The sequence below is a fragment of the Patagioenas fasciata genome, chromosome 7 (assembly GCF_037038585.1).
Source record: "Patagioenas fasciata isolate bPatFas1 chromosome 7, bPatFas1.hap1, whole genome shotgun sequence".
In the NCBI taxonomy this organism is placed as follows: domain Eukaryota; kingdom Metazoa; phylum Chordata; class Aves; order Columbiformes; family Columbidae; genus Patagioenas; species Patagioenas fasciata.
In genome coordinates, this window is record NC_092526.1 from 19,906,046 (window position 1) to 20,010,398 (window position 104,353).

Consider the following 104,353-nt stretch of genomic DNA (forward strand, 5'->3'; position numbering starts at 1 on the left):
CACTTAGGACCTTACTCAGATCTTGCAAAACTTGAATATTTTTGTAATTTTTTTCCACAAATCCATTTTCCCATACACTGTATTTGCAACAGTCAGAGTCGAACTCGACTCAGATACAGGTAAATCAGTGTGACTCCAGGATGTACCTTGCTGAATGCATTACATCACATGTGCATCTAAAGCGGTTCTCAAGGGAAACTTACAAAAAATGCTCCTTTATGCTGAATGAAAACGTAAGCCCCCTGGAGGCTGGAGAATGGGGCCAAATAGTCATTTGGCCTTAGAGGTACTTAGTGTTTATTTCTACATGTAAATTTTCCAGCTTAGCATTTTAAAAGAGGTATTTCACATCAGTGTTAGAAGAAACGTGAGCTGTGTCTGAGGGAGGCAACAGCAAAAAAAACAGTGGGCAGAGCTCAAAGAGAAAAGTAGTTCGTGGTGGTTGAAGGCAAAGAAGGGACAATCCAGAGCTAAATGTCTTCTCAGCTTTTACCTTTAGAATGTATTCCAATAATTTAGAAATAATACTGTCACGATGCCAAGCTTAGTTGTTTGTGGTTGGGGTTTTTAAAATTTTTTCATGAATATTTAAACTCAGTTACAATTGGGTGAGTTTTTAGTAAACAACAACTAGACAAACTGCTTTCCACGTTTTTGTGTGCCCTGTAATATAGTCTAGTGCTGTCTCAAGTTTATGGGTGTGTGTCTTAGAGTGGTTAGTGATTGCTTTCCCTGCTTCTTCAAGCACTGGTGGTCTATTTTTGTTGTGTTAACCCTCTTTCTAAGCCTGTCCTCATTCTCTCTGTATTCTGTAGGGCTTGTTAAGTTCCAGTCTGAGGAAGTTTTATTTGTGTAATGCTATATACAAGTAAATTTTTTGTGTGTTGTACACTTGAGCAGCCTCAAGATTAACATACTTAAAATTTATGGACCGGACAAGCGTCATTAACATTTATAACGTATCTTTTTTCTATTTCTGGATAGAACTTTTAGATCCCACTCATACACACCTGAAGTTACCTAAGTCAGTTTTTTGTTTTGAAAAGATGCCTTTCCTTTTGGAAATTCTTTAGCTTATAGAATTTAACTGGAGGTCTGACTTTCTATGGAGCAAGACCTGTTAATAAGTGGTTTTTCAGTGCCTTAAGAACTCTTGGCAGAATCTTTTCCTTTACTTGATATGATACATATTAATTTTGCATACAGATGTTATTTATTGTTGTGATGCCTTTTGTCTTCTAATTTTTTGTCACGCTTAGTTTTGCAATGTAGATTTTTTAATGCACATGCTTAACTTTTATACTCTGAAAATGAAAATACAGTAAAGTTCACTCCATGTGGTGTCTCCAGACTGTAGCAGAAAGGGAATGTTCACCTACTAAAGTTCCTGACTCTAATGTAAAGAGAATAGGGAGGGAATAAAAGGATCATGTCAACAATCTGTCAGCTAACCCAGTAAACAGAGATGGAAATGTCAGCGGCTTGTCTGCCAGGAGGGATGAATCACTTTTCTCCCTGTCTGGAGAGAAGCAGGACAGAGCGAACTGGCTTACCAGACTGTCTGCCCAGGGGCACTGCCTGAGAAGGGAAACCGGCTGCTGGTTGAAAGGCTCCAGCATGCTCACCTGTGATCTTGCCTTGGATGGTACATGGAAGCCAATTAATTGCCTGAGAGAATGAGGGAATGGTAGAAAGAAGGAATTCAAACACAGGCCACACTAAGGCAGAATTCTTCATAAACAAGATGTATGTGATTTAAAGAAATATTTTTTCAGATATAGAGCTGTACTATTGGTGAAAAGGCTACTGAAATCAGACAATTTGCTTACCAATATATGTGATCTCAGGTGCCTGATAATACAGTGAATCTGAGGGAAAGTTTGTATGATTTTTTTTTTAACTTCTATTTCTTTTTATTTCCAATTTCTTGAAGGAGTTTACTTCTTGTATTTTATCTAGTATGCTAGTAATAATTCTAATAACACTTCATGAGAGTAAAATAAGTTCTATAAATCATACTTTAAAAAAAGGAGTGATATTACAGATCTGTAGCTCAAACTTTTTGTATGCAAGTATTCTACAAGAATTCTAAGATCCTGTATTAGGCTTTGCATCTATTACTAGATTATTACATTGAAGAGAATAGTGTGCAAACCATATTATGTTGTAATGCTTTACATTTTAAACATGTAAAAAGAATCTCTTCTACATATAAGAATATGCAGGTGATAGTCACATTGCCTCAGTATTCAGCTGGATAAGGTAATCAGTATATGAAGTACAGTTTTTACTCATCATTAAGACCTACAATTGTTCCTTGACTCTGTTTCTCTATAACCTTCAGTTTGTCAACTTTTTTGCTTTTCTTCTCAAGTGAGTATGTCAGAATGTGATGCAAGACCATGTTCCAGCCTGTGATAAAGGTGCCTATGTTACTGTTGGCCAAAACCAGCCACCTGCGTTCTGCATGGGAGTGCTCCCTTATATTAGTAGCATCTCATGTATGTTTACCATTGGGTACCTGTATTTTATATACATATAACCCATTTCAGACCTTGTACAGATTTCTTTTTTTTAATAGTACTGACTTTTTTTTTTTTTGTCTCAGACTGTCAGATAAGCCTATTAAAAGGCTTCTGCAAGGCATTTGATGTCAACATAGTTACTTTGATCAAATAAAACTATATTCAGAAAAAAGTGGTGTTTGTCAAGACTTAGTTCTCCTAAAGCTGTTCTGATGCTTGTCAATTATTCTAGTGTCTCCAATTCTAAACTGATTGTAGTCTTTATTTTCCATTCTATGTCTTTACCCAGGATCAGTGTTGAAGTAACCAGCAAATATTTACATGGCTGTTCTCTTTCATCCTTTGAAAATGCTTTATATTAGTGAGAGAAAGGTCAACAAAGGTTTTAATAAGCTTCAACAAGCTAAGGCAGTCTGTTCCCCAACAGTAAAAATAAAGATATCAGGGCAATTCAAAGAGGGAATTTAAGAAAAAATATGGGCATCAGAGAGTACATAAATGTACAGTGGCGAAATAATAATATTGACATTTCTGTAGTAACAGCAACCTCGACCTCTATTACTATATGTTCCTTCATAGTACATGAGCTCAGATAATTATATAATCGGATAATTTATTTGTATATTGAATAATTTTTGAGCTTTTAAAGGTAAGGTCACAAAGAATGGCAATGTATACTTAATTTTAGAGGAGGTTTGATTTTCTGTGACTACACTATTTCCCATTTTTCATCTTTAATTTATCAGTTATTTATTTTATGAATGCCATAGACTGTGGAAGCAGAAATCTTAAGCATTTATAGTATTGTGCGCTTGTCTGTAGGATGCCTGATTTTGTTGCCTAAATATTTTGAATGTCTTACATAAAAAAGGAGTTTCATGGGAGAAGTCTAGAACACTCTTTAATGTAGATGTTAAAGTGAATTTTGTTAAGTGCTGACCTTTGAACTCTTAAAGCAGAATGAGGTAAAGAAAATATGTAACAGTCTTGGCCAGAGGCCTGAAGTTCTGTGGAGCATCTGGTAGCAGAATCTAGTCCTGCTGACCTCAGCATTTGTACTTTAACTAAAGAGCGATCCTTTGGAGCAGTACCAGGCATGAAGCTGAATTTACTCAGAATAGTTTTTTAGTATAGCATATAGTGAGTTCCAGCACTTTTGTCTTCCAGACTATTTTTCAGGACACTGAGAGGTATAAATTAATTGGATTCTTTAGCTTCCTTGAAAAATGGGTGCTGTAATGCCTCTTGGTTCTTTGACAGTTTTTCCTGTGTTTTCCTGTGTTTCCCTCATTTACCAGCTCTTTGGAACAGAAATTGTTTTAGTTTTTGTATGACTTTTCAGCTTGTAATAAGTAACACATTTAATAAATGACAGTAAATCCATCCTGAAATGCATAGTTAAATAATAACAGATGCAACAAAAAAAAAATTACAGATAGAAGAAAACAGGAGTAAGTTTGCCTGTGTAAATACTTACTGATGTTTAAAAATCACTTTTCATGTGAAATGTTTGTTGCAAGTTGAGTGCCTGGATTTTTAATTAATTCTGTACAAAAATATGCAGGTCACTTTGTTCATTAGCTCAGAGCATATTTCTTACTTGAAAAACGTTCTGTGAAATTACGCTTACTTTACATGGTTTATGATTTGAAAGGAATTACCAAACCAAGTCTCCTGAAATGTTTACCTCTACTGTTCTTGTATATTCTGCATATGTTTTAGTATCCATCTGTGATTTGTTTTGTTCTCAAATAATATGACTGTTAATTATCCTCTGTTATTTTGAATTCTGATGTGACTTTGTATTGAATATTAGATAATGCAAAACTCTTTTATTCACTGAAATTCAAGGAAAAGAGTGTTCTTTCACACTTGTTTAAATTTTAATTGCCTTTTCAAGTAGCAAACAAGCTTCAAGCTAAGACTTGCAGATGTTGAAAACTAGGTCATCTTGTTTATGCACAAACTCAGCTTGCTGTACTGCAGAGCAATGGTCTATAAAAACAAACTAGAAGGATTTTCCTAGGATTAGGCAAGTCAATAAGAATGTTAGAGTATCTTTTTTGTATCCTGCCATGAACTAACTACTGCTTTTTGTTGGTTATTCATCTCTTATAGCTTGTTTATTTTTTTACTTACTTGGATTTACTTTAATTATCAGACTGCAGATGAGTAATTTTTGAGGAGATTCTTTACTTTGATTCCACAGGTTATGTTTTCAGTAGGACTGGTATTTAACCAGGTTTCATAGAATCATAGGATGTCCCGAGCTGGAAAGGACCCACAAGGATCATCCAGTCTTGTTCAGAACAAAAATGCAGTTTCATAAGAACTAAGAGAAAATTCTCAATGTTTTATTAGTCTTAAGTTTTCCGTATTCTTTATCTCAGACTCTGTAAATGGTGGTCATGCTAAAATTCTAATTAATGCAAATCTGAGACTGAGCATTTGTCTCTGTGACATACTTTTCTTTTGAATTTGTCACCTTCTTATTACTCAGAAATAGTGTAGGAATAGATACACTAGAATCTCACCGCAGTGCTTGCTACATTGAGCATGTTATCCACATGAAAGGCCTAAGCCTCTCTTTCTGTTTCTCTGCCTCTTCCCGTTCTGCCTGCTGTCTTCCTGTCAGCTTCTATTTTAGAAACACATGAACAGATGTGAATAGATGATCTTGTATAATTTGTGATTTATTAGTGACTCCTTCTCTTTCTGCTAGTGTGTGAGGTTTACTCAAAACATTCACACTTTAAACCCAGTGGGGTGACAGAACAGAAATGGAGGAAGTAGGCTTTGTTATTTAGAACATTGCTTCATTTGGAAAAATTCTTATATTATTTAAGAATAAATTTGCAAAAATGACTAGGCTAGGTTACTAGTGTTCTGTTTTTCGCTGGATGACTAGGCTTTTAACAAAACCTTTTATTTATGGCAAATGGCTAGCTCTTTTAAATAACTAAAAACTGAAAAGCATCCTGTTTTCTTCTGAAATTTTCAGTGTTTCAGTGTAATATTGTAGTAAGTAATTTGTCGTTTTCAATACCACTGTTTTCACTTTTCTTTGTACACTGGGTTATTTGACTTCACTACATAGTCTGCTATCCATACTGAATCTTCTTCTCCCTTCTTTCCCCCACTTCATTTCATAAGGGAAGAAATAACATTTCCTAGTTATTTTCTTCATCACTCCTTTACAGATCAAGACATATTACAAAGAAAAGCTTAAGGCTTGAGGCAAAAAGCACATTCAATAGCAGCCATGTGACTCAGCTGTCCAAGGATTAAAACAGAATTTAACTCTTGCTAGCTTTTTATTGTAGTTTTAACCTGTAATGCTGAGTAAATATGCAATGCAGACTGTACAAAGCCCATAAAGAAACTGGATAGGGTATGTAAAGTGGGGCAATAATCTCTTCATCTCATTGTCTCATTCTGAATTGTTAAAGAAACTACACAGAAGCTGTTGATAATATTGGCTGCATATGTCTTACCTACCAGAGGCTTGACTGGAATTGTAGGTACAGGTGATATGTTTTATCAGAAAAATTAGTGAAGTTGTCAAAGTGGCATTTGGTCATAGAAGCCTCTTTTTTGATTTGAAACAGAAACAACAAACTTCAAAATTAAATACTCTTGAGAAGGAGTTAGCTGGTTCCTATGGAGTGAAGCAGGGAGGGAGGATATAAGCAGGGAAGAAAGGTGCCAAGGTGATCATTTACTTGGGCAGAGTGATAGGTAAATTATAGCCTGTGGGACAAGAGTATGTTTCAATCAGAGTCAGTAGAGAAGCCAGAAATAACTTAGCTTGACCTTCAAATTCTGTTTCTGGAATCTGAATTTGGAAGGGAAACAAACAGAACAACACAACTTAGTGTATGATTTACTTAAGTTGACTCAATTTATCATCCGAGCAAATGTAATACATGAGAGAAGCACTGAAGCAACAATACTATTTTACTGCAATTTTAAAGGCATTTTCTTCAGAGGAAGTTTGCAGCTTTTAAGTTCTTCTGAAATGTCTTTTCATGTCTCATGTGTTAATTTTTTGCAAATAAAATATGAGACTGTTGAATAGGTTGGGAATATTTTTTTCCCTTTTTACTCTTCTAGCAGAGATATTCTTAATGGCATTTGTCCTCTTATGATACAGTTGACTTGCTTTAGAGACTATGTATGTTTAGTATGTGTATCACAAACAGACACCCTGAATTCCTTTGAAATCAAAGTAGTTAATAGTTAATGAGAGTGTATTATGCATTATACTCTAATTCTTACTGTTGATTCTGTTTGCAGAATGTCTGGTTTTTGGGCTAAAACTAGCTAAATGTATGAACCATCTTGATTTTTCCTTTCCAGCCGTAGTGGTATTATTTATTCCTTTTCTCAGATGTATTGTAAAAGGCATTAAATTACAAAGTCATTTACAGTGTTCTGGTTTGATACAGCTGTTTAGATTTTACTAGTGTTGTTACACTGCTTCGTTCATGGATAATTTGATTTCCAAATTTTTTGGGGCATCAGTTTAATATCTTTTTCTTTTTCTTTTTCCTTTTCTTTTTCCTTTTCTTTTCTTTTTCTCTTTCCTTTTCTCTTTCTTTTTCTCTTTTTCTTTTTCTTTTTCTTTTTCTCTTAAAAAAAAAAAGAAAAAAAATGAAAAAAAAAAAATTCTGCATAGTTTGCCAGTTCTTTGCGGCACATGATGTCAACCACATTATCTCTAGAATATGTCCAGAATATTTAAGAAAACTGTTTGGGAGAGGGATCTGGTATTTTTGTAACTCATCAGTATTAGAACCTACTGAAACTACAGTATCTCTTGGTCAAAAGGCACCTATGAGGTATGGTATGACTCAGTGATTTGTATAGTACTGGTTCAATACTATTTGCAGAATTTTAAAAAATGACATAGTGTACAGAAGATGGTGCCTAGCTACTTTGGAGGTTATTTCTCTTCTTTTGATTCATACAAAACTGAATTCACTACCTGTTTGCCATGGCAACTATCTCTTGATAAACCTGTTGCCTTATCTGTATGAATCACTCTTGACAGGTGTGATCTGGCTTGTCTGAAATGGTGTAGAAACATCCTTACATTCTCTGATGGGTAGGCATGAGGCATGCTTACGTGCAGGTGGTAAGGAGAACAGAATCCCTATATTCAGGATACAGATTCAGATTTAATGTCTGTTTTGACTGTGGGAAGACATTCATATAATCTCTAGCACTAATAATTGAGACATTGTTGGCACCTACATCTGTGTAATGCTGCTGAATCCTTGTATATGAAATTCTCTGAACTGCATGTTGTATTTGTCTATGTATATATAATACATGCACATAATAAGGAAAGACGAAGTTATAGATGACTGAAGAAATTTATTTCATTTGCTATTCAGTGTAATTGTGGGAAGCATTTTTGCAATATATTTTTATTCAGATGTCACACCTAAATCAGTGAAGGATGCCATGACTGGTACAGAGAGATGGTAAGAATTTTTATTCAAAATCACATTCCATAACTATAATTTGGATATGCAAGCAATAGGTAATTTTTAAAGTTAACTGAACCGGTTTTGGGAGTAATTCCCCTGAAAGTTTAGTAGCTCAAAATCCATGTCTTAGTTTTGTGGCAGACTTCCATTTCTGTTTACATTTAATTAAAATTAAGCAATAGCCTGTGATGTGGCTGGTACAACACTCATAAAGTGCGACAGAAACAAACCATGTGGATTGTACAACTAAATTACAAAATTATGAATTATAAATCTGTGTAATATTTTTTTGTATATCTTTTGTATATCTTTTATAGTATTTTCTTTTTAGAAGTGGAAAAAGACATTCTCATCTTTGACCTGATGACTATAGTTGTTTTTTGCATGGGTAGGGCAGAATTTTAACTCAGCAGGCTACCAAGCTAGTCTGCCATGGAAATATTTAATGTCATCATTAAATTGAGCATATTATTATATTATTATTATATTGGCCTATCCTTCCCCCAGGTCCAAATCAGCTACACTTTTTAAAAAAATTATCTGGTTTTTGTTTGTTTGTTTGTTTGTTTTTAGTTTGAATAGCATTTTTTGTTTGGAGTGACATAATAAACTATCAAGCCATACTTTCTTCAGCCTTTTTCTCACTTTCTTGAGTGAAGCTCGCTATTTTGCTTTAGCCAACCCAGAAAGATTACAGGTTTCTAACCCAAAAATGAAGCCCATGGTTTAAAACGCTATTTGTCTGTACTTTGAATCCATTTTGTTGTTTTTATTAAAGCACCCTAACTACTTTTTGCTAAAATATAACGGTAGTTTTTACTTCAAATTGTTCAAAAAGTTCAATGTATTAGACATGTGACATCTCCATCCTGGAGTATTACTCCTGTCTAGTAGAAATAGACAGAAGACTTTTAGCTTTGCAAATAGTCATTAGTCTTAATGAGGAATTATATTGAAATAAATTATCTGTATGTAAAGTAGAACTGATGTTTTACTGATAATTTTATAAAGAGTTTCCACAAATCATGACTAGAGAGAGATATTAATTAGTATGAAAACAATAATGCACAGGAAGTGTGATAGCAGTTTGAGAATTCCTGCCAGGGACCAAGATTTCATGACACTATTGAAATTAGTCACTGATTAAACTAATGTAATTTCATTATGTTGTTTTGTACTAATGTAACAATATTCCATACAGGAAGAAAATAAGGTCTGTTTGCATTTTAAAGAAGTATTTAAGCACATTTGAGAATATTTTTTTCTTTGATAGTCATAATTTCCTGACAGTTATATATATGGGCAAACTCTTTCGATATTTGCACCATTGCAGTGCCATTTGGACTTCCACTTTGTATGGATGCGTGCTCTGTGTCACATCCAACTGAAGGGGTAGCCAAAGCAGTAACAAAGTTGTTACTCAGCAACTCATGAAAGTGCATTTTACAACTTGTGTTAAGATTGGATGCAGAAGTAGTTCCAGGTGGATTTTTTTTTTCTTTTATTGAATTACGCTAATTTATGCTGTTGTTAAATCATCATTTATAACTGTATTGTTAATTTTTCAGAGTCTCCAATAGTCTAGCCTAGAGTGTCTGCTCAACTAGAATTAGTACTGTGTCTTGAGCACTGTTGCTCTGTGATTACTTTAGGATGTACAACACTCATTGCGTGTGTATTATCTACTAGATAGATTGATTTTATATCTCACATTTTTCATTCCAAAATCTTTTACTGTCTACTCTTAGGCACTTAATATAAATATAAGATACTAATTTGTCTGTAATAAAATGTATACTAGATATTAAAAACCAGTGTATTGTGGTATATACCCACAAGATGGCAGATTAACTTTAGCATATGTGACCTTCAGCATTTGCTGAGTTTTGTTTTTAGGCGTGAATCCTTAACATTTTATTGATGCCAGAAAGCCTCTGCCTGCCTTTTAGATGGGTATATGTTGAAAAGAGAGTGATTATAGGCAGAGTGCATAAGCACCTCCCTTTTGTGCGATCATAAGGATTAGTCAAAATTGAACCAGTAACATATCTGAGAGCACTTAACCACTCTTTCTATTCTTCCTAACTTCCTCAGAACTCTGTCTTCTCTGCTAAGCATTTGAAAGATAAAATGTTTGCTGTTTACAAATCATGGAGTAAACAATGGAAGAACATCTAACCTGATCGGCTTCTATGACAAGGTGACCTGCTTAGTGGATGAGGGAAAGGCTGTGAATGTTGTCTACCTAGATTTTAGTAATACCTTTGGCACTGGTTCCTGCAGCATTTTCCTGTACAAACTGGCTCTTCACGGCTTGGATGGGCAATACTCTTTGCTGAGTAAAAAAACTGGCTGGATTACCAGGCCCAAAGAGTTGTGGTGTGGAGAAAATAGGCTGAGAGGAGACCTTATTGCTCTCTACAGCTACCTGAAAGTAGGTCGTAGCATGGAGGGTGTTGGTCTCTTCTCCCAAGTAGCAAGTGATAGGACAAGAGGAAATGGCCTCAAGATGTGCCAGGGGAGGTTTAGATTGGAATTTAGGAAGATTTCTTCATGGAAAGGGTTATCAGGCATTGGAACAAGCTGCTCAAGGAGGTGATGGAGTTACCATCCCTGGAGGTACTTAAAGACGTATATAGATGTGGTGCTTAGGAACGTGGTTTAGTGGTGGACTTGGCAGTACTTGGGTAATGGTTGGACATGATAATCTTAAAGGTCCTAAATGATTCTCTGATATTCCAGACTGAAAGAAGTTGTTTGCAGCATTCGGAAAGCCAGTGCATGTGAATTGATCTATAGGAACTCTAGGTGTTAAGTAGCTCCTGCCCACTTATGGAAACAGAGGTCGAACCCAACTTAGCAGCACAACCTCTGGAAAAATCTGTGTATGGTCTCTGATGATAGATCTAAACTGCAAGATGAAGAATTCTGCACTTTGCCTTTTAGTCCTTGCCTTCCAGTTACCCATTTCAGGGAACTTGTTGAACATGAAAATCCCTGCCAGCCTGCATTTCTTTCCTGGGGAAACCCACTGTGCTGGGGAGAGGAGATGCTCACTGTGTCTTGCCCTGTATAAAGTCAGGCTGAGGTAGGACCATGCACCCACATCTGAGAGCTGTAAGGTGCTGCCTAGTTCCACAATGTACACATAACCTAAGAGACAGACTAGGTACATGGGATAAGAAGGGTTACTCGGTTCCCGTTCTGTTTAGGTTGTCTCCTGTCTGTGCTGGGATGCATTTAGCATGTTTATTTCATTATTTATACTGTTTAGTTCTTCCCTTCACTTAGTAGTACAATTACAGTAGCTTAGCCAGTTTCTCTGTGATTTTTGGTCAGCTGATGTTTAGAGTCGCATGAACTGGCACAATGCTGCAAGCTGGACACTGTTAACTGCAGGCAAACAGTATCTAATGGTCTGTGCTCATTTCCCCTGGAATAAAAGCAATGTGCAGTAACAATTGCAGCCCATTGTACAATCTGTTTCTGTACTGCCTGCATTTTAGACCTTTGGATGTAAAGCATCCCTTTTATGATTTTATGTTCAAAATTGCATTTTGAAGAATTTGAAACATGTCCGTTCACGTAAATTTTCGAGCCACTGTTTGTGTGAATGATTCATTTTCACAAGCCATTATTAATAAATCTGGAACTTTCTTCAGATTTGATATTTTGAAAACTGTTATATTTTTTTTCCTTTGGCTTCTGTTAGGATCGGGTTATTTGGAAATGTGCTGTTTGCATTCAGCAGCAGCAAAACAAAGCTCTGTATTCTGGCTCATCGCCTCCATTGCAGGGGCAGACAGGTGGCGATGTCCTGTCACCATGACTACATACAGCCCTTAGGGAGGGCTCTTATATGATGATAGTAATTCCTGAATGGGGGGAAGGGCATCAAGATATACTCCTTCTAGCTGTGGGTTCTTTTGTATGGGTTGCACTTGATTACATGCCTACTCTGTCGCATGTGTATGCGCTCCCTGAAATGCAAGCATTGGAGAGAATACGTCACTGCAGACAGTGCGACAGGGGCTGCTCACATTTGCCATTTAAAGCCTTTATACGGATTAGAAAGGCAAAAGCACAATTACAGTCAGACTGCCTGAGCTTCTGCATTGTATTGGCCATGGGTTTAGGCACTTCAGAAGGAAAGGTATACCTGTGCTGAGGTGAAAGCTTAATATGTCAACGGTTTAGGGCATTGGCCTGAATGGGAAGGGACCGCTCTCTGATCACAACTATTGACAGAAAGTAGACATGCCATGGTGGTAACTGGTAGTGAGAGTAAATGGAAAAAAGTTCTTTAGCTCTGTCTTCCCTCAGTATGTCCCAGCAAGGTAGGGAAGTAGAACTGAGAAACTTGACTGAACCTAGCACACAGAGTCCACCAGCTCTGGCTTGTGAAAGGGGTCTGATAGCATTTTCAGTGATTAAACGTGGTTCGACTTTGTTCATGTCCTAGCTGAAAAAGGGAATTGCATCATCTCTTGCTTCAGATTCACGTGGATCAAAAAGTGCCAGTATTTTCTTTCTACACATTTTACTCTGGCCTGACCTAGCATGGCCTTGTTTAAACTTGAGATCTGCCAAGACTGCAGCTGGAGTTGATGTTGCTGCAGCATATTTGTCCTTTCAATTCCACTCCTCCTTTGCAGCAGCACAGGTAGATGTCTCTGCTACTAGGGGAAGTAATGTGTTTGAGTAAGGAGAGAGACACTTGAGAGGAATGTGAGAGAGTTAAATAACATAAACTGAAAAATGGTGAAGGACCGTCAGACTTGAAGGGATGGAACAAACTAAATGAAAGCTGTCCTTGTGGTTCAGAAAGGATTTTTTTGTTGTAATTACATGACTGAAATTTTACTCTAAGAACTGTGCAGCTCCCACTCTGTATGTTTGCATGTAATACCTGGTGAAGCTGGGTTGTGGAAAAGAATTTGCAACCTGCAATGTTACTAATATTATTCAGTGTTGGAATTTTCAGCCTCAAGTTCAGCCAGGAATGCTGTACATAGGCAACAGCAACGTCTCCCTCATTCAAATATAATGCAGGCTGACGGAAGGAGAGTATAGTGCACGAGGAGAGTAAGATGGGAAGAAGCCCTGCCTTTTTAATGTAGAATTAATTAGAAATAATGGGCTAAATGGAAGAAAATACTCTAGCTAGTACTTGCTTGAAGTGTGTGAGTTCCCATGGTGAGTGAATGTGAGTTATCACCTGGATCCCAGTTTCCCAGGGAAGAGACTGTGTATGTTTTCAGTGCTGTGAAGGAGCAGCGGTGAGCTGCAGAACGACTGGTCTCCTTTGTGCTCCATCTTCAGATGCAGCAGTTCCTTCAGTCTGCTGTTTGCTTCTATTGATTCAGGAACAGAAAGAAGCAGTGACCTAGAAAATATAGAAATATCATTTTACTGTAAAATATTTACAATCTCTAGCTTCAGCTAGACAAATTCTGCAGAACGATGAATTGGGAGCAGCCATGCTAGTTACTGCATTGTCTTCCAAAATTGTCAGCTGCATATTTTAATCTGAAGTACAAGGACCATTCTTGTATATACATATGATCTGTAAAATAGAATGGTTAGAACAAGAAATACAGGCTTGAAAATTTACTAACCTAGCCATTAAATTGCCCTGCCAGCTTCATTGACAATTAAATAGTATAAATCATCTAGCTAAAAGCATTATTTGTTCAGGGCAAGTATTCTGAGACTAATAAGACAATGGGAGGCTTTGTATCTAGTTACCTACTAAGTTTTAGGACTTGTTTTTGCATGTCAATCATAAAGACATACAAGATGTCAACATCAGGGTTCTGATGAACTCAGATCATGGTATGCAAAAAGGCTATTGTCATGCTGAGTCTGGGAGCTGAGAATTCTCCTGTAAGGCTGCCCGCTGGAGGCCAAGTGCCACTTACAGCTCTTTGCACTCAGTGTGTATTTCCATGTACATGGCCAGCAAGTGGGATGTTGCTTCGTGCCCCCATTAGGAACTCTTGAAATTCTCCTGCTGTGTGTTAGAAACCTGGAGGGCACGGGCAAAGGATGCAGGTAATTTAAATACCACTTCTGCCTTTCCGCATTTCCTATTGCACAACTTGGATGAACCAGATAATTTGTTCTCATTCTTGGAAAAAAAAAAATTTAAAAGAGTGTGCTAAATGGAACAGTTAAAGGTTCTTATATCTAAAATATATAATTGAAAATACAGATGTAAATTAAGCATTTAAAAATATAGAGTCTGAGTTAAAATGCTGCATTATAAAATGAAGAAAACAGTAAAATAAAAATCATTGCTTGTCCTCATTTCTGCACCAACTCTGCAGCACATGAATTAGGGATGTGCCTGGTGCAGATGGGAGATGTTAGTAACATCCTTTCTACCCAGCGCCCGTTTGTGGAAGTAACATATGCTCTGCCGGTTTTGTCCCTCCTCATTTTCTGAGTCTGAAAAGAATGTGCTGTTCCCTGATGCCCAGAGATGCAGCAGCAAAATCCCATCCAAACAATAAATGATACCTATGATATGTGTCCTACATGCTAGGATCTGACTATGCCACTTAAAGCTACCATCCCTTATTTCTTCTGTATCGTGTTTATGTATTTCATTTAATGTTTCTTAGTTGAGAGAGAATTTATACAGCTTTCCCGTTGCATATTTTCACATGCTTCTCAGATCTTTCTCTGCTTATTTGCATGAAGAGGTAGGATAAGGCCTTTGGTATTCAGCAGAGACAAAAAACCCTTATTTTTTCTGGGTCAATCAATTTCCTTCCTCAGATCAGAGCTGGGATCTCTGAAGTGTATATCAGAACTGAGCTTCCTGCAGAGTCGTAAAATTAGACCCATCACTGTCATCCTCCTGTAACAGCAACAAGAGAAAAAATGTGAAGAAGTGTAAATTTTTGTAGCTGTTGAACTCAGTCGATCCATTCCAGTTCTCTGGAAAAGAAACCCATAATACAACCATTTAGCGTGTTTGTATGGCATAATTAAAAAAACTGTGCACGTTATCTTTGAATATAGCTGTTATTATATGGCATGTTGTTAAATTGCTTCTTTTGGTTTGCTGGCTTTGATATCACCGCATTAGATGAAGGGAGAAAACGGCGTGACCCACTTTGATTTAGGATGGCCGATTTCACTCATTAAGACTGTACTTTGCTTGTACTTTGCTGGAAGCACAGACCTGGGGCTATGCCTTCTGAAAGCAAACCCAGCATTTCTACATTAGGAGGCTGGTGGGGCAGTGTGATCAATGTACAGGCTATAAGCATTTTAGAATAAATAGTAAATAACCATCTGATACTGAAATTCTCATGAGAGGCTTACAGTTTTATAGAAACACCCAGGAATGCCATGTAAAGTCTGGTAAATGCTTTTTGTATTTTTATATGTGTTTCCTGTAAGAACACAGAATACCTTTTAGGGCTGATACCATTTTTCTCCTTACCCCTTAATGTAGGTTACAAAAAAAAAAAAATTAAATGGCTTTTATTATACAGGAAATGTACTTGAAGTGTAGAATGCTTGGGAACTGATGCCTGCTTTACTGCTATAAATTGTTCATGATATGTCTTTTCTTATACACATCAAACACAGCCCTTGCTGCAGAGATGCATGTGATTTGTCTTCTCCCATGAGAGATGGTAATTGGCTTCAGTTTACTTAGGCTACTGCAGTACAATTTATTTTCTGAACTTAGCTGATGCTCATGTTGCAACATGTTTTCTTCTATGAGGGTGTAGCATTTAATTTGTAAAGTGGTGGAGAGTATGTGCTGCATTAAAAAGAAAAAGCACATCCCTGCTCTGTGGTGTTTAGTGGAAACAGATCACAGCACTCCACCATCCCCCTTTACTGTATCCTGTCTTGTTATTAAATTGTACATGAACTAATCATGATCTTTTAGTAAACATCCATTGTAACTAGCTCAGTGATTTGAACAAATGACTAATGAACTGTGGTTACTATTTGCTTTGTCTATTTATAATTAATTATTTCTGCGGTTTTTGGCCTCAGTCAGATGGTATTATTTCTCTTTTCTGTGTCTTATCTCTGTCTATATAACCAAGAATTCTTCAAACAGGCAACCAATAGAAAATACTGAAAACTCACTTTAAGTATGAGGTGGTGTTCATTCAGTGATCTTTTTTCCTGCTCAGATTTCTTTATGGTTTTTAATATTTATCTGTCATTTAGGTGAAGAAATAAAGAAATGAAAATAAAAATTGCAAGAAATGGCACTTCGTGTGAGCTAAGCTTTTCAACATAAAAATATTCATACAATTGTAACAATTCAAGTAGCAGTACTAATGATCTCACATGTAAGCCGTATACTGGAGATGAGCCCTTTGAGCGAGGGCTTTCTTGCTTTCATTAATTCCCATCATAATTTCACCTTAAAAATTATTGATTTGGGGTTAGTTTGTTTTGGTTTTTTGTTTGTTTTCAGTAAAGTACAGTATGCAATTTATAATGGACTAAGAAGTGCTGAGTACTCACAATTTCCTTTAATAGATTAATGAATTTCTCTGTAAATACATTTGACTACTGGGGATTTTAACTTGCCATAATGACAGCCCTGGTTATCATTATTGTGGCCAGTCTGCTCCTTCTTGGAGGAAATGGATCTTTTTTTCTTTTGCCACCACACACTGAGCTTTTCTCCTTTGGTAATATTACTTCAGTGCTGAATTAGCTTCAGTTAATTCTGCAAGCTCATTACTCTTTAATGACTGTGCATATGTTAGTACTGCTGCATTAGCTCATGTGAGGCACTAGGACTTCTGGGAAAACTTGCTTGGGAACAACATTAAGCTCTGCTGCCCTATGAATTAATTTGCAATGTACTGAATATGTCTCCTTTCTGGGCATCCATGTGGAAATTTTTTAATCTAAAACCTCATTAAATAAAAGCAGCAAGTAATGAACTTAGAAGAGTGACCTAGCTCTACTGTCAGCATTACTAATACTCTGATTTTGGTGATAAGTGACAGATAAGAGGTTTAATACATAGTGGAAGGCACTTTTTCTGTGGTTGGACACGTTGAAAATCTACCTGTTTATGGACATGGATCAGTATAGTCAATACAACGAGGATTTTAGTAGCTTCTAAGGAACTGTTTGCTGACAGGAAACTGGGGAGAGGGACAACAAGCACAATGTGTTAGGAATATAAACCTATGCTTGACTGGTGTAACCATCACTACTGGCTGGCCAATAACATGGAGGGAGTTCTTCAAGTGGCATTTCTATTCAAATGTTCTGGAAGCACTGGAGAGGGGTGTGTAATGTCAGATTCAAATTATACAAACTCTATGGATGTCTATGAAAAAAAAGGCATAGGTAGAAGGAAAGAGGAAGGTCACAGAAGCAGCAAAGGGCAATTAGGAGGACATATGTGCCCTCAGAGCAGTGAGCCTATTTCCAGTCCAGGTTAAACCAAGACCCTCAGCCATTCCTGCTGGTCTGGGCTAAAAGCGTTGCCAATGTTTTCCGAAATACAGTGCTTGGTAATGAAGCTGGGTATAGTAATGTTACTTTTACAGAGCACTGTAAGAGACTCCAGATTCCTGAAAATGAATGATGAACTCTCATTCCTCATCAGAACACTTGCCAATCTGTTTGCAGAGCAGAAGTTCTGCAGATTTCAGGTGCTGTTTTGAACAGGCAGTATGAACAGATATGAGTAAAATGCAATTGTTAGAAGTTAAGTGAGGGATCAAAGAATCAGAAGAGCTCCAGAAGTTTCTGGGAGTAAATTGAATCATTTATGAGGTTAGATAAGGTAGTCAGAGGAATGGTAGAATAAATAATGTACATAACTTTGACTTCAAGGGTTTACTTATTGACATTAACACAATGTGATTAGAGGATTCTCTAGTTCAGGTCTGGAGGCCAGGTACTCGTAAGGCTGCCCAGACAAATGAGGAAAGCCATGGCTCAAGCTTTAACCCCATATTCTAAGAGGGTCAGGAACCAGCTCCGGGAAGGAATTGTATGAGCAAGGTAGACAATTCTGTGTGCTCTTGTTAAGGCATTTTTTCTGGTGTAGGTAAAGCCATTCCTGTAAGTAAATATGGCTTCCCTATATTGCATGCTGTACCAGCTCAGAGATTCTGCTGCTGTGACTGCTGATGCTCATCACATTAGAGATTTTAATAGATTGTAGTGTTAGAATATTCCATCAGTTATGTCATGGCTATCCAAGCAATTTAATACTTGCCCAAAATATGGTTAATATGGCATAATATCCACAGATGAAGAAAACACTGAAAACATGCCAGTGAGGAAACTCCAGGAATACTCTATTTACTACTAATTTTGAAATGAAATATTTTAAATTCAACAAGCCAACATTGTGTTTCAATGTACCATACCTTTCTGCCCTTGAACATCATGAAGACATTCATTATATGTCAAGAGTTACTGTGTACTGTATGGATGTTATGAGTATGAACATTACTTAACAGAGCTGAATCTCAGTGCAATCTCTTTCTTGTGAGATCAAGTGAAATGCTATTTATTACTTTTGAGAATTACTGGAATAAAAGAATCACTGTACAGTTACAAACAACTTCTATCTATTGGCGATGAGCCCTTTGGCTGAATGTTAGACAGGACCAAACAGAGGAACTTTGTTGGAGAGTTTGCATATTTAAGACTTGTAAAGCACGGGGAGCTTTGGTAGCAGCAATGTGGCAAACTAAAGTAATACCTTAGATACTGAGCTGTGCCTTTATCGTTTGGAAGGGCTCTTCAGGGTTGACAGAAAGACTGTAAGGGCAGAATGTGCAGGTGTCCTGTGTTTTCCCCAGACAGTATGCTGGTGACAAAGACGTAGGAAGCAGTGGAGTGTGGTCAAAGTTCTCAGATTTTTTTTTTTTTTAATTGCTTTATATTAAGACAAGCTAAAGTGTGAAGAATAAGGTATTTCACTGTAGTGATAAAGAAGGCATTCTTTATTTGTACCAAGGCCAGTTTTTTTCTTGCTTTAACCAACAGAAGGACAGAGAAAAAGAAATACAATAAAAAATGAAATCTTTATTTTTTGGCTCATTTATAATATTGTTTACATTGTTTATGATAATAACAATTTCTTGCATGCATTTCACCAACACATTACAAGTCAAAAGCATTTGTAAAAGAAAGATTCTACATTTAATGTTAGCTTGTGTATGAAACACACAGTGTCCTGATGTCTTTGATAACACAAATGTGCCATTTTGTTCTTGGGAAATGTTGTGGATCCTATTTGTACAAGTCTGGTGCAGTGTGAATCAAAAAGAATAAGAATAGGCTATGTAAACATACACTGCAAGATAGCAAGGATTTAATGAACGATGAGACTATCTTGGAACTTCTGATGCAAACAGTGCTAGAAATTCGCACATTCTCATAATACTTTCCTTGCTATGTCCTGTTACCAGTTATAACTATTTGGAAACAAGCTGGGCTCCAGATTTACACATTTTACTTCACATTGAAATATATGCAAATATAATATTAAAACAAGATAGTCTACAAGCACTCACTTTTTTTTTTTTTTCTCTCATAGTCTGATGATGCCAGTTTGAAATTACTGTGGTTAGAAAGAAAGCCAAGTGAACGAGGAAAGAAATATAAGAAACAGTGATCTAAAGTTTAAAGACACTTTTCTTATATACAAAACTGTTGCCAAATGGTATTTCTTTACATCATTTATATATGCTAACCACATTTTCAACAGGTTAAACAGCTTGCAACATGGCCTGTACAGTCTGATTCTATACCATATAGTAGCCACTTCAAATTTAAAATGCAAAACTAAAGAAGCTCATAAATAGCTGCAAACTATTGCTTAATGATTTGAAAGAATGAGGTCTGGTTGGACAATTTGATTCATTTCACCACTGACACGTGGCTTCCTGTAGTGGAGACTGTGGGCAGTGGAAGCAGCAAGATACAGCAGCAAAAGCAGTAACATGCACCAGTGGTACTCTCCAAACTATCTATAATGACACAGAATACAACATGTCCTGTTGAGCTCTTGTGAATTACCCATACTGTGGTACGTATCTGATGCAATTCAATGTGGCAAAGCCATTTATTTCTATGCTTAAATATGCACAACAGTATACTATTAATATTTACATGGAGAAGGGTATTTTATTGATTCATTTAATGTTGGCCATATTGAGAAAAGATGGTAACTAAAGAACTGTCTAGGAAAAAGACTGAGCTGTTTAAAAAAAACCAAAACAAAACAAAAAGCAAAACACAAAACAAAACTCTCAAGTATGTTTTAGTGAAGCTATTTTTTCCATTGCAGAAACCACATTATGATTTTTAAGCTGTGAACATTTTTTTAGAAACAAGTTGCTCATTTTCAGTGATTTGCATAAAAATAAGTCATTGCAGATTCCTGTAAATTAGCGTAGACTTTCCAGGCACATTAATTTGGATGCACATAGTCTGGATGCAGCCATACAAGTAGTTAGAATGCCTCAAATTTAAGAGCAACACTGAAACATGGATGTTCTTAAAATCTTTAGCTTTGTGCAATGTCATATTTTTATTTATGCTTGGTTGACAAGTGGAGCATGCCTATGCAAGTCACTTCTATCTGTACATTATAGAGAATCTGAGAGTAGAACACCCGGTCCTCATACCTCTTTCCCCAACATAAAACCTATTACAAAAATAGTCACATATAATAGTAAACAACTTGTGAATTAAAAAATGATAAATACACTAATACTGATTTTGTAAAAATATGACAAATGTAGCAGTTGCATTACAAACAGTGAAGAGAAGCACTGTTCTACATGTTTGGCAGTATGTGAAACACAAAACAGTATCACTTTGCACGCACTTCATGCTCCATGTTCTCTGTGGAGCCACTTTTTCCCTCTTTCTTAGCAGTGTCAGCTGTAGTGAAAACAGTAACCTCCTGTCAAGTTTGGTACCCCGATTCACAGAGTCACAGTTTGATGATGAAGGTTCACTGTTTTCTTATAGGCACTGACCTTAAGTATATACATAACGTATATATACGCACACACGCGCACACACACACACACCTTATTTATGTGTAAAAACTGTCAGTTTGGCATAAACCTCCTGCAGGAGTCCAGTTGATGCTTCATTCTCAAAGACTGTAAACAAGTCCCACAAGCAGAATTCTTAGATCTTTATTTTTTATTTTCCCTGACATCTTTACGTTTGTAGTTCTTTTCTGCTTTATCTTTTTCATATTTTTCTTTGTCTGGCTTTGTTACACTGTCATAAGAAGGTGGGGAAGTTGTAGAGGAACTCTCATCTGTTTTTTCTGGAGTGGAGTTCCCATTTAGTTTATCAATAATTATCTCTTCTATAACAGGTCCATCTCCTTTGTTTTTATTTTTGTTATACATGTTAGACACCTTTTTGACTTTTTGTCTTAAAAGATGACGTCTGAAAGCACGCTGAATAATGAGAGCAGATACTTCCTCCTGTTTTCGTTTTAATGTGGTTGTAATTGGTTCATAGGAAGCTTTTGAAGGATTGGATGCCATAAACCGATCTTCCATCTGTATTCTGAGGGCGTCCATCTCCCCACTTTCCCCCAAAACACGCTTTGTGAAAGCAAACAAGATGTCAAGGCAGTGAATTCTGTCACCGCTCACCATGGGCAAATCCATTGCAATAAGCTGGACTTTGTTGGGCTTTGCTATTAGAAGAGGAGGATCTAATGAAGCTGCAAAATCTGATAGCTTACTGTATTCTATGAATTGTGTTGCATCAGGATCAAACTTCTCCCAGACTTCGTAGAACATCTCAAAGTCATCCTCGCTCAAGGGTTCAGCACTTTCTTCAGTAGCAACACTGAAGTTCTCCAGAATCACAGCAATGTACATGTTCACCACTACCAGAAATGAGATGATAATGTAGCTGACAAAGAAGAAAATCCCAACGGAAGGGTTGCCGCAGTCGCCTTTCACAGAGCTTCCCGGATGGTCTTTATGGGGGTCACAGTCTGGCTCCCCACTGTTAAGAATTGGGGCAAGCAAACCATCCCAGCCAGCAGATGTGGTGATTTGAAACAGGCAGATCATGCTGTTGCCAAACGTTTCAAAGTTGAACATGTCATCAATCCCAACTTCCCTCTTGACATAGGCAAAGTTGGACATGCCAAATATCGCATAGATAAACATGACCAGGAACAGCAGCAGACCAATGTTGAACAGAGCAGGAAGAGACATCATCAAAGCAAAAAGCAGAGTGCGGATTCCCTTAGCGCCTTTAATGAGACGCAGGATTCGACCAATTCTGGCAAGTCGAATGACTCTGAACAGTGTGGGGGACACAAAATATTTCTCAATCATCTCAGCTAAGAACATACCTAGAGAAAAAAAAAGATAATATATAAAAGATAATTTTAAATTTATTCTCTGATTACCCATAGAAAGATTTATTTATTGCTATCTCCAAAACAATCAGTATAGGGAGTCAATGTTATAGCAAAACCTCATACAAGTTATTACATTTTATTGAAAGCTGTTATAATAGCACCTTCCTTATGTTGAAATGCTATCTAGGAGAATGGAAATAAGTAAAAGAAAAATGACTGCTTGTGATAAGTTAGCTAGTGTCTGTCTAAGCTTTCAGTTATTGCTAAAGCAGCCTGGAAAGAGAAGTTTCTGTCTTACATACAATTATTTCATAGAATCACAGAATACCAGGTTGGAAGGAACTTCAAGTTCTGGTCCAACCTTTCTTGGCAAAAGCATGGTCTAGACAATATGGCCCAGCACCGTGTCCAGCTGAATCTTGAGAGTGCCCAATGTTGAGGAATCCACCATTTCCCTGGGGAGATTGTTCCAATGGCTGATTGTTCTCATCACGAAAATATTCCATCTTGTGTCCAGCTGGAATCCCTCCACAAGTAGTTTGTACCCATTCCCCTTGTCTTTTCCTTGTGACTCACTGTAAAAAGGGAGTCTCCATCTTCTTTGTAGCCACCCTTTAGATGCTGGAACATGGTGATTAGGTCTCCCCTGAGCCTTCTTTTCTCAAGGCTGAACAAACCCAGTTCTCTCAGTTCTTCAAGCTGAGTCTGTTACCACTGTCTCTTATAAAGAACTCTATTGGCTTAATTTCTGCAAATTAGTGAATTTTTTTTTTTTTTCCCTTACCTGAGGATCTACATTGTATCTGCACAGCCTCTCTCAGGTGCATCACTCTTTAAGACTTAAGTTTTTTCACACAACTAGTTTGCACCTTGGAGAGTCATTAGCTTTTAGCTGACAGAAATCTAAATATTCACTAATAATTTATTTAGCAAAAGCAATTAAAAATCGCATCCCCTTCACATACTTTTCAGTTTTAGTACTGAAAGCAAATTTGTGGTTACTTTGCATATACTACTAAACATTCCTCTATATTTGTGCATGTTAATCTAATATGCTAAATAGTTCCTTTACGTCTTTTGATGTGGAAGATGGTAGTGACTCTAATGGAAGAGATATGCAACATTGCATATATTGTATGCTGTCACATATGAAGATCTGAATCAACATTTAAATCATATAGTAAACCAGAAAATTTCATATTCAGTATCATAACATTCTCAAAACAAATGTTCACTTTTCCTCCCACTAGTTCTTTCCTGAAAGGAAATTGCTCTTACCTACTATGGAGAGAATCACAACCACAAAATCAAAAATGTTCCAGCCTATAGTGAAGTAGTAATGGCGAAGTGAAATCAACTTCAGCACAAATTCTCCAGTGAAAAGGATAATGAACACAAGGTTAATCCGGGATAAAATTGTTTCCATTTCTTTACTCTGGTCATCTGTTTCTACCATCATTGTGACCATGTTAAGGCAGATGAGGATCATGATGCTGATGTCAAATACTTGTTTGGTTACAAAATCAAAGACCATGCCTTGGAATTTGTTCTGCAAAAACAAAGATAGAATATAGTTTGTGCTTCTGAAAATATTTGTCTTTAAAAATGCCAAATAGGAAAGCAAGTCCCTGAAAGATTTAGGAGTGCAGAGCAAAACCTATTCACAATACATCTGTTAGTATTCACCAAACCTATGTTGGTTTCTTTCTCACACTGTTAGAGGGGATCAGGAACTGTACCACTATTGGCTGAAGGGAAACAATGCAATAATAATAGTAATGACATTAAAAATTGATATAATTGGTGTAAAAAAGGTGGTATAACTTGATAACCAGCAAGAGTACCAGCCAAATAGAAACTCATTTTCTTATCTTTATTCTAAGCTATTTTTAGAATACTAACCCCCAGAGATGTGTCTCTTTTCCTTAAACTAATTGTGCTTGGTGAGATTGTTGGACTGCTGAAGTTGCATGTCTCAAACACACTGCAATATCCTAGTTTTCCCTTAGTACTTAGCTAAATGTTTATTGCCATATGTCTCTCCTAAGACAGACTATTTTTAACCACTTGGTGCATAAGGTGCAACAAGTACTTTATTTTTTCCAAACACTGTAGAAGTTCAGTAAATAACAGAGTAGTTTCTTATCTTAGGGAAAAATTTATCCTAGTTTATGCTTTAATCCCTAGAGCATTCTTTTATTCTGTAAGATTATCTGTGTCTGTCTTTCTCCTTCACATCAGGTGACCACTGCCCCCTTCTGTCTTCAGCAGCAAGGGCCAGTGCATCCCCGTTTCCTACAAGTTCTCTGGGAGGAGAGAAACCAGAAAATTACGTTTATCCATGAGCAACAAGAGTCAATAAATTATCAACCAATCAACTTTACTTTTCTAGAACTTAGGCAGGGAATTATGAAATTTATCACATTAACCTTACCAAATCCTACAATTCATACTTCGGAGTGTATGTTTTTAAATGAAACATGAATGATCTAGTCTGCTGAATTTACAAAAGGGGAACAATTTCTACCTTTACAAGAAAACAAATGGAAAAATATTTTTCTTCCAGACATATAAACTTATCTTGTTGGCTAAACTCATATTCCCAAATGAGTGTTTAATATTAGAGGTGTTAAAATCAAATAACTCTTACCACTGGCCTTGGTATAGGTTTCTGTGGCTTTTTGGATCCCAGTTTTTTCATTGCATTGTAATATTTCTTCTGTTCTTCTGTCATAAATATATCCTGACCTCCGAAGTAAAGAAATAATATCAAAACTAATTACTATCATGTCCACACATACAACATTTAACTGAAGTATGGCTCTCTGTAATGTAATATTACATTTATATTTGATTTATGTAACAAAAGTAAATTTTTCAGTGTGGATGCTCATATGGATTCCTAACACACAAAAAAAAAAACCCTACCAGTGCCTCGCCAGGCTGACAGTTGAGTTTTTCCAGTGTCTTCGTACTCACTTTGGCTGATCTGGCTGAAATGGTTCTTACCGTACTGATGATGTTAAGAATCTTGCTCATTAGGATGTGTTTGATGCAGAGGAGCCTGACTGGTGCCTTACATGTCCTGAAGTCTAGATAGACTTTTAGGATTATGGCTGGCCAGGTCTTAAAGTGAAGTAATTTTGAGGCATAAGTTGTGTCAACAGAGAGCATTTGGGTCTAATCTGAGGTTTTTGATGACAGCAGAAAAAAAGTACCTTTGATATCAACTTAAGAAAAGTAATCCAAATAATGCCGTAGCAAATTATTAATTAAAACACCACTGGAACTGTGACTGACTCAGATTAGCCTTTGTTTGCAGATGCAAATGCTTCCAGTCAGATGTGCAACAGACTGACTGAATTTCAGTATAAAGTAAATTGTGCTTATTGATGAGTCTGAATTAAGTCAAATGGAAACACAATGTCAAAGTCACTGTCTGCTAAATTGGATTTCAAAGCTCAAAGCATGGCATAATTGATAGAAACGGAGGAAATAGCCCCAAATGTGTTTATGGCTCTCTTAAGAAGCTAAACAATATTTTCACAGGGAATAAATGTCTGTAGTTCACACTTCTACTATAGATTCTGTCTGGCATGCTGGGCTTTTTTTTGGTGATGGGATAAAACCAGATCAAATGATACTGCTTTTTCACAGCATGCAAAGATTTAGAATTATCCTGAGGTTCTAGTTCATTTTGGCAGTTGAAGGCTAAAAATTGTACGGCTTCAAAATATTTTAGATGTGATTATTCGTATTTTTAGATTTTTAAAGTTATTTTAAATAAAACTATATGCATTATCAATGTAATTATTTTAAACATACTTTGATGTCAAATGCATACAGAAAAAATATCCTTCCTTTCATACCTTTCCTTTATTGTTTCTAATAGATTACAGATTGTGCCTAAGAAGTTCACCTAATTTCTCACCAAAAGTATTAGAAAAATAGTGGTCTTTTGTACACATTTTTACTTGTATCTATTTGCCTGTTTGTATAAGGTCTATTTGACCTACTCTCAACCCACTGTTTAATCAGTTTGCAGAACTATTACCTACTATATGAACACAGTGTCATATTGTATCTTCATTAAGTGTCAAAATTAACTTATCTTAGTTCTTGAAAGTTAATTTAAAAAATAAACTCTTCCATGGCAGATAATATCACATCTAACAAAAAGAATAATGTACATTTGCTTTTTGCATCCTCTTTCTAGCTCTTACACAATTTGAAAATGATTATGAACTTACACATGATTTGTTACTCTTCTCTGGTCAAAATGCTGAAATGCAAAGGCTAAAATCACATCTACAGATTTAACACTGATTATGTTTAAAAAAAAGGTATATTTATTCAAGGACTTGAAATAACTTTTGATTGTCATTAGCTTTACACAAATAAGTTATTAATTCATTATAGCTAATAATTTGTAGCACTCTGAAAACATTTAAAATACTTATCTTCTTTTTTTGTTGGTTGAAGTTGTCTATAATGACACCAATGAAAAGGTTCAAGGTGAAGAATGATCCAAATATGATAAAGATGACAAAATAAAGATACATATACAAGTTATCCTCATACTTAGGTTGATCTTCTACCTACAAAATATGATAAATATTATTACCCATGAGAGTATTAGATATAATAACCATTGTATATAATTTATGAATAGGCATGTGAAATGCTAGAAAAGTTACAGAAAAGTTAGAAAAGTGCAGCTAGAAAAGTTATAAAGTGCATGCAGTTATTGAAAAGACCCATCATATGCATTCCAATCAATAACTGGAGAAACAGAAGCTGACAGAATGGTTACTCATATGAAGTTTTAAAGCAAATGTACACACTGATGTGTGTGTATGTACATATACACAAAGTTCCTTGTATAGAAGAAAGAAGCAATGTGGGACTGGAGGCAGTCATTAGTAATTAAAATTTTAACAGCACAAATCTAAATATTTTATATTTTGTTTGGTATATTTTCATGCAGAAGAATCAATCGATTTAACTATCACCTAAATCTCCCTGGAACTCTTGTGGTCTCACATGAGTGTTCTTTCATTCAGCTAAGAACAGATGCTTTCAATTAATTTCTAGTGAGTATATGTTTTATAAAATCTATTAAGTTGAGGTAAATATCTAAGGAGGACTTTGTTATTGTCTTGCTTCTTCCGGATTCCACATCTCAACACGTGCACCTCTGCCGCACAATGTGCTCAAGTGTAGAAATGCTGAGGTTAATGAAACAGGATATATTACTCTGGGAGATGAATTTCACTGTGTGATGATGAATATCAATAATGTGGCTGTAACTAAGGCTGCTCTGTAGCCAAGATAAAATTCTAATCTCTGGAAAACTTAACATAGGATCTTCCACCTTAAAATCTTATCACACTTAAATACCTAGATAACATAAATGCTCAATCTAATGAAACAATGAAATGCACAGATAAAAAAAACAAACAAGTTGAATATATTCAAGATTTAGAATTACATTATATAATCTTAAATTAATTCGTACTCATAATTGCCAAAGGAAGTAGTTAAAAACTCTCTTTTTTTTTTTCATTAACATTAGCTTTTCAAAAAAAAAAGAAAAGAAAACAAACAACAACAAAATAGTCCAGTTACGTTATTTTAACTTATTTGACTAAACAGAAGGAGGTGGGGTTAATTCTTCCCACTACAAATTCTAAGATTAATGAAATTACCTATAAGTTCATTTCTAGACTAAATATATCTCATAAAAAATGTATTGGTGCTGATTATAATTCTTAATGTTATTGTATGTGTAGCTGTTTAAATTCTATACTCTGTATCAGAATATAACCAACAAATGGTCTTTTAAAGTCTTAAACTTACATCTCTTGAATCAACAGCAGCGTACATAATATCCATCCATCCTTTGAAAGTAGCCTAGAAATAAAATACAGTTGTTCATCTCCCCTATATAAATTCATAATGTGGAAAATGACTAGGTCACAGGATTTGGACCTTAAGTTTTAATGAAATCATACCTGAGTTTATAAACCACACAGGCATAATAAAATATTTCCCATAGTGATACTATATTTTGAAAAATTATTTTGTAGGTATTGTGAAAATATTAAAAATCAGGCTCTAAAGGCATTAGCAAGGGCGCTGTGTGTTTGGAGCTGCAGATGCTTACTTTGCGTATGAATGGTAGATTCAGATAAATATTAATGCTGGAGTTGTTGAGGTAAAATCTTCTATAATCATTCATGGTCACAGCCATTTTATCAGGTTTACAGCATGAATTGATGGGGTCAGCAGTACAACTTCTGGACAGATACCAACATGCACCTGAATGCTTTTGCTATGACTAAACTGACATGGTATTTTTAAGAATGTTTTAATCCCAAATACATAAAGGGAATAGGCTTTGTTCATAACCACATATATGTGGGTTCTTGAGGGATAAGATTTATAGAAGACCAAAAATGGAACTGTGAGAGAGCTGTGATTAACTTTTATAAGACTTTGGGTCAAGTGCCTATAGAGACTTTGAGTAGAATGAAGAGTAAAAAAGATCTGCCATCATTGCTCTAAGAAGATGTCCACTTTGTGAGGAACATCAAAGGGTTGGTGTGACATGCTAGCTGAAGGTGTGGGTGCCTGCTCATTAGCTAAGGTTACCAAGCTTATTCACGATGAAGAAAAAAAAAGAGCTAAAAAGCTTGTGAAATTAACAGATACAGAGCATCTGTCCTGAGGAGACTGATGAGAGGAACCAGCCCAAGGAATATATTTGCATCTATCCTTGCCAGAAGTAGCTCTGGTACTTTGGTACAGCTGCTAGTTTTCACAGCAGAAAACTTGCACTCTATGAGTGTTCATGTCCTCTTGAATCTTGCAGTGCAACACAAATTTACTAAGAAGGTGTGCTAGGAGCCAGGCTTCAGAGATGTTTCTGTCGCAGCTGACAATTGACAGCTATTTGGTGCACTTTGCATAGAATTATTAGAAGAGGAGCGGAGTTTCAGCAGAGTGGAGGGACAACGGTAGTGGAGACAATCAGCTGAAGAGGTGGCATGATACATGCTAAATGATCCCATAATCTCTGCAAGGGAATATTTGAAAAGGAAAATAATGAAAAATCAGAACAAAAAGAAATAAAGCAAGAGAAGGAGAATGAAAGGTCCACAGGAGTGATATAGTAATTAAAGACTCTATCTGGATGGATGACAGATGACACTCAGACACAGCTTCAAGAGACTAGAAGTTTTCCTTATACATCTTCGGAGGCAAGTATTGATATTAAGATGGATCACTTTAATCTCAAGTACAAGGATAGCAATGCGATCTGAAGTCAGAGAATTAGAATCATTTAGTAGTACTACTCAGCACACGAGAGGCAAAACATTTTAAGCCAGGTAGTTAATTTGGGAATCAAGGTCAGCTAGGGATATGGACCTGCTCTGGGATAGAAGGGACAAGCATATCATACTTAGGTAACTTGGTGATATCAGAGCAGCAACAATCCCATGACATTTCTGACGTCTTTTCATACAGTGAAGCTGTTTGTCACTTTACAGACAAGTCATTCTGCAGAACTCAATCATCTAAGCGCAGATGCTTGCTTTCATGCTTTTGTTTTGGGTCAGATATCAGTTATCAGAAGCTCCATTATAACCCAAGGAGCCTGTGAAAAGGTAAGGTCTTTATTCCTCTGGCATAAATAAAAGGTATGCTCAGTACTGTCACTGTTTAACCAGCACAAGTACCTAGAATAAAGACGTTTCTGTATCACAGTATACGGGAAAAGGAATTGAACATGAAATACAATTTACAGACTTTGTATAAGTAGCAGTAATTAATAGAAAGACTATGCCATGTAATACAACAAAATTTAATACTTCGCAAGTACAATAAGTAGCATAATATTTATTTAGTATATTATAATGACACTTTAACAACCATTAATGGAATATGATAGATATAAATCATGAGTATTTTCTTGTCATAAAAGTATTTTGCAATTTCCTATTTTACCCACAGCTTAATGTCTCTGTAGTTTCATGTACTTCTTAGTGTAGCAAGTGCTGTTTATATGCAGATGTCAACAGAAGATGTTATATGATTAGTCAGACCTAATACTCAATTAGGATTTGTCTGTCAGTAACTATCCATGTTCTTCCCATGGATATCTACTTACAAAGTGGTTCCTTAAATGAGTATAAATATAAGAAAAATCCACTCTACCTTGGCCATGCTGTTGACAAAAGAAAAATTATTTCACAGTGCCGTAAGTGCCTCGATAATGGATTTTGACTGTGAAAGATGTTGCTATGGATGTGTAACGATACCTAGGAACAGATTATGTGGGAGGCATTGGCAGTGGTTGCTCACTTCAGATCAGACAGCTGGTTAGGATGTCTGCCCTTTTTTAAGCTGCTGTCTGCCCTCTTGTCTTACAAGATAATTGAGCTCCCAAAGGAAAGGAGAGACCTTTTTAATTATTAGAGGGAACTTGCAGCTTTGTCCACCATGGTAAGACTCATGAAGTACATTCCTCAAGTTTATATTGTGCAACACTGAAAAGATTCTTGTACCTTTTTCATTTATTTCCACATTATTATCATTGTGATGAGACTGTATTCCCTAGCCTTGGAATGGAAAGTTACTATCACTAAGACAAAAATTACAGATAAAAATATAATACAGTTGTGTAAGCTGTACGTCATTGCTATGAAGAAATTATTCCACTACCTAACAGTCTTAGCTTGCACATTTTTTCCTAGACTTCTTTAAAAAGAACAGAAAGAAAATATATAAATCTACTTACTACTTGAAGCAGCGCAAGATATCCAGCTCCTACATTATCAAAGTTCACTTTCACATTCTTCCATCGGGCACTTTGATTGTTTTTTATGAGTTCCTCACACTGAGTATAGTTGTTGACATCACTGACATCAAACATCTCACCAGTTGTGGTGTTGACACAGTGATAGAATTTGCCAGCAAACAGATTTACTCCCATGATGCTGAAGATGAGCCAGAATATAAGACAAACCAGCAATACATTCATGATGGATGGAATTGCTCCTACAAGGGCATTTACAACCACCTAGTATACAAATTAGACAAAATAGCCACTTAGTTTATGAACAAAAAAATAAAAATACTTGTTATATGTTAAACCAGTATTAATATGGAATGGACAGTTAAAATATTACATTCAAATTTAACGGGGAAACGTTATATAAGGTTCAATAAAAACACTAATGAGATTGAAAAAAGCAAGAAATAAAACTATATGGAAACCAAGACAACGCAAAAGTCTGGAAAAACTTCAAAAGCAAAAGAAAACCTGTTAGTAGCAAGATGGATTCTTAGAATTTGTGTGCTCTAAAGAAAAAGAGAGAAATAAATGTTAAATTCCAACAGTACAAATCAAAAACTATAAATAGAAAATAAACCAGAAAAATCAAAGAATGATGATGTGGAAGACTGAATAAAATGTCAGCATGTAAAACTATTATTACTAATTATTTTATTCTCAGAAACTTTATGTATATAATGACACTAATGTATTTTAGCATCTGCAAACAACATAAAATAATTAAGCACATCTTGTTCAGTTTTTATTAACAGCATCTGCTATAGGTCTTGATTTTAGAATGCCATAGTTGCTCTTACACTTATCTGTTAGGGTTTTTTTTCATTCACTACATTAAAACAATCGAGCTACTATATATGGGCAAGTGACAGTAAAAGATCAAATGAAATCCCTTTACCAAAATTTTCTTTTACTTACTTATTGTGACTGAACTACAAGAAAGCTGCACATATCCAGGCAATAATTTTCTGCCTGATCAGTAGAGACTGCAGTAGTTTTTTTTGTGTATGGTTTTGAAAATAGTAGTACTTTTCCAATTCACTGATTTGACTGAAATTAGTCTGAGTTAAATAGAGGTTTTGCCCATTTGTCAGATATGTTTGCAATGCAAATCATGGGAAATGTGGCAGTGATGGTGACGTGCCACCGTGTTCCCCTGTGCTGGCAAGTGGGGCCACCTCTGGAACATCAGCAGCCTCAACCCAGACAGGAACCACACTGTTTATTGGGAAACCTGTGACCACATATAAAGTGTATTGCAGCATCTGGGTGTTTTGAGGTGAAAGATTAAAAGCAGATATCTTAGTAACATTAACTTGTTAATTTTGTATCCATCAGTTTTTCCAGGAAATAGCATTTTCAGCAGGCAGCTTGTAACAGTTTGTGGGGGTGGGGGGGGGACGGGACAGGAGGAGGGGTGTCAGTTTGGCAGAATAATAAAATACTGATTTCCTTAACAGGAAGGGTTTAGCTGTGTAGGAGGAGAGGTAAGATGGCAGCAGATGCATTCTTATGAAGAACACTAGCTCAGAAAATTATTTCTCACCTCTCCCCTTCTATACTTCTATCCCCATCCTTATTTCAGCTATCTGTCCAGAGAACCTTCCCCTAATACTACAGCATTTATTGCGAGATTTTTTTTCCCCAGGCAGGTAGACAGGAAGCCACAGGGAGGCTTTAGTTTCTGGTGTGTCACTGTTGACGGTTTCTTCTTGTTTTGTTTTGGTTTGTTTTCTGGCGTACCTGTTCCACCCTGAATCACTGATAATCCAAGAACAGAAGTTAGCTGCAGAAATTTATAAAATAAAGTCCCCAGCTAAACTGGAGAAAAAAAACCCTCCAACCCTCAGTTCTAAAATTTCTAGTTTCCTTTGACTTTTGTATATAGGCCAAAAATCAATGGAAATGTTAACAGTCAGGGGGCTGGGATAACACAACTATGTAGCAGTGAGCAGGGAAATGGAATGAGCTCAGCGTCTCATTTAGAAATGTAAGCTGTACACTTCTTGTGTATAAGGCTTCCCATTCTGGAGTTCTTTGCAGCACGCATTACTGTCACACTTCTACATTAACATTTGTCTGCAGACATTCATTCAGACTCATTCGTTTTATCTCACCCTCATTCCTTCAAATCGTGACAAGGCTCTTAAAGGTCTTAAAGCTCTTAATGTCCGAAGCGATTTAATGGCACCAAGTTCAGAGTAGCCCAAAGCATTGGCTATTAAACTAACCAATGAGACCTATAAAATACAGAAAAAAAAAATTACCGAAATGGTTCTACAGTTTTTATTTAAAAATAATACAGATTCAATCAGCAGAAAGATCAACAGTGACAAATGGAAGAACACTATTCTTGCTTATGGAGACAGTGGAGGCCCATTCCCACAATTTTCATACTTGCTGGAAAAGCAAGAGATCACATGAAGACATGTTTAAAAAAAGAATATATGCTATTAAATGTTTGTTATAGCTGGACAGGATTTAAGAGTCAGATGGAAGCACACAGTTGGTGAAGGATAAAAGTTTCAAAAATACTTAAAGACAAAATAGCCATGCTTTCAGTAACTTCATTCAGGTTCAACCTTCCAAGCAATTTAAATTTCTAAATACATTAAAATAGTTTATTAACTACTGACAGTATTATTAATATCTATAATCACTAATAATATGCTAAAATGTAGTGGTTAATTAGCTTTTATTGTAGATATTAATTCTAAGTCAAACGGGTCATAGCAACAATAGCCAGGGTATCTGTGAAATATATATTGACAGAGGTGGTACTTTCTCATTTGCGTGACAACTCTTTCAATATTTATTTCTTTCTTTTTTAAGTATAGGAAATATTATGGTATAAATATTAACAGATGCTAGCATTTATTATGCTTTATTATCTACAACACTAGTGAGATCCTGATTTTATTATACACCAGTCCACTTCAGGAAGGAATACATAATTTGCTTCTCAAATAGATCTGAGTTTTGAACAGTGCCAATGTGAAAAAAATTAATTTACTTACTTTGAACAGTTTTTGAGACGGGAATGCGGAAATATGATACCTTATTCATATTTTATTCCATTCTACCACCAAAAGCATAGAAGACACATAAATGAACATAGGCATATTTGAGTCCTTGAAAAACCCCTCAAATGTTCATTTCTGTATGTCAGTCTAGAGGGTTCTTCAAATAACTGGCTGTACAGAAATAGGCATTCATTGATAAGAGTGGCAAGATTTCACCCATTATATGAAAAGGTGTTTTCCTATGTTACTTGTATCCATAAAGAACAATTAGACGATTCACAAACACCAAAGTTACAAGTTCATATCTCAAAAGGACAATCTGAGAGCAGATAGCAATCAATTATTCATTACTATGTTGCTATGTAAATTAATCTAACAAGGTAATATTTTAGTGAATTCATATCACTGTACCTTTCAAGTAGATGATACGTAAGGTTGTAGTTCTTTTTATCAAAGGCTTATTTTATTGCTGCAATGGATAAGTTTGTAAAGTAACTTGCTGTGATTTATAAGCATATTAAGAAGAAAATCTTAGTGATTTTCTGTAGTCTGTAACTGAAGTCTGTTCACTTACAAAAGATAATATTATTGTTTCTGCCTTACATTAATTATCATCATTAATGGTTATTAATCATTGTCATTAAGGGAGGTCTTTTTATCCTTAGCCACTTTTAATATATTACAGAGATAACAAGATGCGGAATTCTCTGTATTTTTAATAGAATATTCATTGATTCACTCACATCAAGAAGATAGCCAGAAATAACAATAAACTTTAGTGTAAAGACAGCACATTTTACTAATTAAAAATCAACTACGAAATATATATTTTAAAAATATGTCTCTCATTTGGAGAACAAGACATCTCTCTTAAAATCAAAGTCATATTAATGGCTCCTTCATTTTATACTTTTCTCTGCAAACGAGTACTGTGTCTCAGCTATCTTTTACAAACAAGTCTCCATACAAACTGGTTACATCACTGTAGCTCCTGTAACTTCAGTGGCACTGTGTCTGTTGGCAGTTTTTAGGTTCTGATTGTAAGTCATTTTCCAGCCTAGTTTGTGTTTTCCACTTCAACCTGTTTGAGGTTTTCTTACCACAGTGCTAGCTCTCTTACATCATAAACTTGAAGTTGTTTCGCAGAGGAATACTTCATTTATTCTAAGCAACATATTTTTCTCTGAAGGACAGTTCAAATGGGAGGCAAAGATTTGCTTAGAATTCTTTGATATTAATTCTGTTTTATATACAGGATAAATATAGTACTGTTCTGGTTTTCTTAGTCTTAGATTGGTATTCTGTCATCTGTTCCACCTGTTTTGTTGATAGCAGGTGAGAAAATAAATGTCTGTACATTGAAAAATAGATAATTTCTTTTGAGATATGAATGTACACAGAAGCAGTAATTTTAAGAAATGAAAATGAATTCAAAATGGTAGAAAGAATCTTTATATTCATCTCCTACAGCTGGAGGGTTGTATGTCCACATTTTTGTGAATGAATCTTCTCGTGTAGACTATCTGTTGCAAAAACTGGTTCGAAACTTAGTAGTCACAATTAGCCTTGCTCAGGATCCTCACTCAGGGTTGTCATCTGAGCCAAATCGCTGGTCATACAGCTCCAAATTGACTTTCTTTCTACTTAGGCCTAAAATTTTGATCCATATGAATTCTGTGTTACTTGCTGAGGGGGCTAATTCATGTGATTTAATTCCAGGTCCTCAGTGGCATTTGGTCCTCCTCACTTCCAACACAGCTTAACCTACCTTTCATGCAGCTTAAGTGTTCAGACATTACACTTAGCTAAGAATAAAAATAAACTACAATATTTCAGGGGAGAAAAATCCAAATATTTTTCTTTCTATTGAGCAGTAAATGATTTTTCTTTTTTTTGAAAGAGAGATACTGTATTATAATTTTCTCAGGCAGGCATTTTATGCTCTCTTGGAGACAGGACATTGGACCCAGTGTAGCCTTTCTTATGTCTTATCTCACCTTTCTTATGTTATGGTCCTATGCTACAATAATATAACTTTTTCTTTATGTACTTGGTGAATAATTCTTAATTTATGGTATTTTACTGGCAAGTCCTAAAATTAATTTTGTTTAGGGGCATAACTGCAAGCAATGATTCTGTTCCCTAACTCGCTGAACAAGAGCCTTCGGTTTCATGCATATATCATCTGAATATCCCTTTGAATTTATTAATTAAATTCATTACTTTCTGGATTATCCAGTCTTATCATATTGTACCATGTTAGGATACACATAAAGATATATGAGACTGTCTAGGAAGACAAAGTGATGTATCTTTCTGTGTCTAGTTTCCCAGCACATCAATATGCTCATCTTCTTATTTCTTCTTATCTTTATTCTGAAGTTGTCATGGCAGCAGTATCCTCCTATTCAGTGCATACAGCATTTGGTATATTAGTATAATGTGACCGTGATCTTTTTCAGAATGTTGCTGTTGAGTTAATTGTTCTGAAAAGCTAATATACAGATTGAGAGCATAATTTAATTGAATTACTTTAACTGTTTAAACAAATAAGCATGAAACATTTTAAGCTATATGAAGAAATATTATATAAGCCATCAATATGACCAGCTTTCAATGTACCATATGACAAGCCCCACTGAAAGGTTGTTTTGCTACATTTAATTGTTCAAAACCTGTACCCATTGGTGTTTAATTAGGCAAGAGCAATAAAGGTCATAAAGGTCAAAGATTTAATTCCACTTACAGATCCATTACTGTCCTACAGTATTTAGCAAATACATGATTTGTTTTAAATGTTACATAGATCCAAGGTAGAGGATGACATGCTCCATAGCAGCTAGTTCTACTGGCTTAAGACATTGCTGTCTCAAGCCTTTACCGGATGCTTTTGCCAGAATTAGTCTCCCCCCCAAAAAGCAAACGCGTCCCTGCTTCTCATCTGCCTGCATCCAAAATTCAGTCTCTTACCTTAAACCACTGATAAATATGTCTGAATGAAATTACCAGACTTGGATTTTGGGTAGATAAGGCACACCACCCAAATATCTGCTCCTTGCTACAGATATTCACCTTTCTGTGTAACCTCATCTAGATGTTCCTGCTCCGGTAGGGGGATTGGACTAGATGATCTTTCGAGGTTCCTTCCAACCCCTAACATTCTGTGATTCTGTGATCCATCAGAAGAGTGGGGCAGAGAGATGATATGATAAGGTCTTGAACTGTGGTAGCCAGGTGTATCAAGAATCATCTGTCATGGCTGTAAACTGACAGAGCTGAAAATTGCCATTTCTTTGTGTAATTGTTAAAATCTAATTTGGTCACAATCACTGAGAGCATCTATGGTTTTCTCACAGTGAGAGACTCAGGTATGTAAGATATTGAAGGTCAAAGCCCCAAAGGACTATCAGTGTTTACTCTTGAATAATTTTAGAGAACAGAATTAAACAATTTGATTAACTTTTGTCATTTCCAATGAAGTGCTCACTGGTGTTCTCACTGGGAGAATGCCACTGAATCACACCTGTTTAAACTGCCTGTCAAAGCAGTGTAGATTCTCTGCTTTTCTATAGGAAGATAGCATGAGTTCATATATTTCTTTCAAGTGCTGTCTGGTGGAGCTAAAGGAATTGCTGAATTAGCCCTAGGCCCAGAAAGACATTTTTTACCACTTTCTGCAACATCGCATACAGTTCAAAAGTAGAAGGTTCCAAACTTACTTAGTCATGCTTTTGTTTATAAAATTAAAAATTATGGAAAGAAGGTCGGGAAAATAAAACACTTTATTTATGATGATGTTCTTTAGAATTCTGAGAGCCTGTTCAGCTAACAGCATCTCTGGCACTAAACTATTATTAATAAGCCATGGAGTATGGCTTTGAATAATCTGTTTAGGTTTATGTTACAAAAAGAATAATTAAAACATCAGTTGTATTTTATATATAAAAAAAGTCCATTCTTAATTCTGGAAAGGAGCATCTGTCTTCTGTTTTAACATTGTCTTAAGAAAACCATTCACGCTGCCCCAACCTAGCAGATTTTCAGGACAGAGGTAGAGATTAACAGTGAGACAAAACTAACTTGAGCAGGTTAAAAAAAGAGGTCTGCCCTTTTGAGTTGTAGGCCAGTCTAGCCAGGTTTTTGTTTTCCTCTGGGAGTCACAAATCCCATACATTTCTGTTATATATTCATAAAGAATAAGAACGGGACCAGGAAGAAATACTGTAGCTCAGGCAAAAAATTACTATAAATGCACATTTGCTCTGAGATGCCATCTCTGTTCCATGCTGAGGACATGTATAGCCGATGAACTGGGTCAGATAATGTGTGAAGGCAAGAGACCAAAATATTCTGGGAGTAAAACCAGCTTTGATCCCTTCTGACAACATAAGCAAGGCCTTTGCACAGAAGTATATCACAGCTGGGATTGCAGCCAAGAAATCTTGTATTCTCTTTTGTCACAAACCCTGCCAAGTCAGAGCTGATTTAACTATTCCAGATTGTCAGCCCATTAAAACTAATTATTTTTTAGACCAAATAGCCACTGTCTTTCTATTTAACTAAAAATGATGACAGGATAGTTTTGGGTGACAAAGTTCTGAGAACTCAGGTGAAATCTGGACCAAATGTATTGTTTCGCTTTCAAAGCTGCAATGTTTGCAGAAGAAAGTTGCACAATGTGGATTAGCAAAGGAATAAGATAGTATAATCAGAGTCCATTAAAAATAGCATGTGTCAAAATTAGGGTTTTTTTCCTCATAAAATCTCAAGTTTGATACATCCTGGCAATGAAATTATTAATCATGAAGAATGAACAAAATGATGGCCAGCCATTCTTTTCCTTCTGACATATAAATGTACTTTAAATAACTTGTCCAGATCACTGCAGGCTATTATTAATGCAGTATAACTATACAATGTGAATCATTTTTGCATGGTTATGAAAAGATTACTTAGTAGTAATGAGTCTTACAACGTAAAGGATTTTAGTGCATTTTACAATATGGAAAACTGTGTACTTACATCAACAATCAGGAAGTCCAGCCAGCACCAGGCATTAGTAAAGTATATTTGAAAACCATATGCTACCCATTTTAAAAGCATTTCCAAAATGAAAATGTATGTAAAGACTTTGTCAGCATATTCCAGCATGGTCTTGATAGTTTTGCGCTGTTCAATATATATATCTTCAAAAGCCTGTGAAAAAAATATATTCAGGTATTACTAACATTTCACAGAATACGTACGTTAAAGATGAGGAATAAATGATAAAAAATTAGTAGGTTAGAGTTAATCTTTCCACTTGTTCTGCATCCTCTTATTTTACGTATTTTCCATCTTTAAACATACTACAAATTGGAGCAACTTTATGTGTGCTCCCCTGTTTGGGAGTATCTTACTAATGAATAAAGAAATAAACCATGAATTTTCATCCACTGTAGTATCAAGAAACTTTTGCATACACAAAAATGACCCTTGCTTGTACAAAATTTGTTCCAGATATGTCTAGTCCATTCTAGAAGGCAGTTAGGCAGTTTACATTTCTATGCACCATCAATCAAACTTATGTCCAAAAGTAAAATTAAAGAGCAATTTATTTGCTAGAATGTGCACTATGCAAATTGATACTGTAGCAGACATTCAACTTGAGTAAGACTGGAAAGGTGGGTAATGTAAATCTTGTTGGAAAGTGGTTGTTAGCCTTAATTTGCTATCACACTCTTCCCTATCTCCTGCCTCCAAAAAAGGAACAGAATGAAATTATTATCCCATTTTTTGGCATGGTCTTTTGTAGCAGAATCCAAGAAGTGGCTGAGCCTGGAAGGAATTAGGGACTTCAAATCATACATTTAGCTATATATTCACAGTTAACAGTAGTCCTTTGTATTCAAATCTCTTGATGAACATGCTGAAAATCAGCATGCAATTTTAATCTTGAGTAGCTACAGTGGCGTAAATAAAATTGTGCCAGCTTTACAGTTGCAAACCGGAAGTATCACTAAAAAAGTGCACGTGAAATGTAACAAACTTTTTCAAGTTTGGGTCAAGTTTCATTCCATTCTCAAGTGATGGAATGCAGGTAGTTTTATACAGCTCCAAGAAAAGCAAGTCTTTCTGAAGCAAATTTGAACTTTTCTGTTGCTTCTGAAGAGATATCTAAATATTTGAGCATCTGCATTTTTTTTCTACTTACTAGTGCTCCACTGCTGAGGAGAATCATGAAGACAATGAAAGTCTCAAACCAGTTGTGCTCAACTATGCTGTAGCAGGTTTTTCGAAGATTCCACCAAATTTTTCCTTTTCCATCCTCTATACTTACTTGACAACATGGAAATTTCTTCACACAACCTGCATTAGATTAAGAGATATTAGTATCCAAATGCAAATTATTTCAAAGTCAATATTTACTGTGGCATCAACATTGTTAGAAGGTTTAACAAATTTTACCATCATTTTTTAAATTAAACACTGAGATCCTCTTTTATAGGATGCTGAATATCTGAATTCAGATAAGTAATTTGCAGAGAAATCAGACAACAGTAGGCATAATTAATCAATCCAAAATATTGATAACATTGGTATTTTTGACAGTTGGTATGTAACTTCCATTTGTTGTTGGAGTCTCACAAAAATTAATTTGTTCCAAATTTCAAGGGCCCTTTCAAATAAATGAAAAGCATTTTAAGAATAGAAGAGTCAATGAAGTTTTTTATTTACAAGATGTATGCAATGGCCAGGCAGATAAAGTTACTCAAAGTCTAGAGAAACCTTGTTTTGACATCCAATTTCCAGCAATCTAGGGCAAGAGTACTGAGTTCATCAAGGTCCAACAGGTTTGAATGTCCCAAGAACTTAAATATGCCTAGTAATCATGCCATTTTACTAATATATCTCTTAAGTCAACAGTTATTCTACAACCTTCTGTAAAACAGGCTTCTGGTTCAAGAGCTTCTTCGCTTTCAATTTCTGCTTGCTCGCCCTCTCCAGGAGGAGCAATATCAACTGTGCTGCCTTCTGATGAACTGGATGCGTTTAGTTTCTGCAAGTAAAATTCCACAGAACATTTTTTTTCTCATTAGATACATATTCTATAAGAAATGATACTGAATCAAATAATACCAGTCTCTGACTTGTGAAAAACACTAAATTTATACTAACAAATATCCATCACCAGGAATAAAAACACAGTAATGACCAGTACAGTGAATAGTTCTGTTTCCCAGTTCGTCTTCTCATAGGGAACAATTAAATATAAGTAACTACTAACCTGATCCATGTATAAGACTTCTGAAGTATTCTCAGTAGTATTAAAACTGGAGAGCTTGCATGTACCACACTCTCGAGTTATTTCATTTTCTTTACTATAGAGGATAACACTGAAAATGTGTCTTAGTTTTCCCAGAAGAATGAACTAACAGAAAGCTCCACATGTCTCTTCATGTCCACTACAGATGGTGTTTTCACAAACATACACCATATCTGGATTAAAAAGTTGTAAATTTAATGGTATTTAATGGTGTATATCTGCACAATTTCATTTTTGCAGAATGCACAAATTACCAACTCCAAATATCTTTGCATTCCAGTCTCCCATGCATATTGAGAGACCACCTGAGGTTCTTTCGATCCAATTTTTTTCTATCATTCTACCATTTTTGTGTGCAGTGAAAAATATAGTCCTTACTACAGTACAAGCACCTCTAGAGCTGAAAACTGCAAGAACTGGAGAGTGATATGAAGCAACTGAAATTAAGTCACTTTTTACCAAGCACATTGAAATTTGGATTGGGTGAAGCTGTTCATCAGTCATGCAAGACTGGCCATAATTTTATCCTTTAAAGAATGCATATTTTGAAAGGACAAACCTGCTAAAAATACACACAACTAATGCGATAACTAGACACAGAATTTGCAACTTGTTTTCAGTTGTCAATACCATTTGTGTCTTTCATTGCTTTCATCCAAAATGCATTATCTTTTACTGTGAAACAAGGCATGTAATCAGAAAGCAACATTAAAAAAAGCATGGCAGTGAAATACTTCTGGTATATACCAGGTAGCAGTAATAGGTACAAATTTCAAGGAGGAAATTAGAATGCACCTCTAACTTAAATACTTCAGACTGTACACTCACTGATGTAACAAAAGGGCATTGGGTCACAGGCTGAATTTGTGGTTTCAGCTAAACAGATCTGATCATGCCCTTTGACCAATATAAAGACCTTTCTACACAAATTCTTTGAGAGAATGCTCTTCTTATTTAGTTTTCGAGATAGTGACATTTTTAGAATATAAAGAAAAACACTGTTCAGATTATTTGAATGATTTTGCATCATATAATGAACAATAACTTTTTAAAGTGTTGTTTCCATGTATTCTCTTCTTCAGAGACACTTCAGCAAATTTAAACTGGTTATGTACCACTTCATTTAAAACCCAGTCCCTTCAGGAAAATGCACTGGGAGCCAAGGGATTTTTTTCTGCCAGACATGAAATAAATGGCACATATATCTTTACACTGATAAGCAATTCTTTCCTCATATTCAACTCTTTCATGAGATGGATGAAATTTTGAAAACTTTTATTTTGGGTGATGGGTAATTTCAGGGTTAAGTATCAAGAAGCGGCCCTTCACACACATGTGCAGATGTAGTTGATGTGGGGTCACTCAGACATCAGGTTGCATGGCTGATACTGCATTGTGCCCAAAAATAAAGGACTTGTCGCATAATAGAAAAGATTTCTGACAAGCACACATGGATGAGTTTGAAGAACATTCTTTCCCTTTTAAATATCATGGTCTGTCATACATGGAAAATCACATTGACAGATGTGAAAAGATTTGGATAAATTCATTGAGATTTGGATTTTTCCAGTGGTTAATTTTTGATTAGTAAACATGTTAAAATATCGTGTTTCCCTTTTCATACTGCACTTCCTCTGGGACTTCCAAAATTTATATTTGTAAAATTGTTACAGCCGTATTACCTCTAAACAGAATAATTTTATTACTGGTCATGTAGATTAGTAAGTCTGAAACAAAATGTTATGTACTTCACGTAGGGAGAATATTTTAAACCTTGCTTTCTGTAATACCTTTACAGACCAAAATGCATATTAATGTACTCAGCATTATTACCACACCACTTTATTATCCACACGTATGGCTCTCTTTCAAAAATGAAATAAGATTTCTGAATCAACTCTCTTATTATACATCATAGTAATACAAAGAAATAAGAAGTCTGAAACCTGTCACTGAAATTGTAGGCAATTTCTTCATTAAATAAAAGCCAAATATTGTGAAAATAATAATCTGCAACATTCAAGTTAGGGAAATTTAAAGTAATTCATGGCCTGATCCATCATCACTAAAACAATTACTGATTTAATAGTAACAAGATAAAGGTTCAGAGTAAGCATCAATTATTCATCTATATGGGTGCCAATTAGAAGGCAATCAATTTTTTAGCTGCATCTTCCCATGTAAATTCTGTTGCACAGTCCTGTCAGCATAGTTGCTGAAACCAAGTGTCTGAGGTGCAATTTATAATCAGTACAAACAAAACCTACTGTAATTATCTTCATTGTTTTTCACATAAAGCATTTTCTTCATTCTTTTTCAAATAATCTAAAACAATTGCACTATTAAAAAAAAAGTCATTAAGTTAATAGAACTCATCTTCTTCACTTCAAGACTCTAAATTAGGAAAGAACCATTGCATTTTAAATAAGATGACTTTAATGATCTTTATTTTCTAGCAATAAAACTAATAAAACTAGTAGGAAGCTTGAGATACATGATGGATTAACACAATCTTTTTTTCACCTCAAAAATGTGATTATCAGCCACCAGAACACGCCATGCCCTGTAAATACTTATTTTCATCCTCAGTGATATCACGTTTTCCTTTAAAAGGAAACATTTTAAAGCGATTGCTTATGATGCAGCATTCTCAAGGCCTGAATCAGCAAAACAACATGCTCGACTAAAGCGGAAGCCTGGGCAATACTGTGGAAACCACATACAAAAATAAAATAAAAACCAAGACTACCTCATTAGGGTTATATTTTTCTGAAAACAGTATTATAGATATTATTGTATAGGATATAACATTAAAAAATGCTTCATCACCACACCAAATACTTGGTTAATATATGTATAATCAGCCTCCATACTGTCCTTTCAGAGCAGTGCATCTCTTTTCAACAGCTTAGATCACTAAAACAAGCTTTGACCAACAGCATGTTAATGTGCCCATTTACAATTAAATGCATTCACTTAGGACCCAGTCTTGCTCTCATTTGATTTTATTCTAGATTTCAATAAGAGCAAGAGCAGGCTACTAAAATTTTAAGCTTTACAAACGGCTTCATGATTCAGGTGACAATAAAATAAAGGGATTCAGCCATTACAAATTGTCTTTGGTAATTCAGCCATGTGTTTTTATCCTTCAAATCTCGAAAGCTGCACTGTAATTGGGTGACAAAACATAAAATAATGGGGATCAATAATTACAAAGTGATTCTAAACTGACTTTAAATCTCAGATCATAGGATATTTGACTTTTATGTAATATTAAGAAATCTACTTTAAAAATCTCTTTCCTTAAAGTTTGATGTTTGAAGCATATCTTGGTTTAAAATCTAATCAGTAGAATCTGAGAATTTTCAGAATATTTCACAAATATTGATTTATTTTGGTATATCTGGACAATTTATACTATGATATAATATAGGTAGATCGTACCACACTATAACCAATGGCACAAAACAATTAGATTATCCTTTTGTAGCCCGTGACACTGCCTGAAGGAAGCAGCTTTGAATCCTGCTGTAGGACTGAAATCTCAATTCCAACAACATTCTGATGGCTAGTTTTACTAGGATAATTTGACCTCCTATGTTTCATGTAAATTTGGCTCCTGTGCCACATTGGCTCTGCCAGTTATGCATCAGCGGAGATTATACTTGCTTATAATGAAAAAAACCTAGGGTAAATATGCATGGAATTTTATAGAAATGATACTGACTACTCCATAGTCTTTCTAATTTACACCAAGTGTAATCCCCAGCTGAGTCACAGGCTGCTGTCGTGAAACACATTCCAAAATATCACTATCTATAAGGGAGTTTAAAGTTTAAGAAAAGAGTATTTGCAAAGTGCTTTACTCTGAGAGTTTTATAAGAGGGCTTATTTGCTAAGCAAAATATTAGCAATTATGAAACTGTTTGATCTGCTTACATCTTAGAAAACTCAAGATATGCACTGCCCAAATGAATACAGGAGGTAGTTCGTAGCACCTTGAAGATTTGCATTACAGTGCATTGTAGATTTAAAACTATAAGCATAATTTTTGTGCAAGTAGCTAGTGCAATAGTTTAAGTGTTAGTCATTAAGGAGCTGAAGTTGTGACAGTAATCATTACATATATCACTTCACACATTTCATTAAATATTTACATTTATAAGGGCTGAATCAAAAAGGGTTGTTTTTATTTTTTAAAAACTATGCATGCTCCCTTTTTCTTTTGCCTCTTTACCGTATAACATTCCAGTACTTTTATGAGCCATACTTCAAAACCTCTAGAGCATGCAGTTATTGCTAAAGACTGTATTAAAATATTCAGAAAAATCATTAGCAGAGTTAAAAAATGTATGTTGGGGTTGCCAGTCCCGCCTGACCATGCTGTGATGTGAGTCCCAAGACTCAGCAGAGAGCAGCTGTGCATGTTTCTACTGTCTTGCAATGGATAGGGAAGGTACATAGCTGAATAGCATGCAGGCCAGTCAAAGTCCATTTAAAAGTGATTATATATATGTACACATATATATGTATAACTTGCTTAGGTAACCTGTGTGAAAGTGGTGACACGTTGCTCTACCTGGTTAAAAAGCACCAGAGCTGCATTCTTGATTGCTCCAGCTTGGTTTTACCCCTGTGAGAAGTAAGAATGGTAGGTTGTGAAGTTCAAGACACAGGATCTTTAGTTTTCCTCTTTTTGGAATCTCTAATTCAAACATGGCTTTAACACAATTAAAACATAATTATTAAATATTTTATCATGAGTTGGCAAAAAGGGAAATACATACCACCTGAAATGTTCAGCAAACTTTTCTACAGAACTTTTTAGTTTATTTTAGAGAAATAAGAAATGCAGAAGCTTGACCTAATCATTTGCACTGTGAAACTGTAATTCATAAATAAAAATACAATTAATTAAATTAGTAAAGACATGGTTAGCAGATTTTGAAAGTATTCCAGTATTTATATAGTGCTTAATGCATATTAATGAAAATTTTAAGTGTTTTTTGGTTTAATGTTCTAGTCTTCACTTAACTGACTATGTGATTATCTCTTTTATTTGCAAAAAGAGTACATAAAGGAAGCAAAATACTTTGAATCTCTCTCTAATGGTTTCAAAAGCGTATTGGATTGGTGTGTGGACAGTGGTGTGTGTACCCAGAGATACAGTGTCATTCATTACTTATCTGCAGCTAGTCCAGAACTTAGAGAATCGGTGAATTTTGAAGATACTGTCCCAGAATTGGTCAGTTTTAGAAAACGGAATTTAGATTGTTGGATATTTTAAAATAAATGTGATAAAAACGTCATCCAAAAAATGGATCAAATAATTACTTGGTATGTTTTGGTTAAGAAATGTGTTGAAGCCCAATGGCAATGCTTTGCTTTTGGGAATGCAAGAACTGTGTTCCTGTCTTTTTAGTCACAAAAAGTCACAAAAGCATTAGTGAAGCCGATCAGAAAACTGAACTCATTCCTTGTTTTGAAAATTCAGGTAATTAGATGATGAAGACTATTTTTAATTTTATTAAAACTATCTGTTGTGGGTTCAGAAGTTAACTGAGCAGCTTTACTTCTCCAAGCTGAATTTGTACTTAGTGTACATATACTGTAGATAGAAAGGTTTTTGGAATTCTGAATGATAAAGGCCTGTAGGTATTTCTTTAGTTGTGAAATAAGCTTTCCATAACTGATTAATATCTCTGAAATTACTTTTCTGTGTTGAAATCCAAAACTTTATTAATAAAAGTTGTGACTCAGGTATAATGAACAGTTGTGAAGTGGTACCAAAATATGATAGTTTGAAGGCTTATGTTTGGTAAGATAGGTATAGTCCATTTATTCCACTGATTAGCAGGCATATTTTGTAATAGAAACAGCATCCTCAGTATTAACTTTAAAAAGCACCAAATTATTCCTGTTAGTTACTTCTAATTTTCTTATTATTTTCAAAGTTAATTATCTCAAGTATCTTATTTTCAGAGAAGAAATCTGTTCTTTCTGATTGCTATTTCATTGGATATTTTCATGAGTTATTCATTGTCTGTTTTCTGATAATAGATATTAAAGCAATCCTCTTTCGAAGTATCAATGAAATGTTCACTTCTTTCAGGTTCTTTCAGCCAACTATTACTCTAAAGTAGTGGGTAACTTTTAAATCTGATAAATGTTATTGTTATGCTGCATCCAAACAGAGAGTTGCCCGAATTTCTAGTGGTGTGTGTTAGAAAGATCTTCCTTAGGTCCGGAACTTGCAACCGGGTTTCAGGATAGATTCTGGTAGACTGGGAAGTTGTTAGCTAGTGTCACGAGGATGGAGCCAGGCTCTTCTCGGTGACAACCAATGACAGGACAAGGGGTAATGGGTTCAAACTGGAACACAAAAGGTTCCACTTAAATTTGAGAAGGATCTTCTCAGTAAGGGCGACAGCACTGGAACAGGCTGCCCAGGGAGGTTGTGGAGTCTCCTACTCTGCAGACATTCAAATCCCGCCTGGACACCTTCCTGTGTAACCTCATCTGGGTGTTCCTGCTCCGGCAGGGGGATTGGACTGGATGATCTTTCGAGGTCCCTTCCAATCCCTAACATTCTGTGATTCTGTGATTCTGTAATTAGAAAGTGTTTTTATTAAATGGGAGGGAAAGAAAGGGGGAAAAAAAAAAAAGAACCAGTCTTCCAAAAACAAATTTGGTGGTCAGTTATTTTGCACCATAGTATATTTGATGATAAAAGTTGGAAAAACTACAATTTGTTCTTCACTCACCCATGGTTACAGTTGCTATAGTAATTACCTGCTCTTGCCACACTCCTCAGGGGCACTGGCCCTGCCCCACTTCCAGCGTGACCTGTTATTGCTGACAGACTTTAAGTAATCATTCTGCTCTAACATCAGTGACAGTCAGTAAGACACCAGAAAAAAAATGTCTTATTTTACAGTTCCTGTGTAGATCTAACTTCCCACAGCTCTGTTGTTAAACAAAAAAGTTATTAAAGGGCATACCTCCTGAGGGTGTTTTAAGTGCTATGTACTGCCACGGTTCAGGCAGTAAAGTTCTGGCTTCTCACCCCTTGTTTTGCAGACCAGGCCTTCTCCTGGCAGGAATGCTGTCTCAGTGGTTACCCTCGAGAGGCAAAATAAAGCAAACAATGGTGTACTGTTCTAGAGAAGTAACTTAAACACTGCGGCAATATACTCTTTATCTTCCTCAAAAGACAATCAGAAGGCAGCAAAAGATCGAACAGTACTGTCGACTTGGTAGAAGATTTGGCATCTTCACAAATTCCTGTCACACGTCAGAACGTCTCTTCATGTATTACCAAAGCAGGTGGATTTTTGTGCACACAATAAGAAAAAGCACTTTATCCTTTCCTTAAAATTAATCCCAAAGCAATGGAATAAGGAATCCAGGGCAGAAACTGCAGTTAATATAGAATTCACAATTTTCAGGGCACTGGTAAGAAATTCCTGTCTTATTAGATACCATCCACAGTATGCACACTTGCAATGTATGAATACATCCCAGACAGTTAAGCGCTAAACAGTTGTGAGTGAGCAGAGCTTGAGGGACGCCCTATTGCTCCAGCTTTGTAATGCTAGTGATTATTATACTCTATGGAAATATTGAGGCTCCACAGAAGTCCTAAACATATCCTATCTCTGTTGAAAATTTATCCACAAGTTCTTAATATAGACACCATCCATCATTCACTGGTGGATTTCCCACAGTCATCTGAAATACTTGCTTTCAAATTGCTCATACAGACTTTCGGATTTGGTTTCTCTTCCTGAAGATGTATGAATACATCTGAAGTTCATTAAAAAAAAAACCCAACTCTTTCAATTTATTACGGTCCTGAAATTTGAGAATAGCCTTAGAAGAAAAAAACATGATGCCTGAACCAAGCAAAGATGGGAGTGAAAAGAGCAACTGACTTGTGAAAGTCACCTTGCAATTGGTATCATTCAGAACTTCTCAGCACAACAAGGGCTTTTACTCTTTTTTCTTGGGGCATATTTACATCATATATTCACTTGAAAGCAGAGGAGTTTCTGCCTTTGCATTGCATTTTGTTTTGTCCCCAGCTGTTCTGATAGAATATATGGCAGTACAGTGTAAACGGAACCATTTGATCTATCTTAAAGAAGAAATAAACAAATAATAACTATGGAACAATGTTGTTTAACTGACATCACTCCGGTGACGTGCCTTATAATACAGACCCACAAGCCCTGTAGCAGAGAAAGTGGTAAAGACTGCCAGGAGACCAGGAGCCAGGTATGGACGGGAACTTCCCAAGCCAGCTCCGCTCCTGGGGCTGACGTGTCACAGAACCACACATTCAGCATCTGCAGAGCTTCTAAGCTTCCCAGCTTCCTAATGCACAGTGCACACTTTTAAGAAAGTAACGTGTTTGGGAAATTTTTAGGCATGTAACTTCATAAGATGGAATTACCAGGAAGGCACTCATCACTGCATTTATCAAAACTAACTGCAAGGAAAGCACGAAATTTATAGTAAAATGTCATTTTAAAAAACATCAGAATATAAGAAAATACTTTGAAGACTTTGCTGAAGGTTCATTGATCATCTTACATGAAAAATACTTAGCTCTCAGACCCAGAGTCACTCTGAAAGCTTTGTTTTTATACTGGTTAATCTCATAACTGTGTCTCTTATACTCTTAAATTGTCAGGGTTAAGCACTACTGCTATACTATCTTATATGTCTGCATTGAAAATGTTTTTCTCATAACTGAGCAACTCAGTCAGATGATATAATATCTTGCTCTTAATCTTACAATTGTTATGCAGAGTAACCTTATTTGTAGTTGCAAATAAACACACGCTCTTTGTGTTCCTTTATGTTCTTTAGCAAAAGACCATAGTGTGATTAACTGGATCATGGCTATCCATTACTGTTATTTAGTGTAGTTTGGTATTGCTGAGGAATACAGTATTATTTGCAAATCTGGCAGCTTTACAGCTATGATATAGTCATAAATGTTGGCCTTCTTTATAGAAGAGCTTTATGGTAAACAAACCCTTGTGTATTAATGAGTTATCACACAACATCATAGTTTCTAATCTAATTGAAAACATATTTATCCATCATTCCTGATGCCTTAAACCTCACAGTTCCTACATGTCTAATGTTATTGAATATAATTATATTCTGCTAAAGCATTTGTTAGCTTGTCATTGATCATTACTCCAACATAGGAGGTTTTCCTTGAATACCATTATCACCTGTTCATGATAACTTCTGGTATCTGAGCCACTCATACTTTGAGGCACAGGACTTCTGGTTTTCAGACCAGCTTCTGTCTCTTTGCACAATAACAGTAGCATTAAGGCTTTCAAGTAAACTGTTTCCACATGTATCTATATTACAGGATTATTCTGTTCTCCAGAATAACCTGAGCTAGTGCTTTACCATGACATCAGTTGGTATCTGGATTACTTCAATTCAGCCAGCCATAGTCTCTGAACCCAAAATTGGTATGAATATTAATCACAAAACATTCTAAATAGACAGAATACATCACTGTTTTATGATGTCTCAGGGTTCATGTTTAGAACTACCCTAAACAGAGAAAACAATAGTTTTTCTACACCTGTATGTGAGTGGGTATGCAAAGCTGTATACATTCCTTAGCCTTCTACAATGCTCTTATCTCACAACACCTAATCGCATTATATACTACAGAAAGAATGCCTTATGAGATGTGTGCTAGTCCTAAAACCTCATAAAATTGTGAAAGAAATAATCATATTTAAAATGGTGCATCTTCCAAATGCTAATAAATAGTATTCAAAATGTCATCTCTAAGGACCCTCTAGCGTATCACCACATAGGGTAATTTTTTTCTTGAATTATAATTACATAAAATAATAAAATCTGAACTATATTTTCCTGCAAAGATAGTTTTTAAACAATTCTAAATATGTAATTATGAAATATGTTAATGTATGAATTCAATTTATTTGTTAAGATACAAAAAATCTTACCTGTTTGCTTTCTTCCAAATCAGATTCACTGCTAAATTCTTCTGTATTTAAATTTTCAAAATCTGATTCTCCAACTGCAATAGGCACTGTCACAGTGAGGCCTGGATTGTTTATGAATGACATGTAATCATTTTCATCGATCACATATTTTTCCACACTGCTGCCTGTGCCTACACCACTGGTGGTTCCATTCCCATCTTTAAGATAATTCGGATCTTTGCTTATTTCCACGGCAGTATGATTGGAAATGCAGCTGTCTTTCTTGTTGTTTAACTCTTCAAGTGCTTTAATTTCCTCTAAAGCTTTCTGTTTTCTAACAAAGGCTTTTTGGATGAACTCCCGTATCTTCTTTTTAACAAAATCTATTCCCTTCTGAATCCTCGCCACAGCAATCTGGAGATTGTTCATTTCATTATCATCGTCTGTAGCAGCAAGGTTGTCTGAACTGAATGAGCTCAGCAGCAAGGCCAGAAACAGGTTCAATACCTAAAAGATGAGAGAATGCAGCTGTGTAGTAAATACATACATACAAGAATTGAGTGTTTTTACAGGATGTTGTCAAATAGCACACATTGTTTTGAGAAACAACATTCACTAATATAGCACCTTAAATTACAGAAGATCTCCTTACTTATTTTGATCAGTATTCACTCAGAAGATAAAACAGACAAGCTAATACCTAAATATTTAAAATTTTTGATCTTTCTTTGAACCAGCATGGTTACTCAGACTCTAAAATTAAAAAAAAAAAAAAAGTACAAAAATTCTAGCTCTACATATTCCTCAGAAGTTTGAAAAGCTGATGTCCAGATCTCTTAAAATCACTTGGAATTGAAGTAGAATTAAATAAACAACATTTGTAAAATCAGATGCATTTTTGTGATGCAGATATTTTAGAAACGAATGTCAGTTAATGCTCTAATAACCTACTTACACTTTCTAACTCCTATTTGGAAGATCATACCATGAGACTATGATTTTCTCTTAATTCTGAGTTTGTCTCTTAAATTCTATAAAGCTTGTCATAAAAGGATAAAAGGAATATTTTAAAAAAGAATTTCACACTTTAATCTCTATTATTTATAATACTATATTATTTGTAATTGGATTTTTTCCTTTTTCACCAGACCAAAAATGAACATTTTGTTTGCTCTTATGTAAGAATTTAAAATAAATGGACTTCTTTCATCAGCAGGTAAAATACTTAGCCCCACTATTGCCTGAGAACTGTGGTTTATTGCCTCAGAATTCAAACATCATTATAGCTGTTTTAATATAATCTCCTATAAACTGTAAGTATTTCACTAAATCTTATAAGCAATTTATAATTTCATACTTTCAGTCTGATATACCAACAGGCATCGAAAGTTGCCATGATATGTCAAAATGGTATAAATAAGATTCCCCATTGTTAAACCGGTTAGGCCTCTCATTTGGACTTTCTCTGAGACTCAATTCTGCAGACTTTCACGGTTCCAGAAAAGACCCCTGAAGGTAAAAAGGCACTTGGAAGAAAGAGGAAAATGTGAATCTGAAACAGCATTTCTATGCTGAAGCTAATGCTAAATAAAATAAAATAAAATAAAATAAAATAAAATAAAATAAAATAAAATAAAATAAAATAAAATAAAATAAAATAGTAGAGCAGGTTACTGATCGTAACTTCTTTCTGGGCCTCTGCACATTTCTGCTGATATCATGTCAAGATTGCACAGCCATATAAAAACATTCTGAATTCTAATTTATAAAAGGCTCAATCATGTTAAAATATAACACTAAAAGAAGATAATTTTGACAGGCAGTGAAATACAGTTTTTAGGCATATCAGAATGAACTGCAAAGATTAACAGCAAAAGTAATTTTAAAATAAAGTAAAACTGTAAATGGTACATTCCTCATGTAATCCTCATTTCTAAGAAGTTCTCACCAATTCAATGTTTATCAATTGAACCTCTGGCATTTTAACTTGTCAGCTTGAATTAAAATTTTTATGTAACTGCTTTTTTTCTATAATATTGAGTTAGAAGCTTTCAAACACATTTTTAGGATAGACATCCAATCACTCGGTATTTCATTTCTATATTTTACACCTAAACAGGCCAAAAAGTTCATTCCTTAAATTCAAGATATTCTGTATAACCACAGCTACGTTATGCTTTATTAAGTCAGAAGTGTGAGTGCTGGAATTGGCTGTAATGGGTGTAAGGAAGTGCATTAGATTTTTTTTCTCTGAAGAAGCAGTTGCCCAGGAGCTGGTGCAGTATCAGCTTTATTGTTTCAAGAGTAGTTAGAAAGACATTTGGATTTAAACAGCACCTCTAAATGAGCTGCAGCACTTCCATGATAGGGTGTTTGACTTGACATTTTGTTGTATTCCATGGTGAGGGCACTTCAGTGTACAGAAATGAGTGAAAAGAGGGAGAAGGAGATCATCGTCTGTTTTTATGCAAATTCTAGCACATTCAGATTTCTTTTTTAATTCTAAATAGCAATACAACAAACATTCTCATTGCCCAGCTGTAAATTACATGCATTTTGCATCAGAGTTAATGTTCAGAAGTGTTCATCACATACCACTAGGTTTCCGATTACCATGACCAGCATGAAAACAATAAGGCACATGGTTTGGCCTGCAACCTCCATGCAGTCCCACATGGTTTCTATCCATTCCCCACACAGCACTCGGAATACAATCAGGAAAGAGTGGAAAAAGTCATGCATGTGCCAACGTGGAAGTTCACAGTCACTGGAAATCTTGCAGACACATTCCTTGTAGCTTTTTCCAAACAGCTGCATCCCCACCACAGCGAAAATGAACACAATGATGGCCAGCACCAGGGTCAGATTCCCCAGAGCCCCCACTGAGTTGCCAATAATCTTAATCAGCATATTTAGAGTTGGCCAAGATTTTGCCAGTTTGAAAACTCGAAGCTGAAAAATGAAAACACAGAGGAAACATTGGTGTTAGTTACGAAACAGAAGCTAGGTTGCAGTTGTTTAGCAGAGCATATCAGTTTCTGTAGATTAATTTGTTCTTCAGTAGGAACATATTATTATATTAGTGGAAAGCGGGGTGCGTGGTGTATTTGCCTAAACTCCAGTGTTCAGCATTTCATCGCAGAGATGCATATAGGAAAACAAAACAAACCAAAACACACAATTTGTCTTTGTACCACTTTTGGTTTTAATATTTTTGAACACCCACTTACAGATGGTTACTGAACAATTCTTAAACACTTTTTTGAAGTTTGTGCTCTTTTCATCACCTTCACTACACCCTATCTGCTGGCTTGGTTCCACATTTTCCTTAGCACCACATTAGGTCTTTCAGACTTAGTAAGATGACAATTTTTGAAGCAACAATTTGATGCTGATACTGTCATGTCCATTCAAATCATAAACACTAACTGAAAAATAATTTTCAGTAACCAAATCATGGTATGTGAAGTTGGGTACCATTGTGACTGGTGCTAATAAGCTAAGTCACTACTTCCTGCTCTATATATTATGAAATATTCTAGGATTTCAGGTGATGTGGTAAGTATTAGTAAGACAAATTTTTAAATAATCAACCTTGTGCCTCCAATAAACATACCTATAAAGTAGCTCATGTACAGTAGTAATTGCTATAAAAAAAGACATTTCTAGTAGAAGCTCAATAATATTTCAGTTTAAGTGCCATCCTAGGGTCATATTGTGATGACTCTTTGTTATATGTAACTGAGTTACTGAATGTTTATTCTGCCCATTAAAATAAATGTTGTGAGAAGAGGATCTACATAAGGGCTTTATGACTAGCACAAAGTACTGTTCACAATATAAAGATTAAATTTGTTGTGATTCTTTATGCTGGTGGCAAGATGTATGTTTTTACAGCTATTCAGCTTTGATGAATCTTAACAAAATCAGTATAAGTAAGATTTCCAAAATTCTCAAAAGGTAGTAGTTACTCTTGTGCTGGCAAAGGATATCAGTAGGATGGGTTATCAATAGGATAATTTGGTACCATAAGATATCAAAGGATGTCTATTGACAAACACCTTAAGCTTGTACTTATCAAATATGGCTTACAAATCAGGCATGTAGAAAAACAGTGTGAGACATTGCAGTATATATCTTCACAGTACTGGTAATTATTACAGACATTGGCACATTTTTTTGAGTGAAACAATTGCATGCAGATGTTTAATTATCAAGGTATTTACCAATCTGAATGACCGAAGAACAGATAATCCTTCAACATTTGCAAGACCAAGCTCCATTAAGCTAAGGCTTACAATAATACCATCAAAAATATTCCAGCCTTCTTGGAAATAATAATAAGGGTCCATGGCAATTATCTTTAGTACCATTTCTGCTGTGAATATTCCAGTGAATACCTAAAACAAAATGTAATTAATTAGTTGAGATGTTATGAGTAACTCAATTTATTGTTACAATCATACAGTCCTATAATTACATTCGGCCCTTTGAAGGCAACTGCAGGGCTGATGTGGCCCTGAGTGAAAATGAGTTTGACATCCCTTGTCTAGAGGATAGTCCCAGTAAAGCAAAAGAAGACTTGGCAGCACGTTTTTTTCTTGCTCACAGTCTAAAGGGAAGTGCTAGAAGAAACCCCTAAGGTCAGACTCTCTAAGAACAGTCTCTCTAAGGTCTCTCTTTTAGGTCAGAGCTGAAGAGTATGGCTGAAACAGGGGAAGCTGGAGTTTCTTGCGCTGGACTTCATGTAAGGATATAGAGGTTTCATGCACAGCCTCTATTCTGTGTGATGGCTATTGCCTTTTGGGAAGAAGAACTTCATGGTGATAATGTTCTTTGAAATATCTAGAAGCGCCAAGTGTGAAATTACCAATGCTCTTGGAGTATAATGCAAAACCACTAAAAACATATGAATATTTTGCACAACACTCAAAGGATATCCTGGATGATCCGAAAGTCTACTAAAGTGAACCAATATACTCTGTCATGGCCTTGTCATAGTACTTTACTCAGCTTATTCTCAGTCCTCCTACAGCAAGTTTTATGGAAACAAAGCTGACTTTTTATGACACTCTGTATCTATACTCATGATTAACTCTTAATTTAAGAAGATTAGGAGGTGGATATAATGCTGTGGAGACATTCACCATTGGCAAAGTGTAAATATTACCAATTTTTTAAGTGTATACTTTTGAGAAACTAGAAATATAGCAAGAAGCACTATATTATTAAATTGAGAGATGATAGATGTTACCATATAATCAGAAGACTGTAACAGGTATTGCTATGTGTGGTCAAGAGAATACAGCAAGATTATTCTTGACAAAACTGTCATATTTGTCAAAATAATGGGAAAAACTAATTTAATTTTAAAATATTTCCTTCAAAAATAACCTGACCCATCCACAAACTACTTCTTCTTGAGCATAACTGCATCTCCAAATACACAAAAATACATTTCAGTGGATGAAAACTCAAGTTTTCTTATAATTACTCTTGACTATTGAATACTGAATGAATTTTAGTATTATGAAAATGAATAATTGCATTTTAGAAGTATTCATTTAGAAGTATTCTTTCTTCTCATTAAAATGCTACAGAAAAGGCAGAGTCATATTTGTCATATTTAATTTATCCTCAAACAGACCGTGATGTCACAAGCAAAGAGCAAATTAACATATTTTGAATGGAAATCACAACATTAAGGTTAATAGATTAATACAGTGAGGAACAAAAAATTTAATTGAAACCAGTAGGAATAGTATTCACTGTCTATATTTAGTCCTAATTAAGGATACTAGATTGTTGTAAAGGTAGTTAAAAATATGACTGCTGCTGGCTTAGAGTAAAAAATTAATAATATGAGATGGGAAAAGGCAGAAGAGCTTGTAAATGTAAACGGTTGGGGAGAAATTATTCTAATACGACAGACCAAAATTTTAAAATATAACAGTCTGTAGTCTCTGATGAATATAAGAATATGTCAGTAATAAAATCATTGTCCAGGAGAAAGGAAACTGTAATGCACCCAAGAACAAACACGTAGGTAGTAAGTTCACTATTAGTTCTATTATTTAGAAAAGTCATAGAAGGATGTATTACCAGCATATATAAGGAGAATGTTTAGACTTTAAAACCTACTGTGACAGAGAAATATATTACTGCTCCATTGAAATCTATTACTGCCCCACTGAAATATTAGTAGACTTTTCAAAATGAATCTTTTTGAGTGATTAGTTCAGACCACTTGGTTGGTTTTGGTTTTCAGGACTGTATGCTGTGTGAGGCAATCCAGACCTCCCCTGTGTAAACTATTGGTAGTTATGTGAGCTGGCAAAAAAATTAAAAATGAATGAATCTTCTGAAATAAACACTTGCAAGGTTCAGTCCTCAGCTTCCTGAGCATCAGAAGCAAATGGAGAGAGAGAGACAAGAACATTGAAGTGTTATGCCACATTTACGTATGTGCGCAGAAAAGGACATGTAACCCTAAATCTCTGGATCAGGCTAAAATTGGGAAAGGCATCACTAATAATCTTACAGATACGATGTGTTTTTTGATAGAGAATAAATAATAATCTGGTTTTTTAAGTATTTTTATCTACCTAAAGTGGCAAGGACTTACTACCAACTTGCTGCCAAGAAATATGCCTTTCTTGAACGTGTACTTTCACTGTAGCATAACTGAAAAAATTTCAAAGAGAAATTCTGACATCTGAATACTTCACCAATTTCTTACAGAAGAAAAATATTTTCTATAGTGGAATATAAGTACCGTGGTAAAAATTCGGTAGTCTATCTTAACATTATAAAGAAAAAAGCCAAAGTAGACCTCAAGAAATCTGACAATTTGTTGAAGACTGCGCTTCCACAAATATACAGTTATTTCATTATAGTAGTGACAAAATAGATTCATGAAAGTTAAAGGTTCCAGCAAAAAATGCTTTATTTGTGAAAATCATATATACAATTTCTAAACTGATTACAAAAAACAACCTGGAATAAATTTAAAACCAACGCAATGCATTCGTGCATTTCTTCTTTTAGATAGGGTATTTTTACATCAAGTAGTGTGTGACAAACTACTTACCAGATTCCCCACGGAAAGGACACTGCTAAACTGTTCTGTCATTGGGTAATGTTCCATGGCCATAAACAAGGTGTTTAAAACAATGCAAATAGTTATAGCAAGATCAACAAATGGATCCATCACAACTAAATTGACGACGTGTTTTACTTTTAACCATGGACTCCAGCAATCCCAGATCAAGAAAGTATTTGCAAATCTGTACCAGCATGGTGGGCATTTCTGTCTGGATTCTTCAAGCTCTGAAAAAAAAGAAAAAAAAAACCCACAAACCTTCCAATTACATCCTCTGGAAGTTCTATAAATATGAGAAAAGATTAAATCATTCAAATAAACAGCTCACACTGACATGGGATTTCCCTTACCTATGTTTAATCATCTTAAAGTTAAGCATCTAATTTATTTAAGCTCCTCTACAGCCAGTGGACAGTGAAGTTATCTCTAAAGAGTTAATCATCTCAGACATCTATCTAAACAGAGAAATCTGTTTGTCTCTTTCCTATGACAGTAGGGAGAGTCTAGACATTTAGTTAGGTTGCTTACAGCAGATGTCTTAACTTCAGGTATTCAAAGTTAACATGACTCCATCATCAGTGAGATGATGTATATGATTTGTATAAGCTTCATAAAACACAAGGTTTTTATGTTAGGTATGTAACATGTACATATTTTTATGTGAGCTACTAAAAACACAGTATTTGCCATTACACTGAACCGCTACCACTATCATAACAGATAAATGACTCAGTGTGCATATCTGTAATTTCTTATTTGAATCAGTATTTCTAATATACAGAGTGCCTGTTTTCTTATTTTTAAAAATATCATTTGGCTTTGAAAATGTACAGTTACAGTGTCTACGATTTGAAAAATGGAACAGTGTTGGTATTAGCAGAACAACTCTGCTTTCAATAAGGATCTTTACAACCTATTTTTTCTTCCATTTCATTGCCAACATTATTAAAGTTATAGATGAATAGTAACTTACTACTGAGTTAATAGAAAGATTAATGTCTAATGTGATGGGATGTCTGAGGCCAGCCCAGAAGGAAGACTGATATTTGTTTAAGTAAGAAACACTTACACTACAAAATATGTAAGAAATGGCCACAATCATTTCAATAAAAATTTCTACCTAGTGGCATCAACCCAAATCTGAAATTTGCCCGTTTTCTGCAAGCCTTAGAGCACAGGGAGGTGTCTGTCATCATGACACTTAGGGGTGATTTTGCTGTTTTACAGCATTTGCTAACCAGGATTTAGTGCTGAACTCCACACTTTGAGGAGCAGTGGATTGATTTTAGCCTCTAATATTGTCCTATATGGTTGTAATTAGGGGATGTTAAAAGATAGTTGCTACAGCACTCAAACTCAAAACTACCAAGCTCTCCCATTACAGTAGCCTGTGACCTCCAGGCAGAAAAGGGTATCATAAGTAGTGAAAGTTTTCTGTAATCTTTATAAACCATAACAAAGACAGTGTTTTTGAAGGCATATATGGATTGGGTGGAATAACCACTTTTCTGAACATGTAACACAGAATGCTGAGAGGTAGGATGGGACTGGCCTTGGACAAAAGTGGCCACTCGCACTGGATGCTGAGTTGGCACAGAAGAATCCATTCCTTGCACTTCTGAAATGGTGGAAAGCAGATGTGGGTAGGAGGTGACTATAAGGATGAAATAGTTTACATTGACATGTTTTTTTTCTGACCACAAGAACAGAAGAACAAACTATTCAGTAAGAAGAAGAGAGCAGCACCCTCTAAGGAGATATCCTCTCTACCTGGGAGGAGAGCTAAGATTTGAGAATCAAGAGGTACCAACCATTCACACTTGCATTGAAGTAGGAAGATACAGTCAGAAAGATACATGCTCGTGAGAATGGTTGGTGAATACTTATAGAAGAAAATAGACAATATAAGCCTTATATCTCTGACTACAATTAGTTTAGGACCTATTTGTTTATGTGAGAGCAAAGGGCTTCAGAACTCACTTTAAAAAGTATATTTCAATTCTGATTTAAAGTAATCTGAAGAACGTTGTAAATTTTCCTAGTAATTTCTTGTCCTTTTAGAACATGTGTTGTAGGACCTGCACAGGTTTGTCTGACTATAACAACTGTCACACTGTGCCAGTAGCCAGTAGGTAGATCCTTGAAGCTTATAAAAGTATTTTATTGGCCTGTGCATGAAATGTGAGTGTACTCAGTTTCCACTAAATAAGCAAAACAATTCCAATGACGTATATTTTTTCATATAGTTAAAATAATATTTTTTTATCTTTGATGTACTTACCTAAGAAAGTTCAAGAAACGCTCAAGGAAGGCAATTCATGTGTATTGGCATGGCTGATTACACTTGGTAATTTTCTTTAAAAGTATCTTTTTCATTCAGTTTTCCTATTGTCTATCCTTGGATTTTAAGTCTAAAGGAAATGACTGTTTTTGCACATCACTACCTTTATCATAGCATTTCTGTGTATCTTAATTGATTTTTCCTGTTGATGTCTTCTGGGAAGAAAATCCGTGTATTGTCTGTTTGGGCCTCTGACTAAGCATTTAGACTGTGTAAATGATCTTAGAAATGCTCAAAAGCCTTTTGTATCTGATGCTCAGACATTTCACATGTCCAGTTTTACATTTACAAAGGAAATGATGTAAATAATTTCTTTGTACATGTAGTTAGCAGAAAATCACTGAACTGCCTCTCAGATAAAATCCATCAAATACCTTCCATTGTATTTGTAAGTATGCTGGCTATACTCATGGCTCTTTGTCTTGCAGCAGAATCTTCCAGCATTTCCATGGAAATTTGATAAGAACTCAGTCTTCTTTTTCTTATTTCTGTTTCTGTAGTGGTGGCCTGTAAATAAAATACTGAGGAATTAAAACATCCTTTTTAAAAGCCAATTAACACTATTTACTCTACATATACTGTAGGGATAATCAAAATCTGCTTCGTGCAGCATACTAAACTTTCCTTACACACTGAAGGTTTCTGTCCCTGTAGGAATTTTTTTGTTCTTTATTGCGAAACTTGGTGGGAATTTTGTACAGTGCTACAAATAATCAGCTGGGGGACACAATATCAAGGCAATATGGGATCAAAGGGGGTTCTCAATTAAATGACTGTGAACAAAATGTTTGCTAGGTATCTTTTTGCTAGTGGTTATTATTATTCTTTTAAGAAAAAATGTTCAAAGTTGAAACCTGTCGCCTTAATTTCCAGGAGCTAGTCGTGTTAATTAATCAAAGAATGAGCTCAGAAAGAGGTGAGCTATTATTTAAGAAAGTAACTTTGATACAAGAAAGATGAGCTTAATTCTAGGAATTATCTCTCTGATGCTATGAACTGCATTCCTAATCTGATATGTGTTATTGGAAAATTTTAGGAGAGAAAAAAATAACATTTTATTTAATATTTCTTCTACCTAATTCTCACTCACCGCAATGCTCATACAGGATTTGTGACCTGTTCTTGTAATGAATATGTAAGTCTTCTCTGTTTTGTATGGCTTCTAATTATCTTTTCAAAGCAATAATACTCAGCTCTGATTTAAATGTGCCTAATGTGTCACTACTCTGTACCATATAGGTGTCCTTACAGTTGCTTTTTCTTCTGGAGTGTAGGCTAGAGATCTAAATATAGGATTGGAATTAAAAAGTTCCTAAATCTTGGTTCCAGCTCTACCACTGATTCTGTGATTCATGCAAACCACTCACTCTTTTTCTCATTATTCTATCCCCATCCAGACAAAAAAAAAAAAAAAAAAAGCCTGCAGAACTCATAAGAGATTTCAAGGTTATCTTAGTGTCACGATGAAAAGCCATTTTTGAGCATTCACTAGTACTATTACTTTAGAGAAGACTCTTGAGTTTAAAGGCTAAATCTTTTTTTTCAAACGAATGTATTTCTGGAATAGAACTATATGCACATAACCTCTAAGGTAATCTGATTGAACTTCTGGTATGAAAGTCTATATCAAGGTAGCAGAGAATGAGAAGGAAAAACGAAAAGAAATGTGTAATAGGAGTAATGAAGTATCGAGACTTATTTATAATGAAAATATTTTTCAGGTTAAATACAGTGCTATTATACCCACCAAAATAACTATACAGAATGTGTATTAAAATACTATGTATGAAAAAGCTTGCTTTTCTTTAAGTTTGAAATAACATCTGAGCTTACAGAAGGCTGAAACTGAGACTGAAATGTACCATAATTGCAACATATTTTATGTATTATTCTCACAAAAGTTATGAGAAAAATTTCTTTAAGATGAATTAAGTGGTATTTCTATTCACTATCATGGGAGTAGTAATCGCATTCTGCTTAACTTCGTAGGTGTTTTTCTATACATATTTCCACATTGTATCCTTAGTTATAAATCAAATGTCTACCTTTGTTGACGAGGTGCAACTATATACAAATTGTCAAATTCAGTTTATGTTTTTTCTTTCTGTGTGCAGATATCTTGCTGAAGGCAAGGAGAATACTTTACTGAGGCTCACACATAGGAGGTTGAGGACTCTTTTTCCTCTGTGTTCTGTTATTTAGAAACTGTTGCAAGTTATTTCTCACAGATTTAAGAAATGATAAAGAATGCAGAGGTGAGCAGTAAAAAAAAATTCTGTGCCTGAACCAAACTGTAATAATTACTTGTTTACTTATAAGTACCTCTGGTAGAAGCTGACCAGTAGGTGAAGTTAGAGTTGAAGGTCCTCCAACCAAGGAAACTACTCCATTGCAATCCACAGTGCTGTGCATCTTCCCATTTACTGGAAGGGCTGGTACCATTCTAGATGACACACTCGTCTGACTAATATTACTGTTGCGTCGTTCTCCATGTCGATTTGGAACAAAGAGAGAATCTCTTCTGCTCTCATTGTCTTCAAGAGTGCTGTGCTCATCATCAGCAAAGTCATTTTCAGATCCTATATCCTTTGCACGACCTCTGAAACTGAAAATGCTTGTTTTGCTGTTGCGCCTTGGTGAGAACAAGGAACCACGAATGCTTAGCAAAGACTGTAAAAGATTTAAAACAAACAAAACCAAAACAGCATTAGAACTGAGGTTGTAAGTTCTTGGCTTTTTGAAGAAAAGTTACAGTGCTGGAGGAAGGATAGTCGCTTTTTTCTTCAATAGTATCAGTGTGTCAGTTCAGGCAATGTACTCATTACGGGACCCAAAGTAAAGGGGAAAACTCTTTTTAAGGTAATGTAGCAGGACTGAGGAAGAGTTGCACAGAAAACTTAAGTAAGTTGGGACAGTTTTGAGTAAAGGTGGCAGATTGAATTCGTATAGACCCACGACTGTGCTGGAGACAGTTTTCAATATCACTATTAAGGTTTTGTAGCTATTTGTCGTTTATTCCTTCTTCTATTAGAGGACAGAGCTAAAGTCTTTGACTTTTCTTCCCTTCTTCATCACCTGTATCCCTAAGAATAACAATAATGTTCACTGATCATTGTTTTCTGTTCTATCTGCTAGAGGCAGAAGTGGTCTTAAGTTTGGTATTCAATTCAGTCTAAGCTGATGTAAAGAACTTTTCTGCCGTCTTCACAATAGGCTCAATAGTGTGGGAAGAACATACGCAGTGCTCTCAAACTAGAGGACAGAGGCAGCTGCTTGGGGCAGCTCTGGGGTGCAGTGTGATGGTGACCAGCAGCACTCTTTGGCAGAGCACTGCGGGGGCTGTAGTGGGTTGCACACCCAGCGGGAGGGACCACCTGGCCATCAGGCAGCTCACAGCACGCATTCGCCAGGGACACCGCTACACAAAGATATCCTCTTACCAGTGAGACAAATAAATCAGTGGTTGTTGGTAACTCATCTTTTAATTAGAGTAGAAGCTGGTTAATGGAATGTTCTTCTCCCTTGCTACATATTTTATTAACAGCATTCATTAATAAATAATATGAGTACTAATTGTGGAAAAAAGAAACCTTGCATTAAGGTTTCTTCAGTTCTGCATTTGTACAAACATTCACATCTTGGTATATCAAAAACCTGGTTTGAGATGATTCTCAATTTTTCTCTAGTTTTGCAGGTGGAAAGTGCTCATATGTCACAGCAGTGTTTGTTGTTTTGGGGTTTTGGGGTTTTTTTTTTTTGGGTTTTGGTTTTAGTTTTTCTCCAGGATAAAGTGAAAACTCTGCAATAATATATAAGCCTATTGTTAATACTGTGAAAACCAAACACGGTATGTATACGTATATCAATCCATATGTATCTGTGTATATGCATACTCAGATTTATACCTACACACACATCATGTGTGTGCTGAACTGGTAGTACTGCCGATTATAAAGGCTGGCAGGTGTTTACCATTGTGAGATGTATTTTTTCTGTTCCTAAAGCTATACCAAATTTTAATAATTTGGGCTGAAATTTTCTATGCTGGCTGTCAGCCTCAGGCTGAGTTGAAGAATATCAGCCAAATGGTTTTGCTAACCCATTTGTGTAAACTTGGCTGGAGAAAAAATGCTATTTTGCTTATGCTGAAAGATAATTTTATCTAAAAAGCTCTAGCTGCTATAAAGCATCACACTGAATCCTGACAAAGTGGTAAACTAATTACTGCACCCTTTCTACCTTTCTTTGGAAATGTATTTGGCCAAACTACAGTCCTTGAAAAAATCACACACTCCCTAGGTTTTGTCTGACTACCACTGCTACCCCTGGTTTTTTTAGACCATGTTTCCATGGCTGCTATGATGTGCATGTAGTCCAGAACTTCCAGTATGTGTGATCATGCTCTGAGCACAGCTAAATAGATCAGACCCCTCTGGGATCTGGGAGGAGTAATGCTAACTCTGCAAGTCCCTGCTGGATTCAGACAAAAAATGGCTGCAATTCTAACACACGTAGAGGCAGAACTCTGTGTCTACCTGCTCCTGGGAAATAAGGTCTAAAAGGAAAGTCTGGCTTTTCTTGCAGGCTGCATCACTCGTTTGCACACGGAGTATTGTGTCAAAGGACAAAACCTCTACAGCAGGGATGTCAAGCTCATTTTCACCGGGACCACATCAGCTTTGTGGTTGCCTTCAAAGGGCCAAATGTAATTTTAGGATTGTATGTAGGAGTAGTTACATTTGTACAGTTCTGCTCTACAGAATCCGACTGGGCAGGTTATCTCCCCTTACCATTCTACCGTGTTGTTTTATGCGCTGTGCCCGTTTCACCAGGACCAAACTAAACACATGGCTAACGAGACAAACCAGCTCTTCCTCCACTGGTTCTACTGCCCATAATCCTTCCACTTTTGTGGCAGCTAAGTTTTATTTCAGTTATATGCAGGCAACGTTTGCCCCAAAGCATTTTTACAACCGTAAAAACGATTACCAAGAGAGTCTTTCATTAATAAATTATCCTCAATGAGATTATTTGATTGATACAAGTCTCTTGCTCTTTTAAAATCTTATTTAAAAAAAAATATTTCAGTTGATCACTTATTTCCTTCCTGCTGTGTAGTTCTTGACATCTTAAGATGAGCTGTTTCCTGTCTATTGCACCATTTCATTATTTTCTGTCAAATCTAAGACATATACAATATTTATTTTCCCTTTCTTTTAATGAACTTTAATTATTTATTCTGCAACATGAATTCACATTTAATTTTAATGTTATCAAAAGTCACTTGAAATGCCTTGCTTTCCTAAGCTGCTGAAGTTTCTGTGGAAGTTTCACAGTTCTTTCTGATAACTGACAGGATGAAAGCTTTCTGAGAGTTTCGGAGTATGATCTAATACATACAATGATGTTTTACTCCATGTTAGTAGAGCTGCAAAAGGTATATTATCTATGGAATCACTTCATCTCAAATTCTCCTCACCTTAGTATACATGCTTCTGTATTAAGTATTTTTTCCATGCACTAAAAAATGTATTTAGTCTAATCTAAACATAATATATTCCTTAATCAGTCTCATCACCAGAAGTATATAAAAGAGCATCAGGGAATTTAGACTAGACAATGGAAAGACCTATGATCAAGTAAAGCACAGGAATAGCAGCCAGAAATTCCTTTCGGCTCAGACTTCGTCAGTGACTCTTTAGTGTAGTCCAGCCATTCACCATAGTCATCTATGAGGTACAGACACTTACGTGTATATATATTGAAGTGAGACAAGAGTGTACAGTGTAAGCTGAGACATTTGGCTGCAGCTCCTTTGTATCAGCCTGACTCAAAGCCCGCTCCGATTAATAAAATGTTTTTTGGAGCAGCTTTGGCCCAATACTAATGCTGCATTTTATTAGACTGGAAATATGCTTTTACAGTGTTAGTCAAAGGAGTTGAGATTGATTTAATAATTTGTTTTTCTTACATTTTAATTATTTCTTATTCAGAGAACAACCTGTTCATTCTTCTCAATCATAATAAGCATTACTTCAATTCCTTAGACACGCATATATATTTTTTCAGACAAGGTATCATCCCTTATACTTGTCTAACTACTGAGGCTTTGTCTCAAATTAAGCTTTCCTCCCCTCAGTGCATATATTGGAGTGTAAAGTATTTCTTCCACTGAATCTCATATTTTATATGAGTCTGTAAAATAACACACTTGATACGAACATTAAATAGGATAAACATTGGTAGTTAAACATGGATAGTATTGGTAGGTAAATGTCATCTATTGGCTGAGACCAGACATGATCATTTTGAAGAGATGCATTTTGAGTGATTTTTCTACAAATGCCATAACTGTGTGTACATTTTAAATAAGCAAAGTTATCCTTAAGTGACAGACGAGATCCTTTGATTTAAGATAGTAGAGTTTTGAAGTTTGGACTCAATTTCCAGAGGTCCTTCCTAAATTATTTTTTCCTGTGATTGTAATGATTCTCCATCTTGTATAATGGATTTCTAATGAAAAACAACATTATGACTAAAGTCTTACAAATATAAACCCAGACAATCCCTATGTAGTTTGCCTTTATTGTGGAGTACTAGAGCTACTTTTCTCATTATCTACCATTTAAAGAAGCTAATTAAGGAAAACAATAGAAACTAATGCTAGTGTGGAATTTCCTATACAGGGTATTTGGATAATGTGGTCTGCCTAAAAAAACCCACGTATTTCTGTGGTTTTGAAAGGGATGCACAACAGAGAACCTATGCTTGATTAATGCAAATATGAGTACTAATCAGAGTCTTTGATTCTTTCTCTAATCTACCAAACAAATCTTCAGAAATACATTTTCAGAAGTGTTTCAATGAATTATAATTATCCTTGGTATGTTCTTTTTATCCCTTTGCTAATAGAATGGGTCAAACCATATCAAACTCTAACACTGTTAATGGTACTACCACTGGTTTTTCCCTTCACTCACCTTTCATGTAACTTCCAATATGTAAAGCTGCTGCAATGTCAGTCAAAACTAAATTAGAGTAGACATATATGATTTAATAAAAAAAGAGTGCTGTACCTGGTGAGGAGATGTGAATCTTTTTTCATATGTCAGTTGACTTCCTTCTGTGGAGAAGCGGAAACTTTTTCTTCTGATGCTGTCTTCTGACTCGGACTTGGGGAACTTATCAGTGTCTCCTTTATCCTCTGCTTCAGACATTTCTTTCTGTCTTCTTTTCTTCCTTCTGTTTCTTCTTTCTTTAGCACTCTTTGAACTCAACTTTGATGCTTCTGAAGAACTTTCCAAGAGTTCTCCTAATCCCCCTACACCACTGAAATCTCTTGATGCAACTGATGCTGCTGCTACTGCTGCTGTTGCCTGTCAGGTTACAAAGCAATGGATTCTTAGTAGGCAAAAAAAGGAGCAATTTTATAGGCTTTTATAAAGTGTTTTTATTATTACTGTTGTAATACTGCTGGTTGCGCATCCTTGAGTATGCAAATATACACAAACAAGCTGAACTGAGGATAAACTATTGAGTTGTATGGCCAATAACAGTTTAGTAGCATGAGCTACTTGAAGCATGAACTTCAGCAGAAAAATAGCATCACTGTTCCTTAAAGATTTGCTGCACAAGACACTGGTCTAAAATTAAGGTAGTCAAAAAAAGTATAAACATGGTGCTTTTTCATGTATTTTGGACCTACTTCCTCATTGTGTCTTGAGAAAAGCCCCACATCATGTGCTAATTCAGCTGAGTCCTTACAGAAAAAATTAAGCCCTAACATCCACCATATGAGTTAATGTATCACAACCCAACTAGCAGACTGCAAGCAGCTGAATCCAGCTTTTCCTCACTGCCTTCCCAGCAAGGACACTCCTTCACTTTCCTTCTACCTTCACTGGCAACAGGCACATCCCCTAGATGAGTCTTCCAGACCCCATCGCTCCCTCTTCATGTTTCCCACTGTAACAGCACTCCAGGTCTCTATTAGAGACACACAAGGCTACATTTATTGCCTGTTGCTGCTGCTGTGGCCAGAGAGAAGAAAAAGTTTAGGTTTCTTCTCTGATGGAAAGGGATGCGGTGATTTACTGGCATGAAAAGTCATCCCACAACTTGGGACCAGTGTCTGAACTACAGCAGTCTAGCCTACCTGATTTGGTTCATTAGGGAAACCAGTTCATTTAGTCATCAAATAAAGGAAGAATTGAGAGTGTGTCCAGTACTCTTCCTAGAAAGAACTGTCTGGGAGATTGCTATGAAATTCTGTAGTGGAAAATATGTTTGGGAAGATGATAGGCTGCTTTGAGCTTACAAAAAAGGGTGGTGTGATAAATGGAAAGAGCCTAGGGTTATATAACAAAGATGAGTAGTAATTATCTGGCAAAACATACTGTATTCAATGCCAAGTATTTCAGAAAAGATGAGATATCTCTCTACAGCAGAAAAGGATAGTTTGAAAGCTCATAGTATGAATGAACAGCTTTCTGCGCTGCAATATACAACCCATACTAATACAAGTTGGCTTGATACAGACTTCTCCTAAATGGAGTATTAAATGGATTCTGAAGTGTTTACCAATTAAAAAGGTGATGATCATACTAGTTTCAGAATAGCATCCTTCAAATGCTCTAACAGAAACAAAAGCAGCAGATGCTGGGTCGTCACCTATCTAATTCATAAAACTAACACCAAAGGCCAAACGAGTGGAGCAACCCAAAGGCCACTGTCATGCCTTAGGTTAGTGGATGAACAGGTTCAATGTCAAGGGAGTGCAGAGGTGGGTCCCACACTCATTTCTGTTTCAGCAACCAATTCAGCAGCTCTGAGATCCACCTTGTAATGCAAACTTTCTGCTAATATTTTCACATACAAAAGGGATCTTGACTTCAATACTGCTTTTCTTATAATGACTTGTCATTCATTTGAAAAAGTAATGACTTTTAAGGGCCTTTATCCAACCTTCCTTGTGGTCTCTGATTCATGTGATTCTATTACTCTTCGTAATTCTGGATTAGCTTCATCTCTGTCCCCACTCGCAAACACACTAACATCTAGAGGACCCTCCTGATACCTTTTGTTATAATGGGATTTAATGCCTTTCACGGACTAAAATACCAGGATTTAAGAAAAAAAAAAAAGTACTCCATGCTTTTATTTAACTTTTTAAAAAATTAATTTGAATTTTGCAGGATTCTGCTTTTTCTTTCACAGTTTGGAAGTGATAAGGTTTAATGACTAAAATAGAGATATGCTACTTAGATTTCACAGGCCACGTATAAAGCTTAATTTTCAAGAAAAAGATGGAGAGTTTCACTTTCTATTAGCACTTTATGGAGCCATTCTGAACTAGTGAAAATAGTTGTAAAATACTATCTAAACTATCATTTCATAGAAGATTCTCATTTGCTAGCATTTTATAAACACTGTCCTGTTGAAAACGTTTATATGCCAGATGAAAAGCAAGAGAAAGTCCAGAAATTACAGAGATGTCTGACTCATGGAACTGAATTCCTGCATATATATTTTACTTTTAGATAAGAAAACCTCACACAAAAGTATCTATTAAAATGTCTTTTTCTCATAAAACTTTGAATAATTTTCTTCTCTTTTCAAAGAAAGCAAAGATTACTTCAAAAGAATTCTGAAGTAATACCTTTGTTATGTTCTAAGGTTATATAAACTTCTGATTGAGTTAGTGTGCTTGAATTAGGGGAATGCTTAAATCCTTGCTGAATAGAAACATAAAAGGACACTGATCACAATCCTTCTCTCTATTTTCTGAACATTGGGGAAGAATTTTGAAGTACAGCAAGCCTGTCAGTTCTCACCCAGACCGTAAACCAGAAGCAATGTCACTAGGCTTTTTCATGCTGCTCTTAAGATCTGTAACATAAAAGCATCATGAACTATGACTACTTAAAGTCAGGTTTCTAGGACAATTTTATCACAAATATTTTGCTTTTACAGTCTTTTGGTGAACTTCTTTTCTGTACCATTAGTTTGGGGTTTTTGCTATTTGGTTAGTTCCTGATTTTCATTTCCACTTTTTGAACTTGTGTGGTAAACAAAACTTTTCTTTTTGTAATTCATTGCAGAATTTATAGATGTTCTAATTCCTAAAAGATTATTAACCTTGCCTTAAGAATAATGCTGTTCAGAAAACAGATTTTCCATCATTACCTGAGCTTCTTCTTGTTGCTTCTTTAGTTGTTCCAGCATCTGTTGAAATTCTGCCTCTTTTTGTTCTGCTTCTTCCATTGTTGCTTGATTCTGTTCTTCATAGGCCATGGCAACCACAGCCAAGATCAAGTTGATCAGATAGAAAGAGCCCAGAAAAATCACCAGAACAAAAAATATCATGTATGTCTTCCCAGCAGCACGAAGTGTCTAGGGATTTGAAAGCATATCTGTATATTATTCCACCACTTATCTTGGTTACTGCAAGAGCATTATACTTTCAGCTCATGTACAAATAAGCCTATATCTATAAATTTGTATATCACCTGCATTTTTATGTCATAAAAATTTCTTACCAGCTGATACAGGTTTTCCCAGAAGTCCTGAGTCATTAGCCGAAAGAGTGACAAAAAAGCCCAGCTGAAGGTGTCAAAACTTGTGTAACCGTAGTTGGGGTTTCTACCAGCTTTCACACATATATATCCCTCTGGACACTGCCTACGTGAAAACCAAACAGGAGGTACTTAGTCATAACTTTTATTTCCTTCTACAACATATTTATTATCGTTCGGAACAACAGGCATTATTGTTCTGAGGGAAATCCATGAATTATTATACAATTTAATTCATCCAGAAAAGAAAGTCCTAAAAAAAGGAACTAATAAGAGAGTAAATGAAAAATACGCTTTCCATCCGTTCACTGGATGAAATGACCAAAGTATTTAAATCCTCCTCAGTCACATTTTGCAAACAGAATTTTTATTCCGAATGAATCATCTCGTGGCAGAAATAATTGCTAAAATGTTAAGGTTACAGACACATTAAACAATATAACTAGCTAAATCCAAGTGTACTTTTAGGGATCTCCCACATAATGCTGAGATGTGTTTTTTTAATAAGCTTCTTCACTGTTGCCAGTTAGGCATTGGAGTTCAGCTAACAATTCTAGGCTCATAAGTGGGCACATGTGTAAGGCAGAATTTGCCAGTAATGAAAAAGAATGAAAATGAAAATGAAAAGAAAAAAAGATTCAGTCTTGGAACAATGAAGTTACTAGTGTGCTTTCTTAATATTTTACATATTCTCTTCCCCAGTTCTAACCTTTGCTTTCCTCTGACTTTCTTCAATTGGTACATCTCCAAAACAGACTTTACAAGAGTTTTTATTTCATCATTAACACCAACATCATTTTCCAATCAAGCAGGAAGAAAGACTGTTAATGAGTATTTTGTTTAGCCAGAGCGTAAAATATTTTGACTTAAGTAAGAAATGATTGTTTAGCAGCAAATTCTATAAGGTCTGTAACATTGCTAAATATGGAGTTGCAACTGCTACAGGTGGGTTTCATGTTATTGCTTTTTCTACAGAAACAGAGGATTTTTGAAGGGGTCTTACCCTGCATCAGAGCTGTTACCACAAAGTAGGGCATCTCTTTGTCCTTCCAAAATGTAAAAATGAGCTGTGTAGAGAGCATTAGAAATATATGTGAATAAAACAAATGAACCTGAAAGTACTACAAAGTAAAAAAAAAAAAAAAAAAAAAGGGAATTTTAATAAAATCCAAGTGGCTGGCTGCTGATCACTTTGTAGTGTGTTTAGGAACCTTTCTGGTAATTGTGCTTGTTTATTGTGTGTATTTGATCTCTGTCAGTCAGTCACTGTAAGCAGTTCTAAGCAAGGCAGAAATATAAACTGTTCAGTGTTCTTTGATCACAGATAGTTACATACTATAGCCACAATTTGATTAAAAAGAGTTATATCAGACATTCTTACTTTCATCCTCAATGTAATCCTTCCAGTTGAATGTGCTCACTGTCATATTAACAAATGTACCATTTTCATTCATTGTGCTGTTAAAGTAGGAAATAACATTTATTTCAAAAGTAGAATTGTCTGGAGGCCACTGCAGGCATTTATTCCTCAAGTTGCCCATGAAGAGCTGCAGCCCTATCAGTGCAAATACACTCAGGCAAAACACGGTCAGGATCATAACATCCGAGAGCTTCTTCACAGACTGAATTAGGGCTCCCACAATAGTCTTTAGGCCTGCAAAGAGGAAAGATCCACAGATTTATCAAAGAGTATCTTTGCCCTTTCCATATAATTAAGATTTCATGCAGACACTTAAAAAGAAATTATTTTTTATTTTTCAAAAATAAAGCTTCATGAGCAGCCTCAGAGCTTGTGAAAATGAATGAAATAAAAATATTATTTTTTATGAATAGGCAATGTATATATATTCCAATAAATTGAATACATAATGTTCTCTCAAGCAGGAAATTTTATCAATCAATCAGGCTTTCCTGTTACAGATTTGATTTTATTTCTTAATTTTTCTCTGCATTTAATATTCTGCCAATAATTAAATTTCCAGTTAATATTAAATATGACTACACAACAGTATGAAAATAGAATTAGATAGAATGGCAAGTAATTCTGAGAAAAAAATAATACTAAATATGACTTTAAACAGTATGAAGATAGTATGCAACAGAATTGCAAGTATTTTTGAGGCAGAAAAATAATTTGTGTTTGATAAATTTTCCTGTGCAAAGTTTATCTTCTTTTTTCGTTGTTGCTCAGTTGTTTGTAAGACTAATGTCAATTTTGAGCGGTAAAATAAAGGAAAAAATTCAAAATCAAGAAAGCCATAGCGCTAAAGCTTTTTTAATGTAAAAGAGACAACTTGTCATAATAAAATGCAGAAAAACAAAGCAAAATAACCCATAGGCCTCACATCTTATGTTTCATGCAAGGATCAGTTAAACTCAAAGGCTGATTTTGCAACATAAAAGAAGCTAATGCTGAAAAGACAGAGAATCATAATCCAGGTTTATGATCCATGCCTTTTTTAAAATTTTATTTTGGGCAACATGAGCAGCGAACAGCAAGACTTATGCTCAAAAGAAGTGAATTCAACTTCAATGGAACGAAAGTCAGCCTCGGTGTTTAACCTAGCTCTCACCTGGAATGACTGATATTGTTTTCAAAGCTCGGAGAACTCTGAATGTTCTCAACGCTGAGACATTGCCCAGGTCCACAAACTCTGTCACATATCTGTAATAGGGGAGTTCACACACAAACACAATGACAGCACACAAATAACAGTTGGAGATACGAGGGGCCTAACACCTTACACCAACTCCTTCTTACCTGGAATTACAGAAATAGTTTTCAAAGCTCTCAATACTCTGAAAGTTCGAAGAGCTGAAACATTGCCTAGGTTTACAAATTCTGTTACATACCTGTAGGATTAAATCACAGTTATTCAGAATTGAGGCAGAGCTTATACTAATTATGTGGGTCTTCAAAACCTCTGTGGCAATATTAGCAATCATACTTCAAAATTTACCTGTCTCTTCAGTACACCTCACTTTTATAACTATTTGTTTTCATCAGTTTCATTGATGTGAAACTCACTGAATTGTATTTGAACTGGTAATTAAACTAATTAGCTTGTAATAGGATGGCGACATGAAATCAAAGGGATGGCTTCCATTCTGATGAGTGGAAAAAGGTAGGACATGAAATTAGTGTCCCTCAGCGGTAATTACACTAGCAGCTGACACTCTGTGCTGGCTCCTGCCATATTTTACTCTGATTTATGAGTACTAAAATGTGTGATACAGTACCTAAACTTTACAGGTCGCATAAATGAAATACTTTTAAATCAATATATTTATTGTTATAATATTTGCCACTAATTTCATGCCCTAAAAGCTTAAAAAGTTCTTGAACCACTTACGCCATTAAAATGACACTGAAGTCAAGCCAGTTCCATGGGTCTCGCAGGAAAGTAAAACCTTCTAGGCAGAAGCCCCTTGCAAGAATTTTGATAAGTGATTCAAAGGTATAAATTCCAGTGAAAGTGTACCTGAAAAGCATCAGAGTAGGAGTAATACATTTTTGCATACTTATGCTTATAGACAGTGCCATTCTTTATCAAAGATGACTTAGAAGAAAAGAAAATACGAAGTATTTAGAAGTGAAAGGAGGAAATCATTAACTTGCCCCAAGCACTTCAGAATGGAATTGTTGTTCAGTAGATGAAATTTGAACCTGACACATATATACTATTAACTTTCTAAAAGGCTGATTTAATCTCAGTTTTTGTACCTGCAAATAATTCAGGCTCTAGTATTTATAGATATTTGACACTTTGATATTTATATGTACATTCTCTGGCACTCACAGGGCTGTCTCTTTCCTCAAATTCACAAATCAGGTAGATATCTAAGTGTTAAAAAAAAAATGAAGGTATTTTTTCTTTGTCAAAATCAGAGTTTTGTGAAAATCAGTTCTGGATAACTATACTCATGCCTTTAATATAGTTTTATTTCATAAATAATCATTAAATGTAAGAAAGCATGCCCAGGCTGTTTTTCTTGATGATGTGGAGCATGATTACCAATTTACCTAGTGTGAGAAAAAACATTCAATTTAAAAACATGGAATAGTCAGTTATAACCAGCGTAATGCAGGGACTTCCTGAGCCCCAGGTGGGTCTGTGTGAACCTCTAGAATCAAGGAAATCTGCCTCCAGACCCCACTGCTCTCTGTTCAGACTCTCACTAATCCTAACAAGCCACTGTCACAGGTGAGCATACTGGGAATGGGCACATACGAGTGCAGTTTCTAAATATAGCATTCAGAGAAAGGTTCCTTAACGCAGTGAAATAAAGAAACGTAAATCAATAATGGCTATTGGAGAGCAGGAGGAAATGAAAAGAGCCACAAAACCATAATATTTCAAAGGAAAACGTGTATCTGTATTTTGTTAGAGAACAAACATGCGCATATAACCATGAACAAGAAAGAGAAACAGAGATACTGTGTCGCTTTCTTACTTCTGCCAGCTCTATGTTATTCCTCCGTAGGTAAAGCCCTTTGCTCGGCAGTTTGAGTTTGGTGTGGTTTGGGTGTTGTGTGTGCTTGCTGGGGCCAGCACTCCAGTCCACATTAGTGAGCCATGATGAATGTCCCACTGTGCTAAGGTCATGGATACTCAAGCAATATGTAGCTGGCCTCACCGATGGCATGCAATGATTTTACAGGCACATTTGAAGCTCTGGAGCTCCTTTTCCAACTTAGAGCTCAGAACTCCCAGGGGCAAGAGCTCGTGTTCGTACTTCACAGTAGAAGTTCGGATATTCCTCATACATAATTTTAAAGAACAAACCATTTAAATTATCTTAAAACATTTAAATTATTCAGGAGGAAGCCAGAAAGATACTCATGATCTCGTGGAATCTGATGTTTCATGACTCTGGAAAAGCCCATTCCGGCATGCAGCTTTTCATAAATGCCACTTGTTTGGAGTCACACAAAAAACCCAGAAACACGTAAAAATAAGGAAGAAAAAATGTTTAACTTACTCTACATTCTTTGTCCAGTCTGGAGGGTTACTCATGGTCATAAATACACAATTGGTCAAAATAGTGCACATGATGAGCATGCTGAATAATGTAGATTATAGTCAAGGTATGTAAGTCAAAAAAAGTATGACTATTTTATAACACTGAAATAGTTAAAAATAGTAAGTGTATAAAAATATGTACAAATAACATGGCATTCTAAATAAAAGCTGAAAATAAAGCTTTGCACGTAATTTTACCTATTTTAAATGGTATGCCATCTGGCATGTAATGGTGTACTTACTGTAAAACAGTGCATTACTTTTATAATTATGGCAGGTTTGGGATTTAAATGAAATTTAAACACATCCTTAAGTCTGTAAAAATATGAAATGAGTGTCCAAACATGAATACTCAGTGAAGCCAGGCCGATCATTCTGAAAGATCTTTAGGCAGAGGTTGGTTGTTTATGCCCAAATTGTTCTTTGGACATGATTGAAATATATTTGAAAATATTCTCCTTTATTCTGACCTGGATCTTTTATAGGACACCTACCCCAGTGCTGAAAACATGATGCTGAAAAAATGTGCCTGAAAAAGCAGCTCTTTGTGAGTGCTTTTTTGTCCTTGCTAAGTGAGTCTGGTTCATGAATAGTACTACTGGTCTTGGTAAAAGTGTGACCTTAGATATGTTCAAGTGCAATGGTTTGTTACTAATGTGGCCTTAGCTGCAGGGCTTAGTATGAGATTAGGTCTCCGTTTGTATATAAAGCCTGATATTTAAACCTGACAGCTTTAGGTGTTTCAGTAGAGAATTCTCCCAGTAGGACTGAAGATCATACTGCAATTCATATATGATATTGCTGCTTTTTAAGAGTGATCAGCATATGTTTATTTAGCATAGTACACCTACATGTACACAATTTGTGTATACATATGAAAAGTGTTATTTCAGTAATTAGATAGTTTTTAATGGCAACACTTAAACCAACATTAAGAAAAAAGGATATGAATGTACCAAAATCTTGATAGCAATTTTTCTGATGGGATTAAAAGGAGTTAAAATGTACAAGGCAGATGTGGCACTGAATCGGAAAATTGCCTTTCCCTTATTCAATACTATGAAAGTCTGCAAAAAAGAAATACAAAATTAAAATGCATTGTTGACTACATAAATATCTTTACCTCCTTCTAAAGGATTCCATTCTTCACCTGGGAGGTTCAAGTACCATTCTACTGTCTGCCTGTGGTAGGAAAATAACTGATTTCTGTGAATACAGTGGGCTAAGCCTTCCACAGACAGTTCTCCAATTTGCTACATTTCCCAGCATATGGACTGAATTCTGATATTATTAAAATTGGTGGGAATTATCAACACCAATATCACTTTAGAAAGAATAGCAAAATGAAGCATTTCATCACTAAAATGTTTTATTTCCAAAAAAGTCTTTGATTAAAGTCAGAGTTTCAAATTAATGGAATACATTCTACCTTATGAGCAAACACAAGCAAAACCAAAACAGCAAAAGTGCAATTCTAAACACCAGTTTGTGTTTGGAGCAAATATTTGACAGAATTATATACACATATATATGGTGACAAGGACAAACACCTGTCACTAAACAATTAACAGTAATTTTAAAATAATTTTGCTTTCATTTTAGAATTTTAAGTACTACCAATATCAATTATATGTATCTTCTAAAGATGTATCTGTGAAAAAATAAAGGGCATTAATAAATTGCCAGCTGACACCATTCTGAGCAGTCTGAGACAAATGTAGGCCAGAATTTGGCATCCTATAGCAACAAATATTTTCTTTAAAAAATACTGTTTTCATTTTTTAATAATATGGTCTTATTTTCCCTATATGTGGGCAGCATATTTAGGTAGGTATTACCCTTCAAAATTTGACCTGATAAACCTACAGTTCATGTTTATTTTGTTCTGTTCCTGTTGGCGGACATCGCCTAAGTGTTTGCATTTTTATTCCAAGTGTATTTGTGTGTGAGGTTTACTTGCATCTTTGGTGCTGTTTGAAATTTCTTCAGGACATGAGTGTTCTTCATTCCTTTTGCTCTTTGTCGATGGTAATGCCTCTGCTTTGTGTTACCTCAAAAGAGTCTTTGTTATGCTCTCAGCAGAGTTATATAGTATCATTATTCTCCATGTGGATTTCCATTCTCTGTAAAAACTTGGCTGTGACCAGAAAACTGCTGCCGTCTCCGTGGCCTTTACTGCCTATCTGGTCTGCCACCTCTGGGAGAAAAAGCAAACCTCTCCACAGCAGGAATGAAAACAGGTAAAGGAGGGTTGCCAGGGCCTCTTCGCCAAATAATATCGAGTGTATCATTGAGGATGACAGAGTATGAACTTGCACTCATTGATTGGCATTTCTCTCTGCCCTGCAGCCCTTCACCCAGCGAGAAATGCGAGAAAGATGTTGCTTGTCCCAAGGTCAGTGCTGCAGCAGAGCCTGAAGACAGACTACAATTCACACATGATTTTCTCTGCATTGACAACTCAGTGATTAAGAGTAGTTTCTGCTATAAACTGGAGGAGCGATGACTAATACTAGTTCATCAAGATGGCCATTTGTTTTCTGTTGAGCACAGCAGGCTGGTATGTAGCATAAATATAGATGTCACCTGTGACAAGATTCTGCAGGTTACTGATTGCTCTCATAGACTAACAAGTCCATCAGTAGTCTGACTTTTTCAGATCTGGAGGTAAGAAGGTATACCTCCGTACTTCTCAGAATTTCTGATATTTCATTTGTAGAAGAATTGTTTAGAAAACTGTATTCCTGAATTTATATATGCAACATTATTCCTGATTTCTTTTGCAGCTAGTCAAGAAAAGCGATTAGTGCACACAGTTATAAGTACGAATCTGCACGGAACTGTTGATATAAACAAACCCCTATAAATGAAAATAACCCTTGGGAACACTCCTTTTCTGAGCTTTGATTTCTTTAAATTTCCTTAATAGTGTTAATATTTGCATTACTTACAGCAGTGTTTATTTAACTTTGGCAACTGTTACAGGTTATGCAACTACATATGGATTCTGCTTTATTTTCCATTCCTATTACTGAAGCCATAACTTTAAAAACAGTTTTGCAAACCAAAAGCAAACACAAATTTAGCCACCAAATTGAGAATACTATTTGCATTATTTTTTCCTAACAAACAAAGCAAGTTTCTTTATAGTTTAAAATATTTTATGTCTTCATTTTTTTATAGTTGCTTAAAACCAAGTTTCTTATCTTAGTGGCAGCTCAGGATGCTTCAAGCCATCATTGGAGCAACTGTGTCTGTTTCCTTCTCTGTTTCAGAGACACAGGAAAAGATAATTCCAAGCACTTGTCCATAAAACACCTGCATTTGTGAATCTGGGGTCACTATCCACAGCTTCACCTTCCTTCCCTTTCCTTACCCAAAATGCTTTGCAGGTCTATCAGGAACTGAGAGAACATCTTGACGCTGCTAAAGTAGGAGGCAGAAATAGGCAGATGGGAAGTACAGAGGAGAACCTGCTCTTACTGTCAGCTATACCTTTTATTAATACTAATCTGTGCAGGCCAGAAGGTATTTTTAACTATTCCCTGGCAGGACTGTTTCAGATCCTGAAGGAGTTTTAACATATTCTGCACCTGATCCCAGCTATGGCAATAAACTTGTTTGTTCCTAGTCTTTCTTTTAAGTCACATAATGGCAGTCTGTTTCCAGGCCATATGCATCATTGCAAAAACCATATACTCTACTGGAGATCCTAACTTTTAAAAAGGTCAAAGGGCAAACTCTTTACTCCAATGGATCTATTTGGATTAGCCTTTCTGTCTCCAAGTCCCTGGTCACGTGAACGAGGACTTTGTATGACTGTGCAAATGGGAAGGGAGGTGCACCTCTTGCAGTTTACATTCGTCATGGAGCACATCTGTGCTGTTGATGGCCTGGTTGTGTTGCAGCCTCACACATGTAACTCAGGCACGTCCCTTTTCTCTCACATATAACGCTTCACGCTGCTCTTTCTGTATGAAAAGTCTAAATTAGTCTTCAGAAGAACATAACTGTCTTTTTTTTGATTGGTTCCTCAAAACGCTGTTTTTCTGTGGTGTCTGCCACAGACTTCTAATTGACAACTGAGCAGCAGAGATCTGCCCAAGCACCTCACAAACACCTTTCATTGTGGTAGTTTTATATGACCCAAGATTTACGCGGAGTCTCTATATGCTACGTAAATAGAGATGGATATATTTTACACATGCATATATAGATATATGTTTACATATGTTATATAGCTATAACAGAAACAAATAATACAGTTACAGTCCTTTATTTCACTAGCTTGAATGGATGCTACCTGGTTATCTACAACCACTTCCACTGCAAAATCATGCCTGGAACACCTCATTTGTCAGATACAGTCTTAGTACTACATTGAAATTAGGAATATTCAGTCATGTTCTCAAGTTCAGGCAAGCTCAAGGAAGCTATATCTTCCTTACAATAACATAAAGAACAGAATAGCTCAACAGAAGTTGGAGGAGTCACAATATAGAAGAGCACAAATCAGTTCTGTTAAATGAAAGGATATTTCTGTATATTTAGTGACTTAGTGGCTCTAACCATCATATTTTATGATTAAACTTTGCTAGTGTAGAAAACTGTATTTTATTTTCTGCAAAAGATTATTCACTCACTTTTTTATTGATATAATATGGGTCCAGGTCTTCCAAAGGTTCAGATACCATTCCTGGAGGTATGTCGCCATAAATAAACGGCAGTGTCTTTCCTGCCTCCAGATCACTGTTTGGTTTTGGACCATTTTCGTCATCATCATCTGTATGTTCTTGCTTGGGCTTTTTAGCTTTTTCTTCTGCAGAACGCTTTTCAATAGCTGCGAGAGAATCTCTAGTGAAATAGCGGAAGCTTTCAGGTCCTGGTGGTACCAGCAGTGCCTGTGCCATGTTTTCATCCTGCAAATTTAATTACTTTTAGCCTCTCACATAAGAATGACCTATAAAAGAAAATGAGATAATTTAGGAAAACTGTACCAACAGAAAAAAAAAAAAAATTGCTCAGAAACCCTTTCCAGGCCTGAAATGAAAGCAGCATATTTCAAAGCTGAATTAAAGTTAAAAGCAACTTCTCAGAATTTATTTAGATAATTTTAAAATTATTTTTTCAGCATTTTCCTGCTGGTCTAGAAAAAAACATTACTTCTGCCCACAAACACTGCTTTGCCTATGTCCTTAGACTCTCACAGTTAGAGCAAAATATTGATACAAATATTCTAACAGCAAGTGTAAATGCATATTCCATGAAGTACTCTTGAAAATTGTAAATCTGTATTTTACTAGTTGATACTTTTTATCTTCCCATATTTTTTCAAGTATCAGTAATCCAACTTTAACAAACATAAATACTTCCATTAAATAAATAAGTTTTTGTATGATTAATGATGTTTAAATGACTGCAACTGAATTATGGGAGGAACAAGCATAATTCTTTCTTACTGACGGTTTACTGTGCTGAAGGTTAACGTTAGATATCAAAGCAGGTCAGGTTGCGTATATTGACTGTCTGTGAGCTGTGAATCAAACACACAGGCCTTTTAAGTAAGAGGAAACAGGATGTAACATCAAGACTATGTGGGAAAAGAATGCTGTTCCTGATTTTTTGCAAGGCAAGTGTCCTAATATTATTTCAGACTAAAACTAATTTGAAATCTAAGACTCTGCTTCCCTTTGAATGTCTTTGGTGCCAGTGCTAGATGATGTAGTCCCTGCTGCTCTTTCCACCTGACATGGTGGGTAAATCTGCTTCTGTGGCACCTCAAGTCTTTATCTCTGGAGTAAACAGCACAGCATCAATGTGTACAGTTAGCACTGAGATCACTGAAATAATTTAGTTGGCAGATTATAGCACCAGGCATCTCAGTAACACAAGACCAGAACTGAGGTACCTGACTGTACTGTAACGTAGACGTGGGGAAAGCTTTTCTCAAGGAAGAGCCTGGACAAACATGAGTTAATGTAATGTGTGGAATCACAGAGATCTGGGAAGGCTGGAGGTACCGATGTAGTGTAAATTGAAAAATAAATTGTTAAGCCAGCCAGAGTATCCATCAGGCATCTTTATCACATGTTGCTATACTGAAACCTCTGCTGCTAATTTTTAGCTTGTACAAGATGGAAACCTTTGCTGATACCTGTATTTTATTAATTTAACTCCCAATTATAAGGATCCTAAACTCAAAATTGTCCTTTATTTGACAACCAAAAGCACACGCATTCTCTGGACACAGTCCATACTCCTTTGATTATTGCTTTTGCCCTTGCAAGTTTAATAAACTAAGATGTTTGAGGATTCCCTTTGATTTTTTCTGAATAATTGATTCCTTTATTCCACATTTTACAGGTCTGTGATTCAAGTTGTTGACCTAGGTGCCTTTTCTATTAAACTAGTCTTAAAAGCTGCACCCTCCTAGCGGCATCAGTGGGTCTGTCTTCTCTTTAGAGTTCAGTGCATTTAGTTAGGCTGCTTTTCGTAAGTTAACAGTTATGGTTATGAATGCTATAACAAAAATCTTGTCCTCACCAGAAATATATGTATTTGTATTGCTAGAACTCCACAAAGGGGACAATAAATGAGTGGGATAAGTAACATTAGCAGACTTCAGGTTTCACTCTGTTTCTCAGATGGTTGTTAAACATGCCTTAAAAAAAATTTCTTGACAAGTTGGAAGCATTACTTGAGTCCTGTCTCCACTGCTGTCCAGTGTGGTTATTAGACCTTTCCTGGCTGCTGCTATTACACTATATACTATACTAAATATGCTCCACGTGTTTTCACTCAGATTACAGAGTTTAATAGAATAACACACGAATATATATTTGATTACTATTGCTATACATGCACTACTTTAATAGAACAATGAACAAAAGTAATTCTGTTTCCTGCACTGGGCCCTGAAGAAGCTCTGAGCAATTCTTGGGCCATGAACCACTCATTTGTCAGTGACAGCTTCCCTCGTCTTCCTGCATTGATGTTAAAATCGCTTGTTATCCGGTAACCAAACTGTCAGGACATGAATGATGCTGGGCAGAATTCAGGCAAAGAATTCTATATATCTAATCATTTCAGAACAGCTTTCATTAAAAACAGTATTTAAAGGAACAGTCTCAAAAATGCATGTGGTCCAGGCCCCTCAGCACCTGATACTGCTCATCAAAAAGAATTTCAAGTACTTGAAATACAATTTGGGCCTAGATACTGTATGTATAATGGTCTACAACTCAATATATTTCATCAGAAAAAATAAGCTCCAATTTATTAGAGACATGCTTTTGCCAAATAAATCCATTTAGTTGTATTTGAGCATTTCTTTCCATAAATCTTTCTCCAGTTTTCCTTTGGTCCCTTCCTTTAAATAACAAGATTGAGCAATAAACAGTATCCATATGTTCTAAATTTTATGCATATTTCAGTTAATTATATTATGTCCATGGATAACTTGTTAAATTTTATTTTTGAATATAATTATCTTCTCAGCATTTACACAGATGACTCAGAAAGTAAGTGAAATATCTGTGCTAAGGATGCCAAATTAATTTCTGTGTCTCTCTGAAAAAGCCAGAAGAAGTGGCCTGAAGGTATCTACTTTTATGATATCTTAAATCAGGCAAATGGTAAAAGTATCATTGTAACAACCAGGTGGACACTATGATAATTTATTAAAATAATTTTATCTAACAGTTATTTGCATTAAAACGAATCAAAGTAGAGAAATAGCAAAAATTGCAGTGTTTCTTGTGGGATATATTTTTGCTTTTAGAACATTGGCATTAGAAAAGCTGACTACTGAGATCTTCATTCCATTAAAACCGAAACACTGGCACACAAACATGCATTTGATTAGGGTTGGAATAAGTGGAAAGATAGGAAATGGAATCTGTAAAATGACCCACTCTTATAATTTTCTCATACTAATCCTCTATTTGAGAGGCAATAATTTGAGAATAATATCTTCCTCTGTGCCAAGTTATTGGGAAGTTATTTCGCAAAATTCAGATATTACTTTCCTGAAAGCGAAGATAAGTTATGTTGAAGTTACTATGCTCTAATCAAATTCCAGTTTGGGTAATGCTGCATTCAATTTGTCCTAAAACCAAAAGGATAGGTAAATATTAGTTTGTTGTGAAGATGACCGAAAATAAAATATTTTTTAAAAATTTCTTATGGCATTTGTGCACAGAGGTTAATTTCACAAAGAAAAACATATCCGCTTATCTGCCAAAGTATTTTGAAGAATTTTTTTTCTTACAGTTATAGATTATTATCTTTTCATAACTGATATTTACCTCATCTTTCCTGGCATCTTTACACTATTTTTTTACTGCTTTATAAATATTTCAATAAGAAACAGAACTCCAAAAAGGATAAAAAGAGCTGCAAAATGTCACTGCTGTAATTCAAAGTGGTAAATGCAAGGCAGTGCAACGTTAATTGAGATATCTAGAAAGACAGCTGGTGAAAACTATCCATGGCTCCTAAGCCAAGGAATCCGTGAATGTCGGTTGCACTAGAGTAGGTATTTTGAAGGAATGGAGTGACTTTCTCAAAGCTGAAAACAGCCTCCAGTGTTTAGCACCTGCTCAAAACCTGCCTCTTCTTTAAACTGTAATCTACCGATTTAAACTATCATAATTTGTGTTTACAGGTCCTGACTAATATGTAGGATTTGTTTTCCTTTTTCCAATTCCTTCCAACATTTATCATTCATCTATTGTGTCATTTTCCTTAGACTATAATTTATCTGTAGCCATGACTATAATTTTTGCCTGGATTTGTACAGTCAGCCTCAGTAGCCTATAGGCATTAGTGTTACATAAGTATTCAAAAAAAAAAAAATGAAATCACCACCAGGTATTTATTAATATAATTAATAAATCACAGAAGACAAAAATACTTGTTACAAGAATCTGAAATCAGCTAATAAGCATGTGTAACAGAAATAGTATTTCCTTCATAAAGCCTTACTTTAGAAGTATTTAGAATAGTGATAAGTGGCTCAATAAGAATTCACAATGAATATGAGTTCACATTGGCTGAGACCTGACCAAAGACCAGTAAATACAGGAAATACCAATGAATTATACTAATGTGGTGCTTCAGGGATGTTACATACAGTTTTATTTAATATCTTCAGTAATTACTTGCAATAAGGTGTAAAAGCACTAAATCTTAAGAACGCCAACCTTGACGAAAGAAAGGACCGTAAGACTTGGGAAATCTGGGTAGAATATAATACATAAGGTTCAATCTGACTGGTGAAAGACTAGGCAGATGGGAAAACACTCAAAACAGATTAGAGACCAGAAAGCATTTGCAGACCTGTCTCAAACATCCAGAAGCAGCTTTGTGGGAAGATATCAGTGGACACTGTTCTCTCTCACCAAGACGTTGCTATGGCCAGTCTTTCACCCTGCTTATTCGCCTGTTTGTGTCCACTGCCGTTCCACACTCACCTCTTTTCTTCCCTCTCTACCTCACTGCAACATTCGCTTTTGAATTCATTTGTTCCTATTTCTTCTCTCCTCCTGCCTAGGAATGGAAATAGTGGATTAAGATTCTTACATGAAGGCCAACATATGCTGTACCTAGTAAACTCAAATAACCCAAAATAGATAGTTTATGTAAATAAATGAAACTGGATTCCTCAGATATGCACCTACAAGTTGTAGAACCTCCGAAATACAGTTGTTTGATCCATTTACTTATAAAAATTGACCAAAACCTCTAGAAATTCTTAAAATGCAGGCCTGCCTTATATTTAACATCATGAATTGCCTCTGAGAAGGTGTGAAAAAAGTTCAGGTGTGAATACTTGAAGTATTGGAGAAACCTGAAGAAGGCCAAATGTCATATGCAATTTAAGAGGAAGAGTCTCTTTCTTAGCCCATCAACCTGGTTGGAATACAGTGCTTGATTGGTATTTTGCAAATTCCTTCCAGTGTTAAAGATCCTTACATTCTAATGGAAAACAGCAACAATACAGGTAGCACAAATTTCTACAGCTAGATCTCATTTAAGATGTTTGTTTTGTTTTCCCACTGATATTTTAGTGAAGACATGTAGTGCTATAACAAATGGCCATCTGATGAAGTGAAACATTATTTCTGACTGAGAATAAAAGATACTCTTACCTTATTTCTCTAACAAGTGCCAAATCTCAGAGTTTAGCCACTGGAGCTTTTGCTGTCCTTAAAACAAAAAGGCTGCATTTCTAGCGAAAAATTGAGTTGTTAAGAAAAGTTTCTCCTTGGGAGCTGAAGCTTCTTGAAGACTGAAGGTTCTTCAAGATTTTCTCATTCTTTGTTCCTCGGTCCAAAGCTTCACAAAATTAATTGCGGTAGACAAAGATAAGTCTAAATGTTCACATAGAAACATTTTTTCAACCTAAGATCAAAGAGATGTAGGAAAACCAGGATGGAACATGGGTTAGTCCACAAAACCTAATACAGACTGAAAGTGGTTTAAAAAATATTCTTTAAGTGATATGAGTTTCAAAAATTCCCATAATTCTTTTACCGGCATGCTTTAACTAAAAGGGAAAAATGAGTTCTTGTTGAGATTCCTGCATGACTAGTGCGGTCTTGATAGATACAGGATAACTCTGCCCAGGCTAATAGGAGTGCTCTCATCTGTCACTTCGGGAACTGTGTATCATTACTCCTTGCTGGATTGACCATCTTTAACCAGGAATAGAAGTTAATTCAGTCCATATTTGCATGAACATATGGATACTTCATAATATTTATCTTAGAGAATGTTAGTATAAGTGTTTTTCATTGTGTGACAAAAATTTCCTTCCATCTCGAGTGATGGAATAGCAGAAAAAGACAATTTCTTCTCTAGGTTCTTCAATTAAAAGATTGCATCATTACCAAAGGTTGTCTATGGCTTCCTCAGTCTTTAAAGCTTTAATAATCTGAGTACATAGTTCATTAAATTTAAATAGTCTACTTACAGCTTGCAAACTTTAGTCTTCAGCCATTGAGATGATATGTCTTTGAGACATTCTTATTTGAGCTATATATGTTTCTGGCTCTTTCATACTTTTTAAGTTTTGTTGTTATTTTGTCTTTATTCCTAGAGAAAAATAACCCTCTCTTTTAGGTCGCTGCTCCTGCCAAAGCAGCCCTTAGTAATACTTTTGTCCAAATAAAGTGAGAATGAGCAGTCACTGCAGAAATGCTGTAGATAAAATAAAGAAAATCTGTATAGACACAATCAAGTCAAAGAGAACACAGAATATGGGAAAACAGAATATGGGAAAACAGAAAGTGAAAACTTTCAACTAGACCACCGCTTCTGCTGTTTTAAAAGATCAAAGATCTCCAGGTACTCCTACGAAACATACATTTCAAAAACTAACCTAGAATTTACCTAGTTCTAGTTACTTTAATCTGGAATTGAATTTTCCCAAAGATACAATAAGTGGTACCAAAATTAGAGCTTCTGTTTGTTTAACAATGTGGCATAAAGTCATTCCGATGATTGCTAACAGCAAACTCTTTCAATGTCCTGATCTTTTTGACTAAGGCACTGATTCAGCATATCCTACTGTGGTGAGTCACTACTAGAGAGGCTCCACTGAAGACATCTAAAAGCTGTGTCTCCAGTACTAACCTCAGGGAATCATGACTCTCACACTGCCATCGATGATACTTATCCACCAATGCATATTTTCCACTGAATGCAACTTTCCCTCGAGGTACATAGGGGGGTTCCCCATTCCTCTGCCTATTGAGTACATCTGGATTCTGTCTCTGAAGCAGTGTCGTGGCTGAAATCTGATCTCATGGTCAGATACAGAGTAAAAAAGTGAAATGTGTAAGTGCTGTTGCTTGCAATTTTTAAAATCATATGAAAGGAATACTATATCTTCCTAATAAATGAGTAATCACTAATACACGACGTTTATTTTTAAAACAGGGGATGTAACTTCCATCCAGTTGTTAAAATATTGACCAGTAAGCAAAATGTTGAGGAATTAATCTTTAATGTGAAAATTGTTAATAACACTAGCAGCAGGTAATCTCAATAAATCTGTATTCCCAATTAGAGCAGAAGTAAGAGGACCTTTTTCACATGTAACCCTATCACCTATTCTCCATCTCTGTATTTATTAAATCGTATGTATATTTGTACTGGCTGTATCTCCAATGGGTAAGAGATACAGCTTTGTATCTACTAATGCTAAACATCATGATAGTGTAGTACTATCAATGATAGGAAAAGCAAAAATTGAAGGAAGGAGGTTGGCAGAACTGTGAGCACTTTCTAGAATAGGCCTAGGCCATGTCAGAGTGACTTCATTAGAGAATTTCAAGGAATAACTCCTCTCATACAGTTTTTAGCATTTTTTCTGTATAATGCAGAAATTTGCGATACATTTTAAAAAATACTTTGGTTTGTTGTGGGTTTTTGTTGTTGTTGTTGTTGTTGTTTTTTTCCAATCTAATGTCTTTGATTCTCACCCAAAGACTAGAAATTTTCATAGGCAGGTCCAGATTATACAGTTTTACTGTACTTGAAGGTGATCATGGACAATTATTTTGGCTGATGCCATGTTGACCAAAATCATTTTTATTTGGGGTAGATTATCCTGATTCAGCTTCCAAGAGTGAATGACAGGTAAAATCTCAGGCCTAGTCAGAGGTGATTGCTGATAGACAGATTATATATATTCTTTCCTGTGGGACTCTTTCCTGAACTCCTTTGCCGGTGTGGCGTCAACATTTATTTTAAGATTGGTTGATGCAGTTTGATACTGCTTCCAAAAAAAGTTTCAAACTGTATCTTCATGCCCTCGTGCTCCCTTTCAATGTAAGGATGAATTGGGAAAGATGGTTGCATATTATTGTCACATTGTTCCATGGCAAAATGTGTGATTCTGTCTGGAATGTGATTTATAAAAGAAACAGGGTTATTCAAAATTAGATACTCTTATAAAGACCATCATAGGACAATATGTCAGTGGTAGCTTCAACAAGTGAAATCTCATGCTAGAGAAAAATGCCAGACAATAAACAGAAATAATGGGCAACCATATTGACATTCAAAGTGTTAAGTGATTATAAAAATGATAACCCAGTTCTAGATTAACAAGAAATGCAGTTATCCACAAAATTAATTGTCCAGATTCAGTATTATTTCTTGTGTGTTCTCCGTGATCTAGATTCAACTAATTCCTGATATTTTTTATACTCAAAATTAAAATGTGCTGACATGGAACATGAACCAGTATCCTCTGTGGAGATGTATCAGTTAGCAATATCTAAATACATCATAGTATCCATTTTGCTTTGTAAAAAAAATAGAAAGCTCTGTTTGTAAAGTAATACCCTCTTCTAAATTTTTCTAGGGAGACTTAAGAAAATGTGTTTGAAACAGAAAATATTGCTTATGAATCTAAAAAGAAATAGCAAACTGAACTCAGAAAATTAACTGAATTATTAAGAACCATGCAGCTGGAACACTCACTTTCTTAGTCTTACCAATCCCCAGAAACTAATCAAGACAAAATATGAAAGAATAAACTTTGTTTAGCACAAGATGAATGGATTGTATTTAGACTTTGAGAGTTGTCTAGGAAACTGAAAGGGGAAAAAATTGAATTTCTGGCTGAGAGGCTTACAGACAATTCTGGGCTGAATTTGGTTGTTACTACACAAGGAGGAAAATGCACAGAAAGTCAACATGAAAATAGAGTGCTTTATACCTGTGGTTTAACACAGCATATGAAAAATGTACATGGTTTTCTTCAAGGTGTTCATTCAAGTATCATGGAAGTACCAAATAAAACTTACCCAAGCCCTAAGTTTGGAATGTTTTCCAAATGGATTATGGAAGTATGACTTCGATCTAGTCACTACCTGTATGTGATAAATCCAAAGGAGCAAAGCCTGTGAGTTACAGGTTCTGCCACCTCTGTAAAAGGTGTCTCATGTCATGTTGAATTTTAGGTATATCAATTAAATTTAGGACTAATTAGGGGGCCGTAGTTTTAAGTAATATACACTACAGAATGATGGCCAGTGTTATAGCAAACAGCTACTAAAATCCTAGTATTCTTCCTATTATAACACAAAATAAATATGTAGGACACAAATAACACAAATTGGTATGTAGGAAGTACATGACAAGTAACTTAAACTGGTGTTAGTAAAAACCTTTTAGGAAGACCCCTTTATTATTCACATCTTCACTCAGTAGGAAGAAATTCTTTCCTAACACAGGTTGAATTTTTTTTATATTGCTTTTGGTCAGAACTTCTGTCTCAGGTCAGACTTTTTCATATGATCATTTTGGCCTTAAATATTAGTGACAGGCTTCTCTTCAGACATTTCATCTGAATGGAAGTAAACATTAGGATTACTGTCTTTCATTGCAGGCTGACCCTGGACTCTTGGGCCCTTTTGAGATTAACCACTTGTTTCTATCATCAAATTTATTCCACTCAGATCTAAAATAACTTTATAGATTGCCTTTCTTGCTGTAAACCCTAGGACTTTTGCTTTCTTCTGTCATACACAAGTTTTACAGGTGATTGGATTTTAAGTTAAAATAAAGTTAAACAGAATTTTTAAAAAATATTCAAAGCTGTTTCTGATGAGTGGAATTTGCTTTGCTCCTTGACAGGGTGCAAGATTGCAAGTTAGGCCTATGCCTTCTCTCATCATTTAAAAGTGTGCGTTCTCTCTCTGTCTAACATAAAAGTTATCACAGAAAACCTGAATTGTTGAACACAGTTTAGATTTAGGGAATTCTTACCCTCAAGAGTGCTTTTCAATGGAAACACACTCAAATATCTGTTCAAATAAGAACAATTCATCTGTGGTCAAAAATGGTTCACTTTGACTGTCACTGTGGAATTAGGTTAACTTTTCTAAAATGTGTAGAGCTTCTTCATTCCTATGACTTAATGTTCTGATTTTGTAGTCTCCCGGCTTGATCCTTAGTACTTAACCACTGCACAATCACATATACATTCAAAAGTAAATAATAGTAAGCAATAGTAACTGGAGAGAAATTTCAGTGCTCAAGGAAATCAAGTTGTCAAGTTAACCGCATCTGAGGAAAAAAAAAATCCTGTATTTTTGGTGAGACAGAGGTGAATTTACCCTCAGCTTTCCAAGATCACCATATATATATTTCAAATATTAATAAAAAGGGATAAAAACATTCTCCTATCAAAGTCTTGGTACAGCTACACAGTTGTACTCTGTGACTGGCTTTTGAGAAGACAGTGAGAGTTGTTTGATAAGAAAGTGCATTTGGTTTAACATCTGAAAACTTCTAAATTGGAAATAATTAATATTAGACTAAGAACTTTGGTCTTCTGAGAGTATACTTGTGACCAACACAAATTCGAAATCCCTCAGTGTGTCCACATACTAAAAGATAGTGCAATAGCACATGAGAAAGGGCAGACTTTTCAGGATACTCGAACCAATGTAGGCAAGAATTTTGGACACATGGGCACAAATTCAGGCTACGTGGGTTCAGGAAATGTCTACTCCTATTCCAGGACAACCAGACAGTGAAAGGCCATGATTTATGAGAAATTATGGCAGTTTTTTTCTCAGTTAATACAGTAGCCAGGCCACATAGTGCTATGTTGTTCTATATAGAGGAACTACTGTTCCTGTGAACAATTAATTCCCTTTTATTACTTGCTCATTTTAATTCTTCATCTGCATTTCTGTAGTTATTTTGAACAGAAACTTGTAACTTCTTAGAAACTTGTATATAATCATACATAATAATACTTAATGGTTATGCAGAGCATGCAACAATTAGTGCTAGCCCCAAATTTCACACACACATAAAGGAAGTTTCTCACTTCATATTGTTCTTAAAATAAATTATGTTAAATGACAAAAAACACTGCTCCCCTCTCATATCAAAAAAAAAGAGAGCCTAATATTAAATAAGTAATGTCTAATTTAAGCATAGATAATATATGAATGTATCTCTGTTCCAAGATCTTCCTGTTCAGTGGTTATATGGGGGTGTAGTAAAGGGGACCACAAAGCAAACAGAACTGATACTCTTCCCAGCCATTTTCTGGCATCTGCAATATCCCTTCAGGTTTCCTAGTGTCCTTCATACTTTCATTCAGGAACTCCTGCAAAAAAATACATGGATGTGCCTGATGCAGTGCAGGTGCAGGGAGTCAGCTGTATGTGCTGTTCAGCTGATCTATGTGTATGTAGTAACTTAAACACATGTGAAATATCAGCTTTACTGAGCAGGTTGCTCAACAGTACACATTTGCAATCGATATATCTGGAATGTGCCAGACTCACTGCATATGGACTACACAGTCAATATATATGTATTCAAAATGTGGTTGTTTGATAAGGATATATGGCCTCCAGCAAGTTGACAGATCAAGTCAGGAATCAAGTAGCAGGAAAAACAACTCCAGGTTGAAAGAGGCACCTCTGCACGTGGTAGCTCTATGATTACACTTCCATAAGTAAAACTACTCAGTAAGAAGAGATCAATAACAATAAAGAATTAATAACTAGACAAATAATTAATGTGAGTTTAAATAACCTTTTCCTTAAGGTTTTTACATGAGAAATAGCCCATAAAAGCTTAAGCTCTTTTATCAAATTTTAACTTTTTTAGTTGCATTTTTTCAGTAAAACACATTCCATTATCTGTCTTGATTGGTAGAGTAAGTGAACAGTAATTTTTTGTGGGAACCCTTACCAAGACTGTTGACCAATTTAAATTTTAGCAACACTTTGAAGTGACAGTTTTGGAGTGGGCTGGCTAGTGTGTTTTGTTTGGTTTGTTTTTTCCCTTGGTTGTGTTTTTGGGAGGTTTTGTTTGGTTGGGTTTTGTGGGGTTTTTTTGTTTGTTTTGAGTTGTGTTTTTTTGTAGTGGAAATAGATATTTTTGGGATGTATAATGAACAAATGAGAGACTGGATACTTTTGTGACCTAGAATTTAACTTGCTTATTCCTGTTCAGGATTACAGTGGTAGTACACACACATTATAGTTACCCTAGAGCATATGGCGCTCCTACTCGATGTTTTGAAGTAATATAGTCCTTGCCTGAGCTGCTCTTATTTCAAGTCCCTGTGCTTTACCTCATCACAAGACAAGGAAAATCAAGCAATAACACTATCACAGTCATTTCCTAGGGATAAGAGTTTTGAATAAAGAAAATATTGATGAAAGCAGATTAACTGGTTGCAGGATGCCAACTCCAATATCAAGGTCCTATGGGAGAGCAGTCAATACCAAACCTAGAGAGAGAGACCACTGGCAATGTGCTTCAGAGCTTTTAATCAGGACTAGTAGCTGTAATGAGCAACAGCAGCTTTCCAATGAAGAGAATGCAGTTTCCTATAGATGGTTTTTATGGTGGTTGACACTTGATTTGATGGACTCACTGAAGCCACAGCTCAGTGTGTACATTTGTTCTATAAGCAGGATAAACTAAGGAGCATCAATTATAGGATGATATTTTAAACCTTTTCTTTTTTCAAGTAAGGATGAAAAAATAATAGTCCCTGCAAATGACAACAGTATATATTAGAGATTAACAGCTATAAGGTTAAAAATTATAAAGAGTTACACTGAGTGGTAAATAAGCTAATTAGACTTTTGGAAGTTAAGTTCCTAACTTACTAGAATGTTGTGATAAAGAACAGAGTAAATGTAACTTACTTTCAGTAGTCATTTTCAGAGTCCAACAAATAGATTATCTTAACAAATAAAGTACCAAATATCAGAAACTTGCATTTATTTTGCCTTAGGTTTAACTCAAGCAGAGTTCAAGCAATTTTTTATTTGTCACCTTATGGTAAGAATAGCACATGGGTAAAAAGGGCCAGGATTTGCACTTTAGAGAACAAGGTCGTGATTTTCTTCCCTCATACAAAAATCTTAGTATCTGCTGTTCTCTGATCGACTTAAAATTGTGGGAATCCAGCAATGTATTTAGTACATAGCATATACTTAACAAATTTTGCAGGGCTGAGAATATGCTCAGCAGAAGGAAACAGATACCATCAGTCAGAACATTTCATCTTCCATCCCACCATCCTTGTTGCTTCTAAAATCCTTAGTCTTCTGAGGGCACATAAATTTATCTCCATGCCTAATCTTCACAAGGTACAAGTTAACTCATCTAATTCTATCTGATGAAGAAAAAGAGGTGAAAACACAAAATGTGTCATCAGCATATTGATTAAAACCCCCTTATTTTCTATACTTTCACCTTTCAGTTGATCATTCCCCACTCCAGGTTACCTGATAATGCAGGGAAATGACCAAACTACCACTCTGACAGAATCTGAGAGGGCACTGGGGAATTGTTGCATGTTCTCCAATGAAAATGTGGAAGTCTCTACCTCTGCTAGCGTCTAGTGTTATCTAAACAGAACTTTACAATACTGAGCTCAATTGGCACAGCTAAGAAAATCAGTACGGGCATTTCTGTTCCTTAGAGGGAAAAATCATAAGCTCGCAACACAAGCATCACTTCTATAAATATCAAGGCCTAATAAACAACATGTCTCTTTAACAGGTGCTATAAAGCTTCAAATCACTATACCAGCCCACATTCTATTATTTAAAAATCTTTCTTCCCAAAATGGAGATGTGCAACAGAGCAAAAATTAAATATTAATCTGTTAGAGTTAAGTCTTGCTGAAAATGTTTTATTGACAAACCAATTATGAAAGCACAAACATTATATGTTTTTAAAAAATATATAATCGTTATTATTAATTTATTTATTTTGAAGTAACACAAGGAGACCACAGGCACATTGATTTGGCACCATAAAAATACAAATTAAAGACTTAATTCTTTCATATCACTCCCTCAGGTACAGGCCTCACTTGCTACTCTGACTACCACCTGAGACCCAATCCTGCTTTCCTATGTGGATTGAGATGGTGATTTGTAAACAGTGGGCTCCTTATTCTGTTGTACGTTTTTGGGGTTGTTGTTGATTTTTTTTAATTTCTACTGTTTGCTCTTGGTGATCATTTCCAAATCAATACAATGATAACGTACATAGTTTTAATGTGAATGTGTGTCTATAGACCACTACTTAAAAATTCATGTATCAAAGTGATCTTGAATAGATATTTTCCTTTTACCTTTAGTAACTCATGTCTTTAATTATTACTGATAACAATGAATGAGACAATAGATAAATGGACACTCACATGAAGAAATATAAAAATTATTATGCTGATTTCTTCAAACAGCCCTATTAAGGAGCACATATTAAGCTAGCCAGCAATACTACAGACAAAATCTGAACTGTGGACCTCTGATTAATTAACAGTTGGTGAGCCCATTCTCTTATACACACAGACACATAACCATGCAAAAAAATGGCACAGAAAGAAAATATTTTCTTATATATATTTTATAAAATCTATCTAGTAAGATAATTTCTTCAAATACCACATATATATTGAAAATATGAGTAATGAACCACCTAGATTTTATTCCTGGATCATCAGAATCTGAGATGCTCAGAATCTTATGAGACCTGCAGTTCCTGAGCCTGAATATCACCAGATTTTTCTTCTTAGGAAACAAGGTCACTTTTATGAAATGCTATGAATTAATTTAGTATACCTTGATTATAAAATGGTCTGATTTTGCAAGTAAGACTATTGCATCACATCACATTAAGAGTAAGAGGCCAGATATCATATTTAACAAGGTTAAAATGAAAAAAATTACACCATCATCACAATCAGTCAGTACAAAATGGCTTTGAATTCCCCATTCCATCTTTGGCTCTACCTTAACAGCAAATCAGAGGGTAAAATCCGATTCTGAAATGTGGAAAAAATCATATTGCTAAGATTTATTTTGGATACAATTAAATGTTTTGCCATCTTACCTGAATGAAGGAGAATGACAAATCACTGCAAATCCCAGCATCCAAAAATAATGTGATAATATATGTCTCCTCCTGAAATAGTCCAGATTTCCATCCACAAAGCCTTACTAATTAATTATAATTTCTGTATTCTCAGTGGAAAAGAAAACACAGAGACCTTTCCAGAATCCTCTCTGATTCTGCCTCCGCTTCCTGTTCTCAGTCTCACTCTATGGCACCCAACATATATCAGAAAACAGCTTATTAGGAGAAGGGGGGGTGGGGGATGGGGGAATGGAGGGGGAGAAGTGAAAAAAATGCAGCACCTAACGTGGCAGCTCCACCTACTGGTAAAGATAATGAACACGTACAAAGCATCAGTTTATGAGGCTGCTTTATCCCAGTTTATTCTGACCTACACTTCAAACAGCTCCTGCGCAGTAAGTTCCTCCAGGCAAGAAGCAGAACAGACCAACAAAACCACACTGATTAATGAATGACCATTTTAAAGACTTTTTCTTAAAATAATTAAATTTTAAAACAGTTGGCTAAATACATTCAGCAGAGCATTTAGTTTTAAATGTGCTGTTTCCTTTAAAAATCCATGGGAAGAGAGGACTGTGTAAATAGAGAGCACAGACACAGACTGCATCCCTAACTGGTGTGTGCTGAACTTGCTGATTCTCTTGATAGCGTCTTATTCATTAAATATAGTATGCATTTTTGGCATCATGTTACTTTCTTTTATGTGCATGAAACGCACTATGCTTATGTCAAAAGCATAGCTCAAACTTTTCCGCTTTGACAGAATTCTGGGGCATGTGCAGATTTACATCTGCTTACCTAGGATTCCTCTGGCCATCCTGGGAAGAATTGTCAGAGCGGTGACTCCCACACCACCTGGTCCACGGGCAACACTGTGGAGTGAATAATGCGCTTCAGGCAACATATTATTTTGTCCTGCATGTCAGTTTGAAGCGTATTGTGTCTGTGGAAAGCAAGATGTAGAAACACTGAGCAATGTCAGCAAGTGTGTGCAATGTATCGACTCATAGCCTTGGGTCAGAGACCACTACAGTTCCAAACTAATTTAAAATCAAGATACCAGCTTTATTCAGTCATGTGGGATTTAATGAACAAATGTTATTCAACAAAACAAGAAAAAAAGAATATAAGACACAATGAATATTTTGCTCTCTGGTACCTGCTGTATTTTCTTTAAGTCCCGCTTCAGTAGTGGCTAGCGGTAGCCCCATTCTCTGTCCCACTGGTCATATGCTTGGTTTTGGAAGCGAGGACTCCAGGGCAGCCAGCACATTTCCAGCCTGACGGCCACTACCAAATCACAACTACACAAAGCAGCAGTAGTGGTGACAACTGCCTACAGCTGATGTCCCTCATCTGTAATATCATACAGATATCCCTGTTTAAATTAGCATACTTAAACCACAATCCCTAAGCATTTGTGACACACTGTGAGTAGTCCTTTTGATTCCAGTCGTGCTTGCTGTGTACTCAACAGACAGAAATACTGAATTCCTCCATTTGGCTAATAACAGTAAACAGAAGTAAATTTTCAGGGGATGTATGTATTCTGTATGTACAGAATAATCTCTGTATATTAAGTGAAATAGATATACCCCCAGCTTCTAAATGCAGCTGTATTACTTGTTTGTTTTTGTAAAACTGGGGTACACGGGGACATCCCTGATCACGCTGTTTGAGCAAATCCCCCCTTTTATTTCAAAGAAACTTTGAGGGTGTGAACATATACCACAATTTTATAAAAAAAAAAAAAAAATTGTTCTCTCTTTGGTTTTACTATTTACATTTTTTAAATTCCAGAAGTTAGGAAGTAATATATTTTTAATTAAAAACGTTAATTGTCTCTAAAGCATTGATTTTGCTTTCATAGGATTATGTTAATTTAGCAAATGCAAGTCCTCAAGTCCTGCTTTTTTTGTGGTAGTGTCCTTATACTGATTGCAATCTTCTCTGATATACCAGTTGACACAATGACTATACATAATGTATTCATCTACACCAAGACAGCTTTCTCATAAGTGTAGGTCTGATACTAGAGAAATGTTGTGTCATTGATTTAAACAGTTCAATCACCAACCTTCACATTAAAAGAAAAAAAAAATCCATAAAGTTTTGTTTGCAGAAATGATCGTGCCACACAAAGTCATGGTTAATATTTGTTTATGAATATGGCTCATATATGGCCCTTATTCTTCTTTAATCAATGTACAGGGTTGCCTGTATACTGCTCCGAATTCATTGGAACCAATTAGAGTCTTTGATTTACTGAAACAGAGTTTGAATCATGTTCTTAAGGATTCCTTAGGAGTTTTTTAATCTATCAGTAGAAGAACATGACAGAAACAAATAACTATGCAATATGCATAAATATACATTTCTACTATAAAATCATCAAGCCATCCATATGGAACAACCCCCACACATGCCTGAATTTTTAAACATGAAAATTTTGTTTTTAAAAATGATCTTTCAGCACAGATCTATATAAAATGTATAATATATAGGCAATACATACTGTGTACATCAAATGTATACGTACTACGTATACAAAATCTCTCTCCCTCCTTGCCTCTGCCCCACTAAATTTCACTGAACAGCTGACTGCCAGATCTGAAAATGAAAGATCTGAAAATTGGAAGCGGTCATTCAAAAGACAACAGCAAATAGACTGCTTTGGCAAAAGTAATTTATAACAATACCAGCCTGGCAGTTGTTTCAATGTAAATTATTAGTACAACTTACCATGAATCATCACTGAAAGTTTATTTCAGAAATTACATTTAAAAATATAACTTGAAAAGCCCTGACATTTCTAAATAGTCTTTTTGTCTGAGAATCCTGCCCCAGGTGCATTTGTGCTCTCAGTAATGAGTGAATAAATGCAAAGCTATTCAGTCACTTTTAACTAAACAGCTGAAATAGAAATGTTGAAGTATCTTAGTTGAAAAGAGAAAAATAATTTTGGAATGTTAAACATGAATGAATACATTTCCTGTATGAAGTTTTGTAGAAGGACAAGCCCTGTACATAGTTTGCATGTAACTTCTCAGCAATGCAGACATCAGTTTGTTTTAACATCAATTATTTTGTTTGATTAATACCATTACTTTTAGCCAATAACTCTCTTTGTTAATTCTCAGGGACTATTGGGAACATTAACATGTACTTAAAGGCACCAAAATGTAAGACATGCTGTTGTATCTATTCCTTCAACTACTTACCTACATTAGCCTTTGAAAGTGACCTAAAGTGCAGTATTTAGCTAAGTGTGATGAATGTGACTTTAATTCAAGTTCAAGACTGGCTGATGTAAGTGTATAAACTCTATTTCTCCACCTTTGGTTTCTTTCTTTTTTCTTCCTTTTTGTCTCTAGAGTGCAGAATAAAAAAAATTTAAAAAAAAAAAAAAAAAACCAAAAAACCCCAAACAAACAAAAACCACGCCACCAAATTAACACAAAAAAAGAATTAAAAACAAGTCTCAAGGATAAACCACCCCAACCACCTTCCATATGTGCCTAAGTGCTTCCAAAATATTGGCCTCTAGCTACAACTTTCCCATCATTCAGGTAAACTACAATCACAGTTATAAAATTATTGTTAGCTGAAAAAAAATGTACACAACAATCACAGATTAAAGACATCTTAAAATATTCACATTATATAAATAGTGTACATATATGCACACAGATATTTTGTGTATATATATAGAGAAAGAGAGATCTTGTTTATCTACATTTTGAATAAGTAAGTTCATCATGTGAGACTGCTATCTGTTTAGTCTAGTGGTCTATCAGTGATTTCAGGTTTCAAAGTTCAAGATAATTAGCAGCAAGGAATAATAAAATAGCCGGTCAATAGAACATTTTTTTCCTCTGCCAGCGATCCTCAAGTTCGAGGTGAGTCCATGGGGCACAATACCTGGTGGCAGGAGCTTCACAGCTGCCTTCACTGCACATTGTTCATTGCTTAGTGAAAGAGCTGCTGAAAAGTGCCATAGGTTGACTGGAACAATGGTAATTTCCCACTAGACATGTGCTAGATGTTTCAGCCCTCCAGCATGTGGCAGGCACTGCATCTGCTGCCACTACAGAAGTAATTTAGCAATTTCCGAGTGCTAGAAGAAATATTTCTTTTAACCTTGTTAATCTTCCTCGCTAAGACTTTTTATTTTATGTCTGTTTCAGCACAACACAGGAGAGTCATAGAGGGCAACTAATTCATAAGGTAATACTCCTTTTTGCATGACATATAATATACCTTAAGAACTTACAGATATACAGGCCAACAGCTTAAGAGAATTCTGAAAAACACTATATATTTATGTGAGTAATAGTAGTTAAAACAGTGAGTGAGCACTGACTCAGATAAAAGATTCAGTATCTGAGGCTTGCAAGCTTCTTCTGTAACTTGCAGAACATAATGTATGTTTGTATCTCATTTCCTCACCTATGGAATCAAGATAATAATTTCTGACTTCAGAAGGGGATATATGATAAATTAATCTTATTAGCCAACTATACTGTAGAGAACAACACTGAAGGAGAATTTCAAAATTCCTTGCAATGTCCAAAGAGGCCAGCCAGGCCTAGGAAGCACTATATGTTCACAGGACACAGACCATGTTCCAAAGAGTCTACTATATATAGATATGACAAGATCAATAAACAAAGGTGAAATGCAAGCAAGCGGTTTCAGAGTGACCAAATGCAATTTCAGATAGACAGATTTTAAGAGATGGACAAATGAATTAAATGATACCTCAGCAACAAGTGCACTAGTGCTCTCTGAGCTAGTAACAAAATCTAATAATGTTCTCCCAGGACACCTATAAACAGAGAGATTGCATTCATATGTTTTCATTCCATTTATTGCTACTGAGTCATGTGGTTTAATTGGTCAGATGAAAGGTAATCATCACTCGGAGAGAGGGGAAGTTTCGTTAAGCAAACCTCAAGTTATGATTTATTTATTTGCTAGTCTTTAAAAGCTGGAATGCCTAGAAGAATTGCTCAGTTTAATATAATAATATATGCTTGCCAAGTTGATTTTGCATTAGAAAGTTTTTCTCCATCTCACAGAATGCCTAGCAGTTATCCACACTAAAAATAGTACCTTTATAATTAAACCATGAAAATATACTACAATGAGAGAGATGATAAAACATTTTAAACATTTGATTCTAATATGTTAAAGAAAAATAACTTTTTTTGGCCAAAAATGATAAGGATACAGAACATGTAAACTGCTTGGTGCACAGAATTGTGAAGTAAGCACAAGTTAATGCCTTAATGGTTCTGATTATAGGCATACTAATGTCCCAGAGAGCAAAGACTGAAGTGAAAGGTACTTTCAAGAACTGTTGTACACATTCCTCTTCAAATCTGTCTTCACTGTTGGTCATTAAAAGTTACTTCAGTGTTAGCCCCAAGCAGCCAAAAAATGATTGGCTTTACATTTTGAAAACATTATGAATGTGATTTAAAATATTCCCTTCTTCAAAAGTAATTATCAAGACCAAATAGTTTTCATTCCATGGAAAAAATTCTCAGAAATCTTTTAAATTCTAAAGCTGTCTCTCTTCTTAGGCGGAGGTAAAAAACTGGCAGCCTGCACTAATACATCTCAGATGCCAAGATTTCAAATATAAAAGCAATGTAAAAAAATTAAAAGATTGCTGATGTTTAGTAGTTACCAGAATAATTTATGTTAAAGTAACTCTGAAACAGGGAAAAAATATGCTTTGTATTTAGAACTTAAAGTTCAGTTTCACTTCATTGAGTAATTTGTAAAGGTGACTCTCAGACTTTACAAACAAGAATGATAGGCTTTATGATTTCATCAGAACTAAATAACAAAGGCTGATAACTTTCAATTGAGATTAATTTATGTCTTTTAATAAGATGACACATCAAGGAACCATGAAACTATTCACTCTGCAGACCTGTCTTTTGCCTTAGAAATTTACAGATTCAGGTCTAGAGTTTGAAAGTTAAGAGATTTATGGATCAAAAAGACAAAAAGGAAAAGTAAGGGTTCTAAATATGTGAAATAGCTATTTCTGTAAGGCATTTAAAGGACAGGCTTAGATAAGTGTCTGTTGGCCAGAATGGCTACTGGCATTGCTCCTTAGGCTTAGCATGCCATGTGCTGTGGAAGCTGAAGTTTGACCTTTTGCTCCATCTCTTCTGGGTAAATGTTTTTGCATGATTTAATAGAATGGTTATTTTTTATGCAGATGACTGTTAGCCATGCTCTGAGAGGCAAAGAGAAATTTCTGGTAGAAATGAGCACTATCAGCATGGTTGAATAAGCAAAAAGATTCTTCTAGCTATCCTAGTTTTAAGACACTTCAATTAAAAAAAAAAAAAAGTCCGAAAATGAGATTTGTTGAATGGATATTTGTTTTCATTCCTATATAATTCCTGTGAATATGATTAATAAAACTATGAATAAACCATGTTTGTAGGTGTTGTTAGAGAGTTTTACTAGATTTAGAATCGGCTCTGAAAGATTTACTGGAATTTGTTGATTCTCAGAGTGCTCTTCTGAATTTTTCATAGAAAACCTCTTTTTTTTTCCTCACATACTTGTAACTGGGCAAGTTTGTGTCACTGACAATTGCAGGTTTTATAAGAAAATGTAAATTTAGAAAAGTCCTGTGAATTTCAGCAGTTAATTTATTGTGTTTGACTTATTGTGGCATTTTACTGTGGTATATGTGAGATACTATCATATCTCATTTTCATTGTACTTTTCACAGAGATCACAGAAAAGCAAAGCTAGCTTTGCCAATGAGCTTTAACATTAAGATGTAATTGTCATATGCATGCAGATTATAGAACTGAGAGAGTGTTAGACTGTAGAAGGATTAGGATTACAGAATATAAAAAAGAATAAAAGTTTCTCTGAGTTTGGGAGAGAGAATAGTGTTTCTAATGGGCCTGAAATGCATGTTTCTTCCTAGTAGGCCTTTAACTAACTGGTTACTGTACACTTAAGAAATACATACTTGTGTCATTATAAGCAATAAATATTCAATCTCCAAATATCTTGTAACACTAAACCCACTTTTAATATGTCATATTTTATTAATTCAAATGATCTTTTTTTTTTTTTAGATAGCATTGAAGTTTTTATTTGGTTTAGAAAGTAGGCTGAATTAATACTCAAAATGTAAATGTTGTGTATCCCAATGAAATTACTGTTTTGCGAAAAGTACATTCAATAAGTGACTTAATTAAAGTAGACTTTAGCATACCAGCTTCACCAGTTTAGGCCTATAGGAGGCCTATATTTGTTCCAGGTGCATTTGCACATCGATCCCAAGCTGTGGGAGGGTACTCAGAAGTGTGTAACCCCGCCGTGCCCAGGGGGCTCTGGCGCTCCCGAGGGGCGCGCTCCGCGGAACGCCGAGGCCACTGCAGCACCACGGACAGCGCCCTCCCCCCCGCCCCGCTCCAAGCTCTGCTGGACGCGTCAGTCAAAGTTGCCTGTGCTTTTTTTTTTTTTTTTTTTTAAATATAGAATGGTGTTTTAGAGCAAAATTTCCTTAAAACAAGGTCAAATTAGAGTGTACTGTTTTGTGACAACAGGATGTCTAAGACGCTCAGTCCATGCTCACACAATAGGTATTTTGACCTATTATTGTCATTACTTGAACTATTTTAGTACTTTGGAGTTCTCTCATGGTCCAAGATCCCATTGTAGGGATTGAACAAGCCTAGAAATCTGTATTTTCCTGAAGAATTGACACTGCAAGGGTTTATGATAACAGTGATGAATGGTTTAAGCTGCACTACAGCAGCTTC

At 35.5% G+C, this 104,353-nt stretch overlaps 1 protein-coding gene across 8 annotated transcripts; it reads right to left on the reverse strand.

Moving 5' to 3' along the window:
- Nucleotides 1–19,049: 19,049 nt before the first annotated feature.
- Nucleotides 19,050–96,747, reverse strand: LOC136102869 (sodium channel protein type 2 subunit alpha). 8 transcript variants are annotated; one of them, XM_071810993.1, is made up of 30 exons: nucleotides 96,519–96,747; nucleotides 87,589–87,710; nucleotides 86,765–87,017; nucleotides 86,087–86,162; nucleotides 81,257–81,573; nucleotides 77,560–77,680; nucleotides 76,573–76,660; nucleotides 74,943–75,071; nucleotides 74,351–74,442; nucleotides 72,971–73,243; nucleotides 72,593–72,656; nucleotides 71,554–71,695; nucleotides 71,201–71,407; nucleotides 68,092–68,391; nucleotides 63,338–63,685; nucleotides 61,390–61,522; nucleotides 58,663–58,901; nucleotides 55,799–55,972; nucleotides 54,168–54,524; nucleotides 51,594–52,079; nucleotides 41,196–41,316; nucleotides 40,471–40,625; nucleotides 39,300–39,473; nucleotides 33,372–33,494; nucleotides 31,201–31,482; nucleotides 28,257–28,310; nucleotides 26,858–26,995; nucleotides 25,048–25,152; nucleotides 23,676–23,946; nucleotides 19,050–22,388 (listed from the first exon to the last, which is right to left on the reverse strand). In XM_071810993.1, exons 5-30 carry the CDS (start codon nucleotides 81,521–81,523, stop codon nucleotides 21,199–21,201), a joined length of 6,033 nt encoding a protein of 2,010 aa, XP_071667094.1. In that variant the 5' UTR covers nucleotides 81,524–81,573; nucleotides 86,087–86,162; nucleotides 86,765–87,017; nucleotides 87,589–87,710; nucleotides 96,519–96,747; the 3' UTR covers nucleotides 19,050–21,198. The 8 variants fall into 8 exon arrangements, with proteins under 8 accessions (XP_071667094.1, XP_071667095.1, XP_071667097.1 ...); XM_071810994.1 differs by lacking the exon at nucleotides 87,589–87,710 and adding an exon at nucleotides 94,316–94,353; XM_071810996.1 differs by lacking the exon at nucleotides 87,589–87,710 and having other exon boundaries at nucleotides 81,257–81,532.
- Nucleotides 96,748–104,353: the final 7,606 nt, after the last annotated feature.

What these genes read in the sequence shown, in the direction of transcription:
- LOC136102869 (XM_065840288.2), bottom strand. Translation starts at nt 81,523, where the DNA reads ATGGCACAGGCACTGCTGGTACCACCAGGACCTGAAAGCTTCCGCTAT. An exon ending in CATATTATATCAATAAAAAA is followed by an intron (nt 77,681 to 81,256) that starts GTGAGTGAATAA and finishes TCTTTTTTGCAG; the next exon opens with ACTTTCATAGTATTGAATAA. An exon ending in ACTTACAAATACAATGGAAG is followed by an intron (nt 58,902 to 61,389) that starts GTATTTGATGGA and finishes CTTTTTTTTCAG; the next exon opens with AGCTTGAAGAATCCAGACAG.